Genomic DNA, 144,179 nt, shown 5'->3' with positions numbered 1-144,179 from the left:
ATCCCTAGCTTCTACTTACTAGATGTCAATTGCATTTTCTCCCCAGTTGTGACAGTCATTAAATGTCTCCAGAAATTGCCAAATGTCCCCTGGGAGGCAAAACCATTCCTGATTGAGAACCATAGATCTAGGAAATAAACTAAAATGAGACCTAGCAAGGAAGTCTGGGATGGATCTGGCTGGTTAGAATCAGATATCCTTAAATGCAAATTGGAATGCATGAAAGTTTATCTAGGGCTTTATGTTTTATCCAAAGAAGCTTTAGAAATATTTGGAATTTGTTCTAATTATCTATTCCTCTGTAAAAAGCAAACAAACCACCACACTTCAAACTTAATGGCTTAGAACAGTGACATTAGTTTTATTCACAAATCAGAAATTTGGCCTTAACAAGGTGAGATAATTTGTTTTTGCTTTACTTGGATTGCTCAAATGTTGATGGCTTGAATCATCTTAGACTTCAATCACATGTCTGGTGGTTGATGGCTGGCTGTTGACAGGGGTTTCATCGGGAGTTATAGCTGAAAGGCCTACACGTGGCCTTTCCTTGTGTCTGCTTAGCTTTCTCACAGCATGGTGGCTGGATTCCAAGGGCAAGTCTCCCAAGAGAATCAGGCGGAAGTTATGTTGCTTTTATTCATTGGTCTTGGAAGTCATACAACATCACTTCCACTATAGTCAAAGTCTGTCCAGATTCAAGGAGAGAAAACATGCACCCCTTCTTCTGGTGGAGAGATGGGGTGCATGTCAATGTCACCTTAAAGGAAAAGCATAAAGGTATATTTGTACAGTCATCTTTGGAAAATGCAATCTGCCACAAAGTTGAAAAGGCAGATCATTTAGGATTGCTTACCTGGAGTCTTATGACAGTGCTATCTAAAGATTCTTCTAAGGACCACCTATAGCAATAAGTTGGGGAAAACGTGTTTCAAATGACAATTTCTGGATTTATCTCTTAAAGATTCTCACTTGGCAGGTCAGCTTTAGGCAGCTGATACCTGGTTTTTCAAGAAGTCCTCAAAATAATACTTGTGTGCATTAAGATTGTTGTTTGTTTATACAGATGCTTTAATCATCTTCACATTTCTATTACATATTTATTCATTTTCTTCTGTGAAACAAGGTGGTGTGATACAGAGAGAGCTTTGAGGAATGTAGCTTTCAGAGAGCTGTTGCAAACATGCCTTCGTATTTGTAATATGCACATGTTACTTGTCAAAAGACACTTTGAAAGTAGTGTTGCTGATTGGGGTTTTGTGGACATTTGATTTGTTTTCGTTTCCATGCATGTCAAAATGAAAAAGGGAAAGAGATAACATTATAGTACAAGTCAAGAAATTTGGGATTTTTTTTTAGTTTAGTTTTATGGTCAAGTTTTATGTTACATTTGAAAACTATATTTTAAGCTTCAAAAGAAAAACAACATTTATAACGATGCAGCTGAAGTTGTGTCTTTAGGACAGATCCTTTTTAGAAACTTAAAAGGATAATGTATATGGTAATGTGAATTCCTTTTTCAAGGAGCATCTTAAAAAATGTGGGAAATAAAATGCTAGCATAGGGCACCTCCCTGATTTGAATTTTGCTGATCAAGCAATGACCTAAAATATTCATGTGAAAACAGCATGTAAAAAAAAATCACCCCAAATCTTTGTCCAGTCAAAATAGAATGCAAAAGCTCATATTTTACTTGGAGTTTACTACTATTAACTTGCCTGAAAATCTGATAGCAGGGTTCCCAGCTTTAGAGGAGAGGAAAGATATGGAGTGAGGATGGGGAGCTACAGTTGGCACAATAAGAACTAGCAGCAACTGAAGCAACATCAACAAAAATTTAATTATTTCAAAGCAGATTCGTTTTCCATTTTTCAGAGTAAAGAAACCCTCATTTTTTTCTCACTACATTTAGAGATACCACTATATTACAGAGACACAGCAACTATTTCTCAATATTGTAAGCCTGTGTTTTGAAAAGTTTCATTTATTTAAAATATATTCTGTTTAAGAGATCAGAGAAATATTTAACAGTTTTAGAAAAAAAAATCTATTTAATTGGATAAAATTAAACAAGCTTTGATGCTTTTAATACAAACTACCATTATCCATAAAAAAATTTTTTTTTAGATTACTTTATTTGAAGAATATGCTAGATAATGTGTTTTTTAACTGGTGTAAAAATAGGTCATTCTAATTGCTTACATAAAACTATTGTTTTTGCTAAATTAAAGCTTAGGAGTGATATAAAATCTAATTTATCTATTTAAATCTAATATGGAAATCTATATCAGCATTTCAAACTATATTTATATCAGCAAATGATAACAAGCTGGGAAAGAATGGCAGAACCAAGTGGTTATCTGACCTACCACCAAGTCCTATTGAGTATAGATCCAAAATTCATCTCAAGTGTGTTCACTTCTCTGTGCCTCTGCTGTCACTACCCTTGTCCGTGTCACCACAGGTCTCCCATCTGCATTTATGTTCTAGACTTCTGTCTCCATCTTCTCTTGGCTGTCTCCAATTTCTTCTTGCTATGATTGTTTTTCATTTTATTTCAAATAAAACCCAAAGTCCTTAACCTACACAGTTGGGTTCCTTCTTATTTCTCCAAACTGCTCTTGTACCTCCCTCAATATTTTGGCCTTTACACAAACTGTTCCCTCTACTCCTCTCTAATCTTGTCAGAACTGGCTTCTTATTCTTTACTAGAGGCCCGGTGTACCACATTCGTGCAGTCCGCAGTACGGGAGCCCTCTGGAAATGTCTGACTAAGACTTCAGTTGGACATTCTTAGTGCTGTCATGGGGGTGGGCTGCCTCGCCAGCCATCAGTCTGGCTTGTGGCTGAGTGGTGCCTAAAATATATATATTTTTAATTAATAAGTAATGAATAGTGATCTATAAGTAAAATAAGGGCTAAATAAATGGAATTCATAATGGCAAATATTCATGCTAATAAAACATGTCTACACATCTAAAAATTATTTTGGTGATCTATAAATGCTCTATGTATATGGATTTTGAAATGAGAAGTTTGTAGAGCTCATCTCTAACTTTTCACTATGATATAATAGCTCACAATAGTTTAATTCTCAAAGCATGACTTTGTCAGAATCCAAGTAGGGGTTGGAGATAATGTGCTTAATTGAATAAAATATTTCTGGGGAGGAAAAAAAAATTGAGTGAGAGACTAGGATATGGAGCATGAAATTATTAATTCTTTTGCTCCATTTACCCTCAAGCAAATCATGGCATTACACCTGTCATTAATGTTATTTGTAAAATTTGAAGAGTTTAGCATATACATCGTATTTAGCAATGGTTCTATAAACATCAGTTTGATAGAATTTACCTTGGAAAGTTGTAAATGAGAAATATTTCTTCTTGTTTAGACTTCTAGATTCATGTCATGGCATCTGGTAAATGATAATTCTAATTTAGATTATGACAAAAGGAAGTCAGTTTCTTCATTGGCAACTGGTGCAGGCTTCTTGAGTCAGAGATCGTGACTTAAATATTTTCCTATTTCCAAGATGAGCCTTGGATTGGCTTTGGTGCATACTATGGACACACTCCTTCTTGAATGAATAGAAAGATTTCAGACCATTTAGAGGATCAGGTTTAAATTGCTTTTGTATACAGAATAGATTGGGAAGTGGATTTAATTATATAGGCTGTTAATGTAAATACACAAAGTGAAAAAGACATACTGAAAGAAGTCTCTTTACCTTATACTTACAAAGACACATGTGATCATATAACCAACAATTTTATTATAAAAGGAATGCACAGTAGGTCTTATGTAATATACAATAAGAAAGAAACCTTTAGGTGGCGGCCAAGAGCTATGATTATGAATTCCTTAGTTTGCTTTTGTGAGAATTTATGATCTTGTTTGAAAGTAGTCATGTTAAATGGGCTATTTAAATCAGAATAATTCAGTACAAAGCAACTACAAGCAACAGAATTAGGCCTAGAAAGAAATGGATTTGAATGTTAATATCATCAAACAATCAAACTTTAACTTTGATTAAATAACAGGTATTCTGAGTATGAGTACGAGTTCAGAAACTGGATCTGGTAAGATAATTGTTTGGTATTGAGACATGAGATTGGAATTAATTATCCTTGGCAGTTAAATAATTGTCTTAATCTTAAAAGAAATTATCTTTAAACAAAATGGTAGCAATTTAAGAACTCAGAGTGTAATAAAAATGTCAAAACTGTCCAGATGCTCATTGTGCAACTGGAAACTCCACTCAAAGTTGACACAAGGCCACAGAAAAAAAGAAGGTCAGAGCTCTAACTCATTCTTGCGACATCTGCCAGAGGCTATGGCTTCTTGGAGCAAGAATGCTTTTTCTTCCCTGCTTTCATTGCTCCTTGATATGAAAGCCTATGATTAAATCCATCACATTCTTTTTGCAGTTCTAAAAATAAAATAAAATAAAATAAAATAAAATAAAATAGAGAAATATTTATTTTAAAGCATCATGATTTTGTGATGGTATGCACTAATTTTCCCTCCCTGCTTGTTCTTTTCATTAATATAAATGTCTACCAAAAGAAGAAACATTTTAAAACATTATTATTAGCTATTGCTTTATAGTAATTTTCATTTTAAATTTTTTCTTTAGTGATTCATTCTGTTAGCATTTATGTTTGTGATGTATCCTTTTGACAACACTCTTAGCAGCACAGACTAAATTGGATATTTGCTTCCAATTAATCAGGACTTCTCTGATGAAGTTTCTCTAGGTCAATTCTTATCTACTTAAATAGCCCACGTGTAACCTCAACTGAATGAATATTCGGGATCGCAGAGAAGAGAAAACAATTACAAGATAAATTCAATACACATAGAGTTAACAAACTTTCTAAATGCAACAAGAAAACAGAAACAAACAAAAAAACACTATAGGAGAAACCACCCATTATTATTTAATAATAAAAAAGAAGACAAGGAAAAGTGTGGGTTAGTATTAATAAAGAAAAGTTCCATAGAGAAGATAAATAGACTTGTGGTTTCCCAATACATTATTGAAAAAGTAAACATCTTAATTCCTAAGAAATTCTATTTCAATCATATATTTAATATTTCAAAAAATACTGAAGTAATATAGATGAAAGAGTAGCACTGAACATTCCTTATCTAAATATTCTTAACTACATTATCCCTCTCTCAGAAAACTCCTTAGTATGCTTCTGGATTGCATAGCAAGCTGCACAAGGAGAATTAGCCAGAAATTATGTATGTGTTCTAACAATATAAAGTTGTCTAGGTATAAAGTTTGGCTATAAGTCTAGAAAATTATACTTATGGGATTTATGTGGTAGAAATGTAATATTTCCTATGTTACAATAAATGTCTTTAAAAAAGATATTCCTGTGGCTATGAATTAGGAGAGTTGGCTCTAACCCTGGCTTTGTTGATATATATATATAGTGATAAAATTGTAGTCAGGATATTAGAGATATTGTGAGTTTAGTTCCACACTACTGCAATAAAAGGAATATTACAATAAAGTCACACAATTTTTTGTTTGTTTTCCTAGTGCATATAAAAGTAATGCTTACAGTGTACTGTAGTCTATTAAGTATATGCAAAGCATTATGTCTAAAAAAATGCACATGCCTTAATTAAAATATACTTCATTGCCAAAGATGCTAATCATCATCTGAACCTTAAAAGAGTTACAATATTTTTGCTGATGGAGGGTCTTGCCTTGATTTTGATGACTGCTAACTGATCACAGTAGTAATTGCTAAAGATTGGTATTGGTGTGGCAATTTCCTAGAATAAGGCAATGATGACGTTTTTCTGCATCACTCAGCTTTTCCCTTTATGAATGAATGAATTTGTGGCATGAGATGTTCTTTGATAGCATTTGCCCACATTAGAATTTCTTTCAAAATTGGAGTCAATTCTCCCAAACTCTGCCCCTGATTTATTAACTAAGTTTATATAATATTCTAGATTCTTTTGTCATTTCAACAGTCTTCACAGCATCTTTACCAGGAACAGATTCCATCTGAATGAACCACTTTCTTTGCTCACCCATACAAGCAACTCCTCGTCTGTTAAAATTTTACCATGAGATTGCAGCAATGCAGCCTCATTTACAGGTTCCACTTCAAATTCTAGTTCTCTTGCTATTTCCACTACATCTACAGTTAGTTCCTCCACTGAAGTTTTGAACCTCCTAAAATCATCTACGAGAACTGGAATCAACTTCTTCCAAACTATTGTTAATGTTGATATTTTGACTTCATCTTATGAGTCACAAAAGTTCTTATTGGCATCTAGAATGGTGAACCCTTTCCAAAAGCTTTTCAACTTCTTTGCTTAGATCCATCAAAGAATCACTATCTGTGGCAATTATAGCCCAGTGTAATGTATTTCTTAAATAATAAAAATTGAAAGTTAAAATTACTCCTTTATCCATGGACTGCAGAATGTTGTATTAGCAGGAATGAAAATGCACTAATCTCATCGAACATCTCTTGATTGGAGCATTTAATCCATTTATATTTAAAGTTATTATTGATAGGTACTTATTTGACGCCATTTTTCTTCTTATACCTCTGTGTTCCTTCTTCGTCATCGAACATCTCTAACAGAGGGCTTGGGTGGTCAGGTACATTGTCAATTAGCAGTAATATGTTGAAAGGAATCTTTTTTTTTTTCTTTTTTTTTCTGAGCAGCAGATCTCAGCAGTGGGCTTAAAATATTGCAAACAGATATGCTGTCATCCAGGCATTGTTGTTCCATTTATAGAGCACAAGCACATTTGATTTTGCATAATTCATAAAGGTCCTAGGGTTTTGGAAATGGTAACTGAGCTTTGGCTTCCACTTAAAGTCACCAGCTACATTATCCCTTAATAAGAGAGTCATTTTGTCCTTTGAATCCTTGAATCCAGGCATTGACTTCTTGCTAGCTGTGAAAGTCTAGATGACATCTTTTTCCAATAGGAGATTGAAAATCTGTTGTTTAGTGTAGCTACTTTCATTAATTATCTTAGCTAGATCTGCTGGATAACTTGCTGCGGCTTCTTCTACATTAGGACTTGCTACTTCACCTTGTACTTTCAAGTTATGGAGCTGTCTGCCTTTTTTTAAACCTCATCAGCCAACTTCTGCTAGCTTCAAACTTTTCTTCTGTAGTTTCTTCATCTCTCTCAGCCTCCACAGAATTAAAGAGAGTTAGAGCCTTGCTCTGAATTAGGCTTTGATTTAAGGGAATGTTGTTCCTAATCTGTACAGACCATTAAACATTTGTCCATATTAGCTATGAGGCTGTTTGCTTTTTTATCATTACTCTGTTTATAGGAGTAACACTTTTATTTTAAAATGAGAAACATGTGACTTCTTTCTTTCACTTGCAGACTTAGAGGTCATTGTAGGGTTATTGGCCTAATTTTAATATGATTGTATCTCTGGGAATTGGGAGGCATTAGAGAGTGAGAGAAATGGAGGAATGGCTAATAGATGAAACAGACAGGACACATACATTTATCAATTAAGTTCTCCATCTTGTATGGGTTTAGTTTGTGGATCCCAAAACAATTACAATAGCAATATCAAAGGCCACTAGTGACAGATCACTATAAAAATATAATGGGAAAGTTTAAAATATGGTGAGAATTACCAAAATGTGACATAGAGACAGTAAAGTGAGCAGTTGAAAAATTGTGCCAATAGACTTGTCACAAACTATAATTTATAAAATTTATATCTGTGAAGCACTATAAAGCAAAGTGTAATAAGGTGGTATTCCTGTACATTGTTTCTCTGGAAGCATCCTTCTTCTCTGTAACATGAGAGAGAAAAACAAGATGATTTCTAAGTTTCTTCATAAGTGTAAAAATGTTATGTTTCAGGATATTTTGAGAATAAACCAACATTTATGATAGTAATTTTTTCTATCTGATGAGAACGAGCATGACATAGAATCAGTGATCATTGCAAAATGAATCCAGCTCCATACAGGGCCCCACATATGGGTCAAGAATGGCCCCACAACCTTGCCATGTTCAGTTTGCATGACCACATGTGTTGGCTCTACAGTTAGATCAGAAGTAAAGAAAAGATATCGAAAATTCCTCTGTACTAAAAAATTGTATATAACAGTGGTTTAATTTCCAAATTATGGTCTTTCTCAGAACCTGTGGTCTTTAAGCAAGATTAAAACTGTTAAATGCAAAAGCAGTAAACTGAGAAAAACAAAAAAGTATGTGAAAATGAGTGACCAAGTCTTTGAGTGCAGTAAAGCCACTAGATGTTGGGGGTACCAATATTCCCTCATGGATTTAAAAGACTGGAACTTTGTTGGTGGATGAACCCCACTTTTAGGTGCTTAATAAATATAATCTACATCAAAGATTAATTTCAAGTATGACCACACATAAATTAAGAATCTGCCACTATGCCAGTATAGATTTAATTATATATAACTCTCTCATATAGTTTATAAAACTATATAGTCACGGATAAATCAGATATTAGGATATATATATTATAATTCAAAGAATGCATTTAAACCTGAGTGGACTACTTATCTTTACACTATTGTATACTTTTGGAAATTAGGTGAAAATCTAGAAAAGAAAGATGAACATCCAATTCCCAAAACTAAAAAGAAGAAGAAGAAAAGAGCAACTCAAAATGTATGTCATCTGATGGTATGGGGCCAGAAAAAAGAAATCTGTATTCAAGAAATTTTTACTGTTGTATCTGCCATATAGAATAAACAATATAAAATGATGAAAGTACTTCTACCCCAACACCATACAAAAATGAGTAGGACAAAAACCTTTGTGTCCTGTTTCCTTGTCACTATTGCTTCAAAAACTACAATTAATCCTGGGACATATCTTTACTGCTGCTTGTCAGTTGACCACATAATGTACAAAGATTATTTTATCTTGAGTGGCAACAACTCAGCATGCTGGACTTACTGATTTCAGAGTCCTGCTCTTCACTACTTGATTAGGGTGAGTAATGCCTGATCCACACAAATATAGAAGATGACAAATCTCATTGATTCTATTCCTGTGAACATGGGAATAAAGAGACCGGTTTGTGAGAAAGCTGTCTAATGTTTAAGATGCTATTTTCTGAGGCTATTTTTTCTTCTCACTTTTATTATATTAAATATTTTAAGTTGGCCCAATCATAATCTTTTGCACAAAGTCAGTTGGACTAGGATTCAAACAATCAAGGAAAAATAATGCATGGCAGGACAGTGAAAAAGAGGGCATTCAAAGCAATACATAATAAGAAGAAGACAGAGCAAAATGCACAAAATTCCAGGAGAAGAAAGGGTGCAAATAGAGGAAGAAACAATGGCAAGAATAGAAATAAGCTAAAGGCAGGAAAGGACACTGAAAATAAGGATAATGCAAGACAAGCTAAAGAATGAAGAGGAAAGAGTAAAAAAATGAGAATGAAGCCAGAGAAAAGGTGAGGAAAATGTAGAGTAAGAACATCAGAACAAAATGGGGAAAAGGAGGTCGAGACTTAAGGGCAAACAAAACACAAAGGCTGGAGAACATCACACAAAGAAGTGGGGTAGAAGTGTAGGTGTCTAGATTACAAAGTGGGGGAAGTAGGCAGGCAGAAGGAGGGAGGTTGCAGAACAAAGAGGGGAGCCCGGCTGTCATTTTACAAGTGGAGTTATGTCACTTGAATGCAGCTTGCAAATGGATGTGAATTATTTTACTGGTAACATTCAAAGTCCTGCTATAATAAGTGTTAGGAATTTGTCATTGTAGTGTGAGCCTTAACTAAGGCTATTGACTTCCTTTCATATTCAGCCACAACAGCTGAAATTCCATCCATTTGCAGTTTGCAAGCTCTATTCAAATGGCACAAACTGGCAGGTAGGCTAGGAAAAGTCTGGACATTAAAAAAGAAAGAAAGACAGACAGAAAGAAAAAGGATCTATTTTTATTTTAAAATATCTTATTGTCATTTACTCACAGTTTCATCATTTTAGTGTATAAGTTATTTTTTCCACCAAGTTGATTTAAATTTAGACAGCATTATGAAAATTCCAATAATTCTTAAAATATGTAAATTGCCACTATGAGAACCAAATTGCTAAAATTAAACCATCAAATCATCATTAAAAAGGACTGTTGTCTAGGTAGTGAAAAGAAAAACTGCTTTAGGGAAAAGAACAGTTTAAAGTTGTTATTAAGGACACCAAAAATGATTTTGTTACTCACCAGATCAAAAGAGATCAGAAGTAGTTTCTTAGCTCTGAACTGAAAGTTGAAATCTATATATAGCTTCTGCTTTTTTGTCTTGTCATTTTGTTCTTTAAGAACCTCTGAGCAAATTGTTCATCGAGTGAAATTTTATATCTTCAAGTTCAACTCTGTTCAGGTGTTCAGTTTTTGTTTCTCCATGGAAACAAACATGTTGCCATGGAAACTGGATAGCATAAACTATAGATAGTACAGAGAGCTCTATAGAAAAAAATCAAGCTCATAACACAAAGTTAACTACTCAATCCAAATACTAGCTGGGCTCTCTAATAGCTAACATATTATGGTATCTCAAAAAAAAAAAAAAATCGATCCTACTATTGCATATCAAATTCTGGAACAATAAAACAAAAGGAAACTGCTGTTTTCTCATTAGAGAAAATGTAAAGGTTTATTTTTCACTAAAAAGAAACCAGCAGACAGATCAATTGCAGTGATTGTTTGCATTGAATGAAAAAGATGCCTTTAAGATTTCTCCATGTGATGAGCATTTTTTGCACTGGTAGTCTTATTCCACATCTGACCTACTGTGAGAGGAGCTGAGCCTCGGGTCAAGGAAAGAGTAGTAAGCAGGAAAAAGGGGTCTAGGGCCAAGTGTGTAAAGTAGGTGAGTGACCAGCATTTCCAGTCACAATATCTGAGGGAAGGGGGACTAGCCTTCTGGGCCTTGAGCGATTGATTATAAGGGGTTGGAATCTGATGGGGGAGGATATGGCAACAGGCAGCTGATATGGCAACATTTTTAGTATTGTGCTAATCCTAACCTGGCAGTGCTATAGTTGCAGCTCCAGGCTAGGAAAGGAAAGAGCTCATTTAGCTGGAAGCAGAGCTCCAGCCAGTGTCTAGGAGCAGGGTGTGAGGTATTAGGCCAGATTCTAGTCAAGGGGCAGGACACCTGTTAAACCAGTGGTTGGTTAGCTTAGGACACAGGTGACAGCCTGGGGAGTGGTGTATGACTCCAGGACAGATCCAGCAGTGAGCACGGGGTGACAGAATTGTTGGACGGGAGAGTGGCTGCAGTTTGCTGGGTACGTGAATGTGTGGGACACTCCACAGGCACTGTGGGTTCTGGGCCCAGGACATGTGGTTAATTCCAGGCTCCATTGAATGTCTGTGGAGATTTCCTGGTTGCAGTAAGATCTACTCAGAGAAGGGTGGGTCAGAGAATCAAAAAACAAAGTTTTAGGAAATGGGATGATATTGATGCAAGTATTGATTAAAATCAAAGACTTGACATGCCAAAAGATCAACCTGCAATAAAGATTCTACATTTATTGTTTACTGTCAGTGCAATTGCATGCAGGAAGAAGCATTTACAAAGTATTGGCAAAATAAGGACACTCACACAGGCCCCACCTTTTGTTTTACTTTTTTTTTTTTTTTTTAAATTTAATGCCAATTTGCCAGTTATTTTCATCTCTTTTATTATTTATTTATTTATTTATTTATTTAAATATATTTTATTGATTTTGTACAGAGAAGAAGGGAGAGAGAGTAGAGAGTTAGAAACATCGATGAGAGAGAGTCATCGATCAGCTGCCTCTTGTACACCCCCCACTGGGGATATGCCCACAACCAAGGTACATGCCCTTGACCGGAATCGAACCCGGGACCCTTCAGTCCCCAAGCCGACGCTCTACTCATTGAGCCAAACCGGTCTCGGCTAGTTTTACATTTTTAGTATTGTGCTAATCCTAACCATTATTATGTATTAACTTTAAATATGAAAAATATACATGATACCAACCCTTTTAATAAAAATAACAAAATAAACTCCAATAAAAGAGATGATAACATTATAAAAAATGGTACCACTCCTACCTTTTGTTTTGCAGAGTCCTGCAGGGGCTCTTTGACAGCATCTCACAGCTCCTGCAGGAAATCACTGGAGCTGCACTGTGGTGCATGAGGTCTGAGCTCAACGGGCTGCCACTCTTCAGCTTTCTGAACTAATGTGGTCATGCTGTGTGTCTCACTGCACTTTGGGGTTATGAAAATGAAGTTGAGGAGTAACATCATAGCAGGCTATTGAGTCTGGATTTTCTTTCTTAGATGAGAGTCTAGTGCTTCCCAAAGTATGGGACTCAACTACAGATGACATTTTGCTTGAGGACACAGTTTTAAATTGCAGTTAAGTCCCACAAAGCAAAAATAATTTTCTTTTCAATTATCTTATAAACTCCCTAATTTAAGGAGAAAGTCTTAGATTTATACAAATCTATGTCTTAAATTGTAATTGTTAATCAACATTTTAAACAAAGAATGAGTGGATTTCTACTAAAATTTAATGATTTTGCTTTATTTTATTTATTTATTTATTTATTTTAAAAATATATTTTATTGATTTTTTACAGAGAGGAAGAGAGAGGGACAGAGAGTCAGAAACATCGAAGAGAGAGAAACATCGATCAGCTGCCTCCTGCATACGCCCCACAGGGGATGTGCCGGCATCCAAGGTACATGCCCTTGACCAGAATCAAACCTGGGACTCCTCAGTCCACAGGCCGACGCTCTATCCACTGAGCCAAACCGGTTTTGGCTGATTTTGCTTTATTTTCATTGACTTTTTAAAAATATATTTCTTTTATAGTAACTGATAATGGTTTTCCAGTTTAATTAATAATATGAAAATTTTCTTTTAAACACAACTTATTTAAGTTTTTAAAATGCTGAGTCTATTTAAAGACAAATATTAAGTGCAGTAGCAGAAGGAAGAATCAGGATGAGTCCCTTGCTTTTCATTTGCTCAAAGAGGGGAGAGGTAGTGCCGTTAACCATGATAGAACTTACAGGAAAGTAACCAGAACAGAGGAAAAGAAAATAAAAACTAAAAATAGAAATGTCTTATCTAATATTACTGGATGTCCAACAAAGTCTATTTAGGCTTACAATCTTCCAAGATCCCATTACTTTAAGATCATAACAATATTCTCTACTATATAGCCAAAAAAAAAAAAAAAAAAAAAAAAAAAGGCAAGCCACAAAAACAACTGTATTTGCCAAGCATGAGTGCTTTGCTTCACCTACAACATGCTCAGGTCACTTTTTTTTTCTGCCAGGCATTAACCTTAGATAAGTAGTAATAAAAATATTTCATTAACCTTAGGTAACTAGAAATAAAAAAAATACTATTTTTTTTCTGTATTCCTGAAGAGTCCATTTTATACACTGACAAAAATATTGGTTCCCAGTGCCTTTTGATCTTGACCTTAAACTTCAAGATTTTCTTTGGCCTTTATTTTATTGCTTTCACTGGGCATTTTTGGAATACCAGCTTCAGCTAAGCTTTTAGGCCTTCAAGTCTGAGATCCTGGCACCAGTGCAAATCTAGTAGAAGGTTGTCTTGTGTAGGTATCCTTTCTTTTTTTCTTAGCATGATTCCTTGCTTTTTTATGGGGGCTTAGTAATAGAACTTAGCAGTATATGCTTTTTTTGTGTATTTATCGTGCATTAAGGTCTCCAAGGTTAGAAATGCCAAAGCTTTATTCACAGTTGGATATCAGCAAGACATTTTTCTTTTTTAGAGAGGTTTAAAGCAAAACTTCTTTTTGAGGAAGACCTTAAACTTGTTTCTTCCTTTTGAAATAGATAACCTTTTCTTTTTAGTTTCTCTTTGAGGCATTCATCTGAAGCTTTTGTCTGTCTTCTGAGATCCTGTGCTCTATCATATAAAAAATGTATATGCTATGTTCTGGGTACCAACCATCTCCTTAAAGATGGGCTTTTCCCTGCTGAATTATTTCCATGATGAGGTCAGTCTTCCTTTTAATTTCAATGGAATTCTTAAAATTGAGTTTTAGAATAGCTGAATCTTTAAGTGAAAAATTAGCACAGACATATTTTCAATTCATCCTAGATTATCTATAATTAAAGGAAGTACTTCATGGTTTCTCATTTTTGGAATTTTTTTTACATTTGTTACAAAAATAAACAGATGGGGTGGAAGTACTATTTTTAATAAAAAAAGTTTAAATTTTCATATGAAACTTACTAGTATAATTAAATCTAAGCATAGATGCTTCTTTCTGCTGATTACCTGTTATTTTTCAATTATAGACTTACTTTTATTGAAACTTCCACTTAGCCAAGAATTAATGGCCTATAAATGGATTAGATTAATATGTAACACCACAATTACATTACTTCCTATAATTTATTTAAAGAAGTGTTTTTATTTTAAATTTAACACTTCCAGTTTTTAGAAAGATGAGTCATTTCCTCTGTCTGGGGGATGACTATGAGTGGTAAAGTCTGGGTAAATATGTTAAGGTCACAGACATTATTAGAGTACAGATCCTAGTTCAGTTTTGAATTTCATCTTGACTTTACAATAAAGTGATGGAGTTATTTAGATAAACCAATGAAGTTATGACTGATTTGGTAGGTAAAAATTTAACTTTTTTTTCTATTACTATCTCTAGTAGAAATAGGTGATGTCCCAAGCCTTTAGTTTCTGAAATTCTCTTCCATGGATTTGTAGTGAGTCTAAATTCTTACTAAGGCATAACTTAATTTATGGTCAATTTGCGCACACAGGAACAAGAATTTATACTGAAGAGTGATGTCAAAGGTATAACAAAGGGACATTAAAGAAAACTTATACCTTTATTCCCATCTTTAATTTAACATTTAATATGGACTTCACCTGCCCTACTTAATGGCAGTTGTGACCTTGAGAACGTTACTCAGTCTCTTTAGCCTCATGATTCCCATCTGAACAAAGAGGGTTTATAATACCTCCTTTATTAATTTGCTGTGAAATCTCAAATAAAAAGCCATTGAATGTAGTAATATTTGAAATATGCCTTAAATAGTATATAGTCACTCAGTTTATAGTTTATTTTCCAGATTCCTTATCTCATTCCCTTTTTCTTCCTTGAAAGAGAAATAAAATGTTTTTCTTCTCAATATCATTCATTTCTTGATTGAAGATGATTTGTTAAAGTCTATGAAGACGAGTGATAGGTAATGACAGATAATGGCAAATACCAAACATATCATGATCTGAGTAAAATATCAGACCCCATTATACAAATTTGTCTTTATTACACACATGATAAAATAGAGCAGTTTTTATTTATTTGGTAGATGGATAATATAACTTAATTGGAAAGCCCATGAGAAGTTCTTAGATGAGGTAAGATTTTGCAGGTATGGTGTTGGACTCTCTTGGAGTTCAGGAATCCTGTGCAGTGTAGAGAAATGTTGCTGATATACAAGGGAGCAAAGGACAGAATTAAGGGATGAGAGGGATGACAATGGGAACAAAACAAGAGATGCAATATAGCTGTTTTATGGATAACATTGCTTTTCTGATGACCACTGAAGATCCTAGACTCATGGAATGCTTGTTGGGAGTGAGGTTCACAGACCTGAGAAAAGTGACACATCTAGATTCACATTGGGCCAACAAGCTGCAAGAGTAAAAGCAACAGGACCTAAAAAAAGTAAACTAAAAAATTTGCAAGTTAGAATTAAGAGCATCAAACTCAAACTGGTGGTTTGAATGCGACTTATTTGGGACTCTTTGTGAGGGTCTTGGATGACATTGCTTTATGCATGGCCACATGTCACTTCAGCCTTCTATCTGTAATGTTATGGTTTCTATTACTGCCAGTATATCTGCATGGATAGCTCACTAGAATTATTTTGAAATAGAAATGTTAAGTTTTTAACATATTTTACAAAATCCTTTAATACAATTCTATCTGAGTTATGCTATATGTCAAATTATATTCTTCTATCATAATAGCAGACCTAGTAATGGAGATTCCACTCTTATTTCTAGTTACCAACATTTTAAGAATATTTATTTATTTTTTTGTTGTATTCATGAAAAGCCCATTTTATACACTGACAAAAAGTTTTTAAAAAAAATATATTTTATTGATTTTTTACAGAGAGGAAGAGAGAGGGATGAGTTAGAAACATCGATGAGAGAGAAACATCAATCAGCTGCCTCCTACACACCCCTATTGGGAATGTGCCCACAACTAAAGTACATGCCCTTGACCAGAATCAAAACTGGGACCCTTCAGTCTGCAGGCTGATGCTCTATCTACTGAGTCAAACCCATTAGGGCTGACAAAAGATTTTTTAAAACTGAAGATGTTTTGGCCCTGGATAGGTATCTCAGTTGGTTAGAGAGTCATCCCAATATGTTAAGGTTGTGGTTTTGATCCCTGGTTAGGGCATATAAAAGAATAAACTAAGGAATGAATAAATAAGTGGAACAACAAAACAATGATATTCTCTCTCTCTCTCTTCTCTCTTCCTCCATCTCCCTTTCTTTAAAATCAATAAGCAAAAATTTAAGAAAAGACAAAATATTTTCCAAATAACCTATATAATAAAAGACTAATATGCAAATGGACTAAATGGTGGAACGACTGGTCGCTATGATGTGCACTGACCACCAGGGGGGCAGATGCTCAATACAGGATCTGCCCCATGGTGGTCAGTGCACTCAGCCAGAAGCCAGGCTCATGGCTGGTGAGTGCAGTGATGGTGGCGGGAGCATCTCCTGCCTTCTCAGCAGCTAAGATGTCCAACTGCCAGCTTAAGCCTCCAGTATATCTATAAAGACAAATATACTCAAATGACCAGCAAAGCTGACAAATAGGGGGGGAAATATGGTAGAAGGTAATTTTAAAAGGAAAACAAAGAAATGTTTGACTTTTACTCTCATGGCTAGCTGATTTCATAGGTAGGTATCCTGCTCCCTACTAGTACTGAGCTAATCCAGCCTGTTAGGAAGTTGAGGGTGACCTGTAAGGCCTCTTGTTTCTTTATATCTGCCATGGTGGGTCCAGCCTTTATGAATAGCTGTTACAGTTAGTGGCAATCAGTATAGTAAGGATGACTAAATGTGGTGATTCCATTTTGCCCACTTATTCCTCAGTGGGACCTACGGTAATTCAAAAGATACTTAAGAGAAACCCGTGGTCAGTAGGATTGTTGAGGAATGCTTATTTCCATTTCTTTCCCCACAGGAGTTAACTGAAATTCCCCTGTAGCCTCATAACATGGAATTAGCCCCTTTCAGTTCTAAGAGGGAAGAAATTGGGATTTTCCAGGGGTTAAGGAGAATCCCCTAACTCAGTCCCATCTTCATAAATGAACAAAATCACTCAGGTCTCTCTGTATATATTCATACTTATACCCTGTCACCTCAGAAACTATATATTTGTATTTATATCTTATTGCAGTTTTGTGCATTGATTTTATTCTTACCTAACAGATTATGATTATTTAAAAAAGTTATGTGTACTTATCCTTTTTTTGAAGATAACTCAGATGATATTTACTTTTCACTTTGTACTTATTGCTCTTCCCCAATGTCTAAGTTGGGACTGTGAAAGCAAATATTTTTGATACTACAGGCAATATTGCCAGGCAGAAAATCATTCCTGTAAATAAGTATTCTATGGAACCATAGGGGAAACACACTTTTATATTTGAGTAGGAGAGTCACTAAGCAGAATAGTACACAAGAAAGAATGCTGAAAATTATTAAAATTCTTCAATGCCAAGTCTTCACATATCTACTAGAGTATATTTTGGAATCACTGGAAAAAAGACTCAAAATTGTGCAAATGTATTGAGAAAGCAGTTGGAAATGGTCCTAGTATCATATTTCATCTTTAATTTAGAAAAAAAAAATTTATTCTCATTTCAGTGATCCATTATAGTCATTGCAAATACAGCAAGCTGTTGATGATCCTTAAAAGGGCTTACCTGCGCCGAAACCGGTTTGGCTCAGTGGTAGAGTGTTGGTCTGCGGACTGAAAGGTCCCAGGTTCGAATCCGGTCAGGGGCATGTATGTTGGTTGCAGGCACATCCCTGGTAGGGGTTGTGCAAGAAGCAACTGGTCGGTGTTTCTCTCTCATCGACGTTTCTAGCTCTCTATCTCTCTCTCTTCTTCTTTGTAAAAAACCAATAAAATATATTTAAAAAAAGGGGGGGGGGGCCTTACCTGGGTATGAAAGGATTCTAGGAAGATGATGTAGTAGGAAACACCAGAAATCTAGCTTTCCACACAGATATAGTTACACTGACAGAATTTGATATAACTATTTTGGAACTCTACAGTTTACTGAAGACTTAAAACTACAAGGAGAAGGTTTAGGCATTAAATTGTGATTAATTTCAATCAATTTCATCACTTTTCAGCTATTCATTCCCACTCACAAGCCAAATGTCAGGCCACCGTGCACATGTTCCTGAAGCAGTTACACACAGCTTGCCAGAGCCAGGATGACAATAAGGACCCTGTCCTCCAAATATCAGGAATCTGTGTTCTGATTGCTAGTTGCTGCTTCTGCTCATAGAGGTACAAACAGAAAATAAAATGAGAAGGAAATTAAAACATTTCACTACAAAAAATAGTCCTAAAGAAGATACTAATACAGAACCTGAGAGACAAAAAAAGATATGTCATACAGAAAACAAAATGACAGAAGTCTCCTTATCAGTAATTACTTTAAGTATAAATGGATTAAATTTCTAATGAAAAGATAGAGATTGGCAGAATGAATTAAAAAAATAAAAATATCATATAGCTATATGCTATCTATAAGAGATTTACGTAGATCTAAAGACACAAATAGGTTAGCATGTATGTACAGAAAAAGATATTCCACGTAAACAGTAACCAAAAGAGCTGGGGTGGCTATATTAATATCAGATAAAATAGACTTTATGTAAAAGAATTTTACAAGAGACAAGGAAGGACATTATATGTAATAAGAGATTACTTTTGTAATAGAAGATTTAATACAGCAAAAGATATAACAATTGCAAACATTTGTGTATTAATAACAGGCCATCAAAATATATGAAGCAAAAATTGCCAAACAGTTCCAAAATAGTAGTTGTAGACTTCAATTCTCTTTCAATAATGGATAGAACAACCAGACCAATGTTAAGTAAGGAAACAGACAACACAATAAACCTACTAGATCTAACAGATATATAAAGAACATACTCCTCAACAACAACACAAAACACATTCCTTTCAAGTACCCATGGGACATTATCCAGGATAGGTCATAAATTAAGTTTCAGTAGATTTAAAAAGCTAGCTGTCATACAAAAATATCTTCTCCAACCAAAATGGGATGAAGTTAAAAATTATTAATACAGAAAACTGAAAGATAAGTTAAACAGCACACACTTCAACACCCAATGATAAAGGAAATTATCACAAGTGAAATTAGAAAATATTTAGAGTTGAATGAAAATAGAAACACAGCATACCAAAAAACAACATGCCAAAAATCAACACTTGGGACACTGTGAAAACAGTATTAAGGGGGAAATTACAGCTATATATGCTTATGAAAGAAGATACATCTCAATCTTATGATTGGCTTATTGTAACCTATGTTTACAATTTAAGGAACTAGGAAAAAGAAGAACAAATTAAACCCAAAGCTAAAGAAAGGAAATGAAATAATAAATGTTAAAGAGGTAGAACCTTTACCTAACTCCATCTAGAAAAATTAACTCAAAATGTATCAAAGACCTAAATGTAAGAACAAAAACTATAAAACTCTTAGAAGAAAACATAGAACAAATGACTCATGGCATTGAATTTGGCAATGGTTTTTGGATATGACATCAAAGACACAGTCAACAAAAGAAATATATACAAATAATATTTAATGAAAAACTAAAAATATTTGTTCATCAAAAACACTTTCAATAGAATAAAAAGTCAACCTACAGATGGGAGAAAATATTTTCAAATCATATGTCTCATAAGAAATTAATATCCAGCACATAATAGAGAACTTCTAAAATTCAACCACAATAATAATAATAAAAAAATACAGCCTGAATAAAAAAATGGACAAAAGACTTGAATAGACTTTTCTCTAGAGAAGATGAATACGTAGGTTGGTCAATGAACATGTGGAAAGATGTTCAATATCACTAATTATTAGGAAAACACAAATCAAAATTACAATGAGTACCACATCACACACACATTAGGGTTGATATTATTAAAAAAAAAAACCACACCATACATACCAACACCCCCTCCCTCCTCCGAAAAATAATGGATAACCAGTATTTGAAGAAATTGGAACTCTTGTGTACTGTTGGTGGGAATGTAGAATGGTGTTGCCACTGTGGAAAACAATATAGTAGTTGTTTAAAAAAATAAAACTTAGAATTACTATATAATTTACTAATACCAATCTGGGTATATATCCAAAAAAATTGAAAGCAGGGTCTCAAAGAGATATTTGTAAACCCATGTTTATTGCAGCAGTATTCAGAATAGCTAAAACTTGGAAGCAAACCAAGAGGCAATTGATGGATGAGTAGATAAGCAAAATGTGGTATATACATACAATGGAATATTATTAAACTTCTAAAAGGAAAGAAATTCTGGCGTATGCTCCAAATGCATGTAACTTGAGGATACCATGCTGAGTGAAATAAGCCAGTCACAAGAAGACAAATATTGTATGACTCCATTTTATATGAGTTAGTTAAAGAAGTCAAAATCATAGAGGCAGGGCTAGAATAAAGGGGGAACATGGAATTATTATTTAATGGGCATAGAGATTCAGTTTTATAAGATGAAAATAGTTGTAAAGTTGAATGGAGGTGATGATTGCACACAAATATTCATATACTTAATACTGAACTGTATTCTAAAAAATGGTGAGTTCTGAGTTAGAAGTATAGTGTTTTGGAATCATTGTGTAAATGATAGTTGAAGCCATAAATTTGAATTAGGTAACTTAGAAAGAGGAGGAAGCCCTAGCCACTTTTGGTCAGTGGTTAGAGCATTAGACCGAGGACCAAAGTGGGGGGTCAGTAATTCCTGGTCAAAGGCATATACTTCAGTTGCAGATTCCATCCCCAGCCCTGGTTGGGTGAGAGCAGGAAGCAACCAATTCAATCTCTCTCTCTCTCTCTCTCTCTCTCTCTCTCCACCTCCCTTCCTTCTACTCTCTCTGAACATCAATGGAAAAATATCCTTGGCTATAAAGAGAAAGCAGAGTGAAAGATGAAAGCAAGACCCACATTTTTACAAGCCAGTTGAGGAATAGAAGAATACTCATCTCAGTAGGTTTTTTCTTTTTTTTCTTCTGTAAACAGTATTTCTCTCTTTTGCTTTTTCTGTCAATTTTATCCCATCTATTTTCAATTTACAGAAATACCTAAAAAAAATTATGGTCTATTGTTGACCCCCTTTCTTTTGTGCTTTTTATCTTGTAGATTTTTAAAATTTGTTATTCAATGTGGCTTGGGAGAAAAGTCATGTAGTGACTGAGATCCACCCAAGCAGTGTCCCCAACCAGATTCCCCAACTCTCACACTTCAAACTGTGGAACTTTACCTCTGAGTCCTCTTCTGAGCTATTTCACCTGGCTGGCATGCTGGATTGTTTTCTCAGACATTTTTCTAACTTTAAGGTCCATATTGATTTTAACTTCCTTCAAGAAATGAAATTCACAGCTAGTCTTCTTCCAATCTGTTTTTGTTCTCTCATCTGAACTAGTATGATACTCATTCTTTCATAGTTATTTGGTATTTATAATGCTTCTATTGCCTCTTAAACTCGGTTATTTTTCAGATCTATGTGCCTATCTCCACAAGATAATTTCTGTCCTATGGAAGCAAATCCTCTTTTCTAATTTAAAAATTTTATTGTTCTAAATTCTATGCCTTATTCATATAGGTACTCAATAAATATTTTAAAAATCAACTTTCCTTTTTAAAATCATATATTTTTTTGTCATTTATCATAACAGTTTTATTGATACTAAGCATTTCACTTGTGGACAATGTGTTGAACATTCCCACAGAAAAAAAAGAAAGGCTGAATTTCTAGTTTTGCTAATTTGGCCTTATAGGAAACTTAAAAAAAAAAAAAAAATTCCAGCTAGTTCTATACTCTATTCTGATTGGTTAAAACAATGTCACCCATAGACAATTATAACTAAGTTTGGGAATGATGATAATGTATAAATATAAAATGCTGAAAACTCAATGGATTATTATAATTAGTGAATAAAAAGATATCTCTACTACCAACAAAGGCTTAATTATGTCCTTGTAGGGCTTATAACATCCTTGGGATTCTGAGAATATTTTGAATCTACAAAGAATATAGCATTTATCCCAAAATGAATAATAATAATAAGAAATATGTGTAGACTTCAAGCATCTGCCTCTGTAACTTAATTTTTAATAAAGCTCCATTTGCTTTTGCAAAACTGTTGGATGACTCTCCTTTGCTCTCAGGGTTTGCTTGAACTTTTTACTACTTTCCTTCTCAAGTCTGTTATGTTCAAGTCCTTATCACTGCTAGATTTCTAGAAAATTCTAAGCCAAATAAGCATACATGCAATAATAGAAACCTTTAAACAAGATTTAAAATCATTGTATATCCCTGAAACCTTGTACACCAAAGCAAGAGTCTCATTTCTTTAATTTCTTTAGATAAAGCACTATGACTTGAATGGCTGGGAAGAAAAACAAAAACAAAAACCTATATTTTCCGGCATATAAGACGATCCCCCTAATTTTACAGTTAAAACATAGGTTTAGGCCTATATTCGCTGTATAAGACTACCCCCCACTTCCGAGGCAACACCAGTTTTTTTTTTTTTAATAGACCGCCTCTCTGACTCTGGCCAATCTGAGCAGGCTTTTTTTTTTGTTTCAAAAGTTGTCTTATACGCCGGAAAATACGGTACTTGGTTATATTAAACTCTTGATTTCACCTCAGTTACAATTAAAAGTGAACTCTATGAAGTTCCCAACTGTCAATTATTTTTTATTGAATTATAGTTGACATGCATTGGAGAAACTGTGTTTTTTATGTTTGTTTCCTCATCAATTTGATTGGTAGTAGATATTTGTTATTATTGGCTGTATTTCAATGCTTTGAGGTTGCCTATTTGATTCTTTTTTATTAACTCACTAGTGTCCCAAGGCACAGATTCATGCACATTGAAAGGAAATTAATTGGAAGAAATATTTTAATATCACTATTCACCCTTTTCATATAATAGAAGTGTCAACCAAATTCACAATCGACAATAACAGATCAAAACACACATGTGCGAATGGCACCAGCGAGAGCTTTATATGTATTGTGCATGAGTGAGTCAACTTAACCTTTTATATATACACACACACACATACTAGAGGCTTGGTGCATGAAATTTGTGCACAGGTGTGTGGAGGTGGGGGTGTCCCTCAGCCTGGCCTGCAAAGAAGCCAGCATCCCTCACCCTGCCCTCTAGCTAGAGGTTCCTCCCCTCCTTCCACACAGCCTCTGCGAGGATGCTTATCTCAGGGCCCTGGCTCATGACACCTTGCAGCTTAGGTACTCCGGAGCTTGGACTATCAGGTCCGGCTTCTCCCCCTGGTGTGGTGCGCATCAGCTGCCATGGGAACCACGCCTCAGGAATCGTCCCCTTGGACCATACTACTTGCAAGTGTGGGGGGTGGCCTCGGTGCCAGTGATTTGATGTCTGTAGTGTGCCTGCCAGATCTCATCCCCCCACCCCACTGCAGGATCACACTGATTGCATGTGGACTGCAGGCAGGGGGCCTCCAGTCTGTGACTGGGGCTGCTGGGCTGTGACTGGGGGCTGCAAGTGAAGGACCCCAGCACCCATAGGGCTCCGTCAGCATCAGGAAGTGGAAATATCCATTTTTTTTATTTCTCCCCTCCCTTCACATGGCCGGTCAAGGTGCAGACACTGGGCTCATGGCCCCACATGTCCCTTCCCTCTCTCCCTTTGCCATTTAGAAATAAAAGGCACTAATTTTTTACGCAGACATTGGGTTCATGGCCCCACAGACCACTCCCCTCCCTCTGCAGCCAAGGAGCAGATGCTGGGCTTCTGTTGCTGGGGTAATGCCACCAGCGTCTGCTATGGGCGCCACTATTTTTGTCCCGGAGGGATGGCTAATTTACATATTACTCTTTTATTAGAATATCCTATCAAATATATATATATATATATATATATATATATATATATATACACACTTGCTTAATTAGACCGCTTTCTGATTTAGCTACACTTTTTCCAGTGAATTACCCCAACTTCTTTTTTAAGTAATTGTCAGAAACAAAGCAGTAAATATCAACATGAAGCAGATTATTGTTGTAGATCACACAGGGAGAACAAAGGGTAAAATATTTAACTATAGCAGTGCTGTAGCAGTGTTTGACTATATTCTGGAGTCATTTTCAAGGTCCACCATGTCTTACTTCTTTTCAGTCTGGTCAGGTTTCTAAACTTTTTAAATCTCCATTTTCCAGCTAATGAAAAGGTAATAGGATTCCACCAAGTCTCCTATCTACCTACTCCAGGACTTCTGTAAGGATCAAATGAGATGAGGCATAGGAATATGTTTCACAGACATTTGGTTAAAGTGTGAAATCTTTGCGCCGTGCTATAAAGCAAGTTGTGTTCCTGGGCTGAAGAAACTCCAAGGAGGCTAGTTGCTAGGGAGAGGAAGCCAGGTGTTGCTACATAATGTCATTACCTGACACCCACAGTGACCAGTTTCCGGGCTGGGCTGGACATGGGCATTTTTTTGCCATGGTCTCAGCAGTAGCTGTGATTTGATGGGGTGTTGCTTTGAGGTGGTGGTGGGGCCTGTGTCCCACTTGGGGGAAGCCAAGTGTTGGTTTATTAGTGCCTTTTATTTCTAAACGGCCAGTGCGCATCATGGTAGCTCCTAGTTGAGTGTCTGCCCTCTGGTTGTCATTGCATGTCATAGCTACTGGTCAGACAGGACAGACAGCCTTTTATATATATATATAGATAGATTTGTTCCTTAAGATAAAGTTTAAAGGTAAGTAAGGTGTACATTAAAGAAACATTTTTGGTTTTTGCACATAAGGAAACAGAGACTTGTTAATCAGCATCTGCCTCCCCATAGTTCAAGGTGAACATGTAACTCTATCTTATGATAGTCACAGCTGCTAAATGAATCCTTAGGTTGATCAGATATTTATGATAATTTGCAGTGACAAAATCTGAGCAAACATTAAAGAAAGAAACAATCATATATCTTCTTTAGAAATTTGGAATCAAGTTATTGAGGAATCTGAATGATTCCTAATTCAGCCCTAGAACTTATTGGTGGTAATACCGAGTTGGGTTTGTAGATAGGTTGGGCTAGGGAAAAGATTAGTAAGTAGAGGAAGATGATAAAAAAAAAAATTACAGAACAAATATATTCATAGAATAAAATAGAGAAAAATAATCTAGACAGTTCTCAAAAACTTCAGTAATTTTGGTTTCCAACCTTGCAGTCCTAGGTTATGAGAAACCCAACCATACTTCATTTTCTATATTAGTATTCTGGGATAGTTTATATTTTCTAATAAACCTCTCTTTTATCTTGTAAATTTGAGTAAGTCTTGTTTTTTATGAATAAAGCAATGGTTTGTATTACCAGGTGCCAGTCACAGCATCCCTTGCTAAGGGCTCAAGGTGACAGAGACAACCAACATTACATATTAAAAATGAAGTAATGTAATATAAACCTATACCTCGATAAATACTTAAGTCAAATATTTTTTAAATTTGGTATTGCAAAGGTAGACACTGTTTTATTTTAAGAGAAAATAATATTTTACTGGAGCCAAAAATAAAGTAAAGCCTAGCTATTATGATAATCCACAAATGATGTCATACTTTTTATTGCTCTCTGATTGTTTTCCACTTTTGCCCATAAAGAGAAATTGAATCAATTATGGGGCTGTGAGAATCATTAATGCTTTAATTTTATATTCTTTAAAACTATATTTTAGAAAATTATACATACTGAGACATAGAAAATGCAATGGAAATTTTCTAGAATATGGAAAAGCAAAAATTTTCCCTCTCACAACGAATGTAATTAGACCAGATAGAAAATTTTAGCACTCATTTTTAGGAAGTCTATATCATCAATGAGCAAACCATGCACAAAATCAGCAACACCTCAAGTACAAAAATAGTGAGTTTATTTAGTTATTTTGTTTCTTGTCCTTTTCTTGGAATAAATTGGATTAAGCCTCTGGATTTTCCCTAAGATTCCTCCACCATGTGTTTAAACATCTTTTGATAAAAAGTTGTTGGTTATTTTAAAAAGAATTTGTTTATGAGTGAAATTGAATACATGCATATTAAATAATGCAGGGCAGAAAAATATGTTCATTTCTAATCTTGAAAAAGAAAAGCCATACCTGTGCCTTGGCCTTAAGTTTATCAATCTAAATCCTTTTGAACACTTTATGATAAGAATGAAGCTAATTCGGATTTTTGAGTCTCAGGGTGAGTGCCTTTCTTTGCTTCCTGATACTTGTGTTAGACATGATGAAAAGTCTTTGGCGAGATTGTTATTCTTCATTGCTCTGCTTTCTTGATATGCAAGATAATAGCCTCATTACCAAACATTCCAGTATTCTCTTTTTAGATATTAGCATAATACTGATTATTTAAAATCTATTTTTTCACTTCCTAAAAATATTAAGTGGTTTATAGTCAAAGCAAAAAAAAAAAAAAAAAAAAAGAGTAAGCCAAATATATCCCAAAACACATTATAATAGAATAAAAGAAACAGTCAAATAATAAAGTAACAGAATTATTATATTTTTAAATGTCCTTACTAATAATATAACAAAATGCTTCATAGTAATCAAGGCAAAGATTGAACTATAATGGATTATAGATAATTCTCATTATTATTAGGAAATAAACCAACTAGTTCACATCTACTACTGCTGTGAGCTCTCAAAAAATTGAGAAGATAATTTTTTTGGGGGTTGTTGGGAGAACACAAATGGAATATGTATGTGATGGTTTAATAATTTGGTCTTTGATTAAAAAGGACTTAAGATCAGACCTTCAGTCTATAAACAAAATTTCACAGGACACTTGCTTATTACAATTTTCAAATATTTACAATATCAGAAACAATATAACTTTAAAATAAGTTGCATGTAAAGTATTATATGTTTGTGAGAGATTGCTTCTCACCATGGTCACAGCAACCCCTTCCATCCTGTGTACTTTGCAATGTGACTTTATCTATTCATAAAGAATGGATTTACTTCCTCTTTTATTGAATTTGACCTTCTGGTTTGTTTTGACTAATAGAATGAAACTTCTAAGCCTAGGACTCAAGGGACCTTACAGATTCCGTTTCACTCATTTCTAAGTCGGCTGCCATGTAATGAAGTTAAGGCTACTCTATCAGAAAGAGTATGTGGAAAGAGGCCTTTGAGAATAGGAGGTATCTTAGCTGGCAGCCAGCAGTAACTGCAAAAGATGTGAGTGAAGCCATCTAGGTTGGTCCAACCCTAGCTGAATTCCCAGCTGAATGTGGCACATGAGTGATTTCAGTCAACACTAAGTGGGACAGAAAATCAACCATAGAATTGAAATAAATAAAGATCATTGTTTTTAAACTAACTTTTGGAGTAGTTTATTATGTAGCAGTAGTAGATAATTTACGTGGGTCTTTTGCAAATATTATTTTGTAAATTTTTTTACAGTCAGTGGCCTTTTTGTTTATTTTCTTGACAGTGCCTTTTGAGAACACAATAGTTTTAATTTTAATGAAGTTCTGCTTATCAATTCTTTCTTTCATGGATTATGCCTTTAGTGTCTTTAAAGTCAACATCAAACCCAAGGTCATCTAGGTTTTCTTTTATGTTATCTCTGAAGAGTTCCATAGTTTTGTGTTTTACATTGAAATCTGCAACCCATTTTGAGTTAATTTTTGTGAATGGTGTAAGGTCTGTGTCTTTATTCCTTTTTTCTTTTTTTCTTTTCATATGGATATCCAGTTAGTTGTTCCTACACCAGTGGAAAAATACTATCTTTTGCCCATTGTATTCTAAAAGAGGCTATTTTTGACTTAAGAGATACTATGTGGTAAAGATATATATATATTCTAGCTTGTCACAATGTAAATGCTTCCTTATTATAAATGTGTGAATTCAATAGAAAACCAGTTTGTGAAGATTTATCTAAAGAAGAATAGACAGGAACATATTAATCACCTGGCTTTACTTACAAGGTATCTAGTGGAAATCTCATGGTGATTATTTTGGGTCTCTTCAGTTGAAAAAGGATTATATTTTATCATTTACACAAGTTAAAGAATAGAAACCTTAACTTGTGCAAACAAACAAACAAACAACAACAAAAAAGTATCCTTGGGATTCCTCAATCTTTAATTTATCGCACATTCTGTTGAACAATGAAGAGCTTTCTAGATTTCCCCAACATGGCAGGATTGTCAGTTATATTCCCATCCCAGAAAAAAAAAGCAGTTTAAGAAACCCATGGGGCTCCCCATGCAGGGAATGTGAGCTGAGATCCCCAACACACTGGGGACATCCAGTGTGAATTCACTGACTTCCAAGGGAGTGTCCCTTCCCACCTGGGGAATACCTGGGGTATTGTTCTCCTAATGCTAAACCAGCGGGGTGTTTGTGGATATACATGAAGTTTTCTTGAATTTGATATGGTGACTAACTGCTCCTAGTTGCCAAGTTCTGCTTATGACTTTAGATGACAAAATTTCTGATTATAGAGTTGACTATAGCATTTATTCTCTGCTTCCACCATATGGCTCTGAGAAATCAACTGTTCAACTCTGGCCTACATCCTAGTTTCCAATTCTTCTAAGACCGAATTAAGAAGCATGAGTGGGGAGTGGGGGAGAATAGGGTATAAGGACACATATGTAATAACTTAATCAATAAAGAAAAGAATTTTGAAAAGAGCAAAAGAAGAAAAGGGAGAGGGAGAAAGCAGGAAGGAGGAAGGGAGGGAAGAAGGGAGGGAGGGAAGAAGGAAGTTGAGAGATCAGTGAGTAGGGAGATGGATTAGCAATCCGAGTTTAGATATAGTTTTAGATTTTATCTGCTAGGCCGCTTCTGAGTTGTCAATTTATTATGGTTTCTTTGTTAAATTCCCTAAATATGAATTCAAAACTGCATGATTCTTTGATGTGTGTTATTACTGAGTTGTTTTGTGGCTTCAGTATGAAAGTCTGGTTTCAAAAATAATATGAAAGCGAGGGTTCTCAGTAGGATTGTGAGGTTTTATCTAAAACCAGAACCAGCAACAAGGATGATTAACTTACCACAGATGAAAAATGAAACCACTATAGCTTAGCCAAAAAGAGTGTCTAAGTACCACATGCTAACCAATTGCTTCTGTATGTCAAAGAAACTGTCAACAAAACAAAAGGCAACCAGCTGAATGGGAAAATATATTTGCAAAGAGCTCAAGCAGGTGGTTAATAACCAAAATACATAAAGAACTCATACAGCTCAACACCAAATAAACAAATAATACAATTAAAAAATGGACAGAGTATTTGAACAGACACTTCTCCCAAGAACACATGCAAATGGTCAACATATATATGAAGAGATGCTCGCTTTACTAGCTATTAGGGAAATACAAACCTAAATCACAATGAGATACCACCTCACATCTATTAGAATGGCTATTATCAACAAGATAAGCAATAACAAGTATGAAGAGGTTGTGGAGGAAAAGGAATGCTCAGTCATTGCTGGTGGGATGTATACTGATATAGCCACTATGGAAAAGTCTGGAGGTTCCTCAAAAAATTAAGAATAGAGTTACCGTATGACCCAGCAATCCTTCTTCTGAATATCTGCCCTGAAACTCACACGCGTGTATTCACAAAGGTATATGTACCCCTGTGATCATTGCAGCAATATACATGGTGGCCAAGACATGAAAACAACGAAATAGATGATTGGATGAAGAATATGTGATACAAATATACAATGGAATACTACTCAGCTATAAGAAAAGATGAAATACTACCATTTGCGACATGTATGGACCTTGAAAATATCATGCTAAGCTAAATAAGTCAGTCAGAAAAAGCCAAGAACCATATGATGTCATTCATATGTGGGATATAAAACTGAAACTCATAGGTGGTGACAAAAGTATAGTGACTACCAGAGGGAAAGGAGGTTGGGAGGTAGTAAAGGGTGAAGAGGGCCAAATATATGGTTACAGGAGGTGATTTGACTTTGAGAGGTGGTCCCACAATGCAATATAAAGATTATGTATCATAGAAATGTACACTTGAATCCTAGATTATCTTATTAACCAATGCCAATTAAGTAAATTTACTTGAAAAAAGGAAAAAAATTATAAATTCATTTTATAATTTGTCAGAAATTTAAGGGACATACAGCAAGTGTATTTTGACCCCAGATTAGCTGAGTTTATTCTTGTTTCAGGTTTTAGAATGAACTATTTCTCACAGTTTTGGTATAGAGTTCTTGAAATGAATAAATACTATATGTTTTATATTCATTGGCAGATAAAGAGACACATTCCTAAGTAGTAACATAAACATAATTATCTAACTAAAAATTCCCTAAGCTTAACTAGAATATCATTTCTTATGATGGTTTTTCTTTTAAACTAAAATGTTGGGAAGAAAATGCCATTGATACATCCATTACTATAAATAACTCATTGCATATTTGTAGTTTTAAAATTCCTAGCATTATGAGTTCATCTTTTATGTACATTAATTTAACTACCAAATAATTGTATAACATAGTAAATCTTTGGTATAACAAAAATTAATTTGGGGAGCAATATTTTGGGTTTTCCCATATGACTTGATGTTTTTATAAAAACTTTAACTTTAGATATAGTTTTAAGCTTACAAAAATTTGCAGCAATAGCACAAGAATTACAAGTTGTTTGTTTATATATTGCCCTATTTCTTCATTACTTTCTCTCTGTGTGAATATACATATAATATATACATATACGTTCTGAATATACATATGTGAATTCTTATGTATATATGTAAAAGGTTTAATAATTAATGTGGAGTATATATAGGGTTGTTATACAAAAATTAAATGTATTTCTTTATTTTTAATGATCAGATAATTAATATATTGTGTAAAAATCTGAGATAGGCTTTGATTCAGTATAAGGAAGAATTTTCCAGCATCTCAGCTGCCCATAGGTATGATAGTTACTTGGTTATCTACTACAAATTATGTCAAATGAATGCCTCCTTTACCAGATTGTGAGCCAGAATTAATTTTAATTCTGTTAAATAAAAATTATATATCTTCTAAGCTACAATAGTGATTTCAATTTACAACAGAACTTCTTAGCTTTTGTCATACTAGGTTAATTTGTGGAGAAGAGTAGACATCTTACATTACTACACCCTGTATATGAAAGAGGTAAATACAGTAGAAATAAGTGAATGTCAGTAGTATAAATACTTTACAAAACACTTTCATATCATGCTAGAGTTAGCATAAACTCTTACATTTTTTTACAACTCTAAAGAAAAAGATATTCTAAATCATTATCTTGAAGATTTGTAAGTTCTTAAAATTTCATTTAAAAAACCATAGCTTTGCTTAGTAGAGAGCTAAAAAAAAAAAAAAAAAAAAAAAGAGCAAGCTAATTATAAATAATTGTTGAAGTAAAAATGTATTAATCATGTTAGTAAGTTTGTGTTAAATGCATTTTTCTATATTTTAAATGTTTATAATTGATAGTCCATGTTTGGATTTATGTGCTAACACTCTATTAATTATACCATTTGATTACCTTATTCTTAAAAAATGTCAGATAAAAGTTTACTTAACTCCTCTTTTTTTTTTTAAGCTGCCAAAAAAAAAAAAATGATAAAACAGAGTAACATCTGCTTTGTATTATAGTCTGGTTGACTCTTCTGGGCCAATGCCTCCAATACACACAGACTCAAGAACTCATACATGCACTGGTATGTTTTACCTATTTGCAATTATATATACATGCATATAAAAGTACAGCTATGTATGGAAATGCTTATATAATATGTATGTGTATCTATGTGTAATGCAGGTAGTAGAGGCACTGAGAGACAAAGAGATACTTGTATTAGTATTTTCTAAAATAATAGAACTTAACATATGCTGAGTACTTAGTGCTAAGCAAAATACCAAGTGCTTTAAAAGGTTTATCTTTATAAATGCACATAACTCTTTGAAATCCTCTTGTTGCCTTCACTTTAAAGATCTCATAGCTCATATGTGGTACAGATGAAATTTGCAATGGTCAGTGTGATTCCAGCTATTTTAAGCAGTGGATCTCATGGTCCATAATGACTAACACAAACATTATCTTCTTTCTCCCTATATCTTGTCACAAACTCACAGCACAATATGCCCCTATACTTACCTGTTCTTAGATCTGTTAAGAGCAGTGGTCCTTAACTAGGGAAATTTTGCTCAAGGGATACTTGTCAATGTCTGAAGACATTTTTAGTTATCATACCTAAGATGATATTTGCTGGCACAGCTCAAGAATGTTATGAACATGTACAATACAAGAACATTTCCCCAACCCTGACACACACACACAGAGTAAAGAATTATTTGGCCCAATGTGTTAATAGTGATAAGATTTAGAAATCTTGATCTGGAGAGACATTTACATATGTTTGAAGAGAAATGTAAATACTTATGTGTCTATACTTACACAGTTATTTCTGTTTAGCGGTCTCTTTTAGGTTGTTAGAGAACAATGATTCTTAGAAAGTTTTAGAATTCTCTAGTAGGTTATTTTGATTAACAGAACACATGACTTTATTTCTACTTCAGAGAACAGTGTTGCCACATTGTTCTTAAATATGCAACTGTGTTATATGTCCAAAATGTTTTGACTTGGTATTGTTGACTATATGTATTTAAAAACAATAACCCATAAGCTTGGACAAGAATCTTGGTACTAAGTCATCTTTTTCTTAGTCCAAATGATATGATTTAATGTATTTGTGTTGGAAATGAGACAAAAATAGACAGCAATAAATAAAAGAGAGTCTTCACCACACAATAGTTACTGCTTTGAAACTGCTTGAGGCCAATTTTCCTTAATTGGCTACAGCAGACCACATTTCATATATTCAAAAGGACCAACACGTCGTCCTCAAACTACAGTGATGTCTGGCCTCCAAACTTTCTAGTTATGTGAATTACCAGCTTTGTAAATTGGGTTGTCAATAATCACAAACAGTTCTGGAAGTAAGAGTTACTGCAAATGAAAAAAAGAATTAAGAACTATGGAAAATATGTGTATGAGAATAGGTTGGTGGTATGCAATTGCTATATGTTTGACATTTTTCACCTATAGAAATGTCAATTTCAGATAGTTTGACATATGTTAATTTGGTTCTTGAACATATTCTGTAGTAATAAAGAGCAGTGGCTCTGCAATTAACCCATGTTAATTGTTCAGATCCTGGCTTTAGATCTTTCTGCTTATGAACCTGATGTCTAGATCTCAGTTACCCAAAGCCTTTAGTTCCCATTTTTCCTGAATATGTGCATTTTGTTTGTCCTCTCAAGAGCAGGGAGTTACCTGTCTTTTCTTAGTTCCATTTTCATTCCTTAGATAGAGCTGGACAGAGTGGCCATAGTCAATATGTTCTAAACTGTTCTTGAATGAATAAATTAAAGGCATGAAGAATAGTATTTACTTCATAGAATTGTTATGAAACTTAAACAAGATCATATATGTTAAAGTCTTTAGTATAAAAAATAAGTGTTAAATGTTAACTGTGGCTATTAATTCAAAAACAGCAAGAGATTCACAAACTTTATAGGTGTTTTTTTTTCTTTCTGTTTTCAGTGCCATTACTACATTTTTGGTTCAGTGCCATTACCATAAACCTCTATCTTATCCGAGTGAACTTGTGTGTCAGATACAGTTATCACACTGTGAGAAATGTGACCATAAATATTTTTGTGCATATAGCGCTCTGTAAATTGTTTAATGATGGAATAAATGAAGAAATAAATTCACTTTCCATTTTCTGTTCTTCTGCCTTTCTCCTCCAGATTGTGAGACTATATATTCTCTTCAAAAGTATCTATCTCAGGCAGATTTCCATTGTAAATAAAGAAAAAGTTCCAAGAAGCCATCTAGTATCCTAATGAGGTTTAGCTACCATCTCTCCTACAGAGATTCCCATGGTTCCTTGGCTCAGATAATTTTGTTTTGAGCTTGTAGTTATATATTTTTATTTATTTTTAATAATTTTAAAAACATTTTTTCAATTATCATTGACATGCAATATTATATTAGTTTTAAGTGTACATTGTAGTGATTAGACATTTATAAAACCTGTGAAATGACCACCCCAATAAGTCTAGTACCCATCTGGCAACATACATAGTTACCACAATATTATTGACTATATTCCCTATGCCAGTGGTCAGCAATCTCATTAGTCAACAGAGCCAAATATCAACAGTACAATGACTGAAATTTCTTTTGAGAGCCAAATTTTTTAAACTTAAACTATATAGGTAGGTACATTGTTGTTTTTTTAAAAAATAAATCTTTATTGTTTGTATTATTACAATTGTTTCTCCTTCCCCCTCATAGTTCCCCTCCAACTAGTCCCCACTCCATCCTCTGCCCTTACCTCATCCATAGGTATATGATTTTTGTTCAGTCTCTTCCCATATTCCCCACACAGACACCCCTTTCTCCCTGAGAAATATCAGTCCCCTCCCATTCTATGCCTCTGATTATATTATATTTATCAGTTTCTTCTGTTCCTCAGATTTTTAATTCAGTTGACTTTTAGATTCACTTGTTGATAGATATGTATTTGTTGTTCACAATTTTTATCTTTACTGGTTTTCTTCTTTTTCCTCTTTTTAAAAAACACCTTTTAGCATTTCATATAATACTGGTTTGGGGTTGATGTACTCCTTTAGCTTTTCCTGATCAGTGAAGCTTTTTATCTGTCCTTCAATTCTAAATGTTAACTTTGCTGGATACAGTAATCTTTGTTATGGGTTCTTGCTATTCATCACTTTGAATATTTCTTGCCACTCCTATCTGGCCTTCATAGTTTATGTTGAGAAATCAGCTGACAATCGTATGGGTGCTCCCTTGTAGGTAACTAACTGTTTTTTTCTTACTGCTTGTAAGATTCTCTCTGTCTTTTGCTCTTGGCATTTTAATTATGATGTATGTTGGTGTGGTCCTCTTTGGATTCCTTTTGTTTGGGGTTCTGTGTGCTTCCTGGACTTGTAAGTCTATTTTTTTCACCAGGTAGGGGAAGTTTTCAGTCATTATTTCTTCAAATAGGTTTTCAGTGTCTTGCTCTCTCTCTTCTTCTGGCACTCCCATAATTCTGATGTTCGTACACTTGAAGTTGTCCCAGAGGCTTCTTACACTATCTTCAACTTTCTGGATTCTCTTTTCTTCTTGCTTCTCCAGAAGAGTGTCCTTTTCCTTTTTGTATTCCATATCTTTGACTCGATTCTTGTGTTCTTCTGGTCTGCTGTTGGGTTTCTGTATAATATTTTTTATTTCAGTCTGTTTATGTTTAATTTCTAGTTAGTCTAATTTCTTTTTCATACCCTCGAGGGTCTTGTTAAGTTTATCGGCCTTTTCTAGGAAATTCTTGAACTCTATATCCAGTCTTTTGTTCTCCTCCATTTCTTTCATTTGAGATCTCCTTCCATTTCTCTGCATTTTCACTGCTTATGCAAAAGCAGCTGTGTGGAGCCTGGGGGGATATGTAGAATGTGTGGGTCAGGGCCTCAGGGCAGGCGGGGTATCAGGATGTCACTAGGCTGGGGCATGGCAAACAGCAAAGGCTGCCGTCAGCAGTCTCTGCCTTTCAGCATTTCCAAGTCTCCATGCTCTAGTGCAGTAAACAATGATTGCTGCACACACCTCTGCAAAAAAGTCATCCTCACTTTCAGACCCGATGGCTGACAGAGCAGCTTCTCCCCGTAGGTGTCTGGGTCCCCCATGTGACCCCAGAAACTGGATTTCAAAGTGATCAGGAGCTTGTTTCCTTTCTGGTTGAAAAGAAGCCACTCGCCCAGTCACCTGCCACCAGCCCAATTCGCGTGCCTCCATACCTAGGCTTTTCAGCTTTTCAGCTTTTCAGCACTTGTGCTCCTTTTGCTTTCAGCCAGCTTTCCCGTGGTTTGGGGTAGTAGACGTTTTGTCCTTTTGTTGTAGTTTTGAAATTGTTGTGCGAGGAGTCAGATTAGTTGCTCACCTACACCACGATCTTGGTTTTCTTCCTCTCTTTTTCTTTTTATAATGACTGGTAGGTACATTGTTATTAACTTAATTAGAGTACTCCTAAGCTGGCCTTTGCTAAAAACTCAAGGGGCCAAAGAGCCGCACGAGGCTCACGAGCGACAGTTTGCTGACCATTGCCCTATGCTAGGGGTGTCGAACTCAATCAGAGAAGGGGCCAAAATCTAAAATCCAGCCTAAATCGCGGGCCGAATGGTTTACTGAACAGTCATAAACTGACAATGTCATAAACTGACAGCGGAGTGCAGTGATGACAGCGTGGTGCGGGCCACATTGCAAGGCCTGGCGGGCTGGATTTGGCCCGCGGGCCTTGTGTTTGACACATGTGCCCTATGCTATGACCAGATCTTTTGGGTCCTTATTTGTCTGGGTAGGATACATCCCTGTATGGATGATGTGAAATGGAGGATGGCTCTGCACTTTGCTGATTCATTTTGCTCTATATCCAAATTCACATTCTCTCCAGGTGTTTACACCAAATATGGAAGGCAAGTTATTTGACCTGCCAGAAAAATATTGCCAAAAACACTGAAAATTACATAGTAATGAAAAACAAGTGTATATTCATTGACAAATGTTTTCAAATGCTAAAATAATCAGAATTATATTTGCTGTGGTATATGCAATGCTCCAGATGTTCATAAAATTGAAGTCGTTAACACAGATTGTTGCAGCCTTAAGAGCAGTCTAAATTATAAAATAAAGTGAAAAATAGCCTAGCAACTAGTCACTCAACTTGTATCAAGGAAGACCAAGTATGAAGCAAAAATCCTCCTTATGAATTTCAATAATAGAACTTGCTCTGGCAATTTGAGACTATCACCTGAAATGGAAAGGTAGTCAATTCATTTTTACTTTGTACTACTGTTTGAGAAATGGCCAAGCACACAGCAACATGACCTTTCTAAAGTTAGTCTAAAGCATCAAGTAGCTATCACAAGCAAATTGTTATAGAAGCTCTTTGGGAAAATCAGCATTCACAAATGAAGGAAATAAAGAGGCATAAATTGAAAAGAACTCATTTGAAGTCCTACAAACCTGTCATGATGGGCTTCATAATGGGTATTTGGTCACTTTATGAAGGAAACGTGGGTGCTTCTTTGGGCAAGAAGAAATTGTGTATCTCATTCTCTAGTTTGAAGAGCTTCTTTCTCTTTGTTTTAAGTAGAAATGAAAAAACTATTGAAATTTTGCTCAGGTTTCTCTTTTTGGAGAGGCAATGCCATTCTACATATTTCAAAATAGCTTATAAATGGCTATAAAAATTTCAACCAGAAAAGCTGAGGAAGTATAAACTCAATACCGAAGAGGAAGAATTGTTAATAATACCAATAATAATCACTGGACAACTAAGCATCGATTTTCTTCAGGATGCTTAGTTGTCCAGTGATTTGGTAGGATGATGTCAGCTGCTTCTGGCTGTACAACTTTTCCCAGAATCTCTGGCGTTTTATGAAGAGGAAGGTAAGGGTAAGGACATTGGGGTAAGGTTCTATATTACTCATTGCCAGAAAGGCATTAATCACTGTTTTACAAATGAAGAGGGACTATCAACCATGAGGTTTGTTTTAGAAAGAGGTTTATTTGAAATTTTATCTTGTTAGTAATGTTAAACATCTGTAAATACAAGATATTTGATGAGGATCTGTAATGTCTGCTCTAGGGAACTTGAAACAAGGCTGCATTGTCTTCTTCCCCCACTTGTCATTAACAAAGAGAATCTAGGACAGGGCTTGCTTAGGGAAATTTGTGGAGGAATCCTCAGTCTCTTCAGATCTGAGCTGCCTTTTAATGATACCCTGCAACATCATCGTTAGTAACCTGAAAGCACACTTGTAAATAATATGATGTACTTACACACATAATTTATAAAACAGTAATAATTAAAGCAGAAATAAACTTATTTCCAATAAAATTATGTATATTTTAAAGCAAATATAAGGATAAAGCTATTTAAAAAAAACACAAAATGTGATAGGTGCTATTGCATATAAAGACTTTAGGGATATGATTGAAGACTAATCCAAGTGCATTGTATTCATGACTAAAATGTCTTAGGCATTGACATCAATGATGTGCTTAGGCATTGACATCAATGATGTGCTTTTCTTAATTTTTTTTTCTTTTATTCTTGCTAAAGTACTGATGGAAACAAAGTACAATATTCCATCAATTTATGTAATATATATTTCTAGAAAACAGTGTATATTAAAACAGTTCAAAATGCCTTGCATTTCTGTGTACAGTGAATTAGACTCTCAGCTCAGAAAATTACCAAAAAGTTTTAAATTCACATGAATATCCAGTGGGAAACATTAATCTATAGAGAACACAGAGTGAATATTTGTTGTGTGTGACTATCCCATATGTTCCTGGAAGTCTAACACCCCTGGTTTCTCCAGACTAAATTCCAGTAGGTTTCCCAACCTTGGAGCCTAACAAAACTCATATTCTAGGGAGCAATAACCCCTGTTCCCCCCTCTCCCTATGGAGACCTACTGTTTAGAGATAGTCAGGAGAAAGCGTTGGAAATTTCCCCAGCTGATTCTTTTGTACTAGAGAAAACAAAATTTTAATTAAGTTGAGATGATGGACAATAAATGGCCTTGCTGCAGATTAAATTATGACACACATCCATACCAGAGTGTTCCAGAACACTGAAATTCAGTCATAGTATATTGATTTGTAAATGGAAAAGGATCTTAGAGCTCACTATGCAAGCCTTTTAATAAAAGATGAGGAAATTAAGACCCCTGGAGTGTATAATAGAACAGCTATTGAGTACCTGTAATGTAGCTTTATATTATTTGTTTCTCACAAAAACTAGGTGATTAAGATATTATTATTTCTCTATTTCACAAAAAGAAAACCGAGGCTTAGCTTGTAGGCAGCAGCTCTAACTTCATATTTTATGTTTTCCCTGCTACATCTTCCTTGGACAAAATTGCAAAACTGATTAGTGATCCAAGACTTACTATTTCTGTAACCTTCTCATCCATTGATGTCTAGGGCTATAATGATGCTCACTGTTTCCTTCTGCAGTGCTCTCTTCACTCTCTTCTTATCCTCTGCATAGGGGTTGGCAAACTGTATTTTTGGGCCAAATCCTGCCTGCTGCCTATTTTTCTAAATAAGGTTTCATCAGAACATATTACTGATGGCTGCTTTCATGCTACAGGCAGAGCTGAGTACTTGCAATTGAAACCATTAGGCCCACAAAGCCTAAAATCTGTGCTATTCAGCCCTTTACAGAAAAAGTTTGCTGCCCTTTGCTCTATATTACCTTGTGTGGCTATCAATATATAGCACTTCCTTATTTGCCCCTGCTAGTACTTTAATAACTATTAATTACTTAGTATGTTATTTTTTTAAAAATAATTATACTAGAGGCCCAGTACACAAAATTTGTGCATGGGAGGGGGGTCCCCTCAGCCCAGCCTGCATCCTCTCTAATCCAGGGGGGATGTGGTACTGGCGGTTTAGGCCTGATCCCCAGGATTGGGCCTAAACCAAGAGTCAAACATCCCTCTCACAACCCTGGACTTTTGGCTCCTAATTGCTCACCTGCCTGCCAGCCTGGTCTCTCCTAACTACTCGCCTCTGCTGGCCTGGTAGCCCCTAATTGCCCCCCTGCTTGCCTGGTTGCCCCCAATTGACCCCCCCATTGGCCTACTTGCCCCTACTGCCCCCCCTCCAGCCTAATAACCCCCATTTGTTCCCCTATGACAGCCTGGTCACCCCCAACTGCACCTCCTGCCAGCCTGGTCACCCCCAACTGCTCCCCTCTGCCACCCTGGTCGCCTCTCATAGCCCCCCTGCCAGCCTGGTTCCCCATGCAGCCTGCTGTTCAGTCGTTTGGTCATTCCTCACTAACCACCTGCAGGTTGTAGGAAACATGGTCAATTTGTATATTACCTCTTTATTTTGTAGGATCTGTATTTCTTAAAAAGTGCCTTCTGAAAGAAATAGTTAATAAAAATTATCTTAAAGATGGAAAGTTATAATAAAAGAAATAAAGAGAAAGAATGAGTTTGGGACAAATGGATCAGTTCTTGTTCACAAAATGACTACACACAAAATGGAAAGTAAAAGGACTATCTAAATATTTTTTATAACTTCCAGTTCATTTTTAATTAATTAGACTTTTTCAGCAATGTCACTAGCATAACTATTTGTTTTCTAATAGTACAAATATCCATCGTGGTTTAAAACAGACTCTTTGATAAATAAACCTGAGAAAGTATGAAAGTTGTCCTTTGCTGATTCAGATAACATTTCTCTACATCATTATAAAGAAAATTATATTATTGACTATATATAGTAGTGCATTTGAGAAATGTCTTTTAGAAAACAAAGCTTTTATTTAGTTAGTAAGCATATGTACCACTTATCAATTTATTGCCTCTTCCTTCAAAATTCCCCTTTTTCCTGCTCTGAAATAACAAAGATGGGCCCAATTGAACACTATTATTACATACAGGGTATCAGAGGGACACTTGGGGAGTTTTACTTCCTGGTTCAGGTGTGCTCATTTAGTTGAGCTCCTGTAGAGTGAATGGCTTTTTTTGTCAGTCTCCTGGCATTAAGCAGCAAGAGACACCCTTCCCCCTTTGGGTAGTTTTTAGCTGCAAGTTCAATGGCAGCTAAATTCTATTGATTTACCAGCTTGTTTTCCAGTGAACCAATGGCTATTCCTTCTCACACCCTGTCACTTCCAGAGGGCTTTCCATGAGTCCAGATGGTGCCCGAGTTGGCTTTCTAGCAAGTCAATAGCAACCTAACCTGGTAGTTTCCTGTGACTTTCATCAATATCATAGTAGGCAGTTTTCAGATCACCTGACAACTAGAGGCTCTCTGTAGGCTAGAACAACCCAGTGATCTTTTCCAGCATCCAGTGAGCTTCAACTCTACCCTCTCTAATGAGATCTGAGTCCAAATTTTGGGAGGATTCTCTTTCTCTAAGTTTGTTCCTTCCTTGAGCACTTTCAGTATCCCTTGGGTATCTCTCAGAGTCTTGCAATCCCCCTTAGCCTACTTCCTATTACTACTCCCATTCTCTTTTGTTATTTCTTTATACTAAAACTTTCCTGTTTAAATTTCCTGTATGGCATCTGTGTTCTGATTGGAATGTAAGTAATACAGCAGAACAGTAAGAACAACATTTTATCCGATAGGCAACTTAAGTTTTTATCAGTACAAAGAGCCAGGGATTAAATAGACTTTGGGGTAAGCCTTAAAATGAAATCACTAAATCATTTTCTACTTATGAACATGATCCCCTTGGTATATGAGACTACCTCTGGGGATTATTGTTAACACTGGGACAGAGAAAACACTCATATTCTTTCAGCCTCCTAGAGAAAGCAGGTAAGGGCATAAAAGGAAAGCTTTCTAGTATTGATCTTTTGTGTTGAAATCTTGTTTGAGTTCTGTGTATATCTTGGTTCTTTCACATATTAGCCAGATTTATTCTTATCATTCCATCGGAATATTATGATTTCCCCCCTCCTCTGTTGGTTTATCTATGTAAGAAAGCAGAGACAACCCTCCACTTAGGAGAGAGGAATGTTTCCCAACGTTCCATCTCCATGCCAAACCCCTCACAGAAGCAAAGGCAGTCCCAGCACTGTCAGGATTCTGATTCACTAAGTCTAGAAAAGGATCCAGGAACCTACATTTTGACACATTGTTTACTGACCATATTCAAAGAAATTTTAACATGAAGGTTTAAATGCAGATAAATTAGCTGTTAACCTAAAACAGATACTACATTTATAAGTAGAACGTGACACTTGAACAGGTAAACAAAAGTGTGAAAGTTTCCCTCTAAATATTAGGTTTCTGGAGAGGTAATTGGTGAGTTTAGAGGAGATAAAGTGACAAATTGGAAAAAAAAAAAAAAAAAAAAAAAGGCAACTCAAAACAGAAAAGGAGAAGAAAGGGAATCAAGGAAACCTGAGACTCTGTAAGGAAGTTCCTCAGTTTACTATGGGTTGTAAAAAAATGGAAGAGTCTTTATGGATTTAAAGGTTCCTAAAATGGCTAAAAGTAATATGTGATCAATAACTGTATAATCTTTAGGCTAAAGTTCAAACTCTTTACCATGTTACTTCTATATCTATATCTATCTATTTTCATATCCATATCCATATCTATACCACCAATACCATCTATCTCCATGACTCTTCAGCTGGTACTGTTATTACCATAATTAACTAGTTTATTAATACTAATAATAGAAAGAGAGCAAAGGGGATGCTAGACATTATAAGCATGGTCATCTGAACAGCTTCTCCAGGAAACTACAGTTTCACATTTCCCAGGAAACCACCAGTCTATCCCCTGCAGATCACTGGAGGAAGGGATCAAACAAAGGGGGAGATGGTGGCATGCAAAATGAAGTCAGGGGGAGAGTTGAGAAGGTAGTTGCCTCTCAGTCTAGTCTTGGAGAAAGATATTGGCTAGGAGGGTGGAGCCACTGTAAGTGCAAGAAGGATAAAATGCCCAAAGAATTCCCTTTCTCTTGCTTCTTCTTTTCTTCTGCTGTCTTGCTCCTTGACCTGCACTCACCGTGTGCTAGCCTATAAGCCATGTGACCTAAGCAGCTGCATGGCTCATGGCCATGCAAACCCTACACTCAGCTGGGTAATAAGATAGCCAGGGGCTGGACTTTAAATGGAGCAGAGATTCTGGGAAATGGCCTTAATTCTAGCCATGCTGAAGACAAGACTGGACTTGTTCTATGACCAGGAAGACAGAGATGGGGACGTGGAGGGAAACTCCTTTAATTTTACATCATCAATAAAACTTTCTACAAAACCCCAATGTCCCATGGGGCCTCCCCATGGCACCCCCAAGAACCCCACTTCCACATATAACAGTACCTCCCTACGTGTGTCCTAAGATCTGTTAATGCAGTGTTCCAAATGGAACCCTGGTTTCCTCACCTACATCCTACCTAGGCTCTCTTGTTCTCCACAATTTGCTTTGCTAATGGCTATTTATCATCCATAGCAACAAGCACTCTTTTCTAGAAAGTTACCACTGAAGCAAGAGGAAGCCATGCCCCATCCTCTGCAGCTAGCCTTTTTTCTCCTCCCAGTGGTGTGTGTTACACCTCTGGCCTTGTCTGGTTGGCCTGTGCTGTTTTGAACTTGCCTAACTGTTCTTTAATTCCTGTCTCTCTGTGACTGATACAGTGCCTATTAGTTTAACAGGTGCTCTTTTTTGTTTGTTAAATGAAGGGTCCTAATCCAGCTAATGAGAGTGGGGGACAGTGAAGTAGGTCAAACCAACAGAGCAAGGGACTGGGCTGGGGGGAAGTGATGTTGTTGAAAATAATCATTGATGGAGAGAGCGAAGTCAGGTAATAGCTCCTCCCTCCCTCCTCCCTCCCCTTCTTTTTGTCTCTCTCTTTCATCTTGGTGATAATTTAGATGTGACCCTGTCTGATACAAGTGATTTGGGGAGTGTTTTTTGTTTGTTGGGTTTGTTGTTGTTGTTTGATCTTATACTATACTATACTATACTATACTATACTATACTATACTATACTATACTATAAGGTAAAACAGATGGTGTGGTTTAATGGAGCATTTCCCAAAATGTGTTTTATTAATATAAACATTTTCTAAACAAGCAAACAGAAAGTACTATAGGAAATGATGCTGAGTTAAGGTTTTGTTATTGTTTTTAATTGTAGGACTTCACAGAGCCTTTAATGTGTGCAATATTTCTGGAGGCACATTTAATATGGGAAATTACTTAAATGTATTTGACTAAGAAACTGGTTTTGCAAAACTATCTCTTGCAACTCATAGATAATTATTTGAAGAATGCTGACTTAGTAGTGTATTTTACCCTGGACAAAGACCTATGTCACATATTTCTATGTCTTCTACTTGCTTCTGGTGTGACATTCAATACCTAACTGAGCTTTACTCTACCTCTAATCTAGAAATGAAAATAGTAAAACCTGACCTTCACCAACCTCTGGGATGGGATATTTTAAGATTCAATAAAATAAATACAATAAAACATAAAAAGTAGATATTGTCATTGCTTCCTATTGGATCTTCAAAACTAACGTACCACAGAAAAACATTTCCTAGTGCTACTTTTTAAATCACTTAAAAACATAAAAATCAAACAGATTCCAAATTTTATAAAAATGACTACAATGTGTTTAAAATGAATTTTAGAGAAGTAGAAGTCAGAAATACACAATTGTGTGTAACTCTGAGAGGGAAGGACCAAAAAGAGAGAAGGCCACTGCTGAGTGTCACTGTTTTTGCCAGTTCTTTCTGCTCCTGGGTTTGCTTTCAACTTTCATTTCTTTCAAAGATTGCCTGAGGACTGAGGAGAGAGGTCACTTTGAGTAACTTTATTCTACTGAAAGGGGAGTGCTTCTCCGCAGTGCCTATTTAAATCCTGCTGAGGCACTTTCTCTAAAGAGACTGTTTTGTGTGTTTTTTTTTGTTTGTTTGTTTGTTTTTTTATATAAGCCTGTCTATTCACTAATTCACTGACTGAAGTATCTGTTGACTTGAATAGAAGTCATCCAATACTAAGTCTCAAGTAAAAGGAACTGAAAAGCTTATTTTACAGAATAAGTTTATAGGTGAAAGTATATTATTTTTTAAACTTTTTAAATTTATTGATTTTGTCTAGAAATAGAAGAGGAGAGAGAGAGAGAGAGAGAGAGAGAGAGAGAGAGAGAGAGAGAGAGAGAGAGAGAGAGAGATTGTCCTATTGGTTTATGCATTCATTGCTTTATTCTTATATGTTCTTGTATGTACGTACCCTTATAGGGTATAGAACCCACAACCTTGCTGTATAGGGATGATACTCTAACCAACTGAGCTACTTGACCAGGGCCTATTGGTGAAAGTATATTTTTATTGGCACTATATTTGGAAGGTAAAACATATTTCTACTAATTCTTTGATTCCCCCAGTCCCAATCCAGTCAGGAAGATTCCATGAACTTGCTTCAATCCCACTTTGAGTGCTTTGTCCTCTGTAAGAAATGAGTCCAATTGTAGCTCTGCGGGTGAATGGGGCCTTTATCTCTTCACCTTTATTTTTTTTTTTTATGTATTTTTATTGAATTTTTACAGAGGGAAAGAGAGAGGGATAGAGTGTCAGAAACATCGATGAGGGAGAACCAGCGATCAGTTGCCCTTGACCGGAATTGAACCCGGGACCTTTCAGTCCGCAGGCCAAAGCTTTATCCACTGAGCCAAACTCGTTTCGGCTATCTCTTCACCTTTAAAAATGAAGTTCTGCCCTGGCTAGGTGGCTCAGTTGGTTGGAGTATGGTCGTGTATACCAAAAGGTGGTGGGTTCGATTTTTGGTCAGGACACATACCTAGGTTGTGGGCTTAATCCCTGGTTGGGGTGTGCTCAGGAGAAATCTAATAGATGCCTCTCTTTTACATCTGTTTCTTCTCCATTTCACTAAAAAGAAAAAAAAAAGAAAAAAAAAAGAAGTTCTGCTCACTTTGCAGGGTTGTTGTGAGAACTAAATGAAGTAACTACTAGACTCAACCTAGGACACTTAGCAGGCATTCGATAAATGAGTTTTCCTTTAGATTCATAAGTTTTGAGTTTTCCTTTAGATTCATAAGTTTCATCACATAAAACATTTCATGCTTAACCCTTGAGGCCCAAGAAATCTAGTTGCTCTTTGACAATACAAAAGTAGAATTCTGTTTCTTGTGAGTTTTGCCTTATAATTTATCCAATAATTCTTTCTTGATTAGTACATTTTTCTTTTTCTATGAAGAGTTTAGATTACCATTTTATATCATTATTATTCAAGAATGACTTCATTTAAATTAAGTCTACTATATGTAACAGAATAACACTGTATGTGTGCTTTTTATTATGTATTATGTGGCAATTATTTGGTTATTGCCTAATTAAAGTCCCAATAAACTGGTTCTTGTAATAGACAAGGTCACATGCTTTAGGTGAGATGGAGGCTTGATCTGAGCCTCTGTAATTCTGTCAATCATTTATTGAGAGAAAGGGTCTGAGAAGGCTGGAGTTTGAGTCTTTGTCCTTGTCCTGAGAACCAATTATACAATATCTAGGGAAATGTACTTATCTGATGGGTAGTATATGTTATAGAGAGATAAATGGGAATATCAGGGGAATAACATTAGGATATGCTAATTTTGAGGTATCAAATAAATGTGTTTTAGCCCTCAGCCACCCCAGTTCCTAGGTGTCTGGATGTCCAAACCACTGTATCAATAGCATGCATTGTTTCATGAAAAAGGCAAAGCCCTGTTACAAAAAACATATACATATATTTATTAATTTTTTTAATCCTCATCTGAGGATATTTTTCTATTGATTTTCAGAGAGAGTTATTGAGAGAAGGCTAAACAGAGAGAAATACTGATGTAAGGGAAACACATCAATTGGGAGGATTGTGCCCTTTTAGGTGCCAAGGTCCGTGCCCTTAACCAGAATTGAATCTGGGACCTTTTGGTCCGCAGGCCAATAGTCTGTCCCCTGAACTAAACTGGCTAGGGCAAAAAATATTTTTAATAGTCTGAAAGTGGGCACTTTTGATTATTGAAAATGCCTGGCTTATTTAAGGATGACTTTTCTCAGAACTCCCAAAGCAAACATTTAGCTTGAAGAGGATCTGGCAATCTATATGATGGAACAATGGAACAGGAGTAACAGGATGCAGTGCAAAGAAATGTCTTGGCACATAAGAAGAGGAAAGCCCTCTGGTCATTGGAGCCTGGAAGAGAGATAAAGAAAAGAACCAAAAATCAGGCCCTAGTGTTGGGATTTTCGCCTTTGCAGTGAATCCCAAAGAAGAAATTAATAACATCCAAGAAAGTTTGGGGATTCCAAAGACCTTTGGAGCTGATGCCCTGCTTTCTTGGGTGTAGCCTGGAAAATGGAAAGTTTCACAAAGAAGGGCCATGCATTTAAAATGCCCGGGGCATTTAACATTAGTTGAAGGAAATATCAATCAAAGAGGGTGGTCTTGAGTGGTCTTACTTTGGTGTGGTTTAGAGTATGGGTTCCTTGTGACTGGAGGCTAGAGCAAAGTCCATGGACATCAAACAATGGTGACATGATGTACCCAAAAGACCAAGTAGGACAATCTGAACTGAAGAGGATTCTCAGTGTTCACCTGTTTACACCACTGAAGAAGCAGCCAAAAATAGGCCAACTTAGAGACCAAGCAGGATGTGATATATCACTTAAAGACTTTGATGTTCCACCCTCCATGTCTGAGGAAATGTAATCTTTATTCTGCACCCAGATACTTATAATTAGAAGGAGAATGGAAAGAATTAAAATCATGAGAGAATCTTAAATACAAGATAAAATATATATTCTGACTTTTGTGGTAAGGAGGCACCTGGAGTAGATAGAACAAGATAGTTGTGAAATGAAGTTGCATTTTTAAAATCTGAATGTATACTTGTTAGATCCATATCTATCCTCTAGGCAAGAGAGCTGTGAAATAGGATCAGCCCTTTTAGAATAGTATTCATTAGTCTGGGAACAGGAATCCTGAAATATGAAAACCTGACCTAAAGCTATTAGGATATTCTATAACTAATGTCTTTTGTTTCTTTGTTGGAAATTTTAAAATTATTCTTTGTTTATCAGGATAGCTGATGTCTGAGTTTTATTATTTATTTATTTTTTTAAAAATATTTTTTATTGATTTCAGAGAGGAAGGGAGAGAGATAGAAACATCAATGATGAGAGAGAATCATTGATCAGCTGCCTCCTGCATGCCCCCTACTCAGGATTAAGCCCACAACCCAGGCATGTGACCTTGGCTGGAATCAAACCCAGGACCCTCAGGCCAACGCTCTATCCACTGAGCCAAACCAGCTACGGCTGGTCTGAGTCTTAAAAGAGATTAGCATCTTCTTACAGGCTGCATCTAAGCTTTTGAGAATTAAAGTAAGAAAATTCTGATGCCAACATTATAGTCTGTGGAAGCACCTTATGGACTTTTCCACCATTTGTGGGATCTCCTAATGCTCATATCTGCTCAATCTTAAAAGGATTTCCATGTTGCTTATTAATGGAGGCCATTCCTTAATCATCTTCTGGGATTGTCTGCTTTTCTCTGCCATCCTGCCACAGTCTCTTGACTTCGTTTGGAGAAGATTGAAAGTATAATACATGGATGGCCCCAAGACTGAATTGAGCAGGAGTTAGACATGGAACGTCTGAAATATAACAGGCCTTAGGCAGGCAGGTGAGCTAAAGTCCAAGAAGCTGTGCTAAGATAAGAAGTTGCCTAGTATTAAGGAAGTCTAGCCCTTAGTAGATCCAACTCTATCTAGGTGAAGGTTTTGGATAGAAGCATTGACTTAAACTATGCAAATGCTGAGGAAGACAGAAAATCCCAATTAGGAGGAAAAAATACCAGAAGTGAGGCATAAAAAATGGAGAAACCTGTGAACATAATGAATAGCTTCTCCTTGTTTCATCTCAATGGTGAATGTCTGGAGGCATGAATTCATTCACTTCCTGCTTGAAGGCAGACATCCTTACCAATCTTCAGGACCAATGTGATCCTCTGCCCAGATTAACTTATACAACTCGTACCCTTAGTTGTTGACTGGTTCCTGCCCTGTATCCATTCCCAGTGCTGAATAATGGACTTCTGCCTGTTTGCCATACCTGAAGCCCTCCTCTAGTTGTCTTCTAGTGGCAGGATTGTATTTTATTTTTATGGTAATTCTCCCCATTAATTTCAGCCCACCTCAACGTTGTTTATTCTTGGTATTAATAGTGGTAATTGTGGCATGTCCTGTTATCTGATGCTTTCAAACTCAGTGTTTATGATATACAAATAAGATTGTACATGACAGTACTGGAAAACAAAGTATAAATTTTTTCATTACTATATATTAACAGATCAAACACTAATTTGTTTTTGAAAATCCTGTAACAGTAAGCTCATAATAGTGTATTCAAATAAGACAATGACTGAAGAGCAGTGAGTTCAAACTCAACTTTTCAGAGTTTTAAGGCAGCTCTTTGTTTTTCACGGAAGGACATTTTTCTTGAAAATAAATGTCTATTGGCTACTCCTAATCTTCTCTTCTAATTGTGAAAGCAAACCAAACAGTAAGTCACAGAACTTGCTGCCTGTCTCTGTGCCAGCTCTCAGACCACACAGAAGCAAAAACAAGATGATTTGGCAGAACTGTCTGACAAAGAGAGATTCAGCCATGGGACAAGAGCAGGGGAAGCTGACTGTGGTATCAGTAGGCCAGGACAGAGGGATGGTTACAGGCAGTGCTGGTGAACGTGGGAGAAGCTGAGTGGGGAATCTGACCCTGTGAGTAGAGTGAGAACATGTTGGTATCAGGATAAAAAGAAAGTTGGCATTTTAGGGAGTTATTGAGACCATAAAGTTTGCTTGTGAGTGGTGAAGGCGTAATGGGGAAGGATGCTTGAGATCTATCGTAGGTTGTTTTAAATACTTAATTCTGCCACTTTCTGTGATTAAGACCATATAAAATAATACAGTCAGCATATTTTGTTGGGATTTAATCCCAACTTAAAAGCTAACCAAAACATAAAAAAAAAAAGAAGAAGAAAAGAATGTAGTACAATGATACCTTCCAGAATAATACATCTTTATATTATGGTTGATTTAGAAGAAATTTTTCATGTTACATAAAAAAGACCTTATAAAGGCATAGCTTGATTGTTGTGGTCATAGAATTCAAATTACAGTAATGTAATTTTGCATTCTATGAAATAAGAATAGTAATCTTAGTTAACTTTTATTGAATACTTATTATGATCCAGGTACTATGTTTAGTGTTTTACATTTATTTTCTCTTCAAAGTTCAAAATAAAATCTGAGGAAGGACTATTTTTATTGTGACTTAACAGAGGAGGAAATTGAAGCACAGAGGAGCTAAGACAATTTATTCATAGTCACACATATAGTGGATGCCAGATCTGGAATGCAGACCCATGTGTGGTTCTACCATCAGCCATTTTAACCATTCTCAGTTGCTAATGTAATCCTCCTAAAAAATAAACTGTTTCCCGAATGCAGATTAGAACTATGAGAATAAAACACTCCATATTCACTTAAATAACTATAATTTATTAAGAGTGACAATAATAAATGTGACTAGGATATAGTGGCAACTGAAACCTTCATACACTGCTGATATATCATGAAAGGGTGAAACCTATTTGAAGGACAGTTGGACAGTTTCATGTATAATTAGCATATACTATGCAACCCTATAATTCCATTGCTAGGTATTTACCAAGAAAAATGAGAATGTACCTGTACACAAAAGTTCATATAAGCTTAGTTTATAACGTTAGAAAACTGGAAACAATCCAAATGTCCATCAATTGATAAAAATATAAACTATTTGTGGTATATACATACAATGAAATATTACTCAACAATAAAAAGGAATCAACTATAGATACTTACAAAAATATGGGTAAATCTCCAAAGTACTATGGTGAGCAAAAGAAAACAGACAAGACAGTTCTACTCTATGATTTCACTTATGTGAAGTTCTAGAATAGACAAAATTAATCTATAGTGATATAAATTAGATCAGTGGGTGACTAGTAATGAAAAGAAGGATTAACTTCCTAGGGACATGAACAAAATATTAGATGATATAAATATTCTATATCTTCCTTGTGGTGGTGGTTATTTATAGATTGTCAAAAATCATTGAGCTGTACACTTAAAATGGGAAAATTGTATTTGCTATAAATTATTACTGAATAAAGTTGATTTAAAAATATTTTATTTCCTATAGTTAAGTCCTTACTGCTTAAAGATTCCCAAAACTTTTTAATTGACTTCAGAGAGGAAGGGGGAAGGATAGAGTGATAAAAGCAACAATGATGAGAAAGAATCAGTGATAGGCTGCCTCCTGCACTTCCCATATAGGGGATTGAGCCCGCAACCTGGGTATGTGCCCTGACTGGGAATCAAACCGTTATCTCTTGGTTCTTAGGTTGACACTCAGTCACTGAGCCATGCCAGCCAGGCCCCAGCCTTTTTAAAAAGACTTCCTGCTTATTCATAATGTATATGTAACTATGTATGTATGTTTGGTAGTATGTATAATATTAATTTATTTATGACATTGTCTATGTACCTGTTTATACTATATCATTTCACAAAATGAATTACATATATTTTCCTGTTTAATCCTTTTCTATGTTTGTTTGTCTGTTTAGTTTTCTTTTGCTAACTGAAAGATAGTTATAACACTTTATTAATTTGATTGTGTGAAAAACTATGACCCTGCCAGAGTTTTTAAAATACAGTGCATAATGCCAAATATTCAAATATAAGTAAAATAAAAATGGAAACAGTAGTTTATATTTATTGAATCTCTGGTAACCAAACAACAACAAAAACACATTACAAAAATCAACCAACCAAACAAACAAAAACCCCACTCAAATCAGCACCTCAGGTATATAAGCAATGGAAAGGGAATCCTTAACGGTGACCTTGAAATGTTAACTCCTGAGTCACCTACTATTCATCTCATATAGATTGAACTGTTGTTTTATAAGTTTTAGTTACAATTAGAAGTCAGCATGCTATCACAGGAAAAAATTTAAATGATGAAATCAGGTGGCCTTGCTAAAATTTAAATTTGAATTTGAATTTCACCTCTTACCCACTGGGCGACTGGGCAACTGTCTAAATTTTTTTTATAATCAATTTACATATCTGAAAAATAGAGCTAATTTAACTGCTTTGTGATAAATGGGAAAAGTACATGACATATAATAGATGCTCATGTCTTATATTCATGATTGTTGTTATTCATCATATTAAATGTAGATGATAAGACAAATGCTAGTTTTAAAATGACAATCCTAAGTTTAAGTTTCTATACTTCATTTACCAGCCTGGAACCTGAAGCACACTCCTGGACCTCTTTGACTTTTTATTGATCATTTTGTGCAATGGTTATAAGAATAACATGGTTTATTGTGAGGTTTAAATGACACATTAAAAATTATATATACAGTGGTGCCTCACACAACGAACTTAATTCGTTCCAGGAGCAAGCTTGTTATGCGAAAAGTTCGTTATGTGAAACGTGTTTTCCCATAACAATACATGTTAAAAAAAATAATTCGTTCTGTAGCATAAAATATGCTAAGATGACATAAAAAAAATATGCTAAGATGACATATTTTTATTTAGATACATCTAAAAGCATAATTTTTTTAAAAAAAAACACACATTTTTTTAATTTTAAGACAGACTAAGTAGAGTCTACCGAATCTTGCACATCTTCATCCATTTTCTGCTTTTTGGCCGATGGTTTCATGAAAAACCTGTCCAAAGTTCGCTGTGCGAGGCGTTCGTTATGCGAGGCACCACTGTATAAAAGCCTAAGTGACAGATTGACCGGTCGCTATGATGATCACTGACCACCAGGGGACAGATGCTTAACGCAGGAGCTGCCCCCTGGTGGTTGGTGCACTTTCACAGCCAACCGCCCTTGGTCTGCCATCCTCCTGAGGTCCATCCCCCTGGCCAGCCAGCCCTGATTGGCCCAATCGCCAGCTAGGTCGAGGGACCCCACCTGTGCATGAAATTTATGCAGTGGGCCTCTTAGTAGTATATATAATACCTGGTACAGAGTAGGACCCCATAAATGTTAGTTGATTTAAAATCCAATATTTATTTAAATTCTCACACAAAGAGTATGGTAACTCTGTTAAATAGAATATTAGTAATAGTATCCCCTTCACCAGTTATGCCTAAATGTGAGTATTTGCACAAACTTAAAAGAAGAAAAGAGAAACATTGAGATAATAAACTGAATTTTTATTAATTTTTCCAAATCTTCAACCACTTTTTAAAATTCTCACTTGGGGTGTATTTTTTAATTTATTTTAAAGAGAGAGGAAGGGGGAGAAAGGAGAGAGAGAGAGAGAGAGAGAGAGAGAGAGAGAGAGAGAGAGAGAGAAACATTCATGTGTGAGAGAAACATCGACTGGTTGCCTTCCACTCACACCCCAACCAGGTATCAAACCACAAACTAGGTCTGTGGTCTGACTGGAAATAGAACTGCAACTTTTTGGTATAAGGGACCATGCTGCATCCAACTGAAGCATCCAGCCAGGATCAAATCTTCAACATTTAAAAATTTCAGTTAAATAACTGGCCAAATAATGCAGATGGAATTTTATGATCCTGTACTCCAAATGCTTATGTTTTTTGTTAGATTTCTATGAAAGTCTAGAAGGTGAAAAACAGAAGTCCATGCAACTAAGAATAGGATGGCACCAAAAATTTCTTTTGATAACACAACTGCTTCATCATAGCTTGGTTATTAAGCAGATGAATTAAGCATATGTCAAAATAGACTTGAAGCTCCAGGGACTGTAGCTCTATAAAATTATTCAAAATACAAATTAAAATGACATTTTGCATAATGGTATTAATATTATTATTCTCCTCCTGGGAATGTTTTTTTCTAATTGGATATTTATTATCACAGATAATAAATAGAGATAAATAACAGATAAAATAAATGAACTCAAATAATAAGTAGGTAATACATCTTGTTTGAAAACAAGAAAAAAAACCATAAAAAAATAAAGCATAATAATAAAGTTATATACACTAAAAAAAGTGAACATAGAAATACTAACATATTGTAAAAATGTAAGTAGCAACACATCTTCTAAATATTTGAATAAGAAAATAATATATTGTTTGCTTTACACAAAGCCAAGCAGATTCAACAAAAAGTCATTTCTGCACAGTACTCTCTGCCTACCTTCTGGTATAATTATTCTGATTTGAATCTCTATGGGGCTTAAGGTCAAGATGTGTTGGCATCATCATGATATTTGGTTAAATATGCATGTGCATGTAAGATCTTTTAACTTCAAATAACTTATTTTTTATCTAATTAAAATCATTTAATTACTATCATTTTTTTAGTCTTGTTTGGAAAATTCTATTTACTTCATATAAAATGAAAAACATATAAACATATAACTACCAATATTTTACATATCTTCTAGAATAAAGAAGCCCTGGCTTCATCCAGAATGACTTCTGGTTTAATTAGCATATTATACTTTTATTATTTATTATCATTGTTGGTACATCCAAATTCAACTGGTTTTTACATGTAGATTTTATATGCTGAAACTTCTCATTAAAGGTTCTAACAGTTGAGCCCTAGCCAGTTTTGTTCAGTGGATAGAGTGTGTGTAGTCCCACAGACTGAAGGATTCCCAGTTTTGATTCTTATCAAGGGCATGCACCTCTGTTGCAGGCTCCTCCCTGCCCAAGCTCTGGTAGGGGAACATGCAGAAGGCAACTAATAACATAGATATTTCTCTCAGTCTTTCCCTCTCTCTTCCACTCTCTCTGAAAATCAATGGGAAAATATCCTTGGGCTCGGATTAAAAAAAAAAAAAAAAAGAAAAGAAAAGTTCTAATAGTTGAGAATTTTTGCATCTGTATTCATCAGGTATATTGGCCTATAGTTTTCTTCTCTTGTAGTGTCCTTATGTGAGTTGATATCAGGGTACTGCTGGACAAATAAAGTAATTTTAAAACTGTTTTCTCCTCTCAATATTTTGAAGAGTTTGAGAAGGGTTGGCATTCATTATTTTTTTAAATAATATTTTATTGATTTTTCACAGAGAGGAAGGGAGAGGGATAGAGAGCTAGAAACGTCGATGAGAGAGAAACATCAACCAGCTGCCTCTTGCACACCCCCTACTGAGGATGTGCCTGCAGCCAATGTACATGCCCTTGACCAGAATCAAACCTGAGACCTTTCAGTCCGCAGACCAACGCTCTATCCACTGAGCCAAACCGGTTTCGGCTATTTTTTAAATATTTGGTAGAATTCTTCAAACAGATACCATCTGTTTCTATTAATGATATCCCAAAATTCACTCTTTTTGCTCTTTTATCTGGCTGAACTGCATCCAGCACGGCCAGGGGTGAACATGAGTAGGGGCAGTGAAGGATTAAAGAAAACAAACAAGAGAATACAATTGGGACCAGGTAGATCACTGGGCTTGGATGAGGAAACAGTGACACAGCCTGTAAGCCAAAACTTTATTTTATAGTCAGATCACATAAAGCAAACATGGGCAAGATGTTTATAATGTTCTTGCAGTTTTCAAATCTACATTCTTCCTGTTGTTGCCATTTTCTGAACTTATCAAGCTTTGTTTAGGCAGAATCTGCTGCACCACCCATAGCCCACAGCCCTTAGCTACCTACGACTGTAGGATCTGACTATAAGGTCAACCTTACAACCATAGCCTTTTGGCTATAATTGTGCTGGGAAGGCTTTACCTTCTAAGCTGGGACTTATATGTGGCTTTGCCACAAGTCAATCTGAGGCTTGATCCTTCTGAATGCAGTAGCTGCTCTCCACAACTGGCAATTTCAAATGACTTGTTTTCTAGATCAGCGTTTTTCAACCGCTGTTCCGCGGCACACTAGTGTGCTGCGAGATGTTGCCTGGTGTGCCGTAGGTGCAGACAAGACAAGAATTTTATAATTTTTCACTATTTTGTTTACTTAATATTTCATAATAAAGTAATTATAAAATACTTTCTTTGTGTTTATTTGATTCCTATTCAAGAGAATTACTTTATGCAATATATAGTCAATATAGGCACAGAGTTAAATTTTTTAACATTTTCTAATGGTGGTGTGCCTCGTGATTTTTTTCACGAAACAAGTGTGCCTTTGCCCAAAAAAGGTTGAAAAACACTGTTCTAGATCACTCAATTTTTTCTGCTTGGTGAAGTCTGTTGTTGATGCTCTCTTAAATTCTTCAGTGAAGTCATTGTATTCAACACTGTATTTTGCTTCTATTTTTTGTTAAACTCTCAGTTTGTCCATACATTTACACCTATTTTCTTCAGTTATCTTTGTTTTCTCTTTCTTTACTGAAATCTTTATTCTGAGGTTTTTTTTGGTTTTTTTTTTTATTTTTTTTTTTATCAGACAGTGCATAGATCTCCATTTATTTAGGGTCAATCACTGGAGCTTTATTTATTTCTTTTGATGATGTAATGTTTCCTTGATTAATCATAATCTTTGTGGTCGTCTGAACATTTGAGGAAGCAGGCATCTTTTACAGTTTTTACAGACTGGCTTAGGCAGGAAAATCCCTTTACAAGTCAGAGAATCTTGGTGGATTGACTTCTGCCTTCTGTGAGCAGACTTGCCACTGGAGTATTTGGGCAGGCTGTTCTGAACCTGGACAGCAGGTGAGCAGGCCTGGTGATTTGATCCATGGGAACTAGCCTAGGTCCTAGGTCCACAGAGGCAGGCCTTAAGCCTGTTCACACTGGGGGATTATTGGTTCTTAAGTCTTTAATAATGGGCCTGGGACCTGGGTTCAGATAGGTGGGACTGGATCCTGGGTCCTCAGGAGTCAACAAGGTACAGGGGCACACTAAGGGTGGTCCTGGAGCCTATTTGAATAACTTCAGATACTACTGCACCTGCACTCTTCCTTCTCCTCTGTTCCAGGGTGGTCTCTTTTTCCACATTTAAAGACAACCTTTTCTTGAAACATAAGAAGAGCAGTCTTAGAAACCTCCACACTGAAGCATTTCATACACTAGCTCTTTTTCATTCTGCCTGACTATGTCCCTGGAATGAAGGAGGTAAGAAGAGGCCCAAACTGGGACAACCTACAGTTTCTTAAACATAGTAGATTGACATAGCCATTTGTTAAGAGTAGGAAATGAATGAAGAGTAACAGTGCTTTTTATTCTTCCTTCAAACTTTCTGGTGATGATAAACATTGAGGATTGTCCAGCTGATAGTCCATCATGTACATTTGCACAGTCATAAAAACCTTGAGCAGGTTCTCAGAAGTACTAGGCTCTCTTTCAATTTCTGGCCTTTGAATGTGTTAATTCCTCTTATACAATGTTTTTTGCATCACTTTTTACTTACATGTCTTCTATCCTTCCTCCAGATATCACTTCCTCTAGGAAACCTTACAGCTTAAGTTTGGCATAGATGTTACTTCTATATGTTCCCCAAATAGTCTGCCTACATTTACTATATGATTCTGGGTTGAAATTGCCTATTCTCTCCTGATTTTCCTATTGATTTTAAGCTCCTTTGGGTCAGCATTATATCTTGTTCACTTTTGTACACCCAGTACTTATCATAGTTCCTCCCACATGGAAGCTACTCAATAAAGTCTTGGAGATTAGTCTAAAGTTACATACCCAGTGAGTGGCAGATCTGGAATTCTAATTCAGATCTCTTTGCCTCTGTGCCATTTGTTTTGTGCTGTGCTGAGAAACACTACCTTCCCTTCCCAATGATGCTCATCTAAGCATATAACTATTAAAGTACACTCTTGAAAATATTGTGTGTTGCAGACTGATAATCTTTTTTAGGGAAAGATCCACAGCTGAATTTTTTTAAATCCATCCACTGAAGTGTGACAATAGTTGGCCCACATGTGGTGTTTCTACTGCTGGGTCTTTGGCCGAGTAGGCCCTAGTGTGCTTCTTATGTTATGGAACAATAGTAATACTTTATGATCCAGATGTGTGCACTGAACACGTCATAAGTGAATTGCACAAAGGTGTCCTTCCTCAATCAGATGATGTTGTGTCATAAAATATAGTGATTTCTTCATTTATGTTATCAGAAATGAGCTGTTTTGTGGTTGTTTCTAATAATGAAAGGAATTACATGTTTAATCTTTTCATTTAAGTGTATTTTAATTAAATTTTTGTTATGTGTTGTAGCTTATAATGCATTTGTGCTAAAAGACAATGTACCTTTCAGTCTCAACTGTGATATATATTATGCAAAGTTTTTGTCTGTTTTCTTCTTAATCATTTTAATATTCAACTTCCAGATTGTGGTAGCATTACAGACTATTGCAGCTGAAAGGAGAAAAGGAAAATTTGTGAATAATTCCTACAGCTTATAGAGTGTATTTTATACCCTCATCAGTGAGAAAGTTTATTTGTAATCCAGATGGCACAGACTCTACACATAATTTGTTTACTGCAAATTTTCATCCTTTTAAAATGTGTTTGATGTCTGAAGACCTTAATTTGCAAGTATTTACCTAGAGCGGAGGAGTTGATCACATGGTGTTTTAAAAAATAATTGAAATAAAAATTTTCAAGTAGGAGATTTAACCTCAAGGTAAATATTTCTGGGATCTCCTGAAAAACCAACTGATCTGGGACCAGCTGCCCATGCAACCTAATACCCTGAAGTTATATAGCACTGGCCTCACCCCTTTCAGGCACAAACATCTTTAGTCCCTTATACCCACACATTTCTCCTTTTTATATTGTCTCCTTGGCCCTTGATTTCTTGATATCTGGATTAAAGTATAGAAAATGATAACTTTTCAAATGAATCCCAACAATACTTGTTTTCAATATAAATAGCTATTGAGTTCTTTAATCTTCCTTAATTGTTAGGGAGTATTTTTTCAAAATAATATGACATCACAATGGGACTAGGTGCACTTTGGCCAATATTATTTTATATGTGACCTAATTAAGTTAATAAGAAGTTATTGAACATCTGTGAAGCACTGGCGGTATAGCCATCTTCTTTTAAGTAACTTATAGACATTCTCTGCCTGTACCAGTCAACTTGCAACAAAACTGACTAGATTTAGGGTAGGGTAGATTGCAACCTGTTAAATAAAACAAAGTTGTAGGTATTCATTTTTAAAAAATATATATTTTTATTGATTTCAGAGAGGAAAAGAGAAGGAGAAACATCAATGATGAGAGAGAAAATCATTGATCGGCTGTCGTCTGCATGCTCCACACTGGGGATCGAGCCCACTACCTAGGCATGTGCCCTGACAGGAAATGGAACCATGACCTCCTGGTTCATACATAGGTCAACATTCAACAACTGAGCCATGCCAGCTGGGCACTATACAACTTTTAAGCAGGTATTTATTTAGAAATTTGTTAGTTCATAAATAAAGATGATAGAGTTGTAATCAAAATTAGAGAATACACAAATCTTTAAATTATATTCTTTATTTTTGGGAAAAAACACACACATAACTATTTTATGAGGAAGAATTTTCCTTCTTGGAATAAAAGAGAGTCCTTGAAAAGTAAGGTTCACTTGTTTTCTCACTGAACATAGTTATAGAAAGTAGGTCACTGCTTTCCTCACCAAATTAACAAAATATGTTAGCCCTTGAACTTAAAAAAAAAATAATATCGCCAATGCTAGAATGGCCATGCTGTTCTTCATCTATTCCTTAGTTGGGAAAGAGCTGTTTACATGTTCTTTGACCTGATTTGTTGCCTTCAGAATGCTTCAGTGTTTCTTCTACTTACAAGACAGAGTGTGAAGATTTGCCAAATCCTAGTACCAACTTTTCTGGCTGTGGCCATTATGTGACATTTTGACTTTGGAATTCCTCATTAGTTTGATTTAATTTTCTACAGTCATGGCAATACAAATGAAATTAATCCAGACTGAATAGATAAAATTATAAATCAGTTATCAAATGAAGTCTATCAATTTACTCTTTTTTATTCCAAAAGTTCTTAATTTCCTTAAAAAACCCCGTGGTCCTTACAACTAATACCTCTTCTGTATAAGATGGTACTGATTTTATAGGTAAGTAGGAATTTTACCCTTTCTGGTATTTTCCTATAGCCATGTTGACTTTCTTGAAGCCTCTAATAAAATCTGCACACATAGTCAGTATTTTTGCTCCTAAAGTTCACTCTGAATGAAACCCCAGTACCTTCTATCCATTCTGAGAATTCCTAACTATCTCACTTCTGCTTTCACCATTCCACCAGTAGGTCTGCTTTAGCTCAGGTATCTAAGGAGGTACATATTGCCAAGTTCAACAGACCCTCCTCCATCTTTGTCTTACTTGATCTTTCTGCAGTGTTTGACCCTCTCCTTGAAACTTCTATTACCTTGAGTGACACTACAGTCTCCTAGTTTTTCTTTCCCTTCTTACTTAGTTTCTTTCACAGATTTCTATCGATATTTTTCTGCCTATCCCTTAAATAAATTAAAACACATTTTATTTTTGGTCTTTTCACACACTCATCTTTTCCTTGAGGGATCTACTACATAGTTATAGCTAAAGACACATGCCAAAAGCTGGATCTTCAGCTTAGATCTTTCTTTTCTGCCCCACACTTTTATACACATTCCCTAAATACACATATTTATTTACATGGACTACAATGCTTCAAATTCAATCCATAATTTTGCACCTATGACTGATCTTTTCCTCTTACTCCTTATCATGTGGAAGAGAATCTTTATATATGCAAAAATCTAAGCTGAAGCTTGGGACTAATCCTAATTATCTTTTGCTTAATGTGGAGTCCATTCATTTACTCCAGGGTGGTGGAGAAGAGTTGTAGAGGGCACTTACTTTCTGCTCCAATGGCATGCTGTGCAGCCCACTTGATGCCCACTTGCAATAGGCTCCCCAGATTTTACATGTTGGCAACCTAATTATTCTCAAGATCTGACCTTGGGCTTTTCCCACTTCCACAGAAGAGCCAGTCAATGATTTTTTAAATTGCAAATCTAGTCTCATTATCCCCCAAAAGCAAACAAATAAACAAAATAAAAAAGACTTTATGAGGCTCATAACCTATAACACAGATTTTGCAACTTTTTTTCCATAAAGAAAATCTTAAGTGCAAGCCTAAACAGATAAAAGCTAATAAACTTTTCTTTCCTAGCAGGTCCTGAGGAGACTCTATAATCTTTAAACAACTGACCTACAGTATAAAGTACAGATTCTTCTAAATGGCAAACAAGGCCTTCTTATCTTACCTTCCAGGTACTCACACCAACTTTCCACCTGGGCTCCATCACATTGATCTTCCTGCCTTTCTCTAAACTGGCCACATTTGGTTGGGGCCTCTCTGCTGTTCCACACCTTTACTGGCTGCCTGAATGTTCTTCCCACCTTTTATGACTGATAACATCCGGTTCATCTTTGAGACCCATTAAACTGTTCCCTCAGAGGCATAGCTCAATGCTCCCCCTACATCTTGTAACCCCAGTATCATTCATTATTCCTGCTTCTGTGTACCTTAGTATTTTGTATATATTTATTTATATCTATGCATATATTTACATACACCTCTATTTTACATATATATTTATTTTCTGTTTATGGGTTAATTTCTTTCATCATACTGTGAACTCTTTGAAAACAAGTGCTATATTCATCTTTGTATTCCCAGCCTATAGCAGGGTCCTTAGACCAAATTCAATACCTAGTACCTTTTACAATGATTTTATGTAGTTGCTATTTTTCTGGATATGTTACTTACAAAATCTAATCCATTTCCTCAAAAGCACAGATACATTTATCCCCTTTGGCACAGTTCTGCACTGCCCTATTATGGTTCCTTTATTTATTATATCAATAAGTGTCAGTCAAGTGCTCTATCTTCATGGACTTTAATTTAAATTTGTAGAAGTTTTTTTTAGATCATTCATTCATTTCTTAATTCATCCAACAAGCATTTATTGAGAACCTAGAGTGTACTTGGCTCAGAGAAGTGGAGCATTTCCTGATGTTAAATCTTGCTGTCCATGCTGATAGCTTTCAAGGTTAACACATTATGGATCTTTGGAAGAGAAAGTAAATTTGGCTTTTAATATACACTAATACTAAGAATGGATGGAGAAATTGAAGAAAGGAAAAAATAAAACAGTTCTTCCTTTACTTATAAATGTACATATCATATTGAAGTCATTATCACTTCCAAAGAATATACTCACATGATACAAAACTAAAGCCAGAATTCATTTTCTGTCTGCCTAAAAACTTTATTATGACTTCTTCATATTAAGATAACTTATAGAATTTCTTTGGATTGTAGTATTTCATATACATACATAAATGAACAAAATAGTACTTATCCATTTTGGTAGTCATTTGTGTAGCTGTAGGTCATTAAACTGAGAATTTAAGTGATTATTATTGTGATTTCCATAAAAAAAGTTCTCAGTTGATTGTTGATGTTTTTTAAATGCTTTCTGATTAAGGATTACCCACAGCTGCCAAACTCAAGCTATTTATTGCTTGAAATGGTCACATTTTTATGCAACAAGCATGGAAAACACTTGACTTTTTGGGGACTGTTTTGTATTTTTAGAAAAAGAAAAGGAGAAATTAATATTTATTGAATGTCCATTATGTACTAGGATGTTGCTCTTCCTTTAATCTTCCCAATCAATCTTGGGGCAAAAGATATCGCCTTTATTTTTGCTAATTCAGAAAAATGGATCTCAAGGGAAGTAATTTGTCCCAGATTCTTACTAGAAACTGGCAGAGTCTGATTTAGAATTTGGTGCTCTGATGTCCACTCCTACTCTTTTTCTACGCAATGTTGCCTCACACAAATGTTCAAGGCTAGTGGTGAATAGCATAACCCAGGAAAGTTAACTAAAAGATGCCATTTTAAAAATGATAACACTTCTGGCATGATCTTCTTATTGCCGTTTGTCTCCGTGGTACATCCTGTGTATTTGTAACTGTGATTCACTTTTCACTGTCTATAGCTCATTTCTAGTTCTTCCCCAAGGCTGTGAAGCTTGTTAGAGTTGTTTTGTATAAAACCTTTATGTCTATTCGTTAGAAATTACAATTTTCAAAATTATTTTGGCCTTCAGTGTAACAAACATGCTTTTCTTCTTGTGTGAAAGGAAATCTACAGTGAACAGTCCATTTTTCTGCCTTATTTGATCCTGGTGCACAATTCTTCTTCTAATTTTCTGTTCTTTTAAATTATTATGTTTTGTGGTTACTGAGTCAGAAATATGACATTATTTTGTACTCATGTAAGTATACTGTACTCCAGGTTTTATATATAATGAAACAGTATTTGCTGTCCAAACATGAGATTACTGTAAGGAAACTCAGACCTAGAGCAGAATATATTCAGGTCTGGAACTATTGTGAAGCTTGATATTCTAAAAAAGAACAAACACAGAATTGGGGCTGTTATAATTTTATGTCAAAGCATTAAAATTCATTGCATTTGGCATTTCAACAATGGAACACTGTGTAAAAATTTAAAACATGCATCTGTTACCCTGATTTCCATTCTTTTCCTCCAGATCAAGAAAACAGCAGCTTGTGCTTTTCATTGAGCTTTCTAATGAAGGAAGTGTATTCACAAAGAAAATTATAATCTGAACCAATGGAATAATGAATGGAAGGAATTAGGTCTGTATTTTTGTGTTTCTATCAACTTTAATTAAAAAAGCCTAAGTTAGCAATGCTTCAAATTATAAACTAGTAACTAAATATTTTGAATATTTACTATAAACAACTTTATTATTTTCTATAATTTCAATTAGGTTCTGCCTTGAATACTTACCAGTTTTATTTTGCAGAACAGATCATCAAATGAGAAAACTAATTTTTTTAAATCATAATAGCATAACAAAATTACTTCACTGCTTGTCCTGTCCTCTCTGTGAGTCATCAATAACATCAATGTAAAAAATTTGTTTAAAGAAACTGATCATCTTTCCATGCTACCCATCTGCTTTTCATCCCCTCATAACCTTAGCCCCTAAAACAAATGATCTGAGTCTGCTAATAGGGAGTTAACAAGGTATCCTTTTTAGTGGACTGAATCAAGCACAGCAGAGAAAAGGCCTCCCTTATCACCTATGTCATTTGGCAGATATAAAAGCCATACCCTTTTTGCCTAAATTCTCACATTTGGTTGCAGAACCAAATCTAAAATCAAGATCTTCAGGCTAATTTGTATGCTACACCAGACGTTGCTCAGACTGACTTCAACCAGTGATTTGACTAGAGTCTGTGTTCTGCATATATTGTAAATTCAGTGCCTCAAGATTTCACAGATTTTTAAGTTATATTTATTCATTCCACAAATATTTATTGAGCATCTACTATGTGCTACAGATATAGCTATGAAGGAGAGTTAAACAAATTCCTTCACAGGGCTTAAATGCTAATAAAGGAGTAGACAATAAATAAACTGATAAATCTATAACTTAATAATAGGTATTCAAAGCAGGATAAGGAGATGAATTATTTTATATAGAATGAGTTGTTTGACTGTATTTCTTTTTCAAGTGAAGATGGATTTGAGACATTTGGGGGGAGGTATAAACAGAATGCATGGATGCTATTATCCTTCTTGGTGGGACTTAATTCAGTATATTTATACTTTCATGAACACATGCACACACACACACACACACACACACTCACACACACACACACAGAATGTGTTAGTGAGCTTGTTGTAACAATGGTTTTTCTAGTGAATTGTTAAAATGCTATTTTAAATATATATTTATCTTTTTTCATTCTGTTACTCCAATTTATTCCAAAGACGTCATCTAACAATGTTAATGCATCTAACTGTTGATGCAAAATTTGAAAGGCCAAGAGACATAGAAAAAATACTACAGAATGAGTTAGTAAAACGGCAACTCAGCACAGTTGTGAAGAAGCTTTCCTTCTTCCTGGGGAATTACAGTGTATTGCAAAGAGCTAACTTCTCTCTTAGGCTCCCTCTCACCCTGCTTTTTCAGGAAAGAGTAATGACAGTATTCATAGCTCCTCAACGGTCTTGAGACAAATGACAAATGTTTTATTTCTTCCTCCTCTACTGTTTTTTTTTTTTTAAAAATATATTTTATTGATTTTTTACAGAGAGGAAGGGAGAGAGATAGAGAGCCAGAAATGTCGATGAGAGAGAAACATCGACCAGCCGCCTGCCAACATACATGCCTTTGACTGGAATCGAATCCAGGACCTTTCAGTCCGCAGACCGATGCTCTATCACTGAGCCAAACCGGTTTCGGCCCTCCTCTACTGTTTTCAAATACCTGGGAGTTTTCCTCTACAAATGAAAAAAGAATATCAAATTGATAAAAGCTGGTATCAAGCCCTTACTATGTGCCAGCCACTAGGAAGAACTAATCATTAATAACTTCCTGGTATAGTACATGTACAAAGTATTTTACAAGAGTTATTTACTTTAACAAGAACAAAAATCCCGTGAGTTAAACATTATTATATTCATACTGTGGGTAGGTGACCTGAAGAGGTTAAACATCTATCTTGCTCAAGGTCATACATGTCATCCGGGGAGTCAGACATGGAACCTAGCAATTGGACTTAAGGCCTCAACTCTTAAACACAGCCATCTGCTTGAGTCTTTTATTTTTAAAAAATAAATTTGTGGGTCAGGTTCTAAATGAAAGGTAGGAAAAAAAAAAAAAAAAGAACTGCATGGCATGAGGCACAAAATGGCTAAGAAAGGTCATTGGTCATGATCATAGGAAAGCAATCTAGTGTGATGAAAGATCGTGGTTTTTCAAATATTTGTCTGTTCTTTCTGAGAGTGATTCCCGTGAACATGAGAAGTTGTCGAATGTAATAGCACAAGTTGATGTAAACTGAAACCTTGGAGAAAATTAGATGATTTTTTCATTGTAGGAATTTTTTAGACAATTACTTGCAGTAAAACATTTGTAGGAAGTGTGTGGAAAGACCAGGGAAAAGCCTTGCAAATATCATCCAAAATCAAAAGGGTAATTGTGGTTGATGGATAACATGAATTTTTGTTATAACATGAATTTTTGATCCCTACTTCTTCTTTCTCCCGTGGCTGCTAAGAGTGACATTATTCACAGCTGTAAGCATTTATCTGATTACACATTCATTAATTCAGCCAATATTTATTGAACATCTACTTACTCTAAGACCAGGTCAAGTATAGAGATACAAGTTTTATAAAATATATAAAAATTAAAGAGTGAATTTCTGATTTAAAAGATCTTATTGATGTTCCTTCTTCCCATAATTATTTAACACAAATTATGAGAGTAAATAATATGTGATATATGTTTGCTTCAGGCTTACAACCAATATCAAGGGAACATATATAGCTGAGCTCATGCACTAAGTATTCTAAAGAGGAGACAGAAAATAATTAAATAAACAAATTCAGATAAACTATTAGTAATATTATGATGGGATTAAGTAGAGAGCTGTGAAATAGGATAACAGTGTCCTTTATGGAGGGAGATTAAGAAAAATTCTCTGAAGGGGAGACATATAAGCTGGGATGAGAAGATGAAGTGGAGACAGTCATTGAGAAAGCCAGTCAGAAAAAAGTGCAGAGAAAGGAAATGAAAGACTTAACGTGGGAAGTAGGAGAACTAGAAGAAGGGGGATTTAGTGACTTATGATATATTTTTTTAAAAAAACACCTGTACATTTAATTGCAGAGACAAGACAACAGGTTTTAGAGACATTCCTATGATGCCTGCTATACTTTCCTGTTTTCAAGACAATGAGGTGAGCATTAAATGGATTGAAGAGCCATGAAGAGGTAAGAGGGAAAAATTCTAGTCAAATTTTATCAGTTATCCAAAATACTAAGGGACAAATTGTATTTCCAGAATGTTCTCCAAAGAATAATATACCAAGGTAAAATCTTAGGATACACATTCTATATTAAAATAAAAGAATGTTTTATTTTCCAACAGTAAATTGAGACACTGGGGATGGTAAATTTGTTATAAAAAGAATTTTGAAACTTTAGTTAAAAGGCTTTATTGAAAATATTTGTCAAGACAGTGTTTCAGAAAAGTCATTGCTGAGGTCAATATCTATGAAAAAAATGACATTTTTGTTTCAGTTCAAAAATTGCAGAAATAAATTTTCACTAATGAATACTTCCTTATTTTAACAAGGTACTTTTTAGTATTGTTACCCTGAAGTTCTGACACCTCATTACTTGGCAAATTTATATGGTTTTCGGATCTCTGAGTTATAGAAAGTAGACACTGTAAAGTTCTAACTTAGTTTCATTATTTATATGACTGGAAATTAAGTCATGAGGGACCACTAACAACGTGATTGAAACTTTGTGGTCAGCTTCTAGGTTGTCAAAATAATTCAACATATATTACTCACATGCTCACAAGCACACACATAATGAACATGCATGGCCACATACACACATGAAAACCATGCTGTGTGTGTGTGTGTGTGTGTGTGTGTGTGTGTTTTAATTTATTTCAGAGAGGAAGGAGGAGGAAGAGATAGGAATGTCAATGGTGAGAGAATCATTGATCAGCTGCCTCCTGCATGCTCCCTACTGAGGATCGAACCCAAAACCCGGGCATGTGCCCTTGACTGGAATTGAACCTGGCACCCTTCAGTCTGCAGGCAGACACTCTGTCCACTGAGTCAAACCAGCTAGGACTGAAAGCCATGCTTTCATTGAGGGCATCGAAAGGACACGAGAGTAACAGGCTTATCATTACTGCTATATGCTTATAATAGGTGACCTCTAGTCAGAATATTCTTCAAAGTATTCTTTAAAGATCATTGCAATGTGCCCAGATTACCTCTCTGCTGGGGAAATGACTCTTCTAAGGGGCCAAAAAGGAGCATAGTCTGGAAACCTCTGGTTTTCATCTTTTTCTTTGACACAATCTCAATCCGGTTCTTTCTCTGATACTTAATTCTCCATATCCTTGCTTCTCATAAACCAGCAGCATCATCTGGGAGCTTGTCTTGAAATGCAAAAATTTCAAGCCCCAACCCCAGACCTGCTGAATCAGAATCTGCATTTCAACTGCAAATGTTGTGTACTTTCAAGTTTTAAACTCTCCTCTACATTCAAGCATGCTCAAATTTTCCCTGTCTTACAAAACTGTCATTAGACCTTACCTATGTTTCTTTGCTATAACTATGTTTTCCCTTTCTTTTCATGGCCAGTCTTTCATGCTGCTGCATATTAGAAGGTTCTAATTCCTTCTTGCTCCATACTACCCTGGAATCTGGGTTCATGTCCATCTGTAGTGCACACATAAAAGCCATTGTCCCTCAACATCCTTTTACCTTATCTGACCTAGCATCCACCATTCCTCCCTTCTCTGACCATGGAGTTCACACCCCTCCCTCAGGGTACAGCCTACCCTGGTTAAGTCAAATAGTTGATCACATTCCTCCTGGCCAAAGTGATTGGTGCCTACAGTAGTATGGCTTGTGACCCCTTAGAATTATTAAGGAACAACCAGATATGTTTGGGACTTTTGGAGAGGGAGACTTTTTACTTTTATTTCAGGGGCTTTTAAGATGACCGGATGTAAGTTCTGGAGTTTCTGTTGCAATCCATACTGCCTTTAGACCCAGGTAGAAGTGACCTCTTATCTGGACCCCATGCTCTTGTCCTCTTCCAGGTCTGTTGCTTCCCATTGGTCAAAGAACCTTCAAGGCAATGGGGATTCACCAGACAAAGCCTATGACACCCCCTTATCCAGGACCCAGGACTGTGGAATTCTCTGTCCAATTGACCCCATGCCTCCTTATGCAATTCTTGGGCTGTCTTCAGAAGAGTTTTTGGCTGCTGCCGGTATGTGTACTTATCTGTCTGAGTGGCAACTAGGGGAAGCTGTTGTGGACAAAGCTTGCTCCTGTGGGCTGTGTGTTCACACATGTCTGTGAGAATCTCCTTGTGGCAAGGTGCAGCCAGAGGTGGAAGGAGAAGCAGCCACCTACAGCTATCACTATTAATTTACTGCTGATAGCAAATGAGACCTATTCCCATGACTGTGCCCTAGAATGTCACCAATGACTTCTACATTGCCACAGCTTTTCCTCTGTCATTTCCTTTGAGTGCTGTCCTTCATTTGGCACCACTGGTTTCCTTAAGACTTAGAAAACTCAATTCTCAAGTACTCCTATTTTCAACATGCCATGAACCTTACAGTTGAAATAGACTCTTCCCTTACCCTCTGGTTTCACCCTTACAACCTTTCAATTAAAAATTTGTTTTTAATCAGTAAAAACCTCACCTCCCTCACCGTAGATATCCTGGATTAGTTACTTCAATAGATTTCAAACTAGTTTCATTCATCTGAAGTGCATCTTATACATAATCATAAGAGTAGCTTCTAATAGAAAATTGATTATATATATATATACACATATATATTCCTATTTATTAATCACCAGTGCTTCCTCTTCAACTAATGAATGCAAACAATCTGTTTTAAAAAGAATACATTTTTGTTGATTTCAGAGAGGAATGGAGAGGGAGAAAGAGATAGAAACATCAATGATGAGAAAATTATTGGTTAGCTGCCTCCTGCATGCTTCCTTCTGGGGATCAAGCCCACAATCCAGGTGTATTTGACAGGAATCTAACCTTCAGCCTGCAGGCCGAGGCTCTATCCACTGAGTCAAACTGGGTAGGAGTACACACAATCTTTAAGACAACTTACAAATCCCTTCATGCTCTGTCCCTTGCTTACATGTCCAACTTACTTCATTATTAACCAAATATTTATTGTCTACTTGTGGAAGGCAGAATTCTAGGCAGTGAGGATACTGTGGTGAACATGATAAGGTGCCTACTTTTAAGGAACTACTAAGAACAGATCATCTGTAAACAAATAAACAGATAAACCAATAAGGGAAATTTTATAATTATTAATAAAACGTGTTCATAGAATAAAAATAGGGTAGCTAAATTAAGGTGTAAGCTTTGAAAATCTTTTCTAGATATGTGACATTGAAGCCGAGTATGTGAATGACTAAAACACATACCTGAAGTACAGCTGAGTGAACTTTTTAAGGAGAGCTCAAGGAGCATGCAAAGGCCCTTAGAGGAAGAAGTACTGCCCACGTCAACTCAACCTCAGACTTGCAGTTCCTCAAACATGCCGGGCTATTACCTGCCTCTGTGGCTTTGCGCACATACGTCTGTCTGCTTGGCACACCCTGTCCTTCGCTCCACCCTTCTAGTTCAATTTACCGGTTACCTCCAGTTAAGGCTGCTTGAATTGCCAGCCACTTGCCCAGGAGATGGAGGTGGTTCCTCCTCTGTGCTCCCTCCCCTTTCCTGGCATGAATTTCCACTATAATAATCCTCTTATGGTGTTGAAATTCTCTTAAAAGCAGAGAACATGTTGCATCATCTTGTTTTTCTAGAGCCTTGCATATGTCACACACTCAGTGAGTACTTATTTAAATGGATGAAGGAAATGTTCTTTTGAAAATCTCTCATCTGTTAAAATCTCTATGCCATTTTGTTCTAAATCTTTTCAAAGAACTCTGTAACTTCCTTAATTTTTTGTGTAGTGTACTTTTCTTTCTGTTTTTTCTCCCCATCTAGTCTTTAGGATTCTCTAGGGCTGAAGACTTAAAGCTTCCTAGTTCTGAGACCTTTTGAATTTTCAAAATTTCAACAACCATTTCTGTGTTGACTTAAATTTTTTGTTCTCAAAATTATGCTGTTTTAAAATTTCTTTATTCATGCTAATTCAGTTGACTTTAAGTTTATTGCTTTCTTTCTTGCCCTTAGGATCTTAAACAATATCAAGAGAAATAGTGGGCAAAAAAAAATCTAAGTTGGGATATGTTTTTAAGGAAACCCTGGTATCTCCATGTAAAATAGTTGTCAAATAGCTTTGAGTTAGACATGCTAAGTGCTTTATAAATATAGTAGTTTAACCTTCACAATGGTCTCATAAAGTAGGTATTTTTATTACCTCTATTTATAGGTAGGACAAATGAGGGTTAGAGAGATTGGGAATTTGTCATCAGCTATCAGTCAGTGTAGTAGCCTGGCTTCTAACTCAAGCCTGTGTGATTTGACATTCAATCAGTAGGCTAAAGGACATAGAATGTAGCTTAAATATTAAATATTTTTATGATAAGTCTGTCTCTCAAGTAAAGCCAAGAATGTAATAGGCCTGAAATTCCTGCAGCCAATTAGTAATTTGGATTTGTATCCAGCCTATTACTATCTTATTTTGTCTCATAAACAGACATCAAAAATATTCTTTTTGATTCCAGCCACAACACTTTGTGTTTCTTGCATATATCAAAACATCTGGAAAGGGCAAGAATAGGACTCAGATAGTGGCTTTGAAAAACTTTTGCTATATAATTTAGGGGTAGAAATTAGAATTCACTCAGACCACTAAGAGGCACATTTTGTAAATCAAGCAATGCTACAATCAGCTTTCAGGCACTCCAAATGCTTCTTTCAGACAATGCTTTTGAGGTTAAATATGCTTCTCTTAGATAGCTAGGCTAAAAATGGGACAGGGATCTGATTTCTTGGGTAATTAAATCCTTAGTGAGCATTGAAATCAATGTCCCATTTTCCTGCCCTGCAGTTAGGACAGAGGCTTCTGTGGGGACATCATAGCAGCCATCCCATGAGGAGAAAGGCAGGAAATACTTACTCACTACAGTAATTCAGTTACACAGGAGAAACCCCAACACAAGCAGAGTGCATTCTACCTTCCTTCTCAGGAAAAGGTTAAACAGCCTGTTGTGACTTCAACAGCAATTCAGTCCACAGAGGCTCCAAAACTTTAGATTTTTTAAGAAATAGCTTGGATCAGTTGGATATCCTATTTGAATCTGGGAATTAAAAGTGATTGACTTTGTAGTGATGAATTTTTATGACTGTTCAGTGTGCATTGTGATTTCAAGTTGTGATCTAAATTGCATAATGGTTGTACATATTCAAATGTTTAACAATATAATCCTATCTAATAAAGAGGGAATATGCTAATTGATCATCACACCTCACAAGATAGCAGCTGTGCACACAGCCACAAGATGGCGGTGCCCATTCCCTTTAGCCTGGCCTCATCCAGCCTCAGTCCCTCAGGCCCCTCAACCCTGCCTCATCCAGCCAGAGTCCCTCAGTCCCCTAAGGTATCCCAGATTGGAAAGGGTGCAGGCTGGACTGAGGGACACTCCTCCACCCCCATACATGAATCTTGTGCACCAGGCCTCTAGTACTGTATGTTAGATAACACTCTGTTGTTTCCAAGCACCTTCCACATCTCTTATGATCATAGCAATTGTTCATTGGCCCAAAACTTATTAGCACATATTATTTTGATTCAATCCTCCCAAAATACTAGAAGATAAGGAACTGAAACTCAGAGACATTCTCTAATGTGATAAATGATGAGGTAAAATCCAAACCTACATTTGTCTCACTTCGAAGTCAGTGTCCTGTAACAGTCCTCTGCTGCCTCACAAGAGTGAGATGTGGTAGGATGGAGATTATATCCATTTCCAGCTGGGGAAAGTGTGGCCTGGGTTAACTGCCTTGGGTTAAGGTCCTATAACTTGGTAAGTGGAAGACCTGGAATGTGAATCCAGGTTTCTGGATTTTCATGTCAGTATTTTATCTACATCAGCAAAGTTGCAAAATTTTAGAGGCATCTGAATGGTTAGAAATGCCATCTGGTCCCTCAAACCACTCTCAAACTTGACTATTATTTTTCATATACTAGTGGCTTAGTACATGAAATTCATGCACCCGGGGTGGGGTTCCCTCTGCCCAGCCTGCACCCTCTCCCATGGGGATCAGGCCTAAACCTGTGGTCGGACATCCCTCTCACAATCTGGGACCGCTGACATCTAATTGCTCATCTGCCTGCTTGCCTGATTGCCTCTAACCCCTCTTCCTGCCTGCCTTATCACCCTAACTTCTCTGCCTGCCTTCCTGTCTGCCTGATTGCCCCTAACTACCCTTTCCTGCTGGCCTGATCTTGCCCCCAACTGCTCTCCCCTGCTGGCCTGATCTCACCCCTAACTGCCTCTGCTTGCCTTATCACCTTTAACTGACCTCCCCTACCAGCCTGGTCACCCCCAATGGCCCTCCCCTGCTGGCTTGATCTTGCCCCCATCTGCCTTCTTCTGCTGGTCTGATCACCCCTAATGGCCTCTACCTTGGCCCCCACCACCATGGCTTTGTCGAAAAGGAAGTTGGACATTCAAAAGATAGCCAGTCGACCCAATCTAATTAGTACATTACCCTTTTAGTAGTATAAATAGATTATACAGGATAGGATTGCTTAAATGGGGGTGGGAGGAGCCTTTCTCATCAGGAGGACAACTCTTGGCAGACAAAAATACATAATCCCTATATCTAGACTGATGTCCAGCCATATGCACTATACTGACAAACCAGTCATTAAAAATTGAACCATTTTCTCACACCTTACACCAAACAGCTGTTGCCCTTAAAACCCCTCTTCAGCCCCCCCTCCCCCCACCCTTAGGTTCTGCCTTCACAGTTCACCCAGATTAGGTTCTGATTGGTCGGTTTCTATGTCAGTCAGTGTCAAAAGCTCTTCCTCCTAGGCAGCCATTGGCTCCTTGCACTTCACCCAGATTAGGTTCTGATTCGTTGGTTTCTATGCTAGTCAGCGTCAAAAGCTCCTAGGAAACCATTAGCTCCTCACAGTTCACCCAGATTTGGTTCTGTGATTGGTCAGTTTCTATGCCTCTCAGCATCTCTGGGCCTATCAATGGGCTTGATCAAAGAGGAGGGACTGATCAGCAGCCCCGGTGGAGGCCTGAGAGAAAGAGGTGTGCCTGTTGGCCAGGGCCTGAGAGAAAGAGGCAAGGGCTGATCAACAGCTGCCATGGAGGCTACAGATCAGACCTTGCTTCTCTCTTCCCAGGCTTCTCTTCAGGCCAGATCCGTAGCCTCCTTGGCAGCCAGTGCTGGGTTGTGGCACCTGCAGCAGTGGGCAGTCAGTGCTGGGTCATCATGGCAACCCAGAACTGACTTATGATTGGTTGAGCCTTCAGCGTTTTGGATATTACAACCCTGGGTCTTTATATACTAGGATGCCTTGGGCTTATTCCACATATACCTAAAAAACAAAAAAACAAAACAAAACAAAAAAACAACCCAAAACCTTAGCCCATCCTGGTGTAGCTCAGCAGTTGAGCATCGACTCAGGAACCAAGAGGTCACCAGTTTGATTCTGGGTCAGAGCATATGCCCAGGTTCTGGGCATGATCCCCAGTTGGGGGTATGCAGGAGGCAGCCAATAAATTATTCTCTCTAATCATTGATGTTTCTATCTCTCCCTCCCTTTTTCTCTGAAATCAATAAAAATATATTTAAAAAAAACAAAAAAAAAATCTTATCAATAGAGTGTAAGTCAAATTTTTGAACTGGGAATGAAGCCTTTCAAAGATATAATGGTTCTGATACTACCAGCTGACAAAAGTCTCATTACCATTTAGGGGTGTGGGAATACAATGTTAATGGAAGCTACTAGATACTAATGGTTGTTAGTTACTCCGGACTGATGTAAGGTGAGTTTTCTTTGTAGGATGCTCTAAAAGCCCTGAGGTCAGTGCTTTGATGGAAAAGGAAAGATGAAGGGTGACAATAGAGAAGAATCACTCTGTATTCAGTGGGTCATCTGTTGGTCAGGGAATGCCTGCATTTTCACTCTCCTTGAAAAATGTAAAAGCAGAATCAACATAGATTTTTCTGATTTTGATGTAACAATAGTCATATTCTCTACAATTTTTAATTGTTAAAAAATAGCATGATAGTTTTTTCAGATAGGGATCTGCCCATTCCCCAATGTCTCCACCACAGTCCCCCTCCCAAAGAAATTATGTGTGAAAGAATCTTTGAAAATCACTTTCAAATCTAGTCTTGTTCTGATACCTCCACATTCTCAATGACATTGGAAAAGTTGGTCAGGATACCCATAGGCAAGTCAATACCAGCAGCATGAATATAAAAGGAAATTGTGTGGTGACCCACAAACTACCCCCTTAAGGCCATTAAATTGTCCAGAAACATTTGTTTATATTATACAGTTTACAGGCAAATGTACCCAAATGAGCTCCAGAGCTCTATTTCAGAACTTTTACTTTCATATACCCACCAGTGAATATGAAAGGGACTTTTCTCTGTTTAATTTCTTCTTTAGAATCCTAAACCATTTCCTTAAAGTGTTTTTGATCCTCAAATGCTCTTTTGAAAATTATTTTTCCCTTTTTGCTAAATGGTTCCTTTTAGCTACTTATACAAAACATTTATTTAAAAATACTCAAAGTGTTAGAACACTGATGATTCCAGAAAAAAGATGATATTAAACCAGAGGCCCAGTGCACAAAATTAGTGCACAGGAAGGTCCCATTAGCCCAGCCTGCATCCTTTCCAATCCTGGACCCCTTGGGGGATGTCCAACTGCCAGGACCCAGGGGATGTCCAACAACTGGCAGTTGGAGGTCATCCTTCTCACAATCCTGAACCTCTGGCTCCTAATCGCTCACCTGCCCATCTGCCTGGTCACCCCTAACTGCCCCCCACCTCTGCTGCCAGCAAGGTCACCCCAACTGCCCCCTCTTTGCTGGCCTGGTTGCCCCTTACTGCCCCCCCCCCCACCTCCAGCCTGGTAACACCCAACTTCTCCCCTCTGCCAGCCTGTTGACCCCTAACTACCCCCCTTGCTGTCCTGGTTTCCCTCAACTGCCCCCCCTTGCTGGCCTAGTTATCCCTCACTGCCCCCATTGCCAGCCTAATTGCCCCCAACTACCCCCCCCCCCTTGCTGGTATGGTCACCCCCAATAGCACCTACTCCTGGTCACCTCTTACTGCCACCCTTGCAAGCCTAGATGCCTAAAAATGCCCCCCTCTGATGGCCTGGTTGCCCTTTACTGCCCTCCACCGCCAGCCTGGTCATATGTGAATATTTGCCCTCCCCATTGGCCTGGTCACCCCATGCAGCCTGCTTGTTCATTCATTTGGTCATTCCTCACTAACACCCCTGATGGTCTGATTGCCCCACACAGCCTGCTGTTCAGTCATTTGGTTGTCCCTCACTAATCCTGCTGCCAGCTCAGTCACCCACGCAGCTTGCTTGTTCAGTCATTTTGTCGTCTCTCACTAAACCCTCTGCCAGTCTGGTTGTAGACAGCCATCTTGTGAGGGTATGATGGTCAATTTACATATTACCTCTTTATTATATAAGATGTCATTATGGCAAAGTGGATAAAACACTGAATTAAAAGCCCAGGGACCCAGGGCTCAGTCTGGTTCATCCACTAAGAACATGCACATAAATCCTTTGAGTCTCAGTTTCTTGCAATGCCTGATGCATTCATTGTTTGTTGTTTGTTATATAAAGAAATAAGGGATGAATTTGCATAATTAAGAGAAACTGAGAAACTCTAAGTAACCTTTTGATGGTAAGAATATCTCTTTAGACTCTACCTTTGTACCTTTTAATAAGTTTCATGATACCTAGGAATGACTTAAACATCATTAAAATCTTCATATTCATTAGGGCCTTTCCTAGATATTGAATAAACTATTAATAGTCTTCTGTAAAAATGAATGGAATAGAATCAAATTTATTCTGTACATTTTAATATCTATTTTGTAGGTATAAATAACAGAAGCAACTAATTTTTTATAATAGTACCAAAATTCACTAATTAGGCATCTCCAAGAAGTTAATATTTTATACTGAGTAATTAATGTAACATTTCTTTGATTTTAGTCTCAAACGTTTTTGACATTTTGTCTTTCTTAGACCTATTTAGTCATGCTTATTTACATTGCTTTAGTAATCATGCATATATCTTAAATATGGATTTGAATCTGAAAAAATGTAAAATTTCTGGTACCTTGTCCATTATTGAGAAATTGATTATTCAATTGCACATGCAAATTATACCTTTTAACTGTGAAAGAACATATTTGTAGAACAGCATTTAAAATTCTACCAGAGGAACTTAATGACTTAAAAGAGTCTAAATTGAGATAAATTATTTTCTTTATACTGTCAGCTTCATTTCTTAGAATGACTGCCTTAAATTATCAGCTTGGATTTTGGGTGACACATTGCCTTAATCACAGTGTGTAGGGTTACTTCATTTCATTTCCCAGAAATTCAGGGAAATCTGCAGGCCTGTATTTATTATGTACATGACTTTAAACACATTTGGGAAGTTCATAAATTTCTTCTGAAATATAAAGGGGGAAAGTCACTGTAACAGCGTCCCATTTAATTGTTTTTTAATAGAAGTGGCCATCTGGGGCTGTGTCTAGTCTCTACGCCAAGTATCATGCTAGGATACTGTCCATGAGAAATAATGGGGGAAAGATGAGCAAGTGTGCCTCTTTTATTAGGCAGGTTATCACTAATAATTCTCATAAACAATTAATGTTTGAGGAGAATTCTCATCTAGTCCTAAAAAATATATTTATTTATAAATGTTCCCAGTGACAAGAACCTCACTCCCTCTTTGTTTTTTTGGAGCAACTTTGAACAATAAGATAAATATTGTTTACTCTAAAATTGAATATACAAAGGAATATAAAAATTTCCATTCAGACATTCAAACTATGTTTAACACACATCTGCCATATCCCAGATACCATGCTAACAGCTGGGAAAATAATGATGGAGAAACACAAACACAAGCTCTGGCTTCATGGAGCTTACCTGAACAACTAACATGAATCATTAACAAAAATTATCATGGAAGTAAAAACTTCATATAGATACTCAAATGAAGGCTTTTGTGTGGATGGACAAGAGGGAAGAGATTATTCCAGTTAGAGAGAATGTGCAAAGGCTCTTTGGTGGGAGAAAACTTGGAAAATTTCTGGAACCAAAAGAAGTTTCCTCCAGTAAGTAGCAGTTATTGAGAGTTTATAGTTTGAGAATGGACAGATGGAGGGCCTTACTGGCCAAATAGGGATTTTAGCTTTACTGTGACAGCAGGGAAAGCTATATAATAATTTTAAGGTGAGGGCATTGCATTTACATTTTGGGGGGGAAAGGCTATATTCGATGCAAAGAATGGATTTGAGAAACATTAAAAATGGATAATGGGAGGCCAGTTAGGCTATTGTGTAATTCCAGGCAAGAAATGTGTGTAGTGCGGAGTAGGATAGTGACAGTGAACGTGGAGAGAGGACTATTCCTGGCTGATCATGGGTGAGTGTGGCCATGTGTGCTGTTTGGGCTAAAGAATTATGAGCAAAAAGAACATCTGTTGACTCTGGGCATACTCTGTCATTACCTATATGAAATTTATCAGATTCTCTATCAGAATAATGGGCAGTGTTCAGAATCGGGCCTTCTCAGAATGTCTTAATCCCTCAGGGAGAGAAAAGGAGGGAGAGAGGGAGAGAGAGAGAGAATGAGGGAAAGAGAACATTGATTTGTTGTTCCACTTATTCGTGTAGTCATTGGTTGATTCTTATATGTGCTCTGACTGGAGATTTAAACCACAATCTTGGCATAGTGGGATGATGCTCTAATCACCAGCCAGGGTGATGTTGAGTGTTTCTTTAAAAGACAGAAGGGATATGCAATGAGAGCTGCTAACAGAATTAGGCAAATTTTGACTAACAGGTAACTCTTGGTTCCTCAAAAAGAGAATCATTTATTGGAACAAAAATAAGTTAATCGATAAAAACATGAACAAATAAATGAATAAATATCCTGCAAATGAGTAAATCAGAAACAGTGATGAAGCCTTTATCATGTTAAATTTACCTCATTCATTTTCTTGTTCCCAAAGCTATCTATTTGCAAGAGACATGCTCTTACATCATCCCCTTTAGAATGAGAGTTTTGTACATTTAGAACCAATCCTAGGTAAAACACTAAGTCATCATTTTTAATTTGGGCCACATTAATTAAGCTCTTTCATGTTGCAAGAAATACAACTATGTAGGTGTTGAAAGGACAGAGAACAAAGTAAGCGAGCACAGGAATTCACTTTGACATTTGTGAAATAGAACTCAAACATACTTTAGAGCAGACTCCGTGAAGGCATGGACTTGAGTCTGTTTTCTTCACTGCAGTGTCACCAGGTCTTAGCACAGTCACTGGCACATAGTACGCCGCAGTATTCACCGAATGTGAGAATAACTTGCAGCTCACCTTGCCTTGCCTTATAAATGGATGTTTAATACTTCTGAACCCTGTGATTCTGCCCTGCCTCTGACTAGCCTTTCTCTTACTCTGCTTCTTTCTGTTTCTTTCTACTGTCACCACCAATCACAAACCCTCCACCCTGCTGCTCTCTCCTCCCACGGTCTCTGCATATTACTCAAGTTTTTGACTAGTTTGTGGTTTCTATTTTCCGTCTTGTCAAGGTGTTTATCTTGGTTTTGCAACACACCAGAGCCTGTAACTCTATTTGAAGTTTTTTATTTGCATGTCATAAGAGATAATTTTATTGGTTAGTTACTAACCTATATTAAAAAAATACTAAAAAAGTTGATAGCACATAGCTCTTTTGCCAGAATACCTCATGAGACCTCTATTTAGTTCCATAGTTTTCATATTTGCCCACAGAAACAAAAAAAAAATCTTGAATTTGATCCAGTACTCAAACATACACAGACACATGTGCACATGTGCACACACACACTGAAATGAACCCTTCATGAAACAACACTGACCCTTTTTATTCAAATGCACGTAGAGCTAATCTGATGTATTTTATTCTTTTCGTTCTATTTATTTCTTCAGTTAAGGTCCATTTTCAAATATTCCATTTCACTTAGAAATATTGATGAATTGATTCATGACCAACAAATAGGTCCAACAAATAGTTTAAAAAATTCTGGCCTACCTTGGATTTGGCCCACTTTGATGTGGACATTTCTTTTCAGTCCAGTCATTTGTGATTTATCATCCATGCAGTAGAGTCCTGTTTAAGGCATGAGAAATTATATCTATTACTAGATTCTTTCATGAGATGAGAACACACTCCTTTTCATGGGGGTGTGAGAGGCACTTCATATAGTCTTTATGATACAGCCAAATTCCTACTCCTCAATTTAATGTTGCCTTTATCCTTCCTCTACTCTGCCCATTTCATAAACTAATCTCTACTAAAATATTGGTTGATAAATTCTTGCAATGGGAACCCTTCTAAGGTGTATTTCTGTTTTAATATAATTATATTTAATTAATTTCATTGAATTGCTCTTGAGTGCATATCACCTTTAGACCCAAATCATAGGTCTCTCATAATTAAATAATGAATGGGTGACAACTCAGAGGCAGGTGACGTAGGGAGAACACAGGGCCTTACTTTATACCTCTCCCGTAATATATATATTCCTCTAACACTGTGTGCAAATAAAAATATGTTTGCTCAACTCCAATGGGAAGTTTGTAGAGCCCCAACTCTACTACTAGAATATTATATAGAGGGTTTCCTGTGGTGGAAGCTTGGTGTGGCAGACAGAATAAGGGCCTCTCAAAGATCCCTGGAACCTGCAAATATGTTACCTGGCATGGCAAAAAGGATTTTACAGATGTGATTTACGGTCTGTATATTAAGATGGGTGGGTAGTATCCTGGGTTACAAGGTGGTCCAAATGCAATCAGTGCATAGCAGCTCTTTCAGCTGTTTGTTAGGGAAGGAAGGAGGAGGGAAGGAGGGAGGGAGAGAAAGAAAAAGGAAGGAAGGGAGGTAGAGAGAGAGAGAGAAAAAAAAAGAGAGAGAGAACAGTGAGGACAGGATCAGAAAGATGTGACTTGAGAGGATTCCACCTACATCTCTATACTCCAAGCTAAGGAGTATAGAGATGTAGGGGGTCTAGCAAAAGCTGCACAGAAGATTCTGTCGTTGGTTAGTAGCAAAAGGGCAGCATAGAAACACCTACGATCATTCAGAGTTGGCACATACTTCCTTGTGTTATACTGAAAGCAACAAATGAAAGAAAAGAGGGATGAACTCTAAACTACAGGTTGGTGGATGGAGGTCAATTTATGGATGATTCAGCTGATGCTTGAGCAAAGGGCCAGAAAGATGTAATGAAAGAAAATATGAAATTGTAATAAAAAGTTGGCTCACTTTCTTAATCTATGGAAATAAGATCAACCTGACCTAAATTAACTTTGGCCCTAACGTTTCACTATGATTTGAGCCACTCACTGAAATTAACTGGTAAATGGCACAGTGATGAACTATTTTTGGAAAGTTACAGTGTGATCATGACTCAGATCAAGGACTGAGTGACAAAGTGAACCAGAAAACGGATGTCATGGGCAGACAGGCTAGGGTCTGGGAGTCAGTACATACTGAAACAAGACAGAGAAAAACTCCAGGGGGAACTTATAAGCTTGCAAATGTGGCCTTTCTCTTTCCAAAATAGCCTCATTTTGGGAAAAATCTGAGCTTATGGGGAATATGGCTGTTTCCTATTACTCTTTCTGGTATATTTTTACTATAGGGACTGAATATGAGTGACATTTAACATAGGTCATTGAAGGATACCAGGAAAATACCCTTTTGATTATTAACTAACTGCCTGGGCATAGTTAAACCACATTTTGTGCGTTTGATTTCCCCCTTTGGGTGCAAATAGTCACTTGTTCTGCCCCCTATTAGATACAGATAGTGGATAAAGTCTAAATTTTCAATGCACTGTGGCATCAAGAGAAAGAATTACCTCTGCACTAATAAGCAACTGAGACCTTCCCTGTGGTTGGAGAATTTTTAAGTTAGAAGGAACTTTGAGCGAGGCTTTGTCATTTTTACTGGTCATTCCAATTGAGATGAACAAATATGTACCATGGCCAGGCACTGTGGAGCATTTGGACAGAGATTAAATAACATCCAGTCCTTGATCTGATGGAGTCTAAATATAGTGTGGTAGGCAGAAGTGATGTATGTTATAGTGAGATGAGAGTTGTGTTAGATGTCTCAGTTTTTAGTGCCAAGCAATAGTAAGAGATTTTGGCTAATATAAATTGGAGAACAATCCAGCAAACTCCAGTTCCACAATTGCTGGAAAGGCTGGAGAATCAGGCACAAAGCTTGTGAACCCACAGCAGCTGCCAGAATGCACTCATGCTGGTGAGTAAATTAGTTGTTTCTGCTAAGCCCCAGAAACTAGTTTGTATGACCCATCACTGAAAGTCGCGGACTGTGCTCTCCATGGCTGCGACAGCTACTTCCAAGCAGAACGTTGTTTGAACAGCTGCCTCTGTTTACCACCTTAGTGGATCCTGTTGTCTCTCCTTCTGTGTACCATTGTCGGTCCCAGAGAGCTGTGTCTGATTAGCCATTTTAAGTGCTTTGCCTCTCCCTTATCTCCCAGGCTGGCCTGACAGTAAGTCACTGGCATTTCAGCTTCCATGTTGATTGTCACCATTAGCGTGTGGGTGGGTGAAGCAGATTATAAACATCAGTCTTCTTTGGCTTAAGTGATCTTTTGGGTGACTCCTTTTTAATTCTCAGTCTTTTGTTTTCCCTCCCTCCTTAACGGTTTCTTTCCAAGACGGTACCAAGATGGTAGGAGAACAGACATAACATTATGTGCAGAAAAGAAGGGGGTCTGAAGTTCGTGTGATGCCCTCTGGGTCCTGGCTGATCGCCTGCTGTGGAGGAGTCCGGTTTGATTCTAGTGCTTGACCAACAGGCCTTCGTGTAGCATGGCACAAGCATGGCATCCACTGATGGATGATTCTTACAATTTTTCTGGAGCCACAAAGGCATAGTGTAACCTCTTTGTCCTAACCTCTGGCTTTTGCAGGTTCACTGGACCTCTTGGCACCTTCACATTCCCATACTGACAGATGGGATTAGTCCTTGATAAGCTCTCCCAACTGGGTAGAGAATACAATGATGTAGCCTGCCTGGATGAATGCTGAGGCCTGCTCCCAATGTATATCACTCTCAGAACCTGCATTGTGTTTCTAATGAAGCCCCCTTAGAGCTCACACAGCCTCTGGCTTTCTTCTCCCCACGTATTGGGGAGAAGAAAAAGTTCTTTTTCTGCCTGTCAAGAAATAGCAGATGTACATATTATTTAGTACAATAAATATCATGGCTGCAAATGATCATGGTTTCAGGGCAGAAATGAACAAAGTATATCAACCCAGTCTGACAGCTGTATAAATCTGTACCAGAAACATGTACAAGGCAAGGAAAGAGTAAAGGATAAAAAAAAAAAAAAAGAGTTTTTTTTTTTTTTTTTTTTTTTTTTTTTTTTTTTTTTTTTTTTTAAAGAAAGCAACCCTAAACTATGGGTGGAGGATGAATCCGGGACCTAGTTTCAGAGATCTTACGTTATACTCACACAGACAGGCTATGGGGCTAGCATTCCTTATGATATAACAGAGAGGAATTGGGAGGACTATCCAGACCACAGTCACCTACACTTGCCCGTCTTCCAGTCTGATGGCCCATAGAAATCTCATTGTGTGTCAGCATATCTAGAAAGTTCACTTCTTCCCAAGTGGCTGACAGCTAGAAGACACAGCTGAGTGTGTGGGGACCAGGAGAATCCTATAGAAGCAGAGGTATGAGGTACTAACTGCTGAGAGAATTCCCTTTTCTGGGTGGGAGAGAACAGTGATTAAAAACTATTTAAAGAAGTATAAAGGTCAGAGTATTCAGGTCCGAGCAAGGATATTAGATTAAAGGGGAAGGAAACCAGAAATGCTGGAGCTGGTGATCAGAGACTCACAGATGGAGGCAAGGCTAGCTCTCCAAGATGCAGTCATGGTACTGAGGGCAGGTCATTGGAAAGCTGTTAGAAAGCCTAGTACACAGCATGAGGCAGAGCTGGGGAAGCAATGAGTACTGCCTTGTGAGCCTTCATTCTGGGGACTGTCATATTTCATACCTTAGCTTTATGCTCACGTGGTTGCAGAAGCCACAGAGGAATTTTGAAAATAGTATGCATAGAGCTTTTAAAGTGAAAATGTTCTCTGAGAGAGATAAAGATGGCATTTGGTACTAAAATCCAGCTTAGAGTTAATATCTCAGTTATTTCATTGACCATCAGAAACAGCTACATGCCAATTACTGAGTTAGTAAGGTGGGAATAAAATAAGGGCTTGCCTTCAAATAGGGCGGTAGCCTTGCCTGTGTGTACACACATGTACACACACAACAATGAAACGAAGTATAACATCTGTTATTGTAGTAAAGGACTAGATAAAGTACTATGGTATTTATTAAGAGGGAGAGAATAATTCAGATTAGGGCTGACTGGGGAGGACTTCTTAGAGAGGGTTTTTTTCATTAGGCTTTGAAGGAAAGAAAAGATTATTTTGAAGGAAAGAAAAGAACATTTAAAGGTGGGCAAAAATAGTTCCCGGAGAAGAAACTGCAAGGAGAACCAAATCTGCAGGGTTTGTGGAAATAGAAAACCATTTGTTTTTAAAGGAATATCAGTGACATAAGGGAGCGTTGGGGTCTGGTCAGGAGATTGAAGGACCTGTGGCAAAGGAAAAAGAATGGTTCAGTTAGGCTTGCAGGATGACCCAAGGGGAGAAATGTTAGTGGTGCTCTGGGTGGATCATGTAGGTTGGGCAGCAGGGAGCCCTGTGGAGAGGTGGCATGTAGAAAAGGAGAGAAAAGTACACAAAAAGGAAAGGAATTTATCCTGTGTCATTATCCTGTTATTTTATCTGAAGCCTTTTATTGAACCTTTGAGCCCGACCCAAGCCAATACCTTGTCTGTATCCATTTTTCTGGGCTGTGTCCAACAGAAAATAAAGGCTAGCGACAGATCCTGTATGAAAACCCTTTTCTTAGTTTTTATTCATTTGTTTTCAATACTCTATGTTCCTGATGTTGCAAAGAAGTGAAACAATTGTTTCAACTTCGGTTTTAAAATTATTTTTTTCTTTTCCCCCTTCCAAATTTCTTGTTCCTGAACTTTGAGCAGTAAGAAACAATGCTGGATTATACAGAAGGAAAACATTATATGAAGAAATGGAAAGGAAAATGGAAGGGAATATCAACAAGCGTTCTATTTTGCTCACATTTTTTAAAGCAAATTTAACAAAATCTAAGCTATTTTGGAAGATGAAGGTCTTCATCATGCCTGTGGTGCCTCTGAGTGACAGTCATAGGGCTGATACAGAGGCTTTTAGTCCTCCCTGGGAAGCCTTCATTCACCTGCCCCATAGCTCTGAATCACTGACAGAGAATCTGGTGGAGCCAGTTCCACAGCTGCATGAGGTTTTGTTGGCATGAAGACTTTTCAGTTCTTGCCAACACTGGGGGTGCCTTCGTACTTCTTGGCAAACATCAAACTACTTCTGCTTCCTTTTAAGAATAGGACCATATTTATACATTGTTCTTAGACATACCCACCTGATTACTTATTGCTTTGCTTTCCCGTCTACCTTGTGTTTGCTTTTCCATCTACTTATTCTTTCTTCCTAAAGTGAAACTGTAGCCATCCACCCTCTTCTCCTGGTTTCAGGTGAGGACTTATGAATTGTGGGTGTTGTAGTCTTCTGCCTTTTAGGGTTTCTGGTTGGGCAGCCTGGAGCTACACTGGGAGGACTTCTAGTCCCAGGTGGCTCTGTAAGCTGCAGTTCGGTTGCCACACGCAGAGCAAGACACCTTCAGAGAGTGGCTTAAGCAGAGTGACTTCCATTCACTAACATGATGTTCCAGAACTGAAGAGGCTTGGGTTCATTTCCACAACTGTAAGTGTTGTTTTCAAAAATTAATATTCTTTTCACTATTGATATATAATACACATAAGAAATTGTGTCATTTCCAGAACAATTGAAGAAACTAAATGCTTCCTCCTTTCCAAGCACAGCTTTATATTTTGTGAGTTTGTTGGACATGGTTTAGAATAAACTTTGACACATGGAATAGAATACCTTGAGACATGATATAAAAATAAAATAATTTATAAAAAGAGGAGGGAGACATGCAGCATCCAAAATCAAATGTAAAAAAGACCACTTTGATTTGCTTCAAATATGTAGGTGATTGAAAACCTCTGAAAATTTTAACTATTTCAGAAGACAGCCAGTTGTATTGAAGAGAATGTGAGCATTGAAGTCAGGTGAAGTTGGGTTCAGTGTCCCCTTTGCTTTGAATATGTGACCTTTGACAAGTCGTTGAAGACCAGGGTTTTTGTTTGCTGGGAGTTTTTTATTTTATTTTTATTACTGCTTCAATTTACAAATTTCCTCATTTGTTAAGTTGGCATAAAACCTACTTTACTGGGTTACTAGAGTGAAATTAGCATAGTGCATTATACTAAATAGATGGTTAGACAATAACTGATAGAGGATAAACTTGGTTTCTTCCTAATTAAGTTTCAGTTGAACTCCAGAAACAGATTAAAGAGACAAAAAATACTGTATGAGTTAACTATGTGAGATATCTAGAGTAGCAAATTCATGAAAACACAAAGTAGAACAGTGGTTGCCAGTGAGTGGGAGGAGAGAGAAATAGGAAATGTTTAATGAGTGTAGAGTATCAGTTTTGCAATTTGAAGATATTCTGGAGATGGGTCACACAACATCACAAATATAACTAACACTGTTGAACTATACACTTATAAATGGTTAAGATGGTAAATTTTGTATTATATATATTTTCACTACAATTTTTAATGTAGTGAAAATTTTCATGCTTCCCATTTATGAAGGTGTCACTGACTCCTTAAAAAATGTTCAAGACTATTTTCAGTGGATCTAACTTCAGGATTGATATTGGATCACCTATGTTTATGCCTAGTTTTTACATAACAATAATTAATAGTGATTATGATGTATTTCTGGTATATTCTTAAAGTTGTCTTGACCTTTGTGGTGATCCTTTTTATACCTTCCTTAACTTAATTATGTGATTACCTCTAATTCATAACAGTTATTTTAAATATGATTTCATGGATACTGATAGATATAGCAATTATGAAGCCATAATTATTAGTTACAACTTATTTGAAAACTTTAGATACAACCAAATGTATTACTTATTGCAGTTTTCTCACATTGCCTGTAGCTTATTTATAAACAGACTAGAGGCCTGGTGCACAAAATTCATGAATGGGGATGTGTGTTCCTCAGCCTAGCCTGTACCCTCTCCAATCTGAGACCCCTCAAGGAATGTTCAACTGCCCGTTTAGGATCCTATTGTAGGATCAGGCCTAAACAGGCAGTCGGATATCCCTCTCACAATCCAGGACTGCTGGCTCCCAACTGCTCTCCTGCCTGCCTTCCTGAATGCCCCTTACCACTTCTGTCTGCCAGCCTGATCACCCCCTAACCACTCCCCTGCCATCCTGATTGCCCCCAACTGCCCTCCCCTGCAGGCCTTGTCCCCCACAACTGCTCTTCCCTGCAGGCCTGGATCCCTAGTCAGCCCCAACTTCCCTCCTCTGCAGGCTTAGTCACTCCTAACTGCCCTCCCCTGTAGGCTTGATAGTCCCCAACTGCCCTCCCTTGCAGGCATAGTCCTTCCCAACTACCCTCCCCTGCAGGCCTGATCACCCACAATTGCCCTCCCTTGCAGGCCTGGTTCCTCCCAACTGCCCTCCCCTGCTGACCATCTTATGGCAGCCATCTTGTGTCCACATGGGGGCAGCCATCTTGTGTGTTGGAGTGATAGTAATTTTCATATGACTCTTTTATTAGATAGGATAGAAGCCTGGTGCACAGGTGGGGGCTGGCTGGCTTGCCCTGAAGGGTATCCAGGATAAGGGTGGGAGTTTCCTTGGGGCATGGGATGGTCTGGGTGAGGGACCTATGGTGGTTTGCAGGCCAGCCACATCCCCCAAAGACCCAAGCAGAGGCCCTGAGATCTGGGATTTATTTATCTTCTATAATTGAAACGTTGTGGCCTTCAGCGAGTTTTCTGATTCTTCCTGGTTGAGTTTTGGAAGATTATATTTTTCTAGGAATATGTTCATTTCATCCTCCTTGTCCAACTTGTTGGCATTTTTTTCTTTTTTTTATGATCCTTCGTATTTCTATGAGGTCAGTTGTTACTTTACTTATTTTGTATCTGCTCTTGTTTACCTGGCTCCTCTCTCTTTGTTTCTTGATGAGTCTAGCTAAAAGTTCATCAGTCTTGCCCAGTGTGGCTCAATGGTTGAGCGTCAATCTATGAACCAGGAGGTCATCTTTCAATTCTCAGTCAGGCACATGCCAGAGTGCAGGCTCAATCCCCACTGGAGGATATGCAGGAAGCAGTAAATCAATGATTCTCTCCCATCATTGATGTTTCTATCTCTTTCCCTTTCCCTTCTTCTCTGAAATCAATAAAAATACATTTTAAAAAATAAATGAAAGTTTATCACTCTTGTTTATCTTTTTAAGGAACCAGTTTTGGTTTCATTGATCATGGATATAGCATATATATATATTAGTCTCTATAACATTTATTTCTGCTCTATCTTTATTAATTTCTTCCTTTTGCTTACTCTGAGCTTTTCTTGCTGTTCTCTTTCTAATTCTTTAAGTTATAAAAGTTTTTTAGTTTATTATAAGTTTTTCTTGTTTTTGAGGTAGGCCTGTAATGCTGTGACCTTCTCTCTCAGGAACACTGTGTCCCATAGATTTTGGATTGTTGTGTGTTCATTTTAATTTGTTTCCAGGAAGCTTTTGATTTCTTCCCTGATCTTGTTGGTAATCCATTCATTGTTTAATAATATGTGATTTAGCCTCCATATGTTTGAATGTCTTTAAGTGTCTTTATTGTAGTTGATTTTTAGTTTTATGCCATTGTGGTCCAAGAAGATGTTTGATATAATTTCAGTCTTCTTTAACTTATGGAGATTTAGCTTCTGTCCTTAACTTCCAAAACTTTAGAATCTAGTTACTATTTAAATAACATCAAATGTGCATAATTCAGTAATGGGAAATGTTAAGTAAATGTTATATTTGTACTGGGGGGATTTAATTTCTGTAGCAAGATTAGAAAATAATCCTTATACATGATCAAACTTTATTGAGCCTTGGAGACAAAGAAAGGAAGTTAAAGAGGCAAATAAATAAATAAATAAATAAATAAATAAAAAATGAAGGGATTAGCTTTCTAGAAAATATGGGAAATTAAAAAGTACACGATATATTTGGTAAAGTTAATTTATCCAATCATTAACTCAACAAATAATTTCTGAACATCTATGTGTGAGCTAAAGTGTGGGATATAATATGAACAAGAAAGCCACATCTCTCCCCTTTGATCGATATACTTGAACATGTAGAATTTAGAAAATGGGGCCAAAAATATGAATGAAATGAAAGCTTATCTGTAATTATGAAGGATTTTGAAATATCAGGTATGGAGTGTGCATTTATCCTGAAGGCACTAAGGAATCAGTGTTTGTCACTGTAAGGTGAGTGGCATATTCATTTACTTATTTGGTAAACATTTATTCTACCTGTATTTTGCTTAGTGCTGGGGATATAGGGATGGAAGAGCTCCTATTACAGAGGAAGTGAAAAATACATATAAAAAATTTGATAATGCCATGAGTTAAACAAGGCAGTGGTTGTGCAACACAGAGATTCCTAACCCAGGCTGGAGAACTGTGGTGAGAAGAGGGATGACCATGGTGAGAGATATTCCAAGATATTTTTGGGGGGAATAAATAAAATGGCTTAAAATTTTTGACAACCGAGTTTAGTCTTTTATAAAATAGCAACTATGTGCTGTTTTATTTTGACTTTAAAATGTGGTGTGTTCACTCTAAAAAACTTGAGAACCAAAATCAGAATTATGGAGGATGTACATCTTTGATATAGAAAGAGAGGCCAGAGAAACAGTGTATACATTCATGTCTTTTTATGGATATAATATATATCAATGATGAATCATTTATAAAAAAATGTTATGGGATCATTTTAATTCACTTGACAATATACTATACATTTCCATATCATTATATAGTCTTCTGTAACATAATTTTAAATTGCTCATTATATATGATAACTTAACCAATTTTCTACTGTTAATCTTTTTCTGTAGCTGATGTTTGCTATTGTGAATAGTGCCACATGTTTGATTACTTTTAAGGTAAATTTCTAGAATTTCAATTATATGTCACATTACCCACTAAAACTCCTGACCATATCATATAAAAGATATAAAGCTTTTATGGAATGTTCATAAGAGATTGAACTGATGAAACCTACATTTTAGAAACATACCCTTAAAATATTGTGATGGGAGAATAGAAAAGATGGAGGCAGCCAAAACTGGTTTGGCTGAATGATAGAGTGTCGGTCTGCGGACTGAAAGGTCCCGGGTTCGATTCCGGTCAGGGGCATGTACGTTGGTTGCGGGCACATCCCCGGTAGGAGGTGTGCAAGAGGCAGCTGGTCGATGTTTCTCTCTCATTGACATTTCTAGCTCTCTAGCTCTCTCCTTTCCTCTCTGTAAAAAATCAATAAAATATATTTTAATAAAAAGTAAAGATGGAGGCAGCAAACTAGGTAGGATTTATAATAGAAATCTAGGTAAGAAAAAAAAATAGAACCTGCACAAATGAAGTCACATTACTGATGGAATGCTGCAAAGATTTTAGAGAAATTAATTTTGCAGACATTGATAGATTGGAGTGTTTCAGGGATAATAAAGGGGTAAAATTGATTGTGGATTACCTCCCAATTTATGACATAGGTAACTAACTAGATGGATGGTAGTATTCTTGCTCCCTTAGATAGGGAAGATAGGAGAAACAGGTTCAGTTGAGACTAGTTTGATGTGCCTTTGACCATCCATATGGAGAAATTGTTTAAGTAGTTGGACAGGTCCAGGAGTCAGGAGTACATATAGGTTAAAATAGGTAGTTGTGGGAGTCAGTAATACCCAGGCATTGCTACAGTCATGGGTGTGGATGGGCTCTCCCAGAGGTATTAGGACTGCTTCAGGAGAAGAGCTCATGATGGTGCCTCCTACATAATAGCATTAAACTTTAATCAGAGGAAGAAATAGCCATACTAGAGACTGACTAGGAGGGGCCAGATAAATAGGAGGAAATCCAGTGAAGTATAGAGTGAGGGAAGACAAAAAAGAACTTTCCAAGATGAGAGAAGTTAACAGTGTCACATGTCACAGAGAAGCCACTAAGAATGAAAGGTGTCTTTTACATTTCACTGGAACTTTTGTCTGGAACAGCTTCAGTAGAGTGTCAGGGACAGGCACTTGAATGCCATGATTAGAGCAGTGTTTCAATAGGATAACTTCAGAGATGGTGTGTAAATAGGCTTAGGGAAGGAAGAGATAAGAAAATGGGAAGCCTGGGCAACAGAGAGGGCACTGGGGCTCCAGAAATGAGGTAATAAGGGTGAATGCAGAACACTGCCATGTCACAACAAGACTGACTGTGGTAGGATTTCTCAAGCACAGGGATATAAAATATGAGGGAGAGGATAAGTTCAAGAGGGCTCCAAAATTTTGATCTGGTATGCCTGATAAAACCAACAATAAAGGCAGATTTAAGGAAAAGAAAGGCATTTTTGTTGGTAGAGAATGGATGATTTTAATAAACTGAAAATTCGATAAAAATATTACTTGATTTTTAATATCTGGCATAATTTTCCAGATGTAAAGGTATGAATGTGGTTTTATGTTTTGTCTGTAATCAGGGAAAAGAAAGCATGTTTGTTACAGGTCACCTATTTACTGAAAAATCATATACATTTATTGTCTTTGATGTTTCATGCAAGTTTCCAAAAGTTCATGTTATAAATTGTTATAAATTAGTTAGAGAATGATTTGAAAAGTGCATTTAACATGGACTGGAGTTTAGACACAGCTGTGTCAGGACGTCTGCACTGAAAAAAAGAAAAAAAAGTTGTGCCCAATAAAGAGACTTAACATAATATTTTAAAAATTGACCTGTGACTGGAGGCCTTAATATATATATATATATATAATAAAAACTTAAAGTAATTCCTACATATCATAAAAAATCCAAATAATATAAAAGCATATCCTATATAATAAAAGCCTAATATGCAAATAGACCGAATTATGGAACAATTGGCTACTATGACACGCACTGACCACCAGGGGCAGAAGCTCAATGTGGGAGCTGCTTTCTGGTGATCAGTGAACACCCACCAGGGGAGTGCTGCTCAACCAGAAGTTGGGCTCATGGTTAGTGAGCTCAGTGTCAGTGGCAGGAGCCTCTCCTGCCTCCCCTGCTGGCAGATATTAGGAGAGAAGGGTCCTGGGATACAAGAGGAATGTCTGACTGCCCCCTAGGGATCAGGCCTAAGCCAGCAGGCAGACATCCCACAAGGGGTACCTGACTGTGAGAGGGCACAGGCCAGGCTGAGAGAGCCTCTCCACCCCCCATTCCCTACTCCCCCCCTCCCCCCCCCCACGGCCTTCCTCCAGTTTATGAATCTCATGTACCGGGCCTCTAGTAGTATATAAAGTAAGCTGAAATGCCTAATTTCAGACTCCCATCTGAGTCCTCTCCTCAGGACAGCATGGCAGCTTTCAGTTTCTTTGGAAAGCTTCCAGTAATAAACATTCTAAGCATATGGAATGGCCTTTACTTTCCTGTTATGGTGATTGATTCATAGCACTGCATATGAAGAGACCACATTGTTCTTTACCACATGGTTATGGGTATGCCTTCATTTGTTTATTGGTTTAATATTGATGATTTTTAGTTTTTTAAAACATGTTTTTATTGATTTCAGAGGGAGGAAGGGAGAGGGATAGAGAGAGAGAAACATCAATGATGAGAATCATTGATTGGCTGTCTCCTGCATGTCCCCTACTGGGGATTGAGCCTGCAACCCAGACATGTGTCCTGACAGGGAATCAAACTGTGACCTTCTGGTTCATGGATTGATGCTCAACCACTGAGCATCATATTGATTATTTTAAAATGTAATTTCTGGCCTTTAGCTGCTATTAACACAGCTGCAGTGATCAAAGATGTTAAATTGGAAAATTTGTCTTAGATTCTAAGATAATAGATGTCAGAAACCGAAAAGATATATCTGACTAAAATCCCAACTGGAGATATTTTCATAATTCCTGATATCCTCACCCACTCCCTGGTTTTAAAGAAAAAATAAAGAGACAAAAACACTGAGAGGCTTTTGTGAGAATGCTTTTTGGACAGTTAACCCAATGTAAAGAGGTAGAAATGAGAGAGGTTGCTTTTTATACCTGAAGCTTAGAGAAACTGGAACCTGCAAAGCTGATATGTTTTCTGTTAGAAAATGAGAGTTGAAGGAGGCCTAGCTGACAGAAGAATTAGAAGCATTATTCAAGGTACAGGTAGTTGTAAGCTTGTGAGGATACCCCAAAATTTATTCACGTACATGGGCACACACACACACACACACACACACACACACACACACACACATCTCTTACACACAGTGTCAGCAATAAATATCGCAGAGGCAAAGCCAGCTTACAATCAGAGCAGTAGATTAAAAATGTTCTGTTTTATTTCCTCCTTTTCTTCATCATTCTCCAACTTTAGAGGCTTCAATAACAGGGGCTTGCAAGTTGGGTGATGGAGGAGGTGAGGAAAAAAAAGAGACTTGTGCTGTACCCTCCTCAGAAGGCTGGAGACTCACAGAGTGTGGGCGCAGGGGATCTGTCTTACACTGGAAAATTGCAATGCTGATGGAAATATTGGATGGGGCATTCTAATTTATGAATCAAAACTGCATTTTGCAACTTAAAGTGACCATAGGATTTTCTTTAAATCTAAGAGTGACCGTAAGATCCTGGGGCCAACTGGGGAATTTTCGTCAGTGGTGTTAGAAAAAACTCCCTGCAGTGACTGCATTTTTAAAAGGAAAGTGGTGGCCAAAAATATTTGCATTCTGATTTGTCTCACAAATTGGGTTACAATTGTTATATTCCTATCTTTGCCTACATATAAGGGAAACGAATTCTTTTTTAAAATTCTTTTTAAATATATTTTTATTGATTTCAGAGAGAAAGAGGGAAAGAGAGAGAAACATCAATGATGAGAGAGAATCATTGAATTGATCAGCTGCCTCCTGATCCACACCGGATGGAGCCAGCAGCCTGGGCATGTGCCCTGACTGGGACTGTACCCTGAGCCCCTGTTTCAGAGATCGGTGCTCAATCACTGAGCCATGCTGCCAGGCAGAGAAACTCATTCTTTAACAAGGACAATATACTATTCAAAGGATTTCCAGAGCAGCATAGAGCTAATTAACTTGCAGTAGGAACAAATTAAACACAAACCACTAGCTACCTGTCTTTTAAATTTTAAATTAATTTAAATTACCCAATAAAAATTCAGTTCCTCACTTGCACTATCCGTGTTTCAAATGTTCAATAGCTACATGTAGCTACTGATTACATGATTTGACAAAACAGAAATAGAACATTCCCCAAATCACAGAACTTGTGGGCCTTATCACAGGCATTACAGCATTTATTTCTCACAAAACATGCTAGAAAAGGGATAGTTATTATTCGCACTTAATAGATGTAAACATCAAAGTTCAGAGAGGTTAGAAGCATGACCAAGTTCTTTCATTCCATGCCCCATTATCTCTCTTCTAAGCCACATCAGTCAGCCCTCAAGGCAAGTATAAAACAGATTTCACTATATTTTCAAAATGCATGTAGGAATATTCTAAAATCTAGGAATCCCTAAGGAGGCTTTGCTATTCTCCATATCCTTACTGGATTTGTGGGAAGCACAATCTTGTATCTAGTATCTAATACCTCCTATTTTACAACACATAAAATGTATTCACTGATATGGATTTGACTAAGAGACTTTTAGTGAATGCTAAAGGTTTTAGTAGCCACAGCAAAGTACTAAATAACAACATTTATCTATAGTTATCTCTTCACTTTGGTATATGGTTCTCTAACCAAACCACTGGCTTGGTTATGCACAGATTGCTTTGAGACCAGATCTACTTTCTGTTGTCTTTTACAAATGAAGAGAAATTAAATTCATAATAAAACTATCACTTCACACTAAACATCTAGCAGTGTATGGGCATAACTGTTTTATTGGAGAGAGAAAATACAGGAGCAATTAAAAAAAAAAACTAAAGATGATTAGCACTCAGTGGGTTATGAACACTGTCCATCTTTCTTAATAGGAGGTCTGAGAGATCCAACTGGTGCATGGACTGAGGATGTGACCTCAAAGTTGTGTGTCCCTAGAGGCTGAAGCTCAAAAATGGAATCTATGTAGGTCCTGAGTGTAAGACCTCAAGGGATGGCTTGTAATCTTTAGGGGCCTCAGGAGTAGAAGACGATGAATGAGTTGGGCCCTGTTCCCTTCTCCATTCTCACCTCCACTTTCCTAATTCAGGCGGCTGCCACCTCTCCTTGCCTCTACTTCTGCTCCACCTTTTGCTTTCCATTTTTCTAAAATGTAAATCATAAACAGGATCATATTACTCCCTTAATTTAACTCCTCTGTGTCTCCTTTCTTGTAGGCTAAAGTACAAGCTCCTAGGGATGTCTCATAAGACCATTCAGGACCCGTCCCTGTTGGCCTCTGCTTCCTTTCCTCTGGCTACTTCCCCAGACCTCCCACCTCTGTGCCTATCCCACTGCTATGGCCCAGCCTTCCTCCACTACTTCATTTTCAGAATGTTCACTCTTGTGTTCATGTCCTATGTTTCACATTCCTTTTACTTGAAGCACTCTTTACCCTTCTTCTCCCTACAAACCCTAGTGTGGAACTGGCATTTGTAAAAACACAGCTCAACCTTCACACCCCATTTCATAAACACTACATGACACCATGGGGCAGGAAGGCCTCACCTGACCTCTTGTATATCATGATCCCGTCTGCTACTTTCATTCCTCTCCTTTTTATACCCGCAGATAGTGTCCACCTTCCTCTGGGTCTGAACAGTACCCATCAAGATCTTCTTTATATTTGATTTATCAATTCAGATGTCATCTCTCCCTTTAAAATACATAATTTTAATAAGGAAACATAATAATATCAATAGAAATCCATCATTACAAATAATAACCAGTCATCTTTGAAGACTTAAAAAAAAAAAAAAAAAAGAGCTAACCAACTTAGGTTGACAATTTCCTAGATGCAGAGTGAAATTACAAATATTCAAAAAAGGATATAGCACATCCATCGACCTATCAGAATGGATGCTAGCCAGTGTGTGGTACCCATATATTCTCACTGAATATCCACTCTGCCTGGAAAGCATGGGATAGGCATGCAAACATTGGATAGACCCATGTTTCTAGGCTACTTGGCAAGGCATATCTTTTAGCTATGTGGCAATGGGAATTTCTCCTGGCTCAAGCAAAATAGGAAATTGGGTACAGATTGTTGAATGCATTGTTTTGGCTCCCCTTTTATGTAATTGCTTGATCTGTCATGTCTTGAGTTGAATTAAGCCATTTCCTAAATTTGAAATTCCCTGTAATTAACTTATGCACTTTTGCCTGTTGCAATTTGATAATAATTTACTCTTTCTTCCAGGATTTTTTGTTATGACTAAATTGATTGAGAATGTTGATACTAGATGTCTCCCAGTAATTCCTTTTTTTTTCTTGGACGTTATCATATTTTTCTTCAGTTCTTCTTATTATTATTTTGAAATATAACTTAGTGTTTGTTAATGAAAGATATTTTTATGTTTATCTGTAAGATCTCCATTTCTAGTAATCTTTTAAATGAGTATATGAGTGTAAATGCATGTGTGTGTGTGCATACAAAATGGTATAGTTATTTGTGTTTTTTTTCATTATCTTGCTAATAAGTGTATAGGGTGTGGTTAAATCAAAACTGTTTTATAAAACTCTTTTCTAAAGGCCTTTTTCCTTTATGAAACAATATATATATATACATATATATATATATATATATATATATATATATATACACATATATAATCACAGCTCTCTTATTGATTCATTTTATAAAACTCCTACTGTTATTTATTTCTAAATTTATTTAAATATGTTCTTAAAAAGAACAAGAATAGATCCAGAGACAAATGGTAGGGGAAAGGAGGGTGTTAGAGAGCAACCAAAGGACCTGTATTATGCATATTATCATATCCAATGGACACAGGCACTAAGACAGTGGGAGCTTGCCTGGAATGGGAATGGCTGGGGGAGAGGTGGTCAATTGGGGAAAAAGAAGACAAATGTAAAACTTTAGACAATAAAATAATAATAATAATAATAATAATAATAAGAAGAAGAAGAAGAAGAATTTATTTAAAATAAAATCTTTTATTATTTAAAGAAGATGATAAGGATTGAAAGTAGATTCTGTCATATGACTTTTGAATGACATTTTATGTGCTCTCGCCTCACCTCTGTGAGTTCTTCATTCATTATGGTGTTTATTTCTCTGGTTAATAAATGCTCTGTTGTTGCTGGGTGTTTCCTATTTAACGTGAATCATTTCATCTTACTAATAGAGCATGGTTCTGAAGTGGATTGCTTCCTGATGATTATGTGACGGTCTCCTAGTGTTGTTGGAGGGTGTAGTGGGAGAGCAAGGGGCTGTCTGCAGGCCAAGAAGGTGCCAGTATGGCCATTATGCTGAGCAAAGCAAGCCAGCGCTTTCACTTGTATACTTCACTAGTATCTCCCGCATAAAACGGCCACCTCCAGCACTCCACACACTCCCAGATCTCCTCATGGTGTAATCCACTTATGCCTCAGATATCTTTAGCTGGGATGGTGCCTACTTTCTTCAGTATCTGAATAAGGGAAGGTCAAGTTTGCCAACTCTTTATCTGTGGGCCACATTCCCACCTTCATAGCTAATGATTTTTTCCTTCTACTCCCAGTTCCTTGAGCAAACTTTGAAAAAGCCACATAATCTGTCTGTCTCAATGTCTTACCTGCCAAAGGAGCTAATAGCATTGGCAACTTTTCCTATAAGATAAGTCTTGAAGATTGATAAGCCAGCATTCTAAAGCACAAATATCTAAGGTATTTATGGATAGGCCCTCCATAAATCCAGATTACTATTATTACCATTTTCCCTTTTTACTGCCAGAAGAATAACTCACGTAGAATCTGGTATCTACAGAGGGTTTTACATTTTTTAAGTATTTTATAATGCTTAGTAATTTAGAAAGTGTCTCTCTGCATAGTCTCATCATCATACTTCTATGTACAAAGGATTCACTAAGAGTACTCAGTAGATCTCTCTCTGTCATGAACTCTTCATTGTTTTGCCAAGTCAGATTATTATCTTTTAGTCCTATTTGGTCTCTCATTTGAAAGATTTGTTCTATATCAAGACTGCTTGAGGTGTATGGGATGGCTTGGATTTATTCTTCTAATTGAATTAATCAATAATCTACATGTCATTTGACTTATCAGTTGGCAATCTTTATAAAAATCTTACTTCACTAAAGGGAACTGGAGAGATTAAAGATGAGATTGATAACAGAATGGAGAACTCCAGGATAAAGGATAGGACCTATGGTAGACTTCAGGAGCTTATCAAGACAGAACTCCATAACCAAAGGGTGGAGCCTGGACAAAATATTTACTTGTCTGGATAAGCCTCAGTGTTTACGTTAGCTGATTGATCCCTTTTCATCCCCTCCAGGCCTCTAGGAGAGCAACATCCAATAAACTTGAGTTGTTGGCAGTCCTGCTTTGTTTATTGTTTATATCCTGAACTAGTCTGATACACTTGAGTTCTTTATTTCTCTTGATCTCCCATCCAATGCCTAATTCTAGTTCAGAAAAGCCCCTGGGACTTTACTCAGGCATGAGTTTAATTAGTGCCAGGTTTTTCCCAGCACTCATGAAAGGGAATCAGACATTGCTTTGATCAATATCTTTTTGGCAATGGTTTGCTTTTCCCCCCACCACTCTCCTCCATGTCCCTGGTATCCTGTGCTCATCAGGATGTCCTGATATGTGTAGTCTTCTTGAGGTTTCTTTGCTAATATCCAAACTTCAGACCTTCCCATTCCTTCCTCTACCTGGATGAGCCAGAGTGGTAACTGGAAGACAGTCTGCCCTAATGACTTTGTTACTTGAGGATTTTACCTGAAGTAACAAAGAGTTAACAGAGAGTGGTGTTATCTTCTTATGATCCTTAAAATTTTTAATGTTGAAATGGTTTTTATTAAATATTTCTATCAATGACATCATCTATATATTCTAATGGACAAAATAAGCCTATGTATGTAACATATAAAAATGAAAACAAACAATAAATTGTAGCTTTGGAAGCATCCTATCTAATAAAGAGGGAATATGCTAATTGGCTGCCATGCCCTGACAAAGGTGGTGGCACCCACAGCCAATAAGGAGAGAATATGCTAATTGATTGCCACACCCTCAGAGATGACAGTGCCCACAGCCACAAAATGGTGGCTTGCAGTCCGCTCAGCCCCACCAGTGTGCCTGCATCTGGAATCCCCCAATCCGCTCAGCACCCCGGCCATCCAGGGCCAGGCCAAGGTGTAGACAAGCCTTGGATAGCAGCTGCCCAGCCACCCAGGGCCACCCAAGTCTCAGGGCTAGTTGACTCTTGAGCTGCAGGCAGTGGCAGCAGCAGAAGTGCGATAGGGGTGTCGCCTTCCCCTGATGGCTGGGTTGCCTCATGCCCCTGAGGGCTCTGGGACTGTGAGAGGGGGCAGGCCAGGTTGAGGGACCCTCCCTCCTCCAATGCATGAATTTTCATGCACCAGGCCTCTAGTTTCTCATAAAAGCCAATAAGTTCAGTCTATAAAAATTGATTTTAACTTTTCTGTACTTTCCTGATCCACCTAAAAAATTGAGTGTGAAAAATTGTGACTTTGGAATTTGTAGCACAAATGTGGGTTTAAAAAACTTTATATGATGTGTCTGCAGTTTTTCTGAAATCTTTGTATATCATATAGTTACATTAGTTTTTGTCTGGAAACATTTGTAAAGTAAACCATGGTCTCAAGCTTATTCATTCCTCAGTTTATTGATTGCTGGTACACAAAGACATGTGCAGCTTTTACTAACAGACAACAGAATTTGGTATATATAACGTTAAAAATCAAAGTAAGGCCAACATTTTAAAATGGCTAAGAAAGAAAAACAAGTTATCACTAAGATTCCACAGAATCTTTATCTTATCTGTGCTTATTAAATATAAAAAATCCAGTGCTTTACTTATTTTTATACTTTATAACAAGTATAATTCTTTGCTCAGAGGTAGAGAGAGAGAGAGAGAGAGAGAGAGAGAGAGAGGAGGAGAGAGAGAGAGAGAGAGAGAGAGAGAGAGAGAGAGAGGAGAGAGAGAGAGAGAGAGAGAGAGAGAGAGAGAGAGAGAGAGAGAAATTGATTTTAAGGGACAGAACTAGTTGAAAGCAAATATACAAAGAATAAAATACAGCACCTCCCTGGATAGGCCTTGGAGAAGTCGAAAGGAGAAAATAATATTTGCATTATTGTTGAGTTTTAAAAATTCTTAGACTGTCTTTAATTTTTAACAAAATACCAAATCATTGAGCCCTTCTCAAATACCATAATTTTAATTTTAAGCCAATAGTGGGGCTGACTTCTCAACTGTGACAAAAATAAACATCTGGCAATCATGGAAGTATTTTTAGAAGATCCATTGTTCCACTTTTCTATATTTCTTAAAGGAGAAACTGAAGTTGGTCAATAATATTAAAATGTGTACCATGGAAAACTATGAGCTCTGTGGAATGACAGCAGAGCTACTCATGAGGGGGAAAGTGGTGGTAACAAGGTGAGAGATGGGGGTTATTCTCCCTTTTCCTTTCTACCAGATGAACTTTCTTTTTCATTTTCCAACTGTATTTCTTTAGGTTTTGAAGAAATTTGTTCATGCATGAGAGAATTACAATATATCTACAACCATTCACTTAAATTATTGCTAAGGTCTTTTCAGTTCTAAATTACTATTAGGTCTTTTCAGTTTTCTATGACTATAAATGATAATATATATTGCATACAACACACACATACATACATCAACATACTTCGTTATATATAACCTTTCCCCAATATAACTTGAAGTATCCAATTATATAAAGACATATACATTACAATTGAAAACCATTCACAATAAAGCTAATGTCATAATAATGTCAAGGTATGGTGATTAGGGAGGAAATGAAATATTCAACAAATAAACAACTGGAATATGGAAAGTTACTGCAAAATGCATAAAAACCTAACCTGAGTTTCCTCAGTAGCCAAGGTAAAACCCAAAGCATGAGAAGGTACTAGTCTTTTATAAGAGAAAACATTAGGAGGAAGAAACTTTTCCTATCCTAAACTATGAGAATAACTTGCTATATATGGCTTTATATGATGATAATGTGGGCAAATTCCCTGTCTAAACTTTTACAAAAACAATAGAGAAATTTTATATATCATGGCATCTCATCTTTATCATGAGAAAAATCCAAGGAGATAGTGCTAAGCTGTCACTCTGTGAAGGCCACTTTGTCAGCAAGCTGGAGCAATATGCTTTATTTTTTATTGGAATTGATTTGGGGATGAGACTACAAGAACTGTATGCTGTGAGTGGTTGGCTGGATCTTGGCCAGAGATGGCAAAGGCTCTCAGGTCGCACCTGAGTGATTCAGGTTTAAGCTTTGGGTGCTGTGAAAGGAATGAGGCCTACTTAAGAGACTCTTTACACCTCTTCCATGAAGCCAGATAAAAGTGTCTCTCTCTGTTTTTCTCCAATAAAAAAGAAAGAAAATGAGAAGGGGCCATGACTTTGTTGTGCTTTTTTTCTCAGAAAAAAAGAAAAGCTGGTTTCCCTGCCTCTGTCATTACTGAGCAGTGTGTCAGAACCTGGTAATTATTTTCAGTTTCACTCATAATATATAAGCATACTCTATCCTTGAAGCTGCATTAGTACTGCGGTTTGATTTATTTTTAGCTCATATAGATAGCATAGCTAGATTACATTTTGCAGGAATAATTTGTGTTAGTGTGCATTTCTTTGCTCCTTAAAAGGAGCATATTCTGTTATTTCTTGCCACATAAGCAGATTACCCCCAAACAGTGGCTCAGAACAAGCATTTTATTATATCTCACAAATAGGTAGTGAAGAGATTTAGGTCGGGATTGGCTGGGTGATTTTATGCTCAGTATAGTATAGACTGTGGCTCTGGGCTTTCAGGTGGGCTGGACTGGAGGGTTCAAGATGGCTTCACATTCACCTCTGGTACTTTGCAGGGGTGACTAGAAGTCGGGGCTCAGTTGGTACTGTCCACCAGAGCACTTATATGTAGACTCTTCAGCCTGGTGGCCTCAGGGCAGTCAGAATTCTTAAATGGCAGCTGGTTCCAACTAGAGCAAGTTTTCCAAGAGACATCGTCAGAGGCTCCAAGGCTTTGCATGATAGACTTGAAAATCCCAACACATCGCTTTTCCTGCATTCTATTAGTCCAGCAAATCACGAAGGCCAATCTAGATTCATGGGGAATCTCAATAAAATGATAGCAAATAAATGAATTAGAGGTCATATTTACTATACCACAGGCTAATAAATTTTTCTTACTTGTATACTTCTTGTATAAATTATCTGCTCAACAACATCATCTATTGGTTTGAGTAGAACATTAACATGGCTTTATGACAGTAAGAAAAGACAGATATAATTTAGTAACTTGCATAAAATTACTAAATGTTCTTTAGTAAACTTGAAAAATTATAATTTCTTCAATCATAGGCTTAAATAAAAGCAGTTTATAGTAATATATACATACATATTATGTAATACATATATTACAGTTTATAATAATACAGTATATACGTACAAATGATCTTCTATTTTTATTATTTTTTTCTTTTAGTTAAATGATAAAAATGAGATGCCAAATTCTCATTCACAAGTTTAGTTGTAGTCATATTAAATAAATACTACAGAAAAATTGACATAGAAAAGAGGAAATGTGCCAGCCATTTGCCTGTTCACCTTCAGCCTCCATTTCTACCAGTCGATGCTCTTCTATGTATTATAGATTTTCCATACCCTACAGATAACCTTTGCAGGTTATTATTGTCAGCAAGATTCCAGTTTGGTCTTACAAATGGGAGTTTCCTGGCAAGAGACTGAGAAATGTAGGAGGGGGAAAGACACTCCTTTTTTGTTTTCAGCTTCAGGGCCTCTATCCACAGAAACAAAAAGCTGTGAACTCCAGCATCTTCTGGCCATTCTGGCCTTAGTACAGAATTCTGCCTTGGATCCAGCACTAGTGCCTCCTCAGGTACCCCAGAACCTGCCACGTGGAGTTCCCCTTGGCTATACCAGCACTTGTCAGCAGAGCCCCTTGGTACCAGCTAAGTGGTACCTCCTCAGCAGTTCCAGCACCAATTCTGTAGGTCCCAGTGTATTCCCCAAAGAATGTGTTCAAGACTCCTTGTCCCAGCTGTCCAAGCACCTACTGCATGGCCCTCATCCATGGTTCATATCGGACTTAGGGACCCCATACTTAGAGTTTCAGTACTTCTTGAGGCCCTCTAGAAATACAATGGCAAACGGGGGTAGTAGCTGCTTCCTGCAGTTATCCATAGCTAGGTTAATTCACTTTCGCTTTTGTTCTTTCAGCTTTCCACTTCCTGTGGATAGAAAGACCTCATGTACTTTCTATTTTTTCTTACTGGACCCTGAATGCTACAGTAGGTGCTGGGTTGCTGCTAGTCATTTGCAGTGATGGATAAAATGTTTGCTAAGTAAAAATGCTCAGATAAGTGAAGCTGGTGTGACAGAAAGGTGAGCAGGTCGTTATCAAATGTTGGCTTTGTGTTTATAGGGTAAGTTGTGTTTTTCAAGGAAACACTGTATTGTCATAAAACAGAAAAAAACATTATTGGGAGTAGTGTGTGTGTGTGTGTGTGTGTGTGTGTGTGTGTGTGTGTGTGTGTGTGTTTGGTCAATGTCAAATTGAATTTGTATCAGCAGAAGTCATAGGAATAGGACTATTGATCATTCTGTCATTAGAAGTTCACAGACCGGCTTTCAAAAAAGAAAAAGTGCTTATTAGGAAAATGGCTTGTAATGAAAATCCTTTCATGCTTTTTGGTTTGACAAAAACCTAACAGATTTTGGCTTTGTTGCTGTTTTGAAGCCGTGAACTTCACCAGAGTTTTCATGCTTTAGAATTATCTCTGCAGGCTGTGGGGTAGAAAAAGATATAGGCAATTTTTTTTTTTTAACAAAAAAATCAATAAAGAGAAATGTTTATTTGTTATGCCTTGATTCTTATATTCACTTGTCAGCTCTGAAAACTTTGTGCCAAGAAATTTTTATTTAATGTTAAGATCCAGTAACAATTTGTTAATTAATTTTTGGCTTTAAATATACTATGCTAAACAATAATTAAAATATTAGGAAAAAATGTTTTGGATAAAGAAAATTAAGTGGAAACACTTAAAATTAAATATTTAATTTAGCAGCACTGTGATTATATTTGATGTTCACATCGAGTCCACAACCTGGGCATATGCTCTGACTGGGAATTGAACCATGGCCTCCTGGTGCTTAGGTCAACCACTGAGCCACACTGGCTGGGTGGTTAGCATTTTTTTTAACAAAAGCCGCCATTCATGTAATCTATCTGTATGGCAAATTTTCAGTAGATTCGCAAACTACCTAGAACACCTTCACAGACTTCAGTTGATTTGTTGCACATTAATTTTGGTCTGTTAATCCAGTTATTTCTTTCTCAATTTTCAAGAAGAAATAAAATTTATTCAACATCCTATATAATAAAGAGGTAATATGCAAATTAACCCTCAGGCTATAATGCCCTCACAAGATGGCAGTGCACACAGCGGGGGCAGGGCCAGCTGCTGCTTCGAGAGGCTTCTGTTGGAGTTCCCTCACCCCCACTGGGGGGCTGGTCCCAGCTGCTGGTCCACACAGCTTTCACCAGGATGACCAAACCGGCAGGAGAGGGCAGTTGAGGGCAATTGGGTCGACAGGGGAGCAGCTAAACATCCATCAGGCCAGCAGGGGAGCAGTTAAGGGGTGATCAGGCTGGCAGGCAGAAGCAGTTAGAGGCAATCAGGCAGGCAGGTGAGCTGTTAGGAACCAGCAGTCCCAGATTGCCAGAGGGATGTTCAACTACCAGTTTAGGCCCAATCCCTGAGGCAATTGGATATCCCCCAAGGAGTCCTCATTAATGAAGTGATAGTTTAAAAAATATCTGAGATGTTGATGAAATATCTAGTGAAAGGGAAAATAGCAAGTGTAAAAGCCCTGAGGCAGGAATTTCCCTGTGCAGTTAAGGAACAGCAAGTAACCAGAGTGGCTGGAGTCATATGGGGAAGGAGAAAGACCCCAGACAGGCAACAGGGCCAGATGCTATTGAGTAGGTCCATGTAGGCCATATGACTTTGGCTTTTACTTGGCTGAGAAGTCAAAGTCTTGAACATGAATGAATAGTATGACCTGAGTAGTATGATCTGTTTGAAGGAGAAGAGAGTGATAAGCTTTACTGTGTTTGTTGATAGGTCAAGTAAAATTGTAAATAACAATTTACTGTTGAATTTGGCAATAGGAAGTCATAGGTGACCTCAACAAGAGCATTTTTGGTGGAGTGGGGAGGTGGGCAAAAATGATCTCATGATATATAAATAAAGGAAGAAAGTATTTGTAGATAAAGAGAGAAGCTTTTTGTTTGTTTGTTTGTTTTTATGTCTGTTTTGGTTGCAAAAGGAAGGGTACAATGAGGTGAAACAAAATCAAGACAGGTTTGGTTGAATTTTTATTTAAGATGTCAAAAGTATCAGCATGTTTTTATGCTTATGGGAAAGATGCAATAGAGGGGAATAGACTTATAATGTAGGAGAGATGGAAGAGTGTTTTTGATGCATTTTCTGTGCGTAGGTCAGCAGGAATGGGACCTGTATACTTGTAGAAGGGGAGACTTGGCTGGCTGTGCCATAAGCTCATCCACAGTAATCTATAGTAATAAAAGCATAATATGCTAATTAGACAGGACATCCTTCTGGACAAAGCTGCAAGGGAAGCCTAGGTCCCGGGTGCTGGAGGGAAGCCGGTGCCAGCAGCCGAGGGAAGGAAGGCCTACTCTTGTACAAATTTTGTACATCAGGCATCTATTGTAGTAAGAAAGAAATATAAATACATGGCTCCAAATACTTCAAGGCATGTGTTACAAACAGGTGGAAGTTCTCTCTAATGGCTTCCTTTGAAAATTGTTAATAAAATATGAAGCAAGATCAACAGTTTTCTGTATTAGGACAAGTAGGTAGGATATTAGATTTCACCAATGTATGGTTCATTAGTTAGCAGGAGAAAGTTGTATAGTATTTAGAAAGGTACGGAGGTATGTGAGAAGGTAATTTGATTTCCTATCATTTATGCTGTGAATATAGAAAGAGAAAGTTAGCAGGGAGGCATGTCAGATAAGGGGCAGTGAAAAGGTCATAGGGTTAGTAGGTTGCTGGTCCCATAAGGTGAAAGGATTGACAAGAAATGTTAATTCATGTTAAAGTTCATCTTTATTTTAAGAATTTTCTTTTGTTCCCATTATGGTTTCCTATTTATCCTGGTTTTCTATAAATGTCTCCCCCTTTAAAAATACCTATGATTTAATCATGATTGCTTTCTCTGCGTAAAATAATATTTTTATAATCAAATATATCTGCTCAGTAAAAGTTGGAAAATATAAAAAAAGAATATGAAAATAAGTATAATGATTCTTACCACTTAAACACAGTACTAGTAATTGTTGAATATGTCATCCCAATCTTGGTTCCTTCTCTGATTTGATTAAAACACAATAGTAATCGTTCTATACATTTAATTTTGTACCATGTTTAATTTTTTTCATCTTACCATAATCTCCTAAGTATAAGTCATGCTGTTACATATTTTATCAAGATTATCTTTACTGACTGCATAATATTCCAATAGAGGTATGTTTAATAATTTACTCAATTTTGTCCACATTACAGGATATTTTATTGGCTTATTATATTTATTTATGCATCATTTTAAAAATTATTAGTTGGATTCCCTAAGGAATCTTTTTAAGTTTACTCTTTCCTATTTCAAACAGGATAATTCAGATGCTGCAGATGAATTTTCAGACAACTGTGTTCTCTTTATGTGGATCCTTTCAAAATTTCCACATAATATTTTAATTATTTTCACAGTGGATTTAAGCAAAGCAGACTAATTTTATACTTTCAGTATTTGGGCTCCTATTTATATTATTTTACTCTCATTTCTCAATATGATGCTACATTTTTTATGGTGCTCCACCATGACTACAACCATAAATTCACTCAGTGAACCTATCATTTTATTAAGATAATAATTTATTTTAAGTACTTAGTTTAGTGAATAAATATTTTATATTTATGGACCAATATTTTCTTTTGAAAATGTCCAGGACCATTTAGAATGTTGTCGGTAAACTACTTATTTAACTTATTTATATTGAAAAACTCAAAAACCATCCAAATTAGCAGATTGCTTTGCTTTTATAGGGATAAAAAATGCTTTAAGATTCCAGGGTGTTTGGAGAGACAACCTGAGGAAAAGCAACCTGTGCATCCAAGGAGCAAGATTCTAAGGAATTGGAACCCCATTATGGATGTAACAGGAGCTTGGGTCACATGGTGGTAATTCTTGTAGTTGTTCCCTCAGAAGATCTCCAAGTCCTTTCACATTAGTGTCCTCAGGACACTGATTATTCAGCATGTAGTCGCGGACATTATGGACATCAGGGCAAGATTCTTGGGCTTTGACTTCTGGCTGTTACTTCCAGATGGATGATATTGGGCAAATTCATTAATCTCTGTGTATCTCAGTTTTATTAACTGCCAAGTGGTGACAATAATATATTCTACCCCACAGCACTATTGTGCTGGTGAGAAGAGATAACAGGTGTAAAGTACTTATAACCCTGCCTGTGCCCAGTAATTGTTAGCTACTGCAAATCTAAATTAATCTACATTATACAATCATAAAAATGCCTTTCTGCCTTTCTCTTTTATGCCATGGGATCATTTTTCCCACCCCCACTCCACCGGAAATGCTCTTATTGAGGACACCTATGACTTCCTATTGCCAAAGTCAACAAATTATTGTTTCCAATTTTACTTGTCCTATCAACAAATACAGTACAGCTTATCACTCTTTTCTCCTTCAAACAGTCAGATCATACCACTCAGGCCATATCAATCATAAATACAATCATAAAAATGAAGTTGGAATGGCAATACAACATATAATTTAGATTAGAAAACATTTGTGAAAATAAAGAGAACTGCTACAGAAAATAAAGAGAAAACTCAATAAGAAAACATAACCTTTATATATTTATATGGTTTTAGCAGCAAAGCTCTGAGCCTATGAAGTAAAAAATAGAGCAAATTATAAGAAAAGTTGATTTTATAATTTGAAAATCATGGTTGGAAATTTTATCACACCCAGAGCAGAAACTTATAGCCAAATGTGTAAAATAATTATAGAGTATACTTGAATAATGCAGTTTTAAAACTTTATCTAACAGCCAAAACCAGTTTGGTTCAGTGGTAGAGCGTCAGTCTGCGGACTGAAAGGTCCTGGGTTCGATTCTGGTCAAGGGCATGTACCTTGGTTGCGGGCACATCCCTAGTAGGGGGTGTGCAAGAGGCAGCTGATCAATGATTCTCTCATCGATGTTTCTAACTCTCTATCCCTCTCTCTTCCTCTCTGTAAAAATTCAATAAAATATATTTTTAAAAAAAACTTTATCTAACAGATACAAAGGGTCTCATAAATTTCATGTGTTAAGTTAATAATTTGTTCTTTAATTTCAGATTCTCAACTTTTTAAGTGAGGAAAATGAAATATATATATATATATATATATATATATATATATATATGTGTGTGTGTGTGTGTGTGTGTGTATATATATATATATATATATATATATATATATTGCCTCCCACACACTAACTACCATAGAGTTAATATAGTTGTATAAGAAAATATATTGCTTAGTTCCAGTAACTTCAAAATTCATATTTCCTTTATCTATACTATTGTGATTTTGGCATGACTAATTATAATTCTAATGTTCTACTTGTTAGATTTGGAAACTTTCCATTTTCTTAAATATTGTTTAGCTAAAAATGTTCCTTTGGGTTTACAGGATTTTTTTTTTTTTTTGCCCATCCCTACAAGGCAATCCTTCCAGGTTTAGGGACAATTAACAAAATTTGTGCATGGTGGGGGGATGGGGGATGTCCCTCAGCCCAGCCTGCACCCTCTCCAATCAGGGACTCCTTGGGGGATGTCCGACTGCCAGTTTAGGCCTTTCACAATTTGGGACTGCTGGCTCCTAATTGCTCACCTGCCTGCCTGCCTGATCACCCCTAACTGCCTCTACTTACCTGCCAGATCACCCCTAACTGCCCTCCCCTGCTGGCCTGATTGCCCCTAACTGCCTTTGCCTCTGCCCCTACCACCATGGTTTTGTCCAGAATGAAGTCAGACATCCAGAAGATAGCCAGTCGACCAGGTCTAATTAGTATATTACCCTTTTATTAGTATAGATAGATTATATAGAATAGGATTGCTTAAATGGGTGGGGTGCTTTTTCATCAGGAGGAGATGCTCTTGGCAGACAAAAATACATAATCCCTATATCTGGACTGATAGCCAGTCATATGGACTATACTGTCAAACCAGTCATTAAAAAATTGAACCGCTTTCTTACACCTTACACCAAACAGCTGTTGCCCTTAAAACCCCTTAACACCCACCTTAGGTTCTGCCTTCACAGTTCACCCAGATTAGGTTCTGATTGGTCCATTTCTATGCCAGTCAATGTCAAAAGCTCTGCCTCCTAGGCAGCCATTGCCTCCTTGCAGTTCACTCAAATTTGGTTCTGATTAGTTGGTTTCTATGCCACTCAGCATCTCTGGGCTTATCTCTGGGCCTGATCAGAGAAGCAGGGTTAATCAGCAGCCTCTGCATCTGCTGGCAAGGCCCAGAGAGAAAGAGAGACAAGGGATGATCAATAGCTGCCTCGGAGGCTGTGGATCAGACCCTGCTTCTCTCTCCAGTTCTCTCTCTGGGCCTGATCTGCAGCCTCCTCGGCAGTCAGTGCTGGGTCACCACACCTGCAGCAGCAGTAGTCAGTGCTGGGTTGTGACTGCAGGATTAACTTCCAGTGTTCAGTCATCCATTCTGTCGCTTTGAACATTATGGACGTAGGCTCTTTATATATAGATAGATTTAATGACTCCCTGTCTTAGCGAGGCATCAGAATCCCCTGGTAATTTTTATAAAAATGGTATCTGGGTTCCACACTGTGGTCTTGGGATAAAACTGGACATCTGTATTTTTTTTTTAAGTTCCATAGTTGATTTTTGATGCAGAGGACTAGTTGAGGACCACTACTTAACATTAAACTCCTTGGGGCAACCAGTTAGAGGGCTGGAAGCAAGGCCATCACAAGTTCTGGAACAGCAGTAGCTCAAGAGGTCCCGACCTGGCACCAGGTGGTGCTGTGGACACAACTCTGAGGCTCCTTCAAGTTTTTCCAGCTGAACACAAGGAACCTACCAGTTCCCACAGAGCATTGTGGGTTTCAGCAGAGGGACACACTGTTTTAAATAAAAAGGGGAAATGGAGAGGATGGGAAAGGTGGAACTCCTTCTGAAAGGTTAGAAGTTCCTTTGAGCCACTAACTGAGGGGGCTCAATCTTCCAGACTGATTTAATAACATAAAAAGACAGTGATAAACAGTTTTATTTATTTCATTCCAAATGATATCCTTTGTATTTAATTTGCTGTATTAGAATTTAACACCTGAAATAGAATGAAAAAATGTAATTTGAACATTAAAATTAATTATTTCTATACAACTCAAATATATCTATCTGTATTTTCTACATAGTGGGTTTAAATATGTAAAAATTTTGTTCCAATAGAAGGAATTTACATTGACTATTTCACATCATCAATGTGGGGCCATGTATTTATACCCTATATGTGTAAACACAGTGACCAATTACCCTGGTTTTCCCTGGTCTGAGAGAGTTTAGTTGGGGTGGTCCTAGATAAAGCCAGCTTGATGGATGATCCCCCTTTGTTTGGTATTCATTCATTTGAGCAGCTGTATTTTCCTATTATTTATGCCTTTGAGTAGGCCTCAACAACTCTTATTATTCACTATACTTTTTTTTGCATCAGTAAGTAATATGAATATTTCTGAAGACTGTATGTGCCAAGTAGATGTAGTCTTTGACAAATTATACCTCTCAGTGTTCCACTGAGAGTATTCTCCTTGGTTATATCTTATTACCCTTCTCCCTTTGAGGCTGCATCACCCACAGTTGGAATCTCCAAGCCCCTCAGTCAGTTTCCTTTCTTACACAGGAAAATTTTGGTCTATCTTAGTTTCCTTTTTCAGATTTCTTTTTCATTTCATCAATACGTGACACTGTCTTCAAATAAATGAAATTTTGAAGACTTAATTATCTTTCAGAAAGAAAGTAACCTTTTACTTCCCAATTTTCAGAACAGTGAGGCATTCCTACTAATAAAATACCCTTGTTTAGCTAAGTTATATATGTACATATATTTATATCTACATCTATCTATCTCTCTGACTATATATTCAGATATGAACACATATTAGTGTTTTTCAAGTTTTTGCTTTGATAAACAGTTCACACTTTGCACACAATTCTCAGTTTACAAAATTGACCACAAAAACCCACCATGATTCCCTGAAACATTAAAAATTAGATGTAATAAGCTGTTGAGAATTTAAGGGAAACTCCTGCTTTACACATTGGATGATGTGGCATAATGTGTGTTCCTTTCCTTAATCTTATCAGTTTCAACCAACCTTTTCCTGTACTCCTTCCCACAGCAATTACTGGTGCATGAACATTCTGTTCTCATTTAATAGCGACTCACCATTCATATTTATCCTCTGTCAAGAGGTCTGTTTGCCAGATGATATATAAATGATTCATTCACACCAGTGTTCTAAGTTCAAATCAAGGAAGACTGTGGGTGTACACAAAATGTTTGTCAGAGGGTTTTTTTTTTCATTGGCAAAGCCTATTGGGAATCTTATAATTATTTCTATCCAGTAGCAGTGGGGAAAGTGTTGACTGAAAAGAGTGGTTCATATAATACAGTAATTTTTCAATTATCCTCTTTAGAGAGGTGAAAAGAACATTATCGGGTTGAACAATCAATTAAGCTAAAAGAGCAATTAAAATTCCACAGTGATTTTTCTTCTTCCTCTTTTATAATATTCCTTAACCATCTTTGTCAGTAGCTTCTCATTACTCTTGCTAAAATCAACAGAATTGGCACAAATGTGAAAAATAAAACAGATAAGAATTATCATTTTAAGCAACTATTTGGTGTTAGCTGGGGATTTATGGTATTTAATTTAATGTTCACAGCAATTTTTGTTTAAAAAAAAAAGCTCCATTGAGATATAATTCACATACTGTTACGACAACTATTTGAAGTAGATATTTTATACTCTACTGATGAGAAAAGTTATGCTCAGACCAGTGAATTCCTTTGTAAGCTTTGCTTTGAACCCATATCTGTCTAACTTCAAAGCCTGTATTCTTCCTACTGCACCTCGGGGGCCTCCTCCTTTGTCACTCTTGTCCCAAGAAATAATGTCAATAGCTGCTAAAATGTTCTCTGAAGAGTGAGGAAGAGGAGATAGTCCTTGTTTGGTAAGATATATGATTCTAGGAGAGCATGAGGCTGGAGACCACTTTATTTCACTCTCAGTGAGTTAAATGTTTCACTATTTTTGCTTCAAAGTCTCAAAATCTAAGCTACTATTACTTGTGACATGAAATAGCATCAGAGTTTTAAAATATCTCATATTTTACTCTTATAGAATTTGTGGAATGGGTAGAGCTAGTTATCCCCATATCCTCCTTCTTAAGAAGTTCTTATCAGGAGATGACAGTTTGATTTCTGAACCTTATGCGACTCATTTAGTCTTTCTGAAGCTTACTTTGTCATCTGTAAAGTGAGCCTTCTTCATCTTTATAATAATGCTTTTTGCTTTTCTCCATGACCACTTATACTTGTAGTCATTTCCCCTGGGTCTGAAGGCGAAGGGTTTCCAACTTCATGAATCAGGGCTGGCTACATAATTTGCCATGCTCAGTACAAAATGAAAATATGGGACTTCTTCTTAACCACAATATTAAGTATTTCAAGATGGCAACAGCAGACCATCACACCAAGCATAAAGCCTCTGTGAGAATGCGACCCTGTGTGACTGCACAGATCACATGCTCATGTTGCAGGCCCTGCTGTGAACTTGGTGAAGATCTCCTGGGATCACGAATGAGGCTTGATGCTCCCCAGCAGTCAGCCCAGAGCACAGTCCTAAATCCCACTTCCTTTGGAAGGGAACAGCTGACCTATGCGTAGGAAGCACAGTCTAGGTTTCAAAAGCTTGTTCTCTAAAACCGGGTATCTCTGAATTGAAACCATGGCTCTGCTGCTTAACCCCTATACAATCCTGGGCAAATACAATACATCCCTTAAACCTGATTTCTTTACATTTAAGAGGGGAATAATGATAGAACAAACTTTTTAGAATTGTTGTAAATTATACATGAGAAAATTCATGCATGGTACTGGGGATATAGGAAGAATTCACTAAATAATAGCCCTTAGGATAGGTATTTTTTGTTATTTTACAGCCCTGAAATATTCCTTTTGTGAATCTGGTTAGAGTCTTTACATGTTCCCTTCCAGAGTGAGGTTTTTGGGAAGGTTCTTTGGCTACATCATTGAGCTGGACATAAAATAATTTCTGACCTACTGTTTCTGTTTCTGAGTTGTGCTCACTAATATGTTATCCTGCACAATTATTATAATTTCCCCAAATTTCAGTTCTGCCAGTGATGGAAAGATCCTGAGTATGAAGGAAGTGATAGACAGTTTGACATGCTGATATTAACAAGATAACATATTAACAGAATGTTTTGAGTTACCAAGATTGGAGGCATCATCAAAATTATTGTACATTGCTAATACAGCTTAATGCACCAGGGTCCCTGGAGAATCTTATAAAGCCTTAAAAAAAAAAAGGTAAGTGACTTCTGTCATTTTTACTGTTAGGTATTTGAAATCTTTAGTAGTAACAACCAGTGATAAACTGGTGGTGGGTATATACACTACCAATCAGAGTGCCACTTGCTCATCAGAAGATGCCCTAGACTGAGTAACATCCAATGAGATCATACACACCACGATAACATTCAGTAAAATCACACCAGGGGAGCATTATAAGTTGGTTATAATTCCTCTGTGATCCACTCAAGCAGTTACATATACAAGGGAATGCCAAGCTATTTAGTTAGGTTTGGCCTTTAGGAAATGAAGGAGTCCACTGTCCAATAATTGCTCTTTTGACATTTTAGCATGTGCTGTCACCTATAAGAGTTATAGCCTGTGCCAGGAGAGCATGGCTCAGTGGTTGAGCATCAGCTTATAACCAGGAGGTTACAGTTCAATTCCTGGTCAGGGCACATGGTCCTGGGTCCCCAGTGGGGGACCTACAGGAGGCAGCAGATCAATGATTCTCTCTCATCATTGATGCTTCTACCTCTCTCTCCTTTTTTACTTCCTCTCTGAAATCAATAAACATATTTTTAAAAAGAGTTATAGCAAGCATGGAAGTACTTTTAGTATTACATAGGTCAAGAGTTAAAAACTGTACAGATCATAGAAACATAAAGGAGATCTGAGATATTCAAGGGCTATTTGGAAAATACTTTGAACCTACTGAGTAGCTAAAAATAGCAATTTTCACTATATACTAACCACCATAAACATGACTTCAAGAGAATACATTTGTGAAGAAATAATTCTATTAAACAGTATTTCTTCCCCGGTTATTATTTTGTAAATTCACGCCCCTATCCTCCCCCCCCCCCCCCGCCAAAAAAAAAAATCTGATACGTTTTGCTAATTTGTACACTTAGTGAATGTTCTGTTATTTAAGGCCTAGTTTAAACAGTAAACTAAATGAAAAGCAAAATTTTATTCATCTTTTTATAGAAAAAATTAATGAATCATGTAGAATCAGAATAAGTTTGTTGTAAAAGGCATATTGTCAAGAATGTTGTTCCCAATTAAGTGGGTAGTAGACGGCTCTTTTCCCACTTACTCATTCCAACAAAGATTGACTCATGCTTCTTTAGACAAAGTTTTAAACATTTTTATTTAAGACAGCACTTGCCACTGAGCATAAATTTAATTGGAAGGAAACACAGGGAAATGATAAATGTGATTGGCTATTGGCACTTGTTTAAACAAACACTGCCCTTCACAGGTGGTCCTTCTGGTCAAGGGCTTTCCTCTTACACCAGCTCTCCCTGTATTCATAGGGGAAAAAAATCAGATTTAGAATGAGGGAGAAGACTAGTGGGAGCAGCCAGAGAATAGGGAGAAATCCACTTAGCCAGGGAAAGAAATTAACTTGGGGTTTTCATAACACGGCCCCCAGAACTACAGCATCACACCACTTGGTCACTTGTTACAAATGCAAATCCTTGAGTGCAAGATCAGAAACACTGTCCAACAAACGGTGTTGATCAAGCACTCCGGGTGGTTTTGGTACAGCGGAGGTTTAGGACCTCTGGCTTTCAGGACAGTGAAGATCTGCTTGGGTGACCAGAAAGAATTTTAGCTAATCATCCACTTGTGCCTTTGTTTCTGAGATGTCATGATTCTCCAGGATCATAAGGCACCGTTCCTTGTGCTTATGTGGGTGAGGATTCCTAACTATTTGACTGGGTCATAACTATTTTTTACATCAAGGGTTGTTTGTCTCAAAGGAATGCTAGGTATAAATTTTCTTTCTGCTCGTTTCTCCACAAGAAATTAGAGGTTAGGTAGATCTGTCTAAATTGGTTTTTGATTGAAAATGTACTTTCTTTTTTTGAAATATAATTTTTCATCTAATTTTTTTTCATATTTTATTTGCTTAATTTTGTTGAAGGATGTGAACTTAGTTTTCCTATTGCAAAGTCTTAGCTACCTTTGGTGTCCTAAGGACTCTTAGATTTTGACATTATATTTGGTAAAATCAACCACAGAATTTTGAAGATCTGCCAGGAAACTTGAGGTTTCAGTGCAAATTACATATTGCATAATTCGGCTTTTCGCCCAATCTTTCCGTGTAGTTTCAACTATCAAAGGAAAAAAAACAAAACACACACACACAAAAAAAAAAAAAAAACCTGCTATTGCCCCATTTGATGTTTTAAAGTATGGCACCTTCTGAGATAAGTTTTGCGTTTGCTTATTCATCATGTTTGGAAAATATGCCTTTCCTCTCCTTTTCCTTTTTCCCTTTTCTGTCTTCTCTTCATTTAATTTGCTCTTTATACAAGAAAAGGCTTGATTTCTTTTAAAAATGAAATAAACTTCTTGGAAATAAAATGTCAAACACTTGAAAGATGAATATGACAAAAAAGAAGAGTCAACATTAAAGACACATGGTTAACACATGAAGGAGAACAAGAAGTGAGGAAAATAGCATGACTATAAATTTGAACTAGAAGGTGATAGTCTCAGAATATACTTGAGTCTGACAAGGAGTTACAACGTCCAGATTTATAGATCTATAGGGTAGCTGTACTGTGTATGAGTAATTATTTCTGAGTTAATCACTCACCAGTTGTTTGATCTTTATAGGTTACTTATGTCTCATTGCTGCTGTTCATTTTTGCACTCTATAAAATCTAATAAAAAACAACTTTTTAGCAGGATATAAAATTAATACTCAGAAATTTGTTGCATTCCTATATACTAATAATGAATAACCAGAAGGAGAAATTAAAAAACAATCCCACTTACAATTGCATACAAAAGCATAAAATACCTAGGCTAAGTTTAAGTTTAGTACATTTTGATACTTTTAGTTATAATTTATCCATGTTCATATTTACATGGTACTACTATATATTAAGACACTATTTATCTACTCATATAACAAAGGATATTATGGTTGATTTCTCTTTCCTGTTAATATAATATAATGAACGCATATATGTCTCTTCTAATGAACATACACATGGTTTTACTAGAACAAATAAGTGGGATTGGAATTGTGGGTGCTAGGCTGTAAGCATCTTTCCTAGACAATACTAGATTGATTTCTATGTGGTTGTGCCTTTTGATACTTCCAATAGAGGTGTATAGGATTCCCCTTTGCCTGACATCTTTGTCAATAATTGGTGCTGCCAGATTTAAATACTTTTGCATATTTGATTGGTGGTAATTGTATCTTATGTGGTTTTATTTAGCATTTCCCTTATTATTAATAAGTAGAGCAAATAGAGCATATTTTTATATATTTAGGGGTAATTGTGTTTAATTTTTGAGAGAAATGCTTGTTCAGACATTTTCCCTCCAAAATTTTCTATAATGTTTTTATTTTGTTTAGTAATTTGTAGAGATCTTGATATATTTTGGAATTTAGTCCTTTTTCCTTTTCTAGTCATACGTGATGCGTATATCTTCTCCCATTTTTTCCCTTGTGAGGGTGAGTCTACTTCTGGGAGTATTCCGTGTGCCTAGTCTAATTCTGTTCCAATTTCATATTATATTTCAGCACTTATTTACAATGAATGCTGTTATCTGTGGTACACATTACTTTTGTGATCTTCTTCTGGATTATTTTAAATATTAGCCCTTTGCTTTCTTTTTTTTCTGTTTTGTGATTTTTTTATTTTTATTTTTTATTAAATTTATTGGAATGGCACTGGTAATAAGATTATATAGGTTTTTAAGTGTACATTTCTATGCTATGTGATCTGTATATTGCATTGTGCGCCCACCACCCAAAGTCAAATAATCTTCTATCACCATATATTTGGCTCCCTTTACCCTTTAGCACTCTCCCATCCTCCTTTCCTCTGGTAACCCCCTTCCTGTGTGTCTATGAGTTTCAATTTTATATCCCACACTAGAGGCCTGGTGCACAAAATTTGTGCACAGGTAGGGTCCCTAGGACTTGCCAGCAATCAGGACTGATCTTCCAAATGCTGGCTGCTGGCTACTGGCTACTGGCTGCTGGCTGCTAGCTGGAGCCTCCCATCCCTGGCTGTCAGCTGAGGCCTTCCTTCATTCTTTGCTGTCTCCTGGTGGTCAGCGCATGTCATAGTGAGTGATCAAACTCCCTGTCTCCTGGTCAAACTCCAGAGAGAACAATTTGCATGTTAGGCTTTTATATATGTAGATAAGAGTGAAATCATATAATTCTTAACTTTTTCTTTGACTGACTTATTATAAGTAGCATAATATTCTCAAGGTATAATATATACATTTTAAAATAGCATAAGAACTTACAAGCACATACATACACACATATATATGTAATGATATACACATAACATTGTGATTTTTTTTTTTAACGGAATTGAATGTGTAGAAGAATTTGGGGAAGAATTCCAGTTTTGTGATTTTTTTTAGCCTTCCAGTCATCAAACAGGGAATGTCTATTTATTGAAATTTGCACTTTGCTTTAAAAAAATTATCCTTGGGATTTTCATAACTACTTTTTTTGTAGGATTACAAATGCATTTCTAGGTCTTCTTTTTTTGCATTGATCCAGGATCTGAGTATTTTTCAATGGAGTGTTGATTCTTATCTACTCCAGCATCCTACCAGAAAGAGAAGATCTATGAAGAGTATGTTTATATGTACTTTTCTATTTACACGTGTGTGATTACCTTGAGTTTGGTTTCTCTGCCAACATGTATATGCTTACATACTGGCCTGTTTTTTACTTTGTAGGTGGAAAAATGTTAACCAGTGAAAGAGCCCATTTTTGGTTAGTATGAATCTCATGAAGCATATCTGAAGGAAGTATGATTGACATGGAAGCCCAAAAATCATCAAAAAATTGCAATATCTCAGGTATGGGAAGGTATAATTGTTGTGATGTTTTCATTCATTACCAGCAGCTATTGCAAGTCTACCTCTGAAAAGTGCTACAAAAAAATTGAAAAGAATTAGAAAATCCCTACAGTATCATAGAAATGTTTATTCTATCATTAAAAAGAGCAAAATAGTAAAGTCTACAAATTACAATAAATATTATGGGGAGGCAAAATTCATTATTAAATGAGTGGTATATGCTGTAAATATATAATGAATTTGGGGGTTGAGGACATCTCTAGAGGTTGGAGTGAGCTATGAAATCTTTATAGAGCATGAAAGAACTAAATTTATCCTTAGAGGAAAAATAGTTTTAAGAGTTAGATGTAACTAGTTTGATGAAAGTATAGAAATAGGAGAAATACAACTATTTTTTTTCAAAATGCATCTTCTAAATTTTAATATATGCCACTAATAACTTATTTAGATCAATGTAATAGTTCTATAAATGTTAAAGTAAAAATAGTAATACAGTAATATATATATTAAAAGAAAGTCTGACAGTTTACTCGAACTCATTTTTCTCTTTTGGCTGGTCTCTTGGCTTTCATTTGTGCCTAAAGCAGGACTAGCCTCACAAAGTCCACAGAATCATTACCACTGTTTATTGAAAAATGACCAAATCTGAGTAGCTCTCAACATAAAAAGGACTTCAATATTTGTGAGATATGTAGAAATTCCTTACAGTTGAAATGTGACTATTTCAATGTGTTGCTGATTCTTAAAATACTCTCTTTTCAATGTAATGTTTTTATTTAATAGTGGTAAACCTGTTCTTTGTTATGTTAAGCTTGAAAATCAAAGCTGAATGAATTTCTAATCTGATGTTTATTGTATATGAAAAACAAATTTTAAATATATGTTTATTGATTTCAGAGAGGGAGAGAGAGATATGATCAATGATGAGAGAGAATCATTGATCAGCTGCCTCCTACACACCTCACTCTGGGGAATGAACCCAGAACCTGGGCATGTGCCCCAACTGGGAATGGAAGCGAAACCATTGAGCCATGCTGGCCGGGCTTTGATGTTATTAAAATTTATCAACAAAGTTGTCAGGAAATAATCTGAAAAAATGAACTATTTGGATTATTATTTTTAAATTATTTTAATTATTAACATATATTTGATATTTTTCCATATTGAGTATTATCAGAAAAGAAAAAACATAATGAATAATCTAGATATATTGAAACCACCTATTTAATGTTTAGAAAAAAATCTGGGTAATTGACTGAATTATTCTGTTTATTCAGAGGTTTTTTTGTGAAAGTCAAACACAAAACTATAAGGCATAAGTATATCTAGTATGGGTTCTGTTGAAGGAAGTGTGTTAAATTGATATCTAAATTGTTAAACATTTATTTATTGAAAAATTATTATGTCTTACAATAAAATAGCATGACATATGGTCAAAATGAACTTGTAGAAATAGTTATGTTTCTTCACAGCATGAAAAATTATCCAAATTTAACATTATTATTACAGTCCCTGTTATACTGGCAATAAAAAAGCAAAATAAAAAATCTTGAATGTTTAAGTTATAGTAAAAATTATTATTGGTTGTATCTCAGAATGACACTCACTTTTGTTTTTCCTTTGTTTTTGCTGAAATGCCACAAATGTCCAGACTCAAGTTTGCTTCTCAATTGGCCAGATGCTTTCACACTTCACAGCAATAATGTTTCTAAAGCTACAAATCCATTCTGGAATGAACTGTCTGCCTCTAATCCATTTTTGGATGATGTAACTCAGCTAAGAAATAACCAGAAGAAAGATAATATTTCCATCTTGAAGGAAGATCCTTTTCTTTTTTTAAGAGAAATCGAAACTGGAAATTCTTTGGATTCCTCTGGTGGTGGACTTGCTGTGCATCAGTTGTGTAGGCAGTCTTTCTCAAGGAAATCAGTGAGATCTAAAAGTGTTTCAGAACTTTTGGACAAGTTAGATGACACAGCACATGCCCGTCAGAATATACATAACTCTGTCCAGATTCTGGAACACGACTTAGAATGGCTTCAAAATGACCGAGAGGCTTATAAAATGGCTTGGTTAAGTCAACGCCAGTTGGCCCGCTCCTGCCTGGATTTGAATATAATTAACCAGAGCCCTGGATGGGCCCAAACCCAAGTTGCGGAGACTGTGGTAGTTTGTAAATTAAGCCACCAAGGAGGGTCAGTACAATTACCTGAGTCAGATATCACTGTTCACGTGCCCCAAGGTCATGTAGCTGTGGGTGAATTCCAAGAGGTATTGCTAAGGGTTTATCTTGATCCTCCACAAATGCTTAATCATGATCTTTCATGCACTGTAAGCCCGCTGCTGGAAATCAGGTTAGCCAACCTTAACACAATGGAAGCCATTTTGCTGGAGATGAAAATTGGGGCTGAAGTGAGAAAGGATCCTTTCAGCCAAGTCATGACAGAAGTGGTGTGTTTGCACAGCCTGAGTAAAGAAGGCCCTTTCACAGTGTTAAACAACTGCTACGTTTACGAAGACACCATCCAAGTCAAGCTAATAGATTTGAGTCAGGTGATGTATCTAGTGGTTGCTGCACAAGTTACAGCTACTCAGTCACCAGCTGCCACCATCTGGGATTATATCCACAAAACCACCTCAATTGGAATTTATGGGCCCAAATATATCCATCCCAGTTTCACTACTATTTTCACAGTTTGTGGGCACAGTTATATGCCGGGAAAGCTTACAATCTCTGATATTAAAAAGGGTGGGAAAAACACCTCTCCAGTTGTGTTTCAGCTTTGGGGGAAGCACTCATTCTTACTTGACAAGCCACAAGATTTAAGTATTTCTGTTTTTTCATGTGATCCTGGTTTTAAAGTAAAAACAGAAGGAAAAAGAAAAGAACTTAAACAAAAGCAGTTGCAAGCAAGTCAAGTAGTTCATCAACAATTTTTATTTTCTTTAGTTGACTCCAGAAAAATGCACTTATTTGTTTTCCAGGTTCAATTGGGGCCTCCTAATGGTAGACCAGTGACACAGTTCTTTATCACTACACCTGATCCAGCCCCAAACCTAAAAAGACACTTAAGTCTGCCAGGTAATTTGCAGAAGGAGAAGGAAATCAAGCTTGCTCCTTCATTACCAACAGTGCATGTTAAATACCCCACATTTCAAGACAAAAAATTAAACTTTACCAAATATGGAGTGACTCTGAAGACAGTGCTAAGACAAAACAAGATTGACTACTTACTTGAATATATCAAAGGGGACACAGTAGCTCTTCTTGGAGATGGTAAGGTAAAAGCCATTGGGCAGTCCAGAGTGAAAGAATGGTATGTGGGAGTCCTGAGAGGTAAGATTGGACTTGTACACTGCAAAAATGTCAAGGTGATTGCAAAAGAACAAGTAATATCAATGTCAGATCGTGTCTTTACAACCAGGAACCTTCTGGAACAAATTGTCCTGCCCTTTAAAAAACTGACTTATATCTATTCAGTTATATTGACATTGGTGTCAGAAAAAGTTTATGATTGGAAAGCCTTAGCTGATGTCCTGGGTTACTCACATCTGGCACTGGAAGGTTTTGAACGAACACACGCAGACAAAGAATCAGAAAAAGTTTCTTATGTTTTAAAGAAGTTAAAGGAAGATTGCCATGGAGACAAGAATACCAGAAAGTTTCTTTATGAGCTTGTTGTGGTGAGTATTGCTTGATTATAGTAATTTTTTTTTATCTTCTTTCATGAGTTTGGTTATAAATATCACCAAAGAAGATAAAAAAAATTTAGCATTCTCAAATAATTTGAAGTCATTTTAATATATATATATATATATATATATATATATATATATATTTTTTTTTTTTTCCCTTTTCCTGTAAGACCATATAATTAGTTTCTTAGATTCAGAAACTAGTCCCATAGGATCATCTTTTAAAGGAAGATTAACATTTCTGTTTGTGCTAGAGCATAATAGTTAAGAGATTCTTTTTCTCTCCCAAATATTTGGATAACTCTTAAAATATCAGAAATTCCAATTACATGAATGAGAGCAAACTGAAACAAAACTAATGAACTTGATCTTTGCTATAGGTCTGCTTTTTAGTGGTTTTTAAAAAACATATAATCAACGTCCTTTACTTTAGAAATTTAATATTCTTCTGTATGTGATTCATCATAATCCCAAAATAACATTGCTTATTCTCTTCTTAATCCTCATGTTTTAGTAGGACTCACAGGATCATTTTTTTTCTCCTCATAACATTCAACCTAGTATAAGGCTCAGTGGAGAGCTATAAAGAAGATGATCAACTATTTTGCCTTAAAGGGAAAATTTGGTATTTTATAAAAATAAAAAAATAAAAAGCATAATTCTAAAAATTTCTAAAATTTGAAAGTATAAATAATCTATATAATAAAATCCTAATATGCTAAGTATCCAGTCTTTCAGTCATCTGTTCAACCAAGCAAAGCATAATATGCTAATGATAGGTTAAGTCTGCTCAGCCATTCACTATGACATGCACTGACCATCAGGGGGCAGATTCTCTGACCCATAGTTAGCTTGCTGCTGGGGTCTGGGTGATCAGGAATGAGCGAGATAAACTGGACATGCCTTGGAGTGCTCCCAGAATCTCTCCCAGGCTGGCCAATCTCCTGAGTACCTTCCCTGCACCCTCTCACAATCTGGGACCCCCAGGGTATATCATAGAGCCGGTTTCAGCCCAATCCTGCAGGCCAGGCCAAGGGACTCCACTGGTGCATGAATTAGTGCACCGGGCCTCTAGTCTATATATATATATAATGCTAATATGCTAAGTGTCTGTACTATTGGTAACTATGATGCACAATGAGCACCAGGAGGCAGGTGCTCAACACAGGAGCTGCCGAGCTACAGTGACTCGGTATCAGTGGTTCTCAGATGATGCATCCCGAAATCAGAAAGGAGGGAGCTCAATTCCTCACAGGGCTACATGATTCCTTCAGCCATGGGTTATGTTGTTGCTGGGGCTCTGTCAGGCTCAAATCTGGTTTACTGCACCCTTGCATTTGCGTTCCACACCCTGTACATAAGCAGAGTGCCCTCTCACATTCCAGGATCCCTCAGAGGATGTCAGAGAGCCAATTTTGACCCAATTGCTGCAGGCCAGGCTGGGGACCCCACATGCCAGAGGGACCCCGCTCACTGCAGACATCCACTCCGCTGAGGCAGGTTCTTGTAGAGGAGCAAAGTGTTAATCAAGGTTCAAAATTAGGAGATAAATTTTTGGAGAGGAGTTTATTCAATGACATTAATAATAATTTATACACTGAGTAGCCAGATTATTATGATCTCTGAAAGCATAATAATCTGGCCATTCAGTATACTTCTCTTGAGTACTTCATTTATTTGATATCAGCGATACTATAAATTGTGCACCTGATCAGTTTTTCCCTTTGCACTGGCTGATAGAAAGCTCAGGCCAAGTAGGTGATTGATCTCCAGAAAAAGTCTAGAATACTTTTGGTACCCATTTGAGATACAAATACACTGAGTGGCCAGATTATTATGCATTCATAGATCATAGTAATCTGGCCACTTAGTGTATAATAAAGAAAAAGGAATATTTAAAATATTTCTTCTCTTTCAGTTATTTTGATGATACTGAAAGGCTTAAATTTTAAAAGCCCTCCTATGCAATTGAATAGTTTTATGGTGATTTGCTGCAGTATCACTTAATCTGGGGCATTTAGAGTCATTGGCTGACCTAAAAGGTCAAAGCTGCACATGTATTTTGCAGTAGCGCATTACCTCTCATAGCTCATGTACTGCTGGAAGATTTGAATTGAAAATTGCTTTGTTGAACTTGGTGGCAAAAAAATGTAATATTGGCCAAATGGTCTGAAAGTTTAAACCTGACTGTGTTGATGTATGATCATGAATAGCTTTGGTGACAAACTAGACAGTACTGGTGGAGAGCTTATTCAAGGGTGTAGTTCCTAAAACCTCCCAGGGTGCCCCAGGGGAAGCTTCAGGATTTCTGAATCGATGGGCTTAGGTGTGGTTGTCTGACCAGAAGATGATAGAATATATAGTATAGAGACCACTTCTTAAAAGTTAATTTGCAAATAAGTATACATTTTTATTGGATTGTATCCTAGTTTGGGGTAGCTGAATTGGAGCTGATAAAGATTGTGAAATCTAAACTCTTTAGTCATCTCTAGACTTGAGACTGACTGTCCTTATATACTTGAAACTTGATACTCTACAAAGTACTTGAGCCTCTGCTTCAACCTTCATAGTGATTATAAGAAATTAGATGTAAATTTATTTTAAAAATTATTAAATAGAGAATGTTGAGATTTACCTAAAGTCTTGTACTATGTGGAGCTGGTCTTTAAACTTGGGTTTTGGAATTCTAAGTGCAAATTTTTCCCTTTGAAACAAGGAACTGGGATAAGCATTGCTAATCCCACTCCACAGTTTAGTAAAAGAACCCTAGGGGCTTAATAGCTCAGTACTACTTCTCCCTATAATTACAAATCCTCACTATAAATGTATAGTCCATGTACTAGTATAAAGACCATGGGTAGTCTTTCTAATGGTTCCATGGGAAAGAACCATCCATCTATGGACTTTAATAGTTGACTTATTTGGTCATTCATTTTTACTTATTGTTTCATAATGACAGGAATTAAATGTTGAGGGCCCACCCAACAGGTTTCTTTGGTTTTTTGTTTTTGTTTTTGTTTTTTTGTTTTGTGTGTGTGTGTGTGTGTGTGTGTGTGTGTGTGTGTGTGTTTACTTATTTGAACAAGAAAGAAATATGGATAGATTTAAACCCATATTTTAAAAATATATTCAAAGCAAAAGAGAAACTCATGGACTTGTTTGAAATGTGTAATGATTGACAAGGCTCAGACACCTAATTAAGGAAGAAAGAGTCTGATGATTTTCCATATTGCATTATAGAAGACTGAATGTTTTTTTCTTTAATATATTGTGGTTTCTATTAGGCATAATTACACTGGTGATGAAGTGAGAGGGTTAATTTTTCAAAAGGTATTATTATCAATAGCTTTGTTCAAAGTTGTGGTAGCATCTCTTTTTCATTCAATGACAGAATTCTGTGAATTTTTAAATCACATTTTGATGAAAATTCCAATGTTTATCAGCACCACTGTGCTCATTCCTCTGAGAAATACTGTAGTCAATCCTCTGATAAGGAAAGGAATTGTTTTTTGAAGAGTAAATTATCATTCCTGAATTGGTCAATTATTCACCCTTTGAAACTCAGGATGTCTTTAGAAGTGTCTAGTTCAATATTCTCCTTTTGCAGTTAAAGATATTAAGAAACATTAGTTAAGTGGTTTGACCAAGGCCCTATAATTAGCCACTGATTAGTCCTAAATCTCCTCTAATTTTGGTCTAGCTGTGTCCTCTGTACTATGCTGGTTGGATTTGCTTAAAAGTAAATCAACTTTTTAAAATTTAGGAAACTCAAATATATGTGTGGTGAAAAATAGGATGCCAGTTTCTAGATTATGTAATGAAAAATTGGATTTCTAGGAAAAAGCCACATTCATTGCTTTTAATTGTGACATGTAATTATTGCTGCAGGCTCTGCTGAAGATGGATTGCCAAGGGATAGTAGTGCATATCATCCAAGAGGCTGCGCTCCTGACTTCAGCTGTCAAGCTGGGAAAAGGCTGGAGGGAACTAGCTAAAAAGCTAGTACGATTCACAAAGCAACAAGTGGAGGCATATGAAATTCCTCATCGAGGAAAAGCTGGAGCTGTTCCTGCAGAGGTAATATTTCTGTTTGTCTAATTCAGTCAAAAAATTGTAGACCAAGTAAATAAATGTAATCAGCTTGACCCACTTACAGGGATAAATTGGGGTTGTGTTCTAGAGGACCCCTAGCTGAAGTCACAGTTCCTATAATCATTGGTATTACCTGAAATATGTTCATGTTACTTTTTTTTTTTTAATATATTTTATTGATTTTGTACAGAGAGGAAGGGAGAGAGATAGAGAGTTAGAAACATCGATGAGAGAGAGTCATTGACCAGCTGCCTCCTGCACACCCCCTACTGGGGATATGCCCACAACCAAGGTACATGCCCTTGACCGGAATTGAACCCGGGACCCTTCAGTCCCCAAGCCGACACTTTATCCATTGAGCCAAACCAGTCTCGGCTGTTCATGTTACTCTTTAAAGGCCTTTTAAATATGCATTGAGAGCCTGAAAATATACTGATGCTTATCTTATTGGATTGCATATTAACATGGTCTTTGATAAAATGAATTGACCAAATTGGATAGCAAGCCAGTTATTAGGCAGGCCTAGAAGAACTTGAGGCAGAAAACACATAACTTTGATGGAAGGAGACTGGACCCAGTCAGGGCAAGGGAAAATTACATAATGATAAGCATTTATCAACGTTAGGCATAGACTTAATTTGTGATAAACAATATTTGGTGACAATAAGCATTAAGGGGGTGGATGATAATGGTAAACAAAGATCTCTAAGAACTTTGACAATTTTGTGTACAATAGAAACTATAGACATCAAATATAGAATGACAGCATATAACAAAAAGTAAATATTTATCATTGCAAATATTAAATTAAATAAATTATTAATTTTTATTAATATTAAATGTATACTGTTAGGCATAAGTTAATACATATTTGCTCTATTTAGCAAATAAATTGTGACAATTTTTATGACTTAAAAATATTTCAGTGGTGAGCACCTATAAAATGTTCTGTATTTTTCTTACATGAGTGTAAGCATTTTCAAGATATATATTTTAGTTAAGGGAAGATTGTCTCTCTTATTTGTGATGACTTGGTAAGAGACAGAAACTGTGTTCTTCACTTCCTTTTGGGCCACAGAGCTGGAAATTAATAGAGCTGGAGAAACTTTTCTTACTTTGAAGCAACTATGCCAGCTGGGTGTGCAGGACAAAACAACCTTTTCATGAAGGGACAAGAGTCAAGTCAGTTGAAGCCCAGCAGGTGCAGTGAAGGTCTCAGCAGCATGGCTTCCAGGAATCTAGAGCCTACCTCTCCCTTAAACAAGACCTTTCAACCAAGAGTAGATGGAGGCTGATATATTTCCTCCTCTTTGACTGCATTTATTTCTGTTTCCTAAGAAGTGCTTTACAACTTACAAATCACTTGTTACTAAATGAGCTAAAAGATAAGGAATTTATAAGAAACAAGAACAACATTTAGAAGGATATGCTGTTCTGATATTTCAGTTAACTGATTAGAAAGTTGTCTAATTGAAATATCATTGCATATCTATTTGAATTGACCAAATGCTGTTGAGGATATGGAGCAACAGGAATCTTTATTCATTGCTGGTGAGAATGCAAAATGGTACAGCCACTTCAGAAGGGACTTTGGCTGTTTCTTACAAATGAAACATACTCTTACCACACTTCCATCAATTGTGCTCCTTGGTATTTACCCAAAGGCATTGAAAGCATGTCTACACAAAATCCTGCCCATGAATGTTTATAACAACTTTATTTATAACTAAAGGCCCGATGCACGAAGATTTGAGCAAGAATGGGCCTTCCTTTCCCTGTCTGCCTGCACTGCTTTTGCTCTGGCCAGAGCTGCCTTTCCACCTTCCCACACTGCCCAGAGAGCCTGGGGTGGTGTGAAACACCTGTATTGTGGCCATGGCGACAACACAAGTGTCCTGCCACTTGGCACCTATGTATGCAAATTAAGCCACCATCTTTATTGGGTTGATTTGCATACTCACTCTTGATTGTCTGGTGGGTGTCATGAAGGTAGAGTCAATTAGCATGTTATTCTTTTATTAGATAGATTACCAAAATTTAGCCCTAGCTGGTTTGACTCAGTAGATAGAGCATCAGCCTATGGACCAAAGGATCCTGGATTTGATTCTGGTCAAAGGCATATACCTAGGTTGCAGGTTCCTTCCCGATCCTGACCTGGTCAGAGTGCATGCAGGAGGCAACCAATTGATGTGTTTCTTTCATATTGAAATTTCTCTCTGTCTTTCCCTCTTTCTTCCACTATCTCTAAAAATCATTAGAAAAATACCCTTAGGTGAGGGCTAAAAATATATATGTGTGTAAAAATATATACAATATATGTACAAAATATATATAATACACATACATATATTATATATATATGTGTGAGTATATATATATATATATATATATATATATATATATACCAAAATTTAGAAGGAACCAAGATGCCTTCAGTAGGTGAATGGATAAAATGAACATGTAATATTATTCAACCTAAAAAGAAACAAGTTATCAATCCATGCAAAGACATGTGGGAACCTTGAATGCATATTACTAAGCAAAATAAGCCAACCTGAAAAGGCTACCTGCTATTTGATTTCAAATATATGACATTCTAGAAAAGGAAAAACTATGAAGACAGTAAAAAGATCACTGGTTGCCAGGTATTGGGAGGGAGGGATGAATAGGAAGAGCACATGATTTTTTGGGCAATGATACTATAATGATGGATATATGTCCCTATACAGTTGTCCAAACCCATATAATGCACAATACCAAGAGTAAATCCTAATGTAAACTATGGACTTTGCGTGAGTATGCTGTATCATTGTAGATTCATCAATTGTAACAAACATGTCACCTCTGGGGAGAGTTGTTGATGATAGGGAGGCTATGCATATGAGAGGTAGGAAGTATATGGGAAATCTCTGCACCTTCCTCTTACTTCTTTAAACCTAAAAGGTCTCTAAAAAAAAATCTTTTTAAAAATTGTCTAATTAAAAGCAGGAATTTTTTTTTTCTTAAGTCTGTTTTTAAAAAGGTTTTGTTGAAAGTTATTTATCAAAGTTATTCTCTCAGCTTTGTTATGCATCTGAATTCTCTCTAATTGTGTATGTTTATAGTTTGTCTTTCTCCAAATCTTGATGGAGGGCAGCCTACTTTCCCATTATTTACATTCACACAGCCCAAATCACAAATAACTAAGTCTGTGCCAAAGCTAATAAATTCTCAGAAGTAGAAAGGAAAGCCCCTAGGTGTTTTTTGAGGGGCTAATGTTTAATTTATTGTGGTTAATACTAACAGTCATCATTCTGATCCATGTTATTAAAATCTTAAAAATAACCCATAGTATATTGGTCTAAAGCCATCCCAAATAATCTGTGGGAATCTTTAACCTGTTAGGCCACTTAAACTAAAGAGTAAATCTATGCTAATTTCTATCCTCCTGGAAAAAACATGGCTGTATAATTTTTTCTTTCAGGAAGGAGAAGATTCTTAAATATGATCAATTTACAAGTCAAGTAGTTGATTTGAAAACAGACTGATATTAATTCTGGAACGGGGACTCTGAGGAAGGAAAGTGAAATTTCCTTTATCTCACCACTTCAGAGGGCACACATTCTGAATATTACCAATGCCTATAGTCCGGCTCTTTCACTCACTTTCCTTTCTCTTCAACTTCTCTTTTCCCCTTTGTTCTATTTTTATTGTATCTAACATTTATCCAGCACTTACTCTGTGCCAGGCACTATTCTGGTAACATTTCAAAGATTAATTAATCCTTTGAACAAAAATTTACAGGCCGGCACTAATATTATCTAAAATGTAGGGAGGCTGTTATTTGCTTAAAAGCATGTATAGTGAGAAGTTATGGAACCAGGTTTAGAGAGCAGGCCTTTGACTTTGGGGTCATTGTGCTTTACACTCTGCCCACCCACTCCCAATCCAGTGTGCTGGCTGAATGACAGAGCTGGTAGATGTGGTTAGGATGGGGCTTTAAGCATCTCATTTCACCTTTTTTTCAAGTTATGGTACTACTAAAATTTGCCTGCACATCTTCATCAAGCCTCAGGCCAATTTAATAATGGAGATTATTAATAGGGTGTCTATTAGATTTTTGTTGAGTATTTTGACCATTTCTACTCTTATAAGATGGGGAAAAAGTCTCTCTCTGGGGACTTCTGAGAAGTCATTTTTTAAATTAATCATCTCCCTAAATTAAATTTTAATAAATATTACTCAATTTTTCTAATGACATTGCATTTCCTACATAAAAACAGAACTATAAAAGTTGAATGATGACTGTTAGAAACTTATGCTACACGAAGATGTTTAATTGTTGCCAAGGTTTTCCTGTGAAAGTTGGTAAAAATTGGAGTTTTTCTGAAGATATTTAAACAAAATAGGAATCAATAAAATATTAGAAAAATAGCATATTTTTAAAACAGTTGGGTTTTACAAGGGGCAGTGCTGGGGATTTCAGGGATAGATATTCACAGGCCTACATTAGGTATCCTTCACTTAGCTCTCCGGGGATTGTGACCATATCCTAGCAACACTCTCCCACTGGCCCCCTGCCTAAGAATAGATAATGCGCTTTCCATCTTATTCCGTATGGACACTTATTCACCAAGAACACTAAAAGTTCACTTCCGCCTTTAAGATACCTTTTGCCAATGCTCACTTCAACCACAGGCACCCATCAGTTGAGACTGATTTCTTATTTGACCTGCCAGAGTGGGCCACCCTCCCTACGGAAGCCCCAACACAGTCAGTATTTCTAATTGTAATAGTTTTTAGTTGTTGTTGTTGTTGTTGTTGTTGTTGTTGTTTTTGTTGTTGTTGTTTTCCTTCTCAGAAGCCACTTACCTAGAGATTTAGAACTGGTAAGGTATGTTTATGTCTTTTTGTGGTCAACACTTAAACAGGGAGGGTCTAATGCTCTGTTTTATCTTCTAGCCAGAATCTGCCCTTCCTCATTTATGACTGGCTTCCGTAGTGTTCAGAGCCCTTTATTCTAAGTCCAAATAAGAAATAAGAGAATAGGTCAACCTCAACCAGCTAATTTTATTAATTGTTCAATAAGTAAACAAAAAAATTCTATATGGAATTCTTCCTGCTTGTTTGGTATTTTTCCCCTCTGTATATTTTCTCTCAGTATTTAATTCATCCATACTTAACACCTTCCCCAGGGACTTCAGTTCTCAGCATTGGAGCATGCGGAGTTACAGAAAACACACGCAATGAAAAATATGATTCTTCTCTCTAAAACCAAATTTTATTTGGCCTAGGAATTGTGATAAACTGTTTTATTTGAATTGTTATATTTTAAACAAATATACGGTTAGATGCTTTAAAAAGTGAAACTAAGAATAAGAATGATAATAATTGTGCAATTTATTATGTGTGAACTGAGTGTATGAACATTTTCTTTACAATATCATTTATTTCAACAAACTTAATAAGGAAGATATTATACCATCTGCTTTTTATAGGAATGCAAGCTAAGAGAATGGATTTGTGTAAGTTATTCAGAGTAATGTGGGTCTTAAGTGACAGAATTAGGATTCAAATTCGGGTATTTTATGCACAATCCTTTACACTGTGCTCTACTGATAATCCCTTTCAGAATTAACTAAATGGAAAAGAACAAAGTTGGAGGGACACAGCCTAATCCTGAAGGATGGGAAGCAGTTGAATCATTGGAGAGGAGTAGAAGGGGACTTCATTGACTTCTCAAGACCACTAAGGAAGATATGTGGGCTAGAGGGTAGAGTTTATCCTAATAATTATTGGGATATGTGGTTAGATATATATCTTTTGATGGTAGAGGAAGGAGTCTCTAATGAATGGCACAGCATAGAGGTTAAGATTTCTTGTCTGGATTCAACTTGTAGCTCTACCATCTGTTAGCTCTAGGACCTTGGGAAATTTTCTTAATTTTTGTAGGACTCAACTTTTTTTAATTGAGGCAAATAATACTCTCTTAATCATCAGATGTTTAGAGATTAAAATATGTAATATATGTGGCCCTGGCCAGGTAGCACAGTTGGTTAGAGCTTCATGCTGACACACCAAGGTTACAGATTAGATTTCCAGTCAAGACACATACAAGAATCAACCAATAAATGCATATATAAGGGAACAACAAATCAATGTTCTCTCTCTCTCTCTCTCTCTCTCTCCCTCCCTCTCTCTCTCTCTCTCTCTCCCTCCCTCTCTCTCTTTCTTTCTCTCTCTCCCTCTCTCTCTTTCCCTCTCTCATTCCCTCCCTCATTCCCTCTCTCTAAAATAAATAAATAAAATTTTAAAAAGATATACGTGAAATATTTAGGACAATGCTTTGCAGATTGTAATAACAAAATGCATTATTATCTGTTATTTTGACTAAGAGGCAGAGATGAGTTTGGCAACTGGGTGACGTTGCGTGATTTTGGAAAGAGAATGAGGCATCGAATGATAATTTTTAGTAAAATGGCTGAGAGTAACAATAGAAAGAACACAGGTAAGGGAAAAGTCAGCAGTTATTTCAAGGCTGTCTTCTGAGAAACTGGCAGGATGGTTATACATGGAAACAAATGAGAAAAAGTCTTGGCTAATCAGCTTTTTTCTTACTGGCTTAACACCATTTCGCTTTCCTTGGAAAATATCTCTTGCAAAAAGTAAAAGGAATGTCCTTGGACTCGTATGGTTTTTTTTTGGCTCACGTGGCAACTCCCAGATTCTGCTTACAAACACGTGGCATTGTCTGCATCTGCTGGAACTGGTTCAGTTCTAGCCATGGCACTTAAATCTATAGTTCGCTGTTCTTCTCAGTAAGACATATATTTGCAGTTTCCTTAAAAAGGGAAAAGTATTATATGGAAATGTACCTACAAGTGTACATAACAGTTCACTAAATCTTTGCTGTTTGTACTAGAAATTTGGCATAGTGACATAATATTTAGATTACTATTGTCTAGTTTTTACAATACTTTACATCTTACTGCTACAGTCTTTAATTCCAAAAAGACTCCATTATTTGGAATGATGGAACAAAGAATAAAAAGAGATCACAAGTAAAATTAAGGGGGCTAAGCATTGTATTTCTATGATATTTTATTTAATTATACATTGAATGTCTCATTACCACTCTGAATTTCAAGTAGAAATAATAATCACATTAGGCTAAATATTATGGAGAGATTTTAGAATGGATTTTGAGACACTAATACTTGATTTAGATTTTTTATATCAAGATTTATTAAGGAACACAAACAATAATGAATTTCATAAAACCAAAGTCCACCTAAGTATAAGACACAAATCAACACTTATTGAAACTGCTTAATACTGAGGTAGATTCATGGGAATATCTTAGTGAAATGGCCCTAGATTTATGGCTAGGTGACCTGGATTCCTTTTCTAAATGTTTGGCCACGACTTTGCTATTTAACTTCATTTCGAGTACAAATCCCAATTAGCATTAATCAAGCACCTAGTATGTGCCAGGACCCTTCAGGACTGTTTACTTTGTACACTTGACAGTGCTTTTATGGCTTTGGGAACCCTTTCTCTCCACCTCCTATTTTACAGTAGGAGGAAATAAGGGTGTAGAGATGTTTTGAAACTTATCCAACATCCTAGAGCTAGTAAGTCAAAAGTCTAGATTCAAACCCATGATGCGGTTCTTTAAATGCAGAGCTCTTACCACTATCCAGGATGGGACAAAAGTAGGTTTACTGATGTTTGTATGGAAAATAATGCAATAACTAATAAATAATAACACAAGAATAAACTGTGTTTCACATACTACAACTATAAACCTACTTTGCCACACCCTGTATTTTCTCTCATTTACCTCCACATTGAAAGATTGGATTAGAGAAGCTCAGTTTCTTTAAACTATGATGCTCAGAGTTTCCACTAATATATAGTTGTGGTGGAGGTTGAGGGTTGGATGACAAGGAAGCAGCCTGGAATCTTCCTAACTAGGAATTTGTGAGAATGGTTTGACCAGCACATTTTCTTACGATGTTATACTATTTTGAGCAAATGTACTAACAAGGCATGGGTCTTCCATGTTCCTCTGGCTCATTTTTAAGCCCTGGCATTCCAAGTGGTTGGTTATTCCTAGAACAAACAAAGCTTGGTTGACTTAGAGTCTTTTCCAAGAGAATCTTAAGTCAAGTTTTAAGCAAATATCATCTTCCCTCTGAGGAAATAGGGACCCTTAATATTCTCTTCTGAAGATAATGGCAACTTCCTCTTCAACAACATTTATGAACTTACCAATTATAGGTGCGAGAAGGACTACCTGGAAATTGTAAATGATAAATAATCATTAATAAGGCAAATTTGCCTTAATCTCTCTGCAACTAATTGTACTAAAAATGGAACATCGCTTTAATAGTTTTATGAGGAAAGTAAGTGGATTATTAATCCTTTAATGTAGTAAAATGTAATTATTCAAAGGTAGTTAAAACTAATTTCTTCCTTTATGCTATTCATATTTTACAAGCTCAAAAGAAATACATAGCTGTTATGCCCCAATCTGAATTGCTTTTATTCATGTTTCATTTTATTGCCTAGACTATTTTATAAAATCTTACTGGCTTCTGGAAATAAGCACTCTAAATTTGAAAAACTTCATTTTTAAAATCTCTATCCAGGTTTCTTTTCTTTTGTTGTTTCATTTATCACTTTTTCATTGCCCCTTTACCTTTGTCTTTGTCCTCTAGTACCTAGGAGATAAACTAAAACAACACATATTCCTCCCACACAAATGCTGGGACTTCAGAAAACTGCTCAACTCTGATAGATTAAATGATTATTGATGATCTCCATAAAGAGATCAAAGCACAGAAATGAGAAATTAACAACTCTGCATTTTGATCAGCCTTACGCTTCTGATTCAAAGATGAACCGGAAACACCATGAAGTTACCACTTAAAAATCTAAGAGTAGAGGGGTAAGAATGATGACTGAGGGTCCAATATTTGTGACAGAAGTGAGACAGATGAGCGGAATTATTTTGTGGTTAAGAATAATTCTACCAAAGCAAATCCTCAGGAGCACGCTTTCCTTTTGATTTGTTAAAGCATTAGTGCAGTTTCTGAATATTTTCCCTTAAGTCATAACATTGAGCAAGAGCAGAAGAACTATTTTAAAACCACTGAATAGATAGATGGTAATATAAACCTGGAAGAGATCCTGGCAGTCCACCACACATTTCCAGCTTTTGGAGGACGTAACTAGGTTATTTTGGAAAGGATATTGTTTATTTTACTCATTTTATTCATTCAAACATTTCCAGAGAAAATCATTTCATTTTCTCTCTAATTTACCACACAGTTTAGAATTCTTTGTGGCCTTGATGTGTGTGTATTTTTAAACATAGCTTTATAAAGTCCATAGTTAATTAATACATTCAAGTTACATTTTGTGTCTTTGCCATTAATAATATATGTTTACTTGCTGAGTAAGAAGACTAAAATGACATAAGATAATTAGAAATGCCAAAAGAAATAAAATATAAGTATTTAAGGGCTTGAGGTCGAATGTCATATCTATATCATAAACAACTGTTTATTGCATTGATGAAAGCTGGACTTTGTGAAACATTGTTAAGGCAAATTTCAATAAAGAAAAAGTTATTTTTACCATATCTTACAGACATTTGCTTATTAAAGGAAAACATAGTTCCCCAAATTTTAACATTTTTAACAGTGTGTCAAGATACATAACTAAAACATTTACTTTTGATCCAATTCCCATTCAATTTTTTCTTGATACTTGCCCTTTAATTACCTACCCTTGCTCTATAATAATTTTAATATTTCCCTTTGGTTTTCTGCTTAAAGAAATTTAACTCTTTTTTTCTTGAGTGTTTTATATATGCTGTCACTTTAATTCTCAACAACCCTAAAATTTCTATCTAGCAAAGTTAGGACATAAAACAAACCTTCCTTTTCATTGTAGAATATTACTTTTTATATATTTTCCCTTTTAAAGATACTTTTATTTTTCACTGTTTCTCCTTCTAGCTTTGTCTCTCTTTAACTTTCAAATTCCAAATGTGACCCATTTTTTGTCTGCCTTTTAGTTCCTTGACCTCTATTCATTCCTGAAGTCTTCCCTACACCTCTCTTTAAACTGCCTTCTCCAAAGTTTCCAAAGACTAATTGCCCAGATCCTGACTTTTTTTCAGTTTTCCTTCATGTTTCCACATTACACGATGTTAGGAGTAGCAGAGGAGGTAAGAGAAAAGGGATGTCCTAAGTGATTATATGTTAGTAGATGTTTAGCAACCTATTTTTCAATTGTAGCTGTTGCCAATTTCTAAGGTATAGATACTCCAACATGGATGATTTTAGTGTCCCCATATGTCACTGAACATGGAGTTGGGAGGCTGTGTGAACCTGGGGAGCTGGTGTGACCTGGCTCCAGCAATCCACCTTTTTTTGGAATGTTGTTAGGCCTTGGCTTTTGCACTATGTAGCACCCTGTTACAATTTCTATTGTTCTGGCTCCAGTTTCTCTCCATTTCTTGTTGTTTTTATTTCATACTGTACCCTAATTATAGACTTAATTGAGAGTTAAATTTTTCATCCCTTTATCCTCTTCCTTGGCATTTTCTACTAGTCTCATGCCTTTTATCATTATTTTATCATGAGTGATGCTAACCCTCCACTGCTCTCTGGAGGTAACCTCCACATTTCAGTTGCTCATCAGATAGTCCCTCCTTTACTTCTTATCCTGACCTCACCCAAAAAGTACTCACATTCCTACTATATGCCAGACACTTCATGAAGTATCTTGAACACAAGACTTGGAAGTTAGTACCCATATTTTATGGATTAAAATAACCAGATAATTTGATCAATTTACTCACATTGACCCATTCAATAGGCAATGGAATGCAGATGTGAAGTCAGGTTTTGGTAGTATGACACCAAAACCCATTTCTCTTTCTATTACACCATAGAGGTCCTAAGTTAATGGAACTCTCATTTCTATCTCACACTGAATTAAAATATCCAAGTAATCTTTGCATTTTCTTGGTTGTTATTAACTACCAACTGTATTTTATACATTGGGCACTTACTTGTTCAAGTATCCATCTCCCTTCTCTGTTATAAGCTTCTAAAAACAAGAGCCATACTATAGTAATAATTTTATCCCTTTGTGTAACAAAATCACTTACATTGCTAGGTATTCAATAATTCTTGGTTTAAAAAGTGAAATAATGAATTGGTTTAAAAAGTGAAATAAAAGAACATAATGAATGACAATGTATTTTGAATAGTTCCATTGTATCTGTGCTACTACGATAGTGCTTTTCTTCATCTGTGTTGTAAGCAACCGATGATATTAGATATAGAAAATCAAATTTAACACTGAAGAAATATTCATGTCTAGTTTGCTGCAAAGAGGAAAAAATAGGATGCAAAATATGCTCATATTTTAGTATAGATCATGAAGTTTACCATTTTCCTAGTGTTTTCAGCCCATTGCAATTGTATCCGTTTCTAGGCCACTTAGGGCATAGACTCTAGGGAATCTCCAATGAGTTTAGGGCAATATCCCTCCTTGCATTTCAGAGACATTGAGGTGACCTCTGAGAAGTCTTTTTACACTTTGAGAAGTCTTAATTAAGGTCAGGATGAAATAATCTATCCACATTTTTCTAAGTTGATAATTGTCTTCCTTTCTGTACTTTGCAGAATCAAATTTTGTAAAAATATGGATGTTCATGATACCCAAGCAATGCCAGCGTGGACAAATAACTTCAAATGATCTTTTGAGCCTAATGAATGGCCTTTTGTATAGATTGACTTGAAACATAATGATACTCCTTATATAGGTCTTTCATTTTTTTAACTAACATCGTAGCATATATGGGGATATCAGAGGAGGGTGAACAATTATATCCCAAGGCCCTACTTTATTTGATATTACTGTCAATGGGAGCCCTATTTTAAGAAGGCAACACTGCATAATGTTTAGCTCAGTCTGTGTTCCTGCATTTTGCAAGTGATAACATTACAAATTAATTAGCTTAGTGAGCCCAAATAAGTAGCTAGTAATAAAGTTTATTATTTTCCAAAGATTCCAATTATAACTGGATGGTTCATTTTGTTGTTTTCCTAGAGAAAATTGATTTTAAGGTGTCTCTGTGTGTGAGTATTATACAATTTGTCTTATTTGGTCAGCCTTTGTCTCCATTCTCTCTCAGCCTGGTTGCCCTGGTTACCATTACACATTCTCCTGTGCATGAAGATCCTCTCTGACGTGCATTTATTTCTATGGAAACCATGATGTCACTGGTTTGGGTGGGTAATGAGGGAAAGCATAATGAAGCGTTGAATATTGATCTTTCTTTTGGGCATAAAATGTATTATTAAATTACATTTTTAATTAGATTTTTGCTTTCCCTTTGACGTGGTCATGAAGCTACATTTTCCCTTCTTTATAGAATTGCTTGAATAAAATGACTTTAAGCATTGAAATACTGTACATCTCCTTATGATATGTGGTCATAAAGCTCAACACAGATACATATAACAGTAAAAGAATTATTATTTTAAGCCTAAAAGTGTCTCAGAGCGTGAAAAGATTATCTCAATAACATGTTATCATCAAAATATTGCACAAATAATTTTATATTCACCTCAAGGCAAGGTGCAATGTATAGGTGGTGGATCAAGAGGAAATAAGACCCTGCTTATAGTCCTTGGTTTAGAGTCGTGAGGCTATAATAGGAAACTGATAGTTATTAAACATGTTTTCTATGACATTAAATAAGTCCATGTATAATTACTATTTCATTTTCTTTTAAGTCCTAGGAGGCTTTTAAACCCTTTTTGGCATCTGTTTTACTCCCTGTTTTCCTTCCATACTAATCCAGTCTATTTTTTCCCCCTTTATAGATGATGTGGAAACCTGCTTATGATTTTCTCTATGCTTGGGGTGCTCACTACGGAAATAGCTACAGAGATGTGTTACAAGACCTGCAAGCAGCTTTGGACAGAATGAAAAACCCTGTGACCAGACAATGGCGGGACTTAACTGGAGCTTTACTACTAGTACATTCTTTAGAGGTTCTGAGAGCAACTGCATTCTCCACTTCGGAAGAAGTATAGAAATGAAGGGTGTGTCTTGTGGAGGAAGGAGAATAATGGGAAAGTGTGTGTGTGTGTGTGTGTGTGTGTGTGTGTGTGAAAGAGAAAGTCCTTAGAAAAATGGTACTTACATTTTTCCCATTTGAAAAAATATTTCCCATGTGAAAGCACAGCAGAACACAAAATCCAAAATGGTTTTATAACCAGACATGTATTTTTGTATCTATTTCAGATGCAAATTTGGGTTGCTTTGTTGTTGAGAAAGGAAAGAAAAACACTCCCTTTCAAAGTTACTTTTAATTTCTTTAAGTTAAGACAAATGACTATTAGCATAATCACATCACCCAGATACCGAGCTAAGCTAGAAGCTCTCAATGTGAACCATGCAGTTTTACCAGGAGGCAGACAGGGAGAGAGCAGAAGCAAGCACACACTCTGTGCACAGGGCTGCAGGCTTCCTATATCAGATCTCTTATTTCTCAGTGGAGTTTGCCAGCATTATTCCCATTTTCCCTATGAAGAAACTAAGAACTGGATAGGATGCTCAGGGTTAAAAGCTAGTGTGAAGTAGGTTTTCTCTCTGAAAAACATGGCTTTATTTATTTTTTTAATTTAGGATGTAATAGTAAATGCATATTAAAACTTACAGGGAAGTGGTAGCTATTTCATTCTAATTGAATCTCATTGCTCTTGTTCACCATCTCTTGAAAGACTGCCAAAGGGAATATGTGAGTTATCAGAAATCTGTTGCCTGCAAGCATGGACACGGGTTTCCACCACCTTCCTCCAGCATCTTGGAACCAGCTAATCCTTGACCTCTCTTCAGGATCCTAATGTTGAATAATTCATTAAGTCTCAGAGATTTTTAATAAAGCCTTCCGTTATCACTGTTGACTGTAATAGTCTTAACCACCCGAACGCTGATACCTGTGTGTGTGTGCATGCTCACACAAACACATGTGTGTGTTTGTGTACCAGTGTTTTATAAAGATTATACAGGAATCTGGGCTCATGCAAACACATGTGTGTGTGTGTGTGCCAGTGTTTTATAAAGATTATATAGGAATCTGGGCTCATGCAAACACATGTGTGTGTTTGTGTACCAGTGTTTTATAAAGATTATATAGGAATCTGGGCTCATGCAAACACATGTATGTGTGTTTGTGTACCAGTGTTTTATAAAGATTATATAGGAATCTGGGCTCATGCAAACACATGTGTGTGTTTGTGTACCAGTGTTTTATAAAGATTATACAGGAATCTGGGCCAGTATAAAGGCCAACTACTGGCAGAGAGTTCAGGAAGAAATGGTCTGGGCTTACTCATGGGTTCAACCCTTTGGCCACCTGCCAGTATTTATATATTTTGGGTGCTCATTCATTTATTGTCATTCAATTGACAGATGGAGTGAGTGTTCCTTTTTTTTTTGGTGTGTGTGGTAGGCACATAATGGGATTGAGGTTAATAATGGGAAAATAAAACCAGCATGATCTCTGACATAAGGATTGCCAAGTGATGGATACAGATAATAATAATAATAATAATAATAATAATAATAATGTATGTAGTTAAATGTAAATGGCATCTGGAATAATAGCTGCAATAGAGAGGCTAGGACCCCAAAAGATATAGGTGAGGGCCATCATCTGAATCAGAGGGATAAAGTGAGTTTCCCTGGAGAAGAACTGATGAGCCTGGAGGAGGAGGAGGCATTGCTTCCAGTCTGGGGGTGGTGGAAGATGGAGCTCCTCAGACCACTGAAGCCCTCCGGCAGGAGGGAGTGCAGGCGAGGCAGGGAATGCCTGAAAGGGTGAAGGAGAGAAGGAAAGAGTGACACACCTTCAAAGGTAATGTGGATGAGCTGAATAAGTATTTTGTTTGGGGATCCTGAATAAAACATGTCCATTTGGTTGAAGAGTAAAAGCAGAATCTTTTCAGAGCTTTTAATACATCCACCCTGGGGCATTTGGTATGCTGGCAAAGGTAACTTGAATTAGGGTTTCAGAACAATCTCTATGGCTTTCTATATTTATATTTGATGATAACAGAACAAAGCCTGCCCAAGGAGTTACACACACATTGAGGATGGAATTTATTTTAATTGAAACTAAATTCTGGGAGAGGGGAAAAAATGACTTGGAAGTTCAGGACACAATCATTGAGTGGTCATTCTGCTTTCTTTAGAACATTCTCGGGGTCTTATTAACATGTCAGCAAACCAGAGAATTTCAGGAAGGGATAGTAAGGAATTAATAACTGGGTTCTCCAGCTCCAGGGTCTGAGAAGACAGAGATTTTGTTAGCTGGTTGGGGAAGTAAGATGAAATAAGTCACATCATGTGTTAGGATTTTGGCTGGGAAGTTTAAGAGTTTAAAAAATGAAAAAACACGATCTTTGTAACTTAAGGATAAAGCAATAGTTCCAATATTAATAGTCACAAAGATATTTTATAAATCTTGTAATAAATACTCTCAGATAAATTTTAAACCCATGTCCAAACTTTCTGTTCTTATAAGTACATTCTAATATTTTATACATCATTTCTAGTTTTCTTTTCATAATGGATTTTCATAATCAAAAGTATTAACTCAGTAATCATGAATTGCCTTTAATATTTGGCAGCAAATCAAGGGAATTAATAAAGCACTTAAATCCCATCCTTGATAACATTAAAAGCATCAAAAATGATTACTCTAAAACTTCTTCAAGTATTTTGGAAGTTTAAAAGTATAGGCAGTTCTTTCATTTCCTCAGGCTTTCCCTCTAATGATGCCTCAGGATGAGATTTTAATTCAGTGCTCAGCTTGCAACATAATAATTTCTGTATTAGCCCCAGTCCTCTACTTCCTTCTGTTAAAGCCCTAATATGAAGGCCAGTTAAAGAGATGCCTGCCAGAGTGGGTCATTAACTGCTCATATCAATAATGGATACAACACATTTTTGTAGAAAATACCACATGAAGTTTTGAACTGGGGGATGACTAGTTTCCTGGAAGGAGCAGAATGATCTACATTAATGGGTGGCGGTCTAAAAAAATGTTGCCGCTAGTAAACAGCTTTGAATATGTGATATGAAAATGCAACAGAGAAAGTACATTCACAATCATATGATACTGTAATTGGAAACTTCAAAACTTGAATTTTCATACTGTGCTCATGTAAATTATATTTTCTGTAATTTTTGTAATCAGTAAGGAATATTTGAAGCAATTCAAAGGAAAAGGAGAACAATGAAAAATTAAGTTGCTGGAGGCTTTTCTAATGAAAATAGATCTTGTTTCTTATTATACATAGAAATTCTTCCCTGCTCTTCCATATGGAGTGTTTTCCCATGTGCTGCTGTAGAGCTTAGTGAGTGAAGTTCCAAGATCATATGTTGGCGTTATACCAGGTGGGCTTAATCCAAAGATATTCTTCAGAATAAAATAACCACCTGGAGAGTTTGTTGGCACTGACTGCTGGGCCCCACCCTCAGAATTTCTGATTGGGCAGGTCCAGAGTGGTGCCTGAAGACGGTGATGCAGAATTTCCAGTCAAGAACCACTGCATTAATTTTCTTCATTTCTATAGAAAGATGAGAATCTTTATTAAACTGGAAAAACATACTTTTAGATAAACAAATTTTTGTCATTCCACCAGAGAAATGGTTTTTAAGCTGTAAAAATACACACTTAAATCACATTATATAATAGCTTAATTTATATAAGCTGAACTTTTTCTAAATGAATTATTAAGAGCCTGAAAATAGTCATTTTGATTGTAAAACTAATTAAAATAATTAAGATCTGCCTATTTAAAATGTAAAGATATTAAAATAAAATAGATTAAGAATTTGAGACACTCATCAGTGTATTAAGATGATTTTGCAAATATATTCAATGATGTTCTTGTTTCTATAAAATATTTTTGGAGAAAGTCTTCTTTTTACTGATTTGTCATTTCTTAAATTTCATGTTGAATTAATTTTCCCCATTGAAAAATTTGCTTATAATTAATGTGATCATCTAATTATGCCTTATTTTCATTGTAGAATTACAAAGGATTATAGGCACTTGTTAAAAAAGACAGTCAGGTATGCTCTCTACAATGAGTAGTTCTACATTTAAAAGGCTAGTGACTCTGAGGAGGGGTGACAAGCTGAACAACCTCACGTTGACCTTAATGTATTATATCTCATTTTGCTTCTATAGCTACCCTTTTGGTTATCCTTCTGTGGGTGAGTAGGAGGATCTATGGCTTCTTTCTGTTCTGAGATATTTGAGACTGCAGGAAGCAGATTTTTAAAAAATATTTTATTGATTTTTTACAGAGAGGAAGGGAGAGGAATAGAGAACTAGAAACATTGATGAAAGAGAAATATCTACCAGCTGCCTCCTGC

General features: G+C 36.5%; 1 protein-coding gene across 2 annotated transcripts; it reads left to right on the top strand.

Annotated features, from left to right (window-relative positions):
• The first annotated feature begins 85,591 nt into the window (after positions 1 to 85,591).
• Positions 85,592 to 140,699, top strand: MACC1 (MET transcriptional regulator MACC1). 2 transcript variants are annotated; one of them, XM_084897872.1, is made up of 5 exons: positions 85,592 to 85,744; positions 118,806 to 118,928; positions 120,580 to 122,612; positions 126,513 to 126,701; positions 139,610 to 140,699. In XM_084897872.1, exons 2-5 carry the CDS (start codon positions 118,880 to 118,882, stop codon positions 139,820 to 139,822), a joined length of 2,484 nt encoding a protein of 827 aa, XP_084753998.1. In that variant the 5' UTR covers positions 85,592 to 85,744; positions 118,806 to 118,879; the 3' UTR covers positions 139,823 to 140,699. The 2 variants fall into 2 exon arrangements, with proteins under 2 accessions (XP_084753998.1, XP_084753999.1); XM_084897873.1 differs by lacking the exon at positions 85,592 to 85,744 and adding an exon at positions 103,675 to 103,740.
• The last annotated feature ends 3,480 nt before the right edge of the window (positions 140,700 to 144,179 follow it).

The sequence above is a fragment of the Pipistrellus hanaki genome (genome assembly GCF_964339955.1).
Source record: "Pipistrellus hanaki genome assembly, chromosome: 10".
NCBI classification, from domain to species: domain Eukaryota; kingdom Metazoa; phylum Chordata; class Mammalia; order Chiroptera; family Vespertilionidae; genus Pipistrellus; species Pipistrellus hanaki.
Note: the sequence above shows the minus strand (reverse complement) of the source record. Positions and strands in the feature narration are given on the sequence as shown.

Coding starts and splice junctions, on each gene's coding strand:
- MACC1 (XM_084897872.1), top strand. CDS start 118,880: ATGATTGACATGGAAGCCCAAAAATCATCAAAAAATTGCAATATCTCA. Junction 118,929..120,579: donor AAAAAATTGCAATATCTCAG/GTATGGGAAGGT, acceptor ACAAATGTCCAG/ACTCAAGTTTGCTTCTCAAT. Junction 122,613..126,512: donor TTCTTTATGAGCTTGTTGTG/GTGAGTATTGCT, acceptor TTATTGCTGCAG/GCTCTGCTGAAGATGGATTG.